Below are 121896 nucleotides of genomic sequence, written 5' to 3'. Positions count from 1 at the left end.
AGTCCTTCATAATGAACCATAATTCTATCAGTCTCTTATTTAAGTGTACCCCAACATTGTTGGTACAAACAATGTCAGACAGTCCAGCATCCCATTGTCTACACATGTCCCAGTAGTTTCATTGGGAATCCATCTTTTGTCTGAATGCAGGACTCTGGGATGGAGTGGAGCCTGGAGACTTGAAGCCAGGGACTCATTGTAGAATGCCTTGTTCCAAGCACCACTTGCCTGCAGCTCCAAATGTCTGCTTCTGTGTTTTTTTTTTTTTTTAAGTATGATTTTGTTGAAGTACAGCTGATTTATGAAGCTATTCATATTTAATGTATAATTTTATGCATTTTGAGAGAAGTGTATGCCCATTAAACTACACCCATATGCCATAAATATATCCATTAGCTTTGAAAGTTTCTTTTAAAAAAAAAAATTGAAAGAATGATGGAGATATTTTACTTGCTGATTCACTCCCTAAATGGCCACAATAGACAGGACCAGGCCACGCACAAGCCAGGAGTCAGAATTCCATCTGGGACTCCCATTTGGGTGGCAGGAACTTGAGTATTTGAGCCATCAGTCACTGCTCCCAAGGCACATTAGTAGGGAAGCAACTGGATCAGAAGTGAAGAAGCTGGGACTCACACCGCACTCCAACATGGGCTGTAGGCATCCCAAGTGGTGGCTTCACTTGCTGAACCACACTAGCTACCCTCTTAGCGTCCCTTCCTTCAACAACACTTAACATTAAGACCCTTAAAAAAAAAAGGAAAAAAAGCTCTGTACTCTTAGAATTTTAAGTATGCAGTATGTGATTATGAATGAAAGGCACTGTGATGAACTATAGATGTCTAGGGCTTATTCATTTTGCATAACTGAAGCTTTTACTACTTTCACTAATACTTCCCCATATCAGAATTGTTTTACTTTTAAATTTTTATTTATTTGAAAGGCAGCAAGATAGAGGGAGAGATCTTCTATCTGCGGTTTCATTCCCCCAAGTGGCTATAACAACTGAATATTGGCCAGGCTGAAAACAGGAGCCCAGAACTCAGGGTCTCCCATGTGGGTGGCAAGGACCTCAAGTCCTTGAACTAGTACAGCTGGCACCACATAGAGGTACTGGATAATCGATGGACACAGGCATAGTAACTGCTAGGCTAAATACCTGTTCGCAAAAGTGAACATTCACTTATTCAGTCATTCATTATTTGAAAAGCAGAACTGCAGAGAGAGAAGGAGAAGCAGAGAGAAAATCAGAGATCAAATCAAAGGGTTACTCCCTAAATGGCTACACCTGCTAGGGCTGAGCTGGGATGCAGCCAGGAGCTTCTTCCAGGTCTCTCACACAGGTGCAGGAGCCTAAGGATTTTAGACATCTTCTGTTGTTTTCCTAGGCACATTAGCAGAAAGCCAGACTGGAAGCAAAGCAGCAAGCAATTGAAACAGTGTTTATATTGGGTGCTGACTTTGCAGGCCACAGTTTAACCCAATCAGCCTCAATACCAGCTCCAAAAGTTGATATTTTAAAACATCTGCTGATTTTACAGAGGCTGAGGGGAAAAAAAGTGATAGAAACTCAGACACTAGTTTTTATTAACAGTGTAGATAGGAGTGTTCACAGCAAAGGGGGCTGATTAATAAGTTTCCTGGAACAGTACAGGACAGGTATTCAATCTCAAACGCTTTGGGGGACAGTCCCCAATCATCGAGCACACAGTACAAAGTGATGGAAGAATTAGAATTCAACCAGAAATAGCAGTATGGGGTTGGTGCTGTGGCATATCCAGTAAAGCTGCTACCTGTATCAATGGCATCGCATATGGGCAGCAATTCATATCCTGGCTACTCCACTTCTGATCCAGCTCCCTGCTAATATGCCTTGGAAAGCGGCAGAGTATTTTTCAAGTCATTGGGCCCCTGCACCCACTTGGGAGACCCAGATGAAGCTCCTTGCTTTGGAGTAGCTCAGCTCTAGCTGTTGCAGCCATTTGGGGTGTGAACCAGCAGATGGAAGATGAGTCTCTCCCTGTCTCTCTGCAACTCTGTTTTCAAACAAATCTTGAAAAAAAAATAGCACTTTGAAGATCATAATCCTGCACTGGATTGTTGATGTTTCAGATGACTTATTGGTAATTAGTCTCACTTTCGGATGAGTAATTCCTATCTGCATTTGTCTGGAACCCTAGCGAGGACTGAGCACAGCCTGGGCAGACTACTGGAAGCAGGGGTGAGGTGAGAGACTCCAGGGCCCTCCGTACTGAGTTCCTCACCCTCCACTCATCACCTCACTGAATCCTCACATCACTCCCTGGAGGTGGGCATTTTTAACTTACCCTGGGAGTCACAAAACTGAGGCTCAAAGTGGTTAAGGAATTCGCTCTAACTCACTTAGCTTACTTACAGAATAAAAATAGCCAATTTGGACTTCTGGTAGCATTTATACGGGGTTTACAGAGGTAGAAAGAGACTGGAGCATAGAAAAATGGTTTAGAAGGTTGTGTCAGCAATCTAGACACTGGAGAGAGAGAGCAAACAGAGCTTGCAATTAGCAAGCCTTGCTCCAGGGCAGGCCTAGTGGTTAACACACTGGATGGGCTGCTTATATTTCCACAGTGGAATGCCTGGATTCAAATCCAGGCCCAGCTTCAGAATCTAGCTTCCTGCTACTGTGTATCCTCAGAGCTGTCTCATGGCTCAAGCAGTTAAGGTCCTGCTACTCACAAGGAACACCTGCGTGGGGTTCCTGGGTCATCACTGGTTATCACTGGCATTTAGGGAATTGAATTAGTAGATAGGAGCATGCTCTGTCAGTCTCTCTCTCTCTCCTTCTCAAAGAAAATAAATAAATAAATAAACAGAACGAAACCAAAGAACAAACCCAAATCTCCGATCCCACACACCTTGCTCTAGCCTTGTCCCTGCGAAGCTGCTGCTACCACTGGGTAACCCTGCACAAGTGACTGTTGTTCCTGGGGCCCTTTTACCCTGCCCTAAGATGTCAACAAATTAATAGAAACGCTGAAAGTCTGCCTGAGGCCTATACATTTCAATGCATTCTAAAGACTTACAAATGAAGACCCTGAATACCATCAGGAACCCGGTAGGCAATATGTTATAATGATTCTCAACCTAATTTTCAAAGTACAAAGGAACAGGCTTGCTCTAAGAAGGCTTTTTAGGCCAGATGATATTGAGAGGAGCCGATCATTTCTGCACATTTCTGTTTCCCTGATTTAGGTATACACAGCTACATTAAAGTCAAATCCGCACGTGACTCTTGAAACAGATAAAACAACTTAAACCTACCTTTTTGAGAAATTTGAGGGAGGCAGAACTTACACTGTCATTAATTTGTCTTCTAAGCGCAAATCTAATTAAAATGAGACATTTCTCCAACCGGTTCAATCAACAGATCGTAAAGAGATTTTGGATAGAGAATACAGGAAATATTGCAATGCTCAAATAACCAACACAATAGTTATTCTATCTTCTGATGCCCAGGATGCTTCTCAAAAATCTTTTTAACAACTTGTGGATGAATCCGTTTCTGCAGGTGTGAAGCAGGCACAGGTCATACCTGCTCACACCTGCAAACTTCTCTCCACCCTCTCGCCTTATTACAGGTCCGTCTTCAAGGTCTGCTCAATGCATGGCGCCAGCATTTTTTAAAAGAGTCCCTCTCTCCCCTTCCTAGACTCCAGGGTTGCTAAAGTGGCCTTCCCCCATCTTGCTATTTCTGTTATCAGAGCCCTCAGGGATCCCACGGCTTGCAGCTGAGACTGCCACTGTTTCAGCTGGGCCAAGGCAGACTTTAATCCTGCACAGCTGAGATTCTGCATCTTGGAATTCTTTGCTCTTTCTCTGCCCTTTGCCTTCTTCCACTCACTTCCTTTAGGATGTTCTCCCTTGCTTAGGAGCGACCTAGCAAATAAACAACTTTTTTTTGAGCTCTTAATCGCTTTAAGTGCTTTTCAGATAAACTGTCCAGGTCTAGGAATAAACAACGCACAGAAAACTTTATTCTCTAGAAACTACCCAGGGCGATTCCACTCTGTGAGTGCAGGCACTTGCAATTTTTAGGTGCCTGCCTTTTCTCTCTAAGCCAGAACCGGAGCAAAATCTCTCTTTATGGTGACCTCTAGCGGGCACGGGGCGGTTCTACAACATTCATGAGACGCGGAGGGCAAACTAAAAGCCAGGCTTCCTGGCGGGTCAAGCATCGCATCCCGTCTCATCCCGACACACTCCTTAATTTTTTCTTCCAGTATTTGTTTTGCACCTAACATCCTTTGCTCTAGGACTCACCTGTTTAGCCTCTGGGGGATGTCGTGTTACTTGCTGGCGAGACTTTAGTCCCTGCCCAGGGGAACCCACTCTCCCGGACGTCGACGCGGGCGCGGTGCGGCTCGCTCTAAGCTCTCCGTGCCCCGACAGCTCGTGCCGCAGCCGCATGGGGTTTGCACGGGGAGGGGGCAATCAAGCCATGATGGGAAACAGCACGCAGACCAAGGCAATCACAAATGCTGATTTTGCTTGTGAAAAGGCGGTGCTCCCCAGACTTTCAGCCCACTCTACGGGAAGCGTCATAGGAGGGTCCGGGCGCTTAACTCGTGGGCGCTTTCTTAGGACTGACGCCCAAGGGAACCGGGGCCGGGGCGTCCGACCTCGAGGCCAGGAGCTGGGGAGTGTGGCAGCCTTCGGAACACGCGGTACGTGGGGTCCCCCCAGAGCCAAGTGGGCAAGGGAAGGCAGTGGCTCGAGCCTTCTCTCGAGGAAACGCTTTGGGCGGTCTCGGACACCGAACTGGGCTGCGGACAAAAACAAAAAGCTCTTCAGACGCCCCCAAAGCCGGCACCCCAGTGCTCTCCTCTGCAGCACCCCCCCTTTCCTTCCCTCTGGGTCAGCGCCCCCCTCGTCTTCCCCTCGGCTGACCGTAGGGCGGGACGTGGCAGCAGGCGCCTGGAGTCGCGGGGCTCCCCACGCACCCCGCGCCCCGCGGGCAGCACCCCCCGGGCCCAGGTCCCTGCGGGCGGCAACGCAATGTGGAGGACGGGCGTGGCGAGGCGGGGAGCCCGAGCTGGTCCAGGGCGGAGCGCCGGGGAATCCCAGCCCGAGCGAGCCCGGGAGGTGCGGGTGCGGGCGCGGGCGGGAAGAGGAGGGCGGCGCGCGGAGGGAGGTGAGCCGAACCGAGCCGGCAGGGAGGAGGAGGAGGAGGAGGAGGAGAGGGAGGCCGGCGACGGAGGCCCCGCCCCCGCCTCCCCGAGCCGGCTCCTCGCCGCCGCCTCCTCCGAACCCCCCGGCTCACTTTGCCTCTCGCCTCTGGACGGCGGCGGCGGGGCGGCTGCCGGAGCGGCGGGCCTGAGGGAGGGAGCGCGGCAGCCACCTGGCACGGGCGCCTCCGTTCGCCCCTCAGGGAGGTCGGCGCCGCCGCCGCCTGGGAGAGGGTCTCCTCCCTCTCCCCTCCACCCCTCAGCCCGGGCGCGAGGGGCGGCGGCGCTGACACAGCCTCGCTCGCTCGCGGAGGGTCGGGGGGCGCAGACGCTGGAGAAGGTGGGGGGACTTGTGCGGGTCCAGCCGCGCGCGGAGGGCGCGTCGCCAAGCCCGCGACACCGGGCTGCTGAGGAGGCTGGAACTGAGGCCGGCACCCCGCGGGCAGCGAAGGGCAGGAGCGGAGCCCCCCGAAGAGACGGAGAGCGAGCGGGCCCCGACGGCGCGCTCCCCACCCTTGACTGTCAAGGCCAGGCGGGGGTCCCGGGAGGGAGCGGCGGCGGCGGCGGCGGCGGCTACGGCCGGGGAGCCCTCGGACCGGCGCCCCGGCTCCTAGCCATGACCTTCGGGCGCAGCGGGGCGGCCTCGGTGGTGCTGAACGTGGGCGGTGCCCGGTACTCGCTGTCCCGGGAGCTGCTGAAGGACTTCCCGCTACGCCGCGTGAGCCGGCTGCACGGCTGCCGCTCGGAGCGCGACGTGCTCGAGGTGTGCGACGACTACGACCGCGAGCGCAACGAGTACTTCTTCGACCGGCACTCGGAGGCCTTCGGCTTCATCCTGCTCTACGTGCGCGGCCACGGCAAGCTGCGCTTCGCGCCGCGGATGTGCGAGCTCTCCTTCTACAACGAGATGATCTACTGGGGCCTGGAGGGCACGCACCTCGAGTACTGCTGCCAGCGCCGTCTGGACGACCGCATGTCCGACACCTACACCTTCTACTCGGCCGACGAGCCCGGCGGCGTCCTGGGTCGCGACGAGGGGCGACCCGGCACGGCGGCCGACGCCACCCCCTCGCGGCGCTGGCTGGAGCGCATGAGGCGCACCTTCGAGGAGCCCACGTCGTCGCTGGCCGCGCAGATCCTGGCCAGCGTGTCTGTGGTGTTCGTCATCGTGTCCATGGTGGTGCTGTGCGCCAGCACGCTGCCCGACTGGCGCCACGCTGTCGCCCAGAACCGCAGCCTGGATGACCGGAGCAGGTACTCCGCCGACCCTGGGAGGGAGCCCTCCGGGTAGGACGCACTGCTTCTCTGCCCGTCCCGTCCGTCCTGTGGCGTCTGTCGGTTCCGTCCGTGCGTGCGTTGCGTCCCGTCTCCATCCCGTCTACCCCCCGGGCGGCCGACGAGGGGTCGGCTGGTTCCCTTACTGTCCATCCCCGCTTCCCCAGCCCGACCAGGCGGGGCTGGCTATCAGAGCTCGGCACACTGCCAGCCAGATGCCCCCCACCCCGGGGAAGGGGCAGGGGAAACCTTCGGTCTTGGTGGTTTATTTGCGGTCGCAAAGCAACTTGCTAATTAGCTTTCGCTCAACTTTTGGTTGCAAGTTTCCGACAGTTTAACTGGAGCTAAGAGCGGTGGGAGTGATTTGCCAGTTCTGGGTGGTGGTGGAAAAGGCGAATGAAGGCTTGTTAGGGAGAAAAGTGGCCGTCAGCACACAGCCCACCGCCCCGTGCGCCTCGCCCCCGGCCCGGCCGTGCTGTGATGGAGTCACTTTATCCTCAGAGAACTCCCCCGAACGAACGGAAGATCCTAAAACAAGGCCTCTCTCGGCCCTTGTTTGCTCTTCCTGCGGAGGATAACCGCTCTGTGACGTGCAGAGGGTCTTACGTGTGGGCAGGGGGAGAAGGATTTCTTGGGAGAGGAGAAAATCTACAACTGCCCCAAATCCACAGCGTTGGGCTGCTTGGTGTTTTCTTTTTTTTCTTGTAAAATGAGAGGAAGATTTTTAAAATCTTTCCTAAGATCATGGTTATCTTTCTGTGAAGACAATACTTTTTTTTTTTTAATTTTAGGAGAAGGGAGTTTATTTTGCATATTTGGTGGGAGGAATAAGCAGAGGAAAGTTGGACTTCCAAAGGAGAAGCCATTTTGGGCACAGAAACCAAATTGTGTGTTGTGTTTTACATTTGTTCCGTACTGTTTTGAGACTCTCCCTCTGTTCACTTTCCGTTGTTTTTCCTGCTCTTTAAATTCAAGTTGTGCCTTGAAATCTTTAACTGATAAAGTGTGTGTGTGTGTGTGTGTGTGTGTGTTAGCAGTGGTGCTGTGTGTCTCGATGTTGCAGTGGATTAGTCCAACATAATACTCTTCCTGTGGGGAGGGAAGACTTTTCTACCATAGACATAAATAAAATTGTCTGGAGTCCATTACTGATGTACCATCTTCGTATGAAATCTGAGACAGGTGTTTTGAAAGGAAATTCATTTTGTTCAGTATATTAGGTTCTGTTTTCCATTTCTAGATAAGAACTGTTTATTTGATATTCCAACAGTGCAGTGGAATTACTTTACATGTCTCAATGCAGAAGAGTGCTTGACTTTTTTTTTTTTTCTTAAGGGGGGCGGGTGGAAAGAGCTGTAAATATGGGCCTTGACAGGGTTTACTAGTAACTGTAGACATCTAAGGTTTGTGGAGATTTGAGCTGCATTAGCCAGAGACACGGGAGAATTGAGTTATTTGTACAGATACTGAGCGAGTTGGCCAAACCAATGCATAAGCAGAAACAGTGAAACACCTGAGTAATACTTTTTTGCAGAGGAAAGGAGAGAGGTTTGGGAGAAGGGGAGTATAGCGTGAAGATCAATAATGCAAAGTGTTTGAAAGAAATGAGATGAATAGTGATGTGGGGGAAAGAATAAAATATGAGAAATCAGAAAAGGAAGAGACAGTCATAGAAGGAAGAAATGAAGAAAGAAGGTTTCCTTTGTGTGTTTGTATCTTAAGTGTGTATGTGTATATGTGTATGTATATATGTATATAAAATTATTCTAGTCAGAACTGTTTCCTAGATACTTAGATATTTCGGGCAAGTGCATGTTTTTCTTGGCTTAATGGCCCAGTTTTTAGGATTTCTTTTTGCAAAATGATTTATGTATTTGAAAGGCAGAAAGTTTCAGAATGAAGGAGACAGAGTGCCCATCAGCTGGCTAGTCCCTCGTGGCCAGGGTTGGCCAGGAGCCTGGAACTCCATCCAGGTCTCCCTCACTGCTTTCCCTGACGTATGAGGAGGGAGCTGGATTGGAAGTGGAGCAGCGGGAATTGAATTGCCGTTCACATGAGATGTCTGCATTGCAGGCGGCAGCTTAACCTGCGGAAGGATGGTGGAATGGCTGAGGATGCTGCGCATCACAAAGGAACACCTTCCCTGGCCTCCTTTAACAGCGAGGGCTCCGAAGCTGGCACTCTTAAGTATGTGAGGGGTCTTCAAAAAGTTCATGGAAAAGGTGTTGTGAAAATGCTGCATGGATTTCAACATTAGCACCAAAGGAAACTTAAAAAAAAAAAAAAGGAGCTTGAGCTCTCTTCCACTAGTTCACTTCCCAAATGCCCCCAACAGCCCGGCCCACGACCCGGGTCTCCAATGAGGCTGGTGGGAACCCAGTCATTTACTGTTGCTTTTTTAGGTCTGAGCTGGAGCCAGGTGTGGGATCTGGGGACTCCAATATGAGCTATAGGTGTCTTAACCGGAATATTAATTCTTAGGTAAAATGTTGACCCCTTAAACTTGTAATTCTATTTTCCATGAACTTTTTGAAGTCCTCTGGTCTTCAATGCCTGCCTGCTTGTGGTTGCTAAAATTAGTCTTTCTAAAGCCTCATTTTGGTCATTTAACCACATTTGATGTAGTATGTCAAATACAGCTAAGACTTCTTTCTTGGCCTTCAAGGATCCTTATGATGTAACCATAACCTGTCATTCTTATTATATCATAGGTTGCAAGCATATTTTAAAAATTGAAATGCAGAAATACAGGGACAGAGAAACACACAGAAATCTCTTACCTGCTAGTTCACTCTTTAAGTGCTCACAGTAGCCAAAGCTGTGTCACAATGAAGCTAGGGACCAGAAACTCAGCTCAGGTCACCCACTTGGATGGCAGGGACCCAGCCACCTGAACTATCACCTGCTGCCTCCCAGAATGTGCAGTGGGAGGAACTGGAATCAACCCAAGCACTCCAGTGTAGGATGCATGCATCTCTAGCAGCATCATAGCTACTGGGCTTGGCAAGCATCTTTTGAGTTATCTGTTTAAGGCACTGTTGATGTTACAGATATTGTAAGTATCATGCAAAGGAAAGTTGGGGTCTACTGTGGTTAATGTGGGAATCCAAGGCACCATCGTTCTGAGAGTTGAGCTGTTCTAACAGGAACCCCAAGGTAGGGGAAGACCAGGAGGTTGTACACTGCCTAGTACTTGTAGGAGATGTCATTTATGTAAATTGTAGATTATGCAACCTACACATGCATTTGTGTCTCACTTAGGAACAAAAGTAGGGAGACTTTTTAATTAAAAGCAACAGCATGGGCATAGGCATGAAACTTGTATGTTATGTTTAGGGAGTAACGTCAATGATAGTAAGAAGTGGATGAAGAGTAGATGACTCTAGAAGGCCTTCTGCTTGAGGGAGAGTAATTTTATTTTGCAGGCAATGGCTAGCCATTGGCTAGTTTGTAGACTTTGGGGTGAGTGGGTTGTGTGTACAGAATAATGGTGTGGTGTGTACCATGAAACAGGGGAGGTTGGAGATCCTTGGGGATTAGAGCTTGGATTGCCATGTGGTGGTGAGAATGGAGAAGAAACGATAGCTCTGGGAAATACTGGGGAACCCAGGCCTTAGGACTGATTGAGTGGACTTCCAGGAGCTAGTAGTATTCCTTGGCAACTGCAGGCTCTATTGGTAGGTCTGTTCCCTTGTTTTTTTTTTTTTTTTAAGATTTATTCGTTTTTATTACAAAGTCAGATATACAGAGAGGAGGAGAGACAGAGAGGAAGATCTTCCATCCCATGATTCATTCCCCAAGTGACCGCAACGGCCGATCCAGAGCCGATCCGGAACCTGGAGCCAGGAACTTCTTCCGGGTCTCCCACACGGGTGCAGGATCCCAAAGTATTGGGCCATCCTCAACTGCCTTCCCAGGCCACAAGCAGGGACCTGGATGGGAAGTGGAGATGCCGGGATTAGAACCAGCATCCATATGGGATCTTGGAGCGTTTAAGGTGAGGACCTTAGCCAGTAGACCACAACGCCGGGCCCTGTTTCCTTGTTCTTGAACCATTCAAGTGTCACTTGCTATACAGTCTTTGGACCGTTGAAATTGGACCGTTCATTAAGCCCAACTCCCAATTCTGTTTCTCTTTGCATGCTGTTACTGATGACCCTTGTAGATGTGATAGCTGTGGTTGAACTTCTCAAGGATTGCCAATTTGTATTATTTATTTGGCATCTATAATATCCTTCCAAGCCTGCTAGTTTTTTATTCATATAAACATGTCCAGACTCCTAAGTTAGATTAGATAAAAAAAAAACCCTGGAAGACAGGTAAATTCTAATACTATTTATACCTCCAGCATCTTTTAGGATGAGAATTATTATTCAGGCATAGTAGGTATCAATGGTTTACATCATATTTCAAAATATACCTTCCAGAAATATGTCTTCATTTGCATAGTTTCAAGAGCTGCTTAAATTGAGGCGGGGGGGCTGTCAGGTAGCAGTATTTTTAGGAGAAGCTAAAGAAATCCTATGCTAGAGTAAGATAAAGGTTATTAAATCAAGAAACAGTAATTCATTAGGTTCTTACTGTATGAAGGGAATAGATAATATTGTTCTTTTTAATAACCTTAGATGTTTTGGAATAGCATACAACCTAAAGTTGGAAATTCTGAGAGGTCTTCCAAAGCAATGATTTTAGAATTTTTTTCTAAAGAACATTTTGTGTATGAGGAAAATTCTTTTATTTTTTTCTTTATTTTTGATAATTTTTATATGGCTAATTAGGGCACAAAGGTTCAAGGGCTACAGGAAAGTGGGTAAGAGTATTATTTCCACATTCTCTTCTTTTTCTGTATCTGGGGTAAGAGGAGATAAAAGGAGAAGCCCCACCTAGCCTCCCACCCATTCCGGATCCCTGATGTGGGGCATGCTCCAAGGGTTTTGCTCAAGTGATTTTGATAGTTCAACAGTTATGAATTGCTGCCAGTCTCGCCATTCCAAGCACGATGAAGTTGCTGCAGAATCCACTGATTGACATAGTCCATCTTAGAGGCTCTGTTTGCCCAGTTTTTCACTGATTGTGCCATCCACTGCTCCGTCTGAGGAAAACTCTTTTAAATTAGTTTGTTTCACAAGGTGAATCATTTAGATCAATAATGATTCAAAATCCCCCAAACTGTAGAACTTTCTCTATTTTTCAGCCCTTTAGCCCTTATCCTAGATGTAACCAACATTAGTAGTCTTTGTGTGTGTGTCCTTTCAGAGGCATTGATGTGTTTGCTAGTTTATCATATGCTTGCTTTTATAAAAGCCACAAGACTGTGCCATTCACTGTCCTGCAGCTGCTCTTCAGCTAATCCACCTGTCATGGAGCTTGCTCCACATGAGTCTGAGATGCCTGATTGTCTTGTGTAGATGTGAGCTATCCTGTTTTGTGGATGCCCCATCATTGCTAGGCATGTTTCTTGTCTGTAGGAAATGCTGCAGGGATCTCCTTGCACGGATGTGTTATTTGGCTTTTATACACATAGATCCGTAGAATAAGTCCCTGAAAATGAAATCCTTGGGTCAGAAGCATCTAAACTTATAATTTTCATAGATCATTCTGAACTGCTGTCACAAAAAGAAAGCAGCTGTTTTTACTGCCACCAGCAGTGTGGGAGGACGCATGCCTTCATACTCGGTGGTGGTTAAGGTTGCCGTGCTAAAAGGTGAAAGATGGTATCTGGGAGTTTAAATTTGCTTTATTTTGCATAAGATTGTCCTTGTTCATGTATCACGACAAGTCATTGACTCTACTCTTGTGTGCTGTTTGTCTTTTCTTCATTTTGTCAATGGCTGTCTTAGATTGAAGATTTAAAAAAATGTGTTAAGAAATTAGCGCTTTGTTTATGACTTGCAAATATGTTTTCCCCTAACTTGGACCCTAGTAAAAGAAAACCACAATTGCCTACCACACAATAACTCTTCTTTTAATATGTTTATTGAGATTAAAAAAAAAAACCATATAATAATAGAAAAGAGAATTGTGAATTCTAACCTTTCATCAACTGCTGAGCTCTTGAGCTGGGTCCCTGGGATGACAGTGGCCTGGGCTGGTCGGCAGGGCAGCAGGAAGGCCCTCGTGGACTGGAAGTTATTCTAGAAGCAGGAGTGTGGTGGGTGAGGTTGCAGGGGGGAGCTCAGGGACTAGGAACCACGGAAGGAGTTGGAATTTCTTCAAGTGTGACAGGGAAGCCTTTGGAATATTTTAAGCAGAGCAAAGATATGCTCTGATGTGTTTAAGTAAAATGAAAGAAATGTAAGATAAGGCTAATGTTCCCTGCCTTTAAGTGGAAGGATAGACTTGTTTGGGAGATGAGACATCACGTTTTTGGAGACATTTAAAAGTGTAGTTTGCCAGTGTGAAAATTGTTTTTTATGGAGATTGATTCATTATTGAAAGAAAGCAGCGCCTTAAGCTTTTATTTAAATAAAACAGGCACTCCCGGGGGCCTGTGTTGTGGTGCAGCAAGTGAAGCCGCCTTCTGGGATTCTGGCGTTCTTTACCGGGGATCTGGCTGGAATTCTGCATGCTCTGCTTCTGATCTAGCTTCCCATTAAAGCATCTGGAAGGCAGCAGATCCTGGCCCCAGTACTTGGTTCCCTGCCTCCCACTTGGCAGAGCTAGAGGGAGCTCCCAGCTTCCGGCTTTGGCCTGCCCCAGATCTGACTCCCGTTCTGGCCATTTGGGGAATGAACCAGCAGATGGAAGATCGATCTTTCTCTTACTCTGTCTCGCAGATAAATAAATAGGTCTTTAAAAAGGCACCGCTGACTGCTGCTTGGAGAATAGACAGGCAGGCAACAGTAGCAGAAGTAAGGAGACCTGGCAGGTGAGGCTAATGTAGGAGATGGTCGGATGTGATTGGATTCAGGACTGTGATGTGGATTTGTCAGATGTTAATAGCCATCCATCCCACAGCGCTGGGAAGGTGTGAGCTCCTACTCAGCAGTGAAACCGCTCAGGAGTCCACCGGCAGCAGGTCCTGCTGGCCTGCCCGCTTTTGTCCATGTGGAATGAGCTGTGAATCTGGTCCCTCAGCTGTGCTTCCTGTTTTGGGGTATTGTGAGGAGGAGGCTCTGGAAGCAGGGTCTCCAGGAGGTTGATAGGAAAGGGGTTAAAGGCCATTGCCCTTGTTGTACATCTGCAGCCACCTCAGGATTGTGTCCTGTGTCTGAGATGGGTGGTGAGCATGGGCACAGCCTCCCTAGATAAATAGCACTGGTAGCTAATTAAGTCTTAGAACGGTGATGTTTGGATAAGTTTGTCAGCCAGGCCAGTAGCATCTGAGTATTATGTTGACATTTACAAGGGGATTAATTAATGTTCTTTGGCCTTTTAACATGTAGACAAAGCACCCTTTTTTTTTTTCAGATTTATTTTATTATTTTTATTTTATTGGAAAGGTGGATGTACACAGAGAAGGAGAAACAGAGAGGTCTTTTGTCTGCTGGTTCACTGCCTAAGTGGCCACAGTGGCCAGAGCTGAGCCAGTCTGAAAGCCAGGAGATTCTTCCAGGTCTCTCACGCGAGTGTAGGGTCCCAAGGCTTTGGGCTTTCTTTCCCAGGCCTCAAGCAGGGAGCTGGATGGGAAGTGGAGCAGTCGGGACTTGAACTGGTGTCCATGTGGGATCTCAGATGTAAGGTGAGGATTTAGCCACTAGGTTATCGTGCCAGGCCCAACAGGTCATCTTTTAATTCTAAGCATTGCTGCCCATTTTCATAAAAAGGTGCTCTTTGTTCATTATCTTTGAGAAGTTTGACTTCTGGAGATAGGTCAGATGCAAGACGATTGTCTCTTCCTTTTTTTTTTTTAGGCCTCTTTGCCTCTGTCTCTCCAGTTCTGCTCACTTCCATTCTCTCTTTGAGTTGGAGATCTCTTTAGCAGGCAGTCTTGGGACCATTTTGATATTCTCCCTAGAAATTCTTTCTTGAAAAATGCTTCACTTTGACATTTGGTCTTTACTTTGTATTGGTTTTGTGGTGTTGAGAGTTTGAGGAGATTTAAAAATGTTTAATTTCTTATACTGTCACTTTAAGCCCAAGTTTCAAAAACCTAATGAAACACCGGGTGATGGAAAATTTTAAAATCAATTGTATTGTACTATTTCTATTGCCTTTTAGTGCAACATTATATAAAATCTAGTGGGTTTTTAAGTACTTTCAAAATAAAACCCAGTATTTGAAACTGAAGATGAAAGTCTCCATGCTTTTACTCTGCTGATAAGCTGGTTATTTTCAGATGTCAGTAATTAATAGATCTCTGATAGGATTGAACAGAACCCAGAACCTCCGTTAAATTCCGTTCTTTCACAGTGGACTGTTTCTTTTAATATGTGTACAGACTTTTTCTCAACTGCTGCCAATTTTAGAATTGAGTGGAAATTTCTTATGTCAATGCCTTTTCTCTAACAAGAGTAATTTTTTCTCCCTTTTGGTAAGCAAGTCATTTTCAAATTCTTTTTTTAAAATTAAAACTTTGCTCATTGGGGGGAAAAAAAAAGTGTTGTAATTTCAAAAGTTAAAATTTCTCTCCTCAGTCACACTACCCAGTTTTTGTTTTCCAGAACTTTTCTGTGCAAATACACAAATGTACTCATGTTCACGTATGTGTGTATATATGTAGATATAATCTTTTACACATATGTTTTATTTTTCATTTTATTTGAAAGGCAGAGAGATCTTCATCTGCTGGTTCATTTCCCCAAAGCCTCATAATAGCCAGGACTGGACCAGGCCAAAGCCAAGAGCAGAATCTCCATCCTGGTCTCGCGTATGGGGGTGGCAGCGACATGGCTACTTGGGCCGTAGCCTGCCGCCTCCCAGGGTGTGTACCAGCAGGAACTGGGGCAGAAGGGAGATAGGACACAAATCAGGTACTTAGCTGTGGGATGTGGGCATTTGAAGTGGCAACCAAACCATTTGACCAAGCACCCACTCTTATATGTATATTTTAAATATGTAACTAGGACCATTCTATCATCTTGTTTAGCAATTTGTATTTCTTTTGAGATTTATTTATTTTCTATTGGAAAGGCTGATATACAGAGAGAAGATGGAAAGAGAAATATCTTCTGTCCACTGGTTCATTCCCCAAGTGCCTGCAATGGCCGAGCTGAGCCAATCTGAAGAAAGGAGCTAGGAGCTTCCAGGTCTTCCACATGGGTGCAGGATTCCAAAGCTTTGGGCTGTCTTTGACTGCTTTCCTAGGCTACAAGCAGGGAGCTGGAGAGCAAGTGGAGCAGTTGGGACACAAAGCAACGCCCATAAAGGATCCTGGCGCATGCCAGGTGAGGACTTCAGCTACTGGGCTACCTTCTGGGACCAGCATTTTGCATTTTTTAAAAAACATCTTATTCAAAAGAAAGAGGGAGATAGAGTTCTTCCATTTGCTGGTTCACTTTCCAAATGGCTGCAGCAGCTGAGCCTGGCCCAGGTCCAAACCAGGAGTTTCATCTTGGTCTCCCATATGGGAGCAGAAGACCAAGTACTTGTGCAGTCTTCCACTGCTTTCTTACACATTTTAGCAGGAGGCTGAATTGGGATAGCTGGGACTCAAGCCAACACGCATATAGGAACCAGCATTGCAGACAGCAGCTTAACCTCAGCCACAACACCCACCCAGCAACTTACCTTTTCTTAATAATATGAAGCTCTTTCCATATTGATTCATATAAATATTACTTTTTAAATTATATATTTTAGTTTTCATAATGATTACATGGTGGATTAGGGTGGGAAGGATTGAGCTTTAGAGAAAATTGGGTATACTCATTGCTTCCAAACTTGCTATTTCTTCTTGCTGTTTCTGAGGGAAGGGGAGAGACCAAGGGGGAACCACTCATGACTTTCCACACATCCCAGTGCCCAGAGATGAGGAACCACCACCTCCTATCAACCCAGAGTGTCCATGTGAACAGATTCCGAGGGTTCTGTCCAAGTGGTTTGAGTAGTTCTGAAATCCTGCCGACTTCACCGATCTGAGGATGACGTCACCCTCCCAATGTCATTGGCTTCATTCACTGAGATAGTTTTGCCATCACTGTTTGTTTGGGGTAGTTGTCCAGTTAAGTCTGTTCTTCTACTACAGCACCAAATGAGCTGCTGTATTCTTCTTCTATAACTGGGCCTGTGTCCACTGCTCCACCTTTTTCATTAAGTAGGACATGTTCTTGCAGGTGAGTCCAAGGACCCAGGCCAGGTGTCCCAAGTCCCGCCAGATCACCCACCCCTGGGGCTCACGAACCCAGCACCCACCTACTTAGGCAGGCCCCGGGACCCAGGCGAGACAACCCAAATGCTGCCAGATCCCTCACCCCTGGGGCTCACCATCCCCACACCCACCTAGTAGGGGGGCCCCAGGACTCAGGACATGGGTGATCCGGTGGGACTTGGGTCTCATCCATGGGGCTCAGGAACCCAATACCCACCTAGTAGACAGGCCCCAGGACCTAGGATTATTTTTTGTAATTACTGATGTAATTTATTGTGTGACTGGGGCATAATTCAGTTAATAAGGACTGTCCTGAATAGTATGGGCTATAACAGTCAATATTTATTTAATACTGCATATATGCTAATCACTTATTAAGAAATTTTATTGTACTTTTTAAAAGACTTACTTATCTTTTTATTAGAAAGTCAGATTTCACAGAAAAAAGGACAGACAGAGAGGAAGATGAAGATCTTCCATCTGTTGATTCACTCCTCAAGTAGCCGCAGTGGTCGGAGCTGAGACAATCTGAAGCCAAGAGCCCAGAGCTTCTTCTGGGTCTCCCATGGCTTTGGGCCAGGTGCAGGGTCCCAAGGCTTTGGGCCGTCCTTGACTGCTCTCCCAGACTACAAGCAGGGAGCTGGATGGGAAGTGGAGCAGCTGTGATACGAACCGGCACCCATAAGGGATCCTGGGGTGAGACTGCTAGGCTACCATGTCAGGACCTACTTTTGGACCTTTTAAAAATACTCTAAAAATTGTTTTCTGATTTTTGGAAAAGCAGAGAGATGGAGGTGAGCAGGGATCCTCTTTGTGTTGGTTCACTCTTCAAATAGTCCAAATGTATCTAATTGCAGCAGAGCCTGGATTTCGGACTCTGGGTCTCCCATGCAGGTACAGGGTCCCAAGGCTTCGGGCCATCCTTGACTGCTTCTCCAGGCTACAAGCAGGGAGCTGGATGGGAAGCAGGGCTGCTGGGATTAGAACTGGTGCCCATATGGGATCCTAGTGCGTGCAAGTTGAGGGCTTTAGCCACTAGGCTACTGCGCTGGTCCCACATGTTTCAGCTTTTTGTTTCTTTGGTTTTGTTTCTCCTGTGTCCACAGGGGAGGAGGGAAAGGTGGCTGCGCCTTGCTGTTAAAGCACATCAGCACACATGACTTGTTTTTAGACGTGTTTTTGTCATCCAAGTCTCACCGCAGTCCTGTGGATTAGTAGTACCATTATTTCTCCATTTGATGATTGGTGTTCAGATAGGTAACTGGCAGTCTAGGTGCAGATAGTTATAAGTAGTTTCTTTCTGAGTCCTTTCTTAACTCTTATTTTCTGAGAAGTGGTTAACTCTAGGGAGTTGCATTGCAAGTGGGTTGTACAGCCAGTGCTCTGAAATGTCATGTTCTCATCTCGCACAGCAGTTTAGCCTGCCATGCCATAATGCTGCTCCCCTCTTCCAACTCCCCATTTTCAAGTTTGGGTTTAGTGTCCATGACTGTCCACAGTGATCCGAAAAGGTTTTTAAAATACCTCTCTCTCTCTCTCTTTTTTTCCTAAGTACCTACTTAGCTGAAGGCTCTCCATATTCTTCAGAACCATGCGGCACATCATCCTGAATGCAGAAGCAGGCCTGAGAATTCACTTGTCCCATAATGGAATTTACAGAAGGGGGAAGCATTATCATCCCGCACTCTGGTTTTAGAGAGTGTGTGTTTCGGGAACATATGCTTTCTTCTTAAATTACTATAATTTCTTTTTAAAAAAGCTTTATTTATTGGAAAGTCAGATATACAGAGAGGAGAGTCAGAGAGGAAGATGTTGCATCCAATGATTCACTCCCCAAGTGGCTCAATGGCCAGAGCTGAGCCGATCCAGAGCCACAAGCCTCTTCCAGGTCTCTCAACATGGGTGCAGGGTCCCAAGGCTTTGGGCCATCCTGAACTGCTTTCCCAGGCCACAAACGGGGAGCTAAATGGGTAGCAGAGCTGCCAGGATTAGAACCGGTAGCCATATGGGATCCCGGCATGTTTAAGACAGGAATTTAGCTGCTAGTCTACTGCACTGGGCCCAGCATGGGTATTTAATTTCTTTGAGAGGCAGAGAGACAGGGGCATGTCCCATAAGCTGGTGCCTCCCTTGCTGCCTGCCTCAGCTGGGTCAGGCTGAAGGCAGCAACCTGGAGAACAGCCCAGGTCTCTCATGTGGGTGGCAGAGCTCCGAGCACTGGAACTCACCTGCTGCACCGCATCATCAGGAGGCTGCATTTGGAAGTGGAGCCGGGCAACCTGATGGAGGATGTGAGGGGCCCAAGTGGCATCTTAGTCACATGGCAAGCATCTGTCGCCATGAACATGCTGATTCTCAGCTTGGTTATTATTCTCAATGAATTAATAATACTCTAAAATTTCTAGTTTTGATGTCTATTATGGCAGCTGTTATGAATGTAATCTATATAAAAAGCTCACTATTTTTAATACAGTGTTGTTTATTTTTCTGTAAAGTCTTTTTTTTTTCCCCGATTGGAAAGTCAGATTTACAGAGAAGGAGAGACAAAGAGGAAGATCTATCATCTGTTGGTTTACTCCCCAAGTGGGCCACAGTAGCCAGAGCTGAGCCAATCAGAAACCAGGAGCCTCTTGCAGGCTTCCCACGTGTGTACAGGGTCCCAAGGCTTTGGGTTATCCTCTGCTGCTTTCACAGACCACAAACAGGGAGCTGGATGGGAAGTTAAGCAACTGGGATTCCAGCATGTCCAAGTCGACCCTTTAGCCACTAGGCTACTCTGCTGGGCCCTGTAAGTCATATTTTTAATATGTATTTTTAATTGACATATAGTAACTATATTTACGGGTTCAGTGTGGTGTTTCAAGATGTGGATAAAATTTGTAATAATTGCATTGGGGTACTTGGGCCTAGCCCAGACGCATCACATTTTTCTGAGTTAAGAATATTAAAGTGCTCTGACCACTGTTTACTGCATTTGCTGAGTGAACCAGTGGGTGGGATGTTCTCTTTCTTCTCTCTTATCCTCTTTAAGTATATAAAAGTTCAAAAGTCCTCTGTACCTACTACTTTGAAATATTTAGCTAATTGTTGTCAGTTGAGTGGCTCGTGGGGGTACAGGGATCAGAATGTCTGGTGCTGGAGGCACCTGAGTGAGTCATGGCAGCTGAGTGTGGAAAGGCTCCGTGCTCTGTCTGCACAGCTCCGTCCTGGCTGACGGATGGACAAGCACCCCCTCATCCGTTTCCACCTGCTCTGCATCTCACTGTGTAAAAACCCACGAGAGGCCAGAGTAAGAGATGGCTTGAAATATTTTTCTCGTAATGATTTTGCCTTGGCCATTCCCTGAGGGAGAGTCACGTGACAGTAAAGAGGAAATTGGTAGGAAATGTTGGCGACAATAAGTCAGACCCATGAGAAACTGCCGAGAGACACCTCATTTTGTCTGGGCTGCAGACCCTGTGGTAACACTCTGTCCCTTGTGTTGTGTTGTTCTTTTTTCCCAGTTCTCTCTGCATTCTCTTTCTCTTCCTCTTTGCCTCCATCCTTCCTTACCTCTCTCCCTATCTTCTCCAGAATTAAAAAGATAAGGTAATCATAGAATTATGTGCATTTTACTACATCAAATGCATCAGTCTAGTTCTTAAAGCAGATGTGTGTGAATGGGCTTTTAGCATAGGGCTTAAGATGTTCACATCTCCTGGCTGCTGCTTTTTTTTTACTTTCCTTAAATATTCAACTATTTGAAAGGCATAAAGACAGAATGAAGGAGAGAGAGAAAGAGATTTTCCATTCACTGATTCACTCCCCAGATTGCCCTAACAGCCAGGCCGAGCTGGGCTGAAGCCAGAAACTGGGAACTTAATCCTGTCCTCTCCAGTAGGGGGCAGGGTTCCTAGCATGGGAACTTTCTGCTGCTGTCTTCGCAGGCACGTTAGCAAAGAGCTGGATCAAAAGCAGAGCAACCTAGACTTGAACTGGGGTTCGATCTGGGACCCTGCGCTGGCAGGCAGCCAGCTTACTGCTGTGCCATGATGCTAGTCCCTGCGCTGTCTCCTGGTCCTGCTTCCTGCTGACGCAGCCCCTCAGCAGCAGTGTGGACAGCCTGACCAATTGGATTCCTGCCATTCACATGGAGGCTGAACTGAGTGCTGGCCTCCTGGTGTTAGCTCTCCAGTGTTAGCAGCATTAGGCGGTGGAGCCGTGGGTGGGGGCTCTTTCTCTATGTCTCTTTCCTTGTCTGCCTTTTAAATAGTATTTTTAGTAAAAAAAAAAAAAATTTAATATACTTGTGTTTAGAATGAATGATTTGACATGGAGGATCGACTTTACAAATTCAGTGAGCCTTTCCCATAAACTGAATTAACTAGAATCGCAGTTCCTAGTTTTGATGGGAATATACTTAAAGCATATGGTAGGACACACTCTTGAAATAATTATTTTAATTTTTATAAAATATTTAGTTATTTTTATTTGAAAAGCAAATTTACAGAGAGAGGGGAGAGAGAGAAAGAGAGATGTTCCATGTGCTGGTACCATCACTTCCTAATGGCTACCACAATTGCAGTTGGCTGATCCAAAACCAGGAGCTAGGTGCCTTTTCTGGGAGGGAAATAGGGCTACCAGAATTAGAACTGGCATCCATATGGGATCCCGGTGCATGCAAGGTGAAATGTTCTATAATCACAAGAGATTTTTTTTCCCCTGTGAATATTAAATATCCATGTTTTCAATATAGAGAACTTTAAGTAGTTACGGTATAATAAGCCTGTTTTTATAACAGAACAGTCTCATGGGATATTTGCAAAATTTCAAAGGTAAAATTGCATCAAACTGTGTTACGTAGGTCCTCTGAAACCTTGGTTATAGAAGTTTATTCGGTGCTAGACGTGGTGGCCCAGTGGCTAAATCCTCACCTTGAACAGGCTAGGGTCCCATATGGGTGCTGATTTGTGCCCCAGCTGCTCCATTTCCCTACAAGGGTCCTGCTTGTGGCTGGGAAAGCAGTCCAGGATGGGCCAAGGCCTTGGGACCCTCCACCTGCAGGGGAGAACTGAAAGTCCCTGGCTTTGGATCAGATCAGCTCCAGCTTTTATAGAACTGGAGGGGAAATGGAGCAGCTGGGACATGAACCAGCACCTATATGGAATCCTGGCATGTGCAAGGTGAGGATTTAGCCACTGAGCCATCCACTAGGCCTGTCTTGGCCTTTTTGTTGCTTCACACAATTCTGAGGCACTTTGGAGAAACTGCATACCATGTCTAACAGAGCATGCACCAGAATGATGTTCTCTTTCTTTTTAAAGATTTACTTTATTTTTATTTGAAAGTCAGACATACAAAGAGGAGGAGAGACGGGAAGATTTTCCGTACAATGATTCACTCCCCAAGCAACTGCAATGTCTGGGGCTGGAGCCTCTTCCAGATCTTCCTCACAGGTGCAGGGTCCCAAGGTTTTGGGCTGACCTCAACTGCTTTCCCAAGCCACAAGCAGGGAGCTGGATGGGAAGCAGGGCCACCGAGATTAGAACTGGTGCCCATATGGGATCCTATCATGTGCAAGGCGAGGACTTTAGCCACTAGGCTACTGCGCTGAGCCCCTGAAGAAGTTCTCTTTCCTAGTCCTCCCTACCTAATTGATCCATACTTAGTTCTTTTCCGTTGTCTTCCAAGTTGTTTCTTTCTTTTTAATGTTATAAGATTTATTTTACCTGACAGGTTTAAAGAGAGAGAGAGAGAGCTTTCCATGCACATCTTAATTTCCAAATTGCTGGAATGATTAGGACTTGAGCAGGCTGAAGCCAGGAGCCTGAAGCTCCATCTGGGTTTCACATGTGAGTCATCGTGGTCCCAGTACTTCTGCCAGCTTCCCCTTTCTCGTGTGCGTTAACTGGAGCTAGATGAGCTGGGGACGGGGAAGTGGAGCAGCCAGGACACAAACAAGCACTAGTATAGGATGCATTTGCAGGCAGCCTAACATGCTATGCATTAACACAGGCCTCTATTTTTATACATGAAAAATATAATGTAATACATAAATTTTAAGCACAAAATTTGAGAGATTTTGACAAATGGATAAATTAACCTTAGGGCAAAATGATGTGAAGGAAGCTATGATGGAAAAATTTTAATACGGATATTTTTAAAATATTCATTTTATTTTTATGATGTTTACATGTCTTTTAAAGGTATATTTATATTTTTATTGGAAAGTCAGATTACAGAGAGAAGGAGGGACAGAGAAAAAGATGTTCCATCTACTGGTTCACTCCCCAAGTAGCTGGAACTGAACCAATCCGAAGTCAGGAGCCTGGAGCCTTCTCTGGGTCTCCCACATGGGTGCAGGTCCCAAGGCTTTGGACAATCCTCTACTACTTTCCCAGGCCGCAAGTTGGCAGCTAGGAGGGAAGTGGACCAACCGGGACATGAACCGGCACTTATATGGGATCCCGGCACATGCAAAGCGAGGACTTTAGCATACTGTGCTAGGCCCTGATATGGAGTTTTTAAAGATTTATTTATTGACTTCATTTGAAAGGCAGATTTATAGACAGAGAGAAATCGAGATCAAACTTCCATCGCTGGCTTATTCCTCAAATGGCTGCAACACTGGTGCTGAGCTGATCTGAAGCCAGAAGCCAGGAGCTCTCTCCAGGCCTCTTACATGGGTACAGAGTCCAAAAGACATGTGCCTTCCTCCACTGCTTTCGCAAGCCACTAACAGGCAGTTGGATGGGAAGTGGAGCAGTTGGGACAGTAACTGGTACCCATATGGGATCCTGGTGCTTGCAAGGAGAGGATCAGGCAATTGAGCCATTGCACTGAGCCTCATTGGGATTTGGATTTTTTTTTTTTTTTTATGATTTCTTTCCTTGAATGTCAGAATCAGAGGAAGAGAGAGAGCTGGATCTTACATTCCTGAGTCACTGCCCGAATGGGAGAGCTGGATCTGTTGGGGCATCCTCTAGTGCTTTACCAGGATATTATCAGGGAGCTAGGTCAGCAGTGGAGTGGTTGGGACAGGAACCAGTGCCCTATGGGATGCTAGTGCCACAGATGGCCAGAGGATTAGTGTGATATGTTACCTGCAGGCCCATTGGATACTTTTTACTACACTTGATCTTAGCCAAAAGGCCGAGAATCGATGATTGGATACTTTCTATAAAGAGTGATGTAACTTTAAAATTTTAAGATTTATTTATTTTTGTTAGAAAGTCATATATACAGAGAAGAGGAGAGACACAGAGGAAAATCTTGTATCCACTGATTCACTCCCTAAGTGGCTGCAATAGCCAGAGCTGAGTTGATGCAAAACCAGGAGCCAGGAAGTTCTTCCAGGTCTCCCACGTGCGTGCAGGGTCCCAAGGCTTTGGGCTATCCTCAACTGCTTTCCCAGACCACAAGCAGGGAGCTGGATGGGAAATGGAGCAGCTGGGGCACAAACCACTGCTTATATGGGATCCTGGTACATGCAAGTCAAGGACTTTAGCCACTAGGCTACTGTGCCAGGCCCTGTAACTTTAATTTTTTCATATATAAACTTTTTAATTATCATTTTATGATATAGGTCCATAGGCCCCCTTCCCCAAGTTTCCTCCCCCTTCTCTACTGAGTTCCCCTCTAAGATTACTTTAGTATAGTTTTTCACAAACAGTCATATGTCATGGACAATGGCAGAGAGTCCAGCATCCTATTGTCAAGATATAGTAAGCAGTTTCATTTGGAGTCCATTTTTGATCTGGAAGTAGAGATACATACTGCATTGTATTCTCACAGCCTGGATATGACAGTCTCCATTACACAGTTACTGTACATCCCCTTAAATGAAAAGACACAATACAAAATCAACAACAGGACGAAAAATAGAAATTTACAATGCCATGAAGTTAGATAGCATGCTATTGGATACGATATTCTCCATTACAATTATTGTACATCCCATAAAATAAAAAGCCATAAAACAAAATTAACAGGGAGAAAAGAAGAAATTAAAAATGCCATTGAGTTAAATAACATGCTACTGAGTGGCTAATGTGTCACTAAAAAACTGAAAAAGAAAATCAAGAATCCTCTTGAAGAAAATGATGCTACTGTATGTTCTGTAAGTCAGTGAAAATTTTAATAAGGAAGAAAGTGTTTTGAAGAAATGAAACTAAAATTAAAATCCATGAATTATAGTTTCTGCTTAACTTTGTTGGTGAGATATGTCTTCTGTAGGCAATAAATAGATACATTTTGTTTTTTAATCCAGTCTACTAATCTATGATGTTTGATGAGTTTAATCTGTTTACATTCAGGGTTAATATAAATGGGTGGTAATTTGGTCCTGTCATTTTTGCAATGGTTTGTTCATTGATTTTGTCTTTTGTTGATATTTCACTGGGATGTTCTTCACATTTGCCTTTGTTTTTGGTGGGTGTTATTCCTCTTCTCTGTCAAGAGAACATCTTTGGGCCCAGCATGATAGCCTAGCAGCTAAATTCCTTGCCTAGCTTGCATTGGGCTCCTATATAGCACTGGTTCTAATCCCAGCAGCCCCACTTCCCATCCAGCTCCTTGTTTGTGGCCTGGAAATGCAGTCTAAGATGGTCCAAAGCCTTGGGACCCTGCACCCATGTAGGAGACCTGAAAGAAGCTCCTGGCTCCTGGCTTCGGATTGGCTCAGCTCCAGCTGTTGCAGCTGCTTGGGGAATAACTCAATGGATGGAAGATATTTCTCTCCTCATTGTATATCTGACTTTGCAGTAAAAATAAATACGTAAGAAAAATCTAAGAAAAAAAAGAACATCTTTAAGTATTATTTGTAGGGCAGGTTTGGAAGAGGCAAATTCTTTTAACTTTTCTTTACTGTGGAAGAATTTTATTTCATTTTCAAAGACAAAGGAAAACTTTGCTGTGTATGTTAATCATGGGCTGGCAATTTTTTGCTTTTAGAATCTGGAATATGTCACTCCATTCTCTTCTGACCTGTAGAGTTTCCTGTCAGAGGTCTCCTGTGAGTTTAATTGGCATTCCTTTATATGTCAGTTGATTTTTTTCACGTGCACATTTCATGATCTTTTCCTTATGTTTGGTGAAGAGAGCTTGATGATCACGTGTCGTGGTGAAGATTGCTTTTGATCAAGCCTGTTGGGGGTTCTGTGTCCCTCCTGGATGTTGTTTCCCAATTCTTTCTCTAGATTAGGGAAATTTTATTATTTCAATGAGTGCGTCTTTAATCCAGCTTCTCGTCCAGCACCTTCTGGGACTCCAGTAACTCTTATATTTGGCCTTTTAATAGTGTCTTTCAGTTCTTGAATATTTTTTTTAGCTTGACCCATCTCTGCTTCCAGCTTTTTGTTTGTTTCTTCCTGGTGACAGGAAATATCTTCCTATTCTGAGAGTTTTTCTTCTGCTTCATTCATTCATTCTTTTTTGGAGACTCTCCACCGTACTTTTAATTTGCTTCACTGTATTTTTAAATTTATGATATATCAGCTTTCATTTGATCATTTCCTGTGTGACATATTCCTTAAATTTCTTTTTTTTTTTTTTATTAATAAATTCTATTTTGACATTCTTTACATAGTTAATTAGGGTAAGAAGGTTCAAGGGCTACAGGAAAGTGGATAATACTAATATGTTTTCCATATTGTTACCTTCATGTTTAAAAGGGGGGTATTAAGGGAGAAGGCCCACCCAATTTCCCACCCTCCCCAAGTCCCGGGTGTAGGGCATGCTCTGAGGTTCTTGCTCAAGTGGTTTTGATATTGCAACAGTTATGAATCGCTGTCAATCTTGCCGCTCCAAGCACTATGAGGTCTTTGAAAAATCCACTGATTGACATAGTCCATCATAGCTTAGATGGTTGGTTGACCTGTTCTGTCTTCTCTCTTTTCTTTGTTATGGTTCTGAGTCCAGCATTTAGATTAGGAAGATCTCCAAAGAAACTTCTTGTATGTGCTAACAAGTACAGGGCCTGGCACCGTCCATCGCTCCAATCAGCTGGTGGTTGCAATTCCTGGGTTGGTTCTGTTTTCACTCCCGACTTCCACCGGAACCAATGGGTGTTGCAGTCCAGTCTGGTTCTGCCCAGCACATACTTGGCCCTCACATAAACCAGCGGGAGCTGTAGCCTATGTTGGAGCGACCCACAATAACCCCAACCAGGCCCACCCCCTACCCTGGTTTGCCAGTAAGTGTAGCAGTAATCCAGTCTGTCCCACATCCCATTCCACCCCAGCCGCTGTCTTAGTTTTATGTCCTCCCGTGGAAGTGGTAACCCAAGAGGGATGAGCCCACTATTTCCCTCCCAGGCCTCTCCCACTCCCAGATTCCAGTTGATGCTGCCCAAACAAACCTCGCCCACTTTAATTTTGTTTGCACCAGTAGGAATAATCCGCCCAGCCTGGCTTTTCCCTGATCTAGTCCACATGAGGCGCACAGGTGTGGTAGCTCTGCCTAGTCTGGTCTGCCCCCATCCCAGCCCATGCTCTCCTGCGGAAGTAGCTGTCCAGCAAAGGAACCCTCCCTTATTCCCCTGCCAGCTCTGCCCACTTCCTTTCTTGTTCTCAGGCTGGTTGGGCGCTGCGGTCCCTTCTGGTACAGGCAACCTCACCTCGGCATTCCATAATGTGCACTAGTCTTTGTTGCGACCGAACCTGGGTCGACCCACACTGGTGCCTGGATTTGCCAGTGGATGATGTGGACAGATTCAGTCTGGTCTTGCCCCACGTCTGCCAACTGTATGCCAGTGGGTAGGTTTCCATGGCCTTTTCTGGGCTGTTTCCTATCATGTTTCTCGCGTTTACCTGCTGGGTCTGTGTCCTGCCAGAGGAGTTGCCCAGGCTCCTCCATCAGAACCTCTCCCAATGCCAGGTTTCACGCTTACCAGTGGATCCATGAGCCAACCCTACTCAGTCCACCTAGTGTCATAGCAGGAACTGTGGCTTTTCCTGACTGGCCTTCAACCCAATCTGGTTCTTGCTGTTGGATGTTCCAGCCCAGCCATGGTTTGTCCATACCCACGTATGGCTCACACATGGCTCAGTAGGGGTTTGAGACCCTGCCTAGTCCATCCCACATCTGCCCTGGTCCTCCAGAACACCAGGGGGAGTCGGGGTCCGGCCCAGTTCGGTGCATCCAATCCCAGTCCACACTTGTGCCAAGGGAGACTACAACTGTTTCCAGATCAGAACGCAGCCCCCTTCCAGGCCACGCGCCTCTTGGTGGGAACCTCAGCCCAGCTAGGGTTGTCCCCTTTGCTCCCCAACCGGGTCCGTTCCCAGGCATAGATCACATGCCTGCCAATGGATGCTCTGACTCAGCTTGGCACAGCCCCTCCCCTGTCCCGAACTCTGCCTTAGACACTGTGGCTTAGCGTCCCAGGCTCCCACAGACCAGCAGGTACAAGAGCCTAGCTCGGCATGACCTCTGCTCCCTCCTGGTTTCTAGTTTTACTTGTGGGCTAAGGTTTGCTCAGTCGTGCCTAATCTACTCTGTTCCATTACCAGTTGACACATTGGCCAACTGTTGGAGCTACTTGTGCAGGGCAAGCCCCAAGCCATAGCTTCTGCATGTCTGGTATTTGGTGCTCAGCATTATTAGTTATTACAAGTTTTGCTAAGGAAGAGTTACTGCCTGTTTCAGGTCCAAGAAGCACAATGGGTTCAACCTGGAGCTAATTAAGCAGCAACTCAAAGAACCAAATCCCCAGAGCTCCCCAGCCGGGCGGCCAGCAGGCGGAGCCTGGCACCAATGGCGCACTGGCCGCCCGGGGAGGACGGCTCACCATGTGCCCATGGCGGCCGTCCGGGATCCAGGCATGAGACGCCCCGTCCTGAGACCCACCAGCTGCCAGGAGGCTGCTGGAGGTTTAAATAACCCAGGCCCAAGGTCGCGCCCCTCCCAAATCCCATTCACCGCCCCATGAAGGCGGCGGGTGGGCCCCGGACCTGCCCAGTCCCGGAGGCCTCCCCCCCTCGGTCTACTCACCCCGAAGGAAGCGGCCCCCGAAACCCAGCAGGCCCGGGGAGGACGGCTCACCATGTGCCCATGGCGGCCGTCCGGGATCCAGGCATGAGACGCCCCGTCCTGAGACCCACCAGCTGCCAGGAGGCTGCTGGAGGTTTAAATAACCCAGGCCCAAGGTCGCGCCCCTCCCAAATCCCATTCACCGCCCCATGAAGGCGGCGGGTGGGCCCCGGACCTGCCCAGTCCCGGAGGCCTCCCCCCTCGGTCTACTCACCCCGAAGGAAGCGGCCCCCGAAACCCAGCAGGCCCGGGGAGGACGGCTCACCATGTGCCCATGGCGGCCGTCCGGGATCCAGGCATGAGACGCCCCGTCCTGAGACCCACCAGCTGCCAGGAGGCTGCTGGAGGTTTAAATAACCCAGGCCCAAGGTCGCGCCCCTCCCAAATCCCATTCACCGCCCCATGAAGGCGGCGGGTGGGCCCCGGACCTGCCCAGTCCCGGAGGCCTCCCCCCCTCGGTCTACTCACCCCGAAGGAAGCGGCCCCCGAAACCCAGCAGGCCCGGGGAGGACGGCTCACCATGTGCCCATGGCGGCCGTCCGGGATCCAGGCATGAGACGCCCCGTCCTGAGACCCACCAGCTGCCAGGAGGCTGCTGGAGGTTTAAATAACCCAGGCCCAAGGTCGCGCCCCTCCCAAATCCCATTCACCGCCCCATGAAGGCGGCGGGTGGGCCCCGGACCTGCCCAGTCCCGGAGGCCTCCCCCCCTCGGTCTACTCACCCCGAAGGAAGCGGCCCCCGAAACCCAGCAGGCCCGGGGAGGACGGCTCACCATGTGCCCATGGCGGCCGTCCGGGATCCAGGCATGAGACGCCCCGTCCTGAGACCCACCAGCTGCCAGGAGGCTGCTGGAGGTTTAAATAACCCAGGCCCAAGGTCGCGCCCCTCCCAAATCCCATTCACCGCCCCATGAAGGCGGCGGGTGGGCCCCGGACCTGCCCAGTCCCGGAGGCCTCCCCCCCTCGGTCTACTCACCCCGAAGGAAGCGGCCCCCGAAACCCAGCAGGCCCGAGGAGGACGGCTCACCATGTGCCCATGGCGGCCGTCCGGGATCCAGGCATGAGACGCCCCGTCCTGAGACCCACCAGCTGCCAGGAGGCTGCTGGAGGTTTAAATAACCCAGGCCCAAGGTCGCGCCCCTCCCAAATCCCATTCACCGCCCCATGAAGGCGGCGGGTGGGCCCCGGACCTGCCCAGTCCCGGAGGCCTCCCCCCCTCGGTCTACTCACCCCGAAGGAAGCGGCCCCCGAAACCCAGCAGGCCCGGGGAGGACGGCTCACCATGTGCCCATGGCGGCCGTCCGGGATCCAGGCATGAGACGCCCCGTCCTGAGACCCACCAGCTGCCAGGAGGCTGCTGGAGGTTTAAATAACCCAGGCCCAAGGTCGCGCCCCTCCCAAATCCCATTCACCGCCCCATGAAGGCGGCGGGTGGGCCCCGGACCTGCCCAGTCCCGGAGGCCTCCCCCCTCGGTCTACTCACCCCGAAGGAAGCGGCCCCCGAAACCCAGCAGGCCCGGGGAGGACGGCTCACCATGTGCCCATGGCGGCCGTCCGGGATCCAGGCATGAGACGCCCCGTCCTGAGACCCACCAGCTGCCAGGAGGCTGCTGGAGGTTTAAATAACCCAGGCCCAAGGTCGCGCCCCTCCCAAATCCCATTCACCGCCCCATGAAGGCGGCGGGTGGGCCCCGGACCTGCCCAGTCCCGGAGGCCTCCCCCCCTCGGTCTACTCACCCCGAAGGAAGCGGCCCCCGAAACCCAGCAGGCCCGGGGAGGACGGCTCACCATGTGCCCATGGCGGCCGTCCGGGATCCAGGCATGAGACGCCCCGTCCTGAGACCCACCAGCTGCCAGGAGGCTGCTGGAGGTTTAAATAACCCAGGCCCAAGGTCGCGCCCCTCCCAAATCCCATTCACCGCCCCATGAAGGCGGCGGGTGGGCCCCGGACCTGCCCAGTCCCGGAGGCCTCCCCCCCTCGGTCTACTCACCCCGAAGGAAGCGGCCCCCGAAACCCAGCAGGCCCGGGGAGGACGGCTCACCATGTGCCCATGGCGGCCGTCCGGGATCCAGGCATGAGACGCCCCGTCCTGAGACCCACCAGCTGCCAGGAGGCTGCTGGAGGTTTAAATAACCCAGGCCCAAGGTCGCGCCCCTCCCAAATCCCATTCACCGCCCCATGAAGGCGGCGGGTGGGCCCCGGACCTGCCCAGTCCCGGAGGCCTCCCCCCCTCGGTCTACTCACCCCGAAGGAAGCGGCCCCCGAAACCCAGCAGGCCCGAGGAGGACGGCTCACCATGTGCCCATGGCGGCCGTCCGGGATCCAGGCATGAGACGCCCCGTCCTGAGACCCACCAGCTGCCAGGAGGCTGCTGGAGGTTTAAATAACCCAGGCTCAAGGTCGCGCCCCTCCCAAATCCCATTCACCGCCCCATGAAGGCGGCGGGTGGGCCCCGGACCTGCCCAGTCCCGGAGGCCTCCCCCCCTCGGTCTACTCACCCCGAAGGAAGCGGCCCCCGAAACCCAGCAGGCCCGGGGAGGACGGCTCACCATGTGCCCATGGCGGCCGTCCGGGATCCAGGCATGAGACGCCCCGTCCTGAGACCCACCAGCTGCCAGGAGGCTGCTGGAGGTTTAAATAACCCAGGCCCAAGGTCGCGCCCCTCCCAAATCCCATTCACCGCCCCATGAAGGCGGCGGGTGGGCCCCGGACCTGCCCAGTCCCGGAGGCCTCCCCCCCTCGGTCTACTCACCCCGAAGGAAGCGGCCCCCGAAACCCAGCAGGCCCGAGGAGGACGGCTCACCATGTGCCCATGGCGGCCGTCCGGGATCCAGGCATGAGACGCCCCGTCCTGAGACCCACCAGCTGCCAGGAGGCTGCTGGAGGTTTAAATAACCCAGGCCCAAGGTCGCGCCCCTCCCAAATCCCATTCACCGCCCCATGAAGGCGGCGGGTGGGCCCCGGACCTGCCCAGTCCCGGAGGCCTCCCCCCCTCGGTCTACTCACCCCGAAGGAAGCGGCCCCCGAAACCCAGCAGGCCCGGGGAGGACGGCTCACCATGTGCCCATGGCGGCCGTCCGGGATCCAGGCATGAGACGCCCCGTCCTGAGACCCACCAGCTGCCAGGAGGCTGCTGGAGGTTTAAATAACCCAGGCCCAAGGTCGCGCCCCTCCCAAATCCCATTCACCGCCCCATGAAGGCGGCGGGTGGGCCCCGGACCTGCCCAGTCCCGGAGGCCTCCCCCCCTCGGTCTACTCACCCCGAAGGAAGCGGCCCCCGAAACCCAGCAGGCCCGAGGAGGACGGCTCACCATGTGCCCATGGCGGCCGTCCGGGATCCAGGCATGAGACGCCCCGTCCTGAGACCCACCAGCTGCCAGGAGGCTGCTGGAGGTTTAAATAACCCAGGCCCAAGGTCGCGCCCCTCCCAAATCCCATTCACCGCCCCATGAAGGCGGCGGGTGGGCCCCGGACCTGCCCAGTCCCGGAGGCCTCCCCCCCTCGGTCTACTCACCCCGAAGGAAGCGGCCCCCGAAACCCAGCAGGCCCGGGGAGGACGGCTCACCATGTGCCCATGGCGGCCGTCCGGGATCCAGGCATGAGACGCCCCGTCCTGAGACCCACCAGCTGCCAGGAGGCTGCTGGAGGTTTAAATAACCCAGGCCCAAGGTCGCGCCCCTCCCAAATCCCATTCACCGCCCCATGAAGGCGGCGGGTGGGCCCCGGACCTGCCCAGTCCCGGAGGCCTCCCCCCCTCGGTCTACTCACCCCGAAGGAAGCGGCCCCCGAAACCCAGCAGGCCCGAGGAGGACGGCTCACCATGTGCCCATGGCGGCCGTCCGGGATCCAGGCATGAGACGCCCCGTCCTGAGACCCACCAGCTGCCAGGAGGCTGCTGGAGGTTTAAATAACCCAGGCCCAAGGTCGCGCCCCTCCCAAATCCCATTCACCGCCCCATGAAGGCGGCGGGTGGGCCCCGGACCTGCCCAGTCCCGGAGGCCTCCCCCCCTCGGTCTACTCACCCCGAAGGAAGCGGCCCCCGAAACCCAGCAGGCCCGAGGAGGACGGCTCACCATGTGCCCATGGCGGCCGTCCGGGATCCAGGCATGAGACGCCCCGTCCTGAGACCCACCAGCTGCCAGGAGGCTGCTGGAGGTTTAAATAACCCAGGCCCAAGGTCGCGCCCCTCCCAAATCCCATTCACCGCCCCATGAAGGCGGCGGGTGGGCCCCGGACCTGCCCAGTCCCGGAGGCCTCCCCCCCTCGGTCTACTCACCCCGAAGGAAGCGGCCCCCGAAACCCAGCAGGCCCGGGGAGGACGGCTCACCATGTGCCCATGGCGGCCGTCCGGGATCCAGGCATGAGACGCCCCGTCCTGAGACCCACCAGCTGCCAGGAGGCTGCTGGAGGTTTAAATAACCCAGGCCCAAGGTCGCGCCCCTCCCAAATCCCATTCACCGCCCCATGAAGGCGGCGGGTGGGCCCCGGACCTGCCCAGTCCCGGAGGCCTCCCCCCCTCGGTCTACTCACCCCGAAGGAAGCGGCCCCCGAAACCCAGCAGGCCCGGGGAGGACGGCTCACCATGTGCCCATGGCGGCCGTCCGGGATCCAGGCATGAGACGCCCCGTCCTGAGACCCACCAGCTGCCAGGAGGCTGCTGGAGGTTTAAATAACCCAGGCCCAAGGTCGCGCCCCTCCCAAATCCCATTCACCGCCCCATGAAGGCGGCGGGTGGGCCCCGGACCTGCCCAGTCCCGGAGGCCTCCCCCCCTCGGTCTACTCACCCCGAAGGAAGCGGCCCCCGAAACCCAGCAGGCCCGAGGAGGACGGCTCACCATGTGCCCATGGCGGCCGTCCGGGATCCAGGCATGAGACGCCCCGTCCTGAGACCCACCAGCTGCCAGGAGGCTGCTGGAGGTTTAAATAACCCAGGCCCAAGGTCGCGCCCCTCCCAAATCCCATTCACCGCCCCATGAAGGCGGCGGGTGGGCCCCGGACCTGCCCAGTCCCGGAGGCCTCCCCCCCTCGGTCTACTCACCCCGAAGGAAGCGGCCCCCGAAACCCAGCAGGCCCGGGGAGGACGGCTCACCATGTGCCCATGGCGGCCGTCCGGGATCCAGGCATGAGACGCCCCGTCCTGAGACCCACCCCTTAAATTTCTTGAACTCTTCTATTATGTCCTTTTCATTGTTGATAAGAAGTTTTATAGCAAGTGTTTTGAATTCTGTATCCCCTATTTTCTCAACGGATGTATCTCTCAGTGAACTCTGAGGTTGACAAAGGCTTTTGCTCCTTTGCAGGAGAGTCTTCAATAATATTCATTATGCTTTTGTCTCTTCTTTTGCTCTTGGTCATTGTACTTCTAATTATCAGATTCTTGTCCTTGGGGCAGTTTTCTAAGTTGTGTCACAGGTCTATAATTCAATTTTACTTATTGCAGTTGGTACACGGCTCTTTGTGGTCACTTGTGCCATTCCGTCTGGCGAGTTCCAGGTCTGGGTTCTTATGTTAGACTTCTGCCATGGTCTCCATAGCCCTAGCTCCTGGCTCACCACTCTCCACCTCCTGTGATACTGTGCTGAGGCTGCACAGTTCTCTATACAACCTTTCTTCCACTTCCTGTTAGAGCAGTTTCCAGGATTAGGGAGACACCAGGTGTCCTATGTAGTTAGGTTGTTGGTGGTGCTGATCTTGCCTGATGCTGTTGGCTGTTAGGTCTGATGGCCACATGGACCTATTTTGACCAATTCTATGCCAAAGATGGTGTTATTTTCCTTGTGGGACCAGTGCAATTCCCTGAAATCAGTGAGTTCTCGTGAGCTCAGCACATGCACAGCTCACTGTTGTCCCTGCAGTCTTTAAGTTTTTCTGTACTGTACAAAATGGCACCTGACATGCGCCACTACTAGAGTTCTTGATCTGCTGGCTGTCAGGTCTGAGGGCTGTCTGGACTTATATTGAGTGGACTTTGTAGGATACCATGTTATTACAGTTCACTGAGCCAGAAACGAGTTTTCTCCCAGCTCAGTGCATGTGCACTCCTGTCCCATAGCCTTTGCCTCCCTATACAAAATGGTGTCCAATTTGGCTCTTGAGAGTGGAGTGGGCTATGAAATTCACCTTGTTCCTGCACTGCCTGTCTGGGACCTGCTGCTCTGTCTCTGCCTCTGGTCAAATCAAGCAGACCAGCAGGACAGGACAAGCAGTTCTTTGTCGGGTTCACCTCCTGAGCTCCCGGTGAACACCTTTTCCCACCTTGTTGCTGGTGGAGTTCTGGCTTCCAGTGGAGTTCAGAGAGCTGCTCGCTGAATGCCACTGGGGTACGGGTCACACAACACCATATCATTGTTTTTGCTGCTTTCCTGTGTCAGAGGTGCTCCTCTGCTGTCATTCTGTCCTCTCCTATTTCCTGGAATGTGCCCTCTCTTCTTCACACTGGGTAATATTTCTCTGACTGTTTAAATGTACCCTTACCTTATTCTACCATCTTGATTCTTTGTAACTTTAATTTAAAAAATATTAATGCTTATAAGGAATTTTCATTCTTTGCAGCTACTTTAGTTTACTTACTAGATGTGAAAATGAAAACACTAGTTAAGTTTAAATAACTTTTCTAGATTCAGGCTCAGTAGAAAGATTGAGGACCCATGTGCTGTTGCTACAGCACCAGGCAAGAGCTGGGGTGTGGTTTGGGGTCTGTTGCTGTAGGTCAGTAAGTAAAGAAAATATCACTATGTGTCAGGAGATGAGGGTGGTTCATGAGTGGGCTGAGGGTGGCAGCAGCTCTCCGAGTGACGTGTTCGGTAATTTGGCCCAGGAAACATCAAACCCTGCATTCAAATACTGAAAAACCTAGGAGGCTGCATCAAGTTTTTGATTTATAAAATTTTCTTTCATAAGAGATCATGATGGGATTTTATTCATATCTTTTTAAACTGATTTTTTAAAAGATTTAAAAATTTTTATTGGAAAGGCAGATTTACAGAGTGGAGAGACAAAGATCCCTCATCTGCCTGGTTCACTCTCCAGTTGACTGCAATGGCTGGAGCTGAGCTGATCTGAAGCCAAGAGCCAGAAGCTTCTTCCGGGTCTCCCATGTGCAGGATCCCAAGGCTTTGGGCTGTCCTTCACTGCATTCCCAGGCCACAACAGGAAGCTGAAAGGGAAGTGGAGCAGTCAGGATATGAACTGGTGCCCATATTGGATCCTGGCACTTGCAAGGCGAGGATTAGACAGTTGAACCATTTCTTTATCCCGTTTATCAATATCTTTATTCATTTACTTGTGGTGATTCTTCATTGATGATAGTCAAGGATATAAGTTATATATCGGGACTTTAAAAAAAAGATTGTAAAAAAAATGAAATTATAAGTTCCAGCATTGTTGTATTGTGAGCTAATCTGCTAGCTGTGTTCCCAGCATCCCACATGGGCACCAATTCTTGTCCTGGCTGTTCCACTTCTGGTCTAATTCCCTGTTAATGCATCTGGAAAGCAATGATGGATGCCCCACTGCTTGGGACCCTGAACTATGTGGGAGACCATGTCTGGGAAACTCCATAAAGTAATATTTTAAAAATTTCATTCCCTAAGAAGGTAAACTTTTTTAGCTAATAGTACAATATGCAGTAGACTTCTGGAACAGATTGCTCTTATTTTTCAATTAACTCGAGTACGTTATTTAAATGTTGCTGCTAAGCCATTCTAGCAAGTGCTCTGAGTAATGCTCTGACTGTGTGTGTATGTTTAACTTAAAAGCAGCCATCAAGTATAAGGCAAACTTTGAACATTAAAAAAAAGGCTTATGGGCTGGTGGGCGTATGGGCTATCTGTAATGTCAACATCCCCTTTGGGTTACTCTACTTTTGAATCTGGCTTCCTACTCATGCTTCTAGGAAAGCAGCAGATAATGACCCAGATGCTGTGGTCTGTACTACCCATGTGGAGTTCCAGGCTCCCAGCCTCAGCTGTTTGTAGCCATTAGGGGAGTGATCCAATGGGTAGAAGAAGGTGGTTCTCTCTCTGTGCCTCTCTGTCTTGCCTTTTTTAAAAAACCATTTTAAAGATTTATTATTTTACCTGAAAGAATTATGGGGTGGTAGGGAAAGGATTGATAGAAGTCTTGCATCTGCTGGTTCACTCCCCATATGACTGCTGCAGCCAGAGTTGGTCTGATCTAGAGCCAGGAGCCAGGAGCTTCTTCTGGGTCACCCATGTTGATTTAGGGGCCCAATGCCTTGGGCCATCTTTTACTTTCCTAGGTTGTTAGCAGGGAACTGGATTAGAAGTGGAGTAGCCAGCACAAAAACTGGTGCCCACATGGGATGCTGGTACCACAAGCAGAGTATTAGTCTGTATTGCTGCCAGGTTGGCCCCACTGCTTCTCTGTCTTTTTAACAGTGCCTTTTGAATCAATGTGTAAATCTTTAGAAAAAAAAATTTCATATGGCAGTCAATGTGTATTCCTGGAATACACCTGCTAACAATGTAAGAAGCAGAATAAATCAATCTGAAATTTAAAAAAAAATGCTAGGTTGCTGTTGTGGTGTAGTGGGTTAACTTGCCACTTGCATCTCCAGTCAGTGCACCCTTTAGGCTCCCGCTGCTGTGCTTCCAATCCAGCTCCCTGCTAATGCACCAGGGAAGACACCAAGAGGTGGCCTAAGTACGTGGGTCCTTGCCATCAGTTGAGAAACCTGGATGAGTTTCAGGCTCCTGGCTTCTGCCTGGCCCAGCCCTGATGGGAGTGAACCAGCAGATAAGAGATTGGGAGACATCTCTCCCACTTTCAAATAAATAAATTTTAAAAAGAAAGCACATGCTTTGCAAGGTAGAGAAGAAATGATGCATATATTCCATTACAAAATCTTTCAGTCATGTTAAAAGTGTAGATTACAGTATGATGAACTGTACCTCACACCCAAAATAAGGAATAAAACAGTTGAAGTTCTGAATGCCTCTTTTTCATTGAAATCCTTTCATTTTCTATGTTTCCATATATTTAAAAATATATTTGGTGTCTGCATGTACTCCTATACACATAAAAGATGGTATTGTTTTGCATAATTTAAACCATTGCCGTGAATGCTCTCTTGAATGGAATCTGCAGCTGGCCCTTTCAGCTCACCTTTATGTTCTGATGTTGATTGCTTAAGTGTAGCCTTTCATTTTAGCTGCAATATAGAGTAAGCGCTGATTTATTTGTCTTTCAGTTCATAAGAATCTTGCTATTATGGTTGTGCCATAGTGCAGTTTGTTCGTGTCTCAGTGCACATAGAGGAGAATTTCTTTAATGCATCTACCTTGATTGTAGTTGCTGTATTGAAAGGTATGCACATTTTTCTGAGATGCTCTTCTCTCTGTCTAATAGTTGTGGTGATATATACACTCACTGGTAGTGAATGAAGATTTTATTTCTCCATCTCCTTGCCATTTCCCCTGGTTGTCAGACTTTAAAACTTTGCAAATCTAATGGAAATGAGTAATGCCTCATATCCATATTTTAAAAATATTTATTTATTTATTTATTTATTGGAAAGTCAGATACACAGAGAGGAGGAGAGACAGAGAGGCAGATCTTCTGTCTGCTGATTCACTTCCCAAGTGACTGCAGTGGCCAGAGCTGAGCCAATCCAAAGCCAGGAATAAGGAACTTCTTCTGGATCTCCCATGCAGGTGCAGGGTCCCAAGGCTTTGGGCCATCCTCAACTGCTTTCCCAGACCACAAGCAGGGAGCTGCATGGGAAGCGGGGCCGCCGGGACATGAACTGGCACCTGTATGGGATCCCAGTGTGTGCAAGGCGAGGACTTTTAGCTGCTAGACCACTGCGCCTGGCCCAACTCATATGCATATTTTTAACTTTTTATTAACAAGGTTTATTTAAAATATGAGGAAATCACAAGTAGAGTTGGGTCATGTTCAAGAATAGAGTGGCCTAGGAGGGGAAAGATGGGAGAGAAAGATATTTCCATCCTCCATCCTGTGTCCACAGGAAGAGAGCACCCTTCCTGTTGTCAGGCTTCTTAAGAAAGGGGAGTGGTTACTTGATACCATCCCCAGTTCCGGGATAAGAGAAGTGCATCCTGGGTGAGGAGATCATGTGATTGGCAGGTAGGCAGATAGGATTATATAGGTTGGGGAGGTGGGATTTCAGACCATAAACTTGCTACCTAACTGGCTCATTTCATTCCCCAGTCAGAGATTTTTGACCCTTCATCTTAAGGATTGCTGCAGGATGCAGATTCATCACATCTCCTGTTGCTGCCTCATGGGACTTGCCTGTCCTGGGTTTGGAAATCTCTCTGTCTCACCTAATGGGTGCATCTCACAAACCAGAGAACTTCCAGTCAGTGCAGTAGCTGTGTCCCCTGCCTAATCATTGTCATTCAGAGAAGTTGTTGCTTTCTGAAACAGACAAGTTTATCAGTTAGCATGAGCAAAATTGGAAAGAAATTGCATATGCGATGCTATTTAAGAAGGGAAGATTGCATTTTGTTAGTTCCCAAATGCTGGGTGGTGATAGATTGCCCCATGCAGATTATAAGATCATCTAGCTTGAGTGTAAAGATGTTTAATACCCCCTTTCTTTGAACACGTTACAAGAGAGTAGAGATGAGAGATTCCACTAACCATTGCATAGGCTGCTCCTTGTTCTACAAATATATATTCTATTTTCTTAAATTAGTTCACTTTATCTAAAATTTCTGTTTTGCTTACATTTCTGTCTTTTAAAAATATTTAATTACAGGCCCCGGCGCGGTGGCGCAAGTGGTTAAAGGTCCTCGCCTTGCACCCCCCGGGATCCCATATGGGCACCGGTTCTAATCCCGGCAGCCCCGCTTCCCTTCCACCTCCCTGCTTGTGGCCTGGGAAAGCAGTCGAGGACGGCCCAAGGCTTTGGGAACCTGCACCCGCGTGGGAGACCCGGAGGAGGCTCCTGGCTTCGGACCGGCATAGTATCGGCCCGTTGCGCTCACTTGGGGAGTGAATCATCGGACGGAAGATCTTCCTCTCTGTCTCTCCTCTCTGTATATCCGCCTTTCCAATGAAAAAATAATAAAAATAAATCTTTAAAAAAAAAATATTTAATTACCTTTTTGGACCTACTACATGGGATGGAAGAAGCCTGAATCCTTCCTCAGAGGATCCAAGGTCATTGGAACAACAGCCAGGAACCCTAGGCAGTCCTCAGAATCAGAAAAACAGTAAACTTCCTTCGGGACAAGGGAGAGGAGCTTTCTCTGGTCCTTACATAGTTCCAACTCTGGTCCCCACCCTCTGCAATGACCAGGGTGGCTCCAGAGGCCCCCCCCCCCCAACACACACACATACACACACACACACACACACACACACACACACACACACACACACACACACATTGGAATAGATAAGCAGAGAACAACAAGGAAAGATTGGTCAGCATGGACTCACACATACCTTACTATGTAGAACACAAAGAACAAGTACGCCTCACCAAGGTATGAAAGATTTCTCTGCACACCCCTCCTAAAACTGTTTTGCACCTCAATTGTGAAAATGTCATTGAAATAGTCACAGGATGTTGTTAAGAACTTACATGTAATTTTAACGTATTGTTTACTCAACACTATGTCAATTAATTCCATAACGTTATATATTGTTGCTGATGAAGCTTTTAATTGATCGAGATTTTACTCTTTTGGCCCTACCTTCAGACCAGAGAAGGTCTCCCCAAGAAGCCGTTGAACTTATCTGGACAATAAGATGCTGGACTCTATGCTTGGTATATGCTTACAGTGAAAGAATCTCAGCTGAACTTGAACTGTGATTACACAACAAGGTGGAGGAATCCACCATAGGGGGAGGGTTAGGAGAGGGGTGGGGGAAATCCCAGTACCTATAGAACTAAGTCTCATGATACAATGTAATCAATAAAGAGAGAAATTTTAATTATTTTGGTGCTCACAGCATGGTTCAACAGACTAATCCTCCACCTTCAAGAACCAGCATCCTGTATGGGTGCCAGTTCATGTTCTGGCTGTTCCACTTCACATTCAGCTCCCTGCTTGTGACCTGGGAGAGCAGTAGATGATGATCCACAGCCCTAGGACCCTATACCCACTTGAGAGACCTGAAAGAAGCTCATGGCTCCTGGCGTCAGATTGGCTCAACTCCAGCCATTGCAGCCAGCTGGAGACTGAACCAGTGGATGGAAGATCTTTCCCTCTCTGTTTCTCCTTCTTCCTGTAAATCTTTCAAATAAAAACAAATACTTTTTTTTTTTTTTTTTTTTTTTTACAGATTTGTTTATTTTTTGGAAAGTCAGATATACAGAGAGGAGGAGAGACAGAGAGGAAGATCTTTCGGCCCATGATTCACTCCCCAAGCGGCTGCAATGGCCGATGCTGTGCTGATCCGAAGCCAGGAGCCAGGAACTTCTCCCGGGTCTCCCACACGGGTGCAGGGTCCCAAAGCTTTGGGCCATCCTCAACTGCTTTCCCAGGCCACAAGCAGGGAGTTGGATGGGAAGCGGGGCCGCCGGGAGTAGAACCAGAGCCCATATGGGTTCAAGGAGAGGACTTTAGTTGCTAGGCCATGCCAGGCCCGAAAACAAATACTTTTTTAAAAGGAAAAAAAAAATGTATTTGAAAGACAGAGGAAGAAGGAAAGACAAAACTCTATCTGCTAGTTCACTCCCCAGATGGCTGCAGTGACCAGAAATGGGCTGTTCCTGAGCTAGGAACTTCATCTGGGTCTCCCATGTGGATACAGAGGCCATCTTCCACTTCTTTTCCAGACTCATTAGCAGGAAGCTGGATTGAAATAGAGCAGACTGAACTCAAACCAGTGCGCATATGGGATTTTGGTGTTACAGGCAGAGGCTTAACCTGGTAAGCCACGGCACCAGGCCTCTGTAAGTATATATTCTAAGGCCTGTTGGTAGTCCATGACTGCTTAAGACTGAGTGTCCACAGAGTTGGGTATTTGCTGTAGAAGTTAGCCTGAAGAGTAGTCCAAATTACCTAAAGCATAATTGGGTTTTAAAAATTAGCTTCTTATGACATATTGATATCTTCTTTTTTGTTCTTTAAAGATTTATTTTTTTTAAGATTTTAAAAAGAGCTTTATTTAGATAAATTCACAAATTATAAAATTCTATTTAAGCCATAAGTCTAATAGTTTTTAGTATGCTCACAAAATCATGTCATCAATTTTAGAGATTTATTTATTTTTATTGGAAAGGCAGATCTGTAGAGAGGAGGAGAGACAGAGAAAGATCTCCCATCCTCTGGTTCATTCCCCAGATGGCTGCAATCTGAAGCCAGGAGCCAGGAGCTTCTTCCAGGTCTCTCATGTGGGTGCAGGGTCCCAAGGCTTTGGGCTATCCTCCACTGCTTTCCCAGGCCACAGGCAAGGAGCTGGAAGGGAGGTGGAGCAGCTAGCATTAGAACCGGCACCCATATGGGATCTTGGTGCGTGCAAGGCGAGAACTTTAGCCACCAGACTACATGCTGGGCCCTAATCTCTTATAATATTGTATTAGAAGAACTCACTATGGAGGTCTACCATTAACAGCTTTCAGAGAGGGTCAAGAGAGGAGCTGGGGGCAGGACAGGGGGCAGGGGACACATCTGTCTGAAAATATAGCAGCCTTGATATGGCAAGAGCAAAGCCTTTACTTTTCTTTCTGCTCTATGAAGAGGTTATTTGAGGTCTTTGGTTCACAGGAGTAGGCAGACGTACCTCTCATGCGCAACCAGGAGACAGCAGCAGAGTTGTCTTAACATGCATTGTGTTCGCTGAGGCCAGGCCACACAACCACAGGCTCTGGTCCCTGAGGTCAGAGATGCAGATGTGTCTGAGACCAACAGCACATGAAAGGACAACCCCCAAAGCCATCAGTGGGGTCCCCACCTGCAGCTCTAGGCCCCCGCTCATTCCCCTGATTTCTTTTAAAATTGAGATAATTGACATAATGTACATAAAATGCTTTCAACCATGTTTAAATAGAGTTGGATAAGGTTTGACAGATGTGTGTATCTGTGTGATGACCCTTCAATTCAGGATGGAGAACATTTCCTTCTGCCTTACTGCCTTAAGTAACCACTAATTACTGTCAGTTTGTGTTGCCTGTTCCAAAAACTAATGTGACAGGAGTTGTACATACCTTTTCATGCCTGTCTTGTTTTTTTATCATGAATTTTTTAGAAAAATTTATCTGATTGTTGTTTGTATTATTAGTTTATTTCTTTTTCTTCTACTATTGAGATAGGCAAGTGTTTGGCACAGCTGTTAAGGCACTATGAGGGACTGGTGCAGTGGATTAAGCTGCTAGTTGTAATGTTGGCATCCTGTCTATCAAAGTGCCTGTTCAAATCCTGGCTGTTCTGCTTTTGGTCCAGCTTCCTTCTGATGTGCTTGGGAAGGCAGCAAACGATAGCCTGAGCACTTGGGCCCTGCCACCAGTGTGGGAGATTGGAATGGCATTCCTGGCTGTTGGCTTTGGCCTGCCAAAGCTCTGCCTATTGTAGCCATGTGGGGGAATGTATCAGCAGATAGAAGACCACATTGAATTTTGGATGCCTGGCTTTAGCTCCAGCCTGCATATTTAGGGAGTAAACCAGTGACAGAGCGACTCCCTTCTTTCTGTCACTCTACCTTTCAAATGGTCTTTAAATTGATCTCATTTATGTAATATTTACTGTTTTAAAGTATGCCATTTGGGGGTCAGTATTTTTTTTTAATTTTTTTTTAAGATTTATTTTTATTATTTTTTATTGGAAAGGCAGATATACAGAGAGGAGAGACAGAGAGGAAGATCTTCCGTCCGATGATTCACTCCCCAAGTGAGCGCAACGGCCAATGCTATGCCGATCCGAAGCCAGGAGCCTCTTCTGGATCTCCCACGCGGGTGCAGGGTCCCAAAGCTTTGGGCTGTCCTCGACTGCTTTCCCGGGCCACAGGCAGGGAGCTGGAAGGGAAGTGGGGCTGCCGGGATTAGAACCGGTGCCCATATGGGATCCCGGGGGTGCAAGGCGAGGACCTTAACCACTTGCGCCACCGTGCCGGGCCCGGGGGTCAGTATTTTTGCAAGCACTGTCACCATCACAGAGCATTCCCATCATCCTTGTAAGACATCTGCCTGTTAATCGGCACACCAGTTTTCCTCTTCTGCTCCCCTAACAATTACTAGGATATTTTCTTTATGAATTTGCTTATTCTGAATCTTTTGTATGAATGCAGTTACAAAATAGGGAGCCTTTTTCTATCTGTCTTCTTTCATCTGGCACGGTGTTTCAAGATTCATCCGTATTGTATTTCTCTCCTTTTATGGTTGTATGGTTAATGCCACATTTTGTTAAATTTTTTGAAAAAGATTTGCTTGAAAGTCAGAGTTATAGATGGAGAGAGAGAGAGAGATCTATTTACTGATTCACTCCCATTGACTGCAATAGTCAGGGCTGTGGTGGCCCTGGGTATCCCACCTGAATGGAAGGGGCTCTGACAGTTGGTCTATCTCTCACTGCTTTTCCCAGGATTGGGCAGGGAACTAGATCAGATGTGGAGCAGCCAGGACTTGGACTGGTGCCTGTATCAGATGCTGGTGCTGCAGTTGGTGCTTTTCCTACTCTGCCACAGTGCCAATCCCTCCTTATTTTTATGTTTAGAGCCAACCAAAGCCTCTTCCGGTTCTCCACGCAGTTCATAGCACACTATTATAATCTACACTTATTCTACTGTGTTGTAGATTCTAAAGCCACTATTTCTTTTAAAAAAAACTTTTAAATGTATTTGTATTTGAAAAAGAGATCTTTCATCCATGCCCACAGTGTCCAGGGCTGTGCAGGTTCAAAGCTAGAAGCTAGAACCCAATCTGGGTCTCCCATGTGAGTCACAGGGACCCAAGTGCTTGAGCCATCACTTGCTGCCTCCTGGCTTGTGGATTTGCAGGAAACTGGAATCAGAAACAGAGCCAGAACTAGAACCCAGGCCACTGCAGTATGAGATGTAGCCACTTGACACCTTTACGAGCACCCACTTCATGCCTGTCCCTTTGTGTGGACTTTTCATGCATTTGTCAGTAAAATTGGCTCACGGTTTTCCTTTTTTGTATTGGCACTGACTGGGTTTCAGATGATTTCATCAACTTTTAAAAATGAGTTGATGTGGAACTAATGTTGCAGCGCAGTGGATTAAGCTAGTGCTTATCAGAGAAAGAAAATGAGAATCTTATTTTTCAAAAATTTATTTTACTTGAAAGCCATATTTACAAGGGGAGAGACAGGTGCGTGTGCGCGCAAGTGCGCGCACACACACACACACACACACACACACACACACACAGATTGATCTTCTATCTACTGGTTCACTTCCTGAATGGCTGCAGCACCCAGAGCTGGACAGGTGGAAGTTGGAAGCCAGGGGCTTCTTCCAGACCTCTCCACGTGAGTATAGGGGTTTAGGCACTTGGGCCATCCTCCTCTGCTTTTCCAGTCTCATCAGCAGGGAGCTGGATGGGAAATGGAGCAGCCAGGACTCTAACTGGCATCCATAGGGGATGCTGGCACTGCAGGTGGAGAATTAGCTTGATATGCCACTGTGCTGATCCCAGAATGAGAATCTTCTATCTCTTGCTTCACTTCCCAAATGGTCACAACAGCTGGTCAGGGGTAGGCTTAAGTCAGGAGCCAGGAACTCCATCCTGGTCTCACTCATAAATAGTAGGAGCTTAGGCTCTTTATAGCTGCCTTCCCAGGTGTGTTTACAAGGAGTTGGATTGAATGCAGAACAGCTGGGAGTTAGACTGGCACTCTGATGGCGGGGGGCATACCAAACCACAGCCTCTCCACCACAACACCTGCCCTTCTCTTTGCCTTTTAGCTGCAGTGCGCACACCCAGCCCTGATTCCCATGATTGTCGTTCCTGGGCACCTCCCTTTGCACCCTGGTGGGATTCTACCCGGATCACCAAAGCACCTTTCAGCACCGCATGCGGACCCTCCTCTCAGTTTCCACTCTCAACCTGTTGGCTCTCTGGCCTTTATTTTGGTTTTGAATATTTTAGTAGTCCTCCTTATCTAGGTCTTGTGCTTTTTGTCTCTTCCCCACCAGTTGTGCCAATAACAGCTTGGAACCTGTTTACAGATGTATAAAATAAATAAATATGATAAGGATGGCCAATATGTGGACCCTGAAGAATAACAATATATCCCTAAAAATTATTTTTAAAATCTTGTCAATAGTATTTGAATGCATTCCAGTTTTGAAAAATTGAGCCATTCATAGTTACAGTAAAAAATGGGTTTCTGTGATAGGCATTTGTCTCCCAGTTGAGGTGTCTGGGTCCCATATCAAAGTATCTGGATTTGGGGCTTTGGCTCTGTTGCCAATTCCAGCTTCCTGCTAGTGCTTTTCTTGGGAGGTGACAGTGATGGTTCAGGTGGTTAAGTGTCTGCCCCCAAGTAGGAGACCTGGAGTAAGCTATAGGTATTTGCAGAATGAATGAGGAAACAGAATCTCTCCACTCCCACACTTTCTCAAATTAAGAATTTTAAAAGGCAGTCTGGCGTGATGGCTCAATGGCTAAATCCTCATCTTGTAAGTGCGGGGATCTCATATGAACGTTGGTTCGTGTTCTGGTTGCCCCACTTCATATCCTGCTCCCTGCTCGTGGCTTGGGAAAGCCTTGGGACCCTGTTTCCATGTGGGAGACCTGGAAAAGGTTCCTCTCCATAAATCTGATCTGCCTTCCAAATACAAAGAAATTAAAAATCTTCAAAAAAAAAAAAAAAAACCTTAAAAAGTGGCTAGCTTGGTGGCATATCAGTCTTCTGCCTGTGGTGCTGGCATCCCATATGGGTGCTATTTCATGTCCTGCCTGTGGTGCTGGCATCCCATATGGGTGCTATTTCATGTCCCACTTGCTGCACTTCTGATCCCGATCCCTAATAATAGCTTGGGAATACAGTGGAGGATAGCATAAGCCCTTTGGCCTCTGCAACCCAACAGGAGACCTGAAAGAACACCCTTGCTTCCAATGGACCTACCTCTGGCTGTGGTGACCATCTGGGGAGTAAACTAGCAGATGGAAGGTCTCTCCCTCTTTGTAATTCTTTTTTTAAATTTTTTTAAAAAATTTATTTTTATTATTTTTTTTTTATTGGAAAGGCGGATATACAGAGAGGAGAGACAGAGGAAGATCTTCCGTCCGATGATTCACTCCTCAAGTGAGCGCAATGCCGGTCTGAAGCCAGGAGCCTCTTCCAGGTCTCCCACGCGGGTGCAGGATCCCAAAGCTTTGGGCTGTCCTCGACTGCTTTTTCGGGCCACAGGCAGGGAGCTGGAAGGGAAGTGGGGCCGCCAGGAATAGAACTGGCACCCATATGGGATCCCGGGCGAGCAAGGTGAGGACCTTAACCACTGCGCCACTGCGCCGGGCCCCCTCTTTCTAATTCTTACTTTCAAGTAAAATAAATAAAACTTTTCGATCCGGGTGAATGATCTGTCTGATGATTGTTTGAATTCTATTGGCTAGGATTTTGTTGAGAATTTTAGCATCAATGTTCATCAGAGAAATAGGTCTGTAGTTTTCCTTCTCTGACGGTTCTCTGTCCGGTTTTGGGATTAAGGTGATGTTGGCTTCATAGAATGAGTTTGGAAGGGTTGCTTCCTTCTCTATTGTTTTGAAGAGCTTGTAGAGGATTGGGGTTAGTTCTGTTCGGAATGTTTTGTAGAATTCTGTGGTGAAGCCGTCTGGGCCTGGGCTTTTTTTCGTTGGGAGATCCTTGATGACTGTTTCAATCTCTGCCTCGGTTATGGGTTTATTTAATTCTTCAGTTGCCTCCGGACTGAGTTTTGGTAAGTGGTGAGAGTCCAAGAACTTTTCTATTTCTTGGTGATCCTCAAATTTGTGGGAGTACAGTTCTTCGTAGTAATTTCTAATTATTTTCTTAATGATTGCAGTGTCTGTTGTTATGTTGCCTCTGTCATCTTTAATGCTATTGATTCTCACTTTCTCTTGTTTTTTTTTTTTTTTGGTCAATCGGGCCAATGGAGTGTCTATTTTGTTTATTTTCTCAAAAAACCAACTTTTTGATTTGTTGATTTTATGTATAGTTTTTTTTTATTTCTATTTGGTTTATCTCCTCCCTTGTTTTGATGATTTCTTGTTTCCTATTGTGCGTGGGACTCTTCTGCTGCTGTTTTTCCAGATCCTGGAGGTGTGTGGTTAGTTCCTGTATTTGGCGTCTTTCTTGGGCCTTGACATGGGCTCCGATTGCGATGAATCTACCTCGTAGCACTGCTTTGGCGGTGTCCCACAAGTTTTGGAATGTTGTATCAGAGTTTTCATTGGTTTCCATAAATTTTTTGATCTCATCTTTAATTTCTTCTCTGACCCATTGTTCGTTTAATAGCATATTGTTCAATTTCCAAGAGTGCCTATATTTCCTGGGGGGTTTTGAGTTGTTGATTTCCAGTTTCATCCCATGGTGGTCTGAAAGGGTACATGGTATGATACTAATGTTTTGGAAGTTGTTTAGATTCGCTTTATGTCCTATCATGTGGTCGATTCTGGAGAAGGTGCCATGCACCGCTGAGAAGAATGTATTAATATTCAGAATAATAGTCCCTTTGGCCTCTGCAACCCCACAGGAGACCTGAAAGAACACCCAAATAAATAAAACTTAGGAAAGAAAAAAAAATTAAAAAGATTCCTGCTCTTATAACTCTTTACTCATCAACATTCTTGTTTTTCCTGGGGGTAACCACTGTTGACAGGTTGATAGCCTGGTCCTTTTCTGGAGTGCCAAGAAGACCAAATGCCGAGAGACAAACACGTTCCTGCCTGATGTGAGAAGAGTAAAATCAGTCAGGGAGCTCTGTGGTGGTGGGAGAGAGAACGAGACCCAGGAGGGTAATAGCAGCTCCTGAAAACTCCAAGCCTCCTCCTGCACAGCCATTTCTCTGACTTTTCCATTCATCATCACCTTCCCACACTGCCTGAAGAAGTGCCCTTCCACAGCAGGCAAGAGTAAACACCGTTTAGAATGTTTGTGAAGAACATGGAATGACACGTGTACATTGATTATAGCTATAAGGAAATACATGAATCCTAGCCTGGAGTCAACATATGGCATAATCAATAAGCACATTTCATTAATGTCATTTATTGACTGTCTGGCATGAGCAGCTTCAATCTGCCTCAGCTCTCTCATTTATAGACAGAGAGGGTGGTAACTAAACCTGATGTAAATAGTCATGAGAATTAAATAAATTGATAGGTAAAAATTTACAAAACAATACTTACTTGGTATTTGAGTAAGTATTTAATATGTGCTTTTTTGGTTCTCATTTGGGTTAGGAGATAAATCTATTTCATTAGTATAGATTCTTTTTTCTGTAATGTGCTTGAACTGGATAGAGAAAAAATAATCAAGTGTTTTTTTTTTTTTGAACCCAGTATTTCCTTCATTGAACCAATTGTAGAGAAAGCTCTTGTATGATCATGAAAGATCCTAGGCCCTGGGGTGGATGTTAGTGCAGTTGACTAGGGATTTATGATGCCGTGTATTATTATACTGTGAGTGCTTATTCGAAATTATGATTGGAAGTACGTCCTACATTTAGGTCTGAAAGCTTGGGGTAGGAGAGGTGTAGCTTTCCCTTTTGTGGCACCCTGTGATTGTACAGGTTGATTCAATCTGCTGACAGCTCCATCGTAGTGATTTGCTTTTGTAGATGGGCATGCTTTTTACTCTGTCTTGAAAGGTATTTTTTAAGTTGGAAAAATAATATGTAGACATGGTATAGCTTTTAGAAGTACAGAAGCACATAAACCAAAAAGTGAGTTTGCATCCTGCGGTGGTTTGAGGATTCTTTTCTAGAGGCAACTGGTGTTAAAAGTGTTTTTTGTTTTGTTTTATTTTAGTTTATTTATTGGGGTCAGGGTTGTGGCATAATGGATTAAGCTGCTGCCTGCAGTGCTAGCATCTCATATGGCCACCAGTTCAAGTCCCAGCTGCTCCACTTCCCATCCAGCTCCTTGCTAATGCACAGAAGCAGCATCAGAAGAGGACCGAAGTGCTTGGGCCCCTGCACCCATGTGGGAGACCAGAAGAAGCTCCTGGCTTTAGTTTGACGCTGCCCCAGCTGTTATAGCCTTCTGAGGTGTGAACCAGCAGGTGAAATTCTTCTCTATCTCTCCCTCTTTCTTTGTAACTCTTTCAAATAAATAGGTATTTTATTTATTTGAAAAGCAGAATTACAAAGAGAAAGGGAAACATAAAGAGCTTCCATCTACTTGTTCAATTTCCAAGTATCCAAGATAACTCAGGCTGGGCCAGGTCAATGCCAGGACCTTCATCTTGGTATGTCACCTGAGTGGCAGAGGCCCAGGAACATGGACCACCCTCCACTGTTTTCCCGGGTGCACTAACAGAAAACTGGGTAGGAAGTAGAGCATCTGGGACTTGAACAGGTACCACATGGGATGCCAGTGCTGCAGGCAGGGGATTTAGCAGCTATGCCATAGCACCATCCCCTTAACAGTTTTGTACCTTTTTTTTTTTTCCAATGTACACATGTACACAGTTGTATTGTAACATATATACTGCTTTGCTTTTTGCTTCAGCATTTTTTTTTTTTTGAGGTTTGTGTATTTGAAAGGCAGAGAGCAACAAAGAGATCCTCCATTTACTGATTAATTCCCTAAATGTTACCATTAACTGGGCCTGGACCAGGCTGAAGCTGTGAGCCTGGAACTCTGTAGAGATCTCCCACACAGTTGGCAGGGGCCTCAACACTTGGGCCAGCTTCTGTTGCCTTCCCAAGCATACTAACAATGAGTTTCTGGGAGTTAAAGTGGTGGTGCTAGCATCCCGTATCAGATGGGTGGCTTAATTTGTGCCACAAAGCTGGCTCCTAGCGTTTGTCTTGAAGAAAGCTCCACTTCAAAGTACAATGTTGTGCCCCTTCTCTTTTCATGGTCACCTTGGATAAGATTGAATCATAAAATTGCTGATGTTATTCAAATATTAGTTATTTGAAAGGCAAAGTTACAAAGATAGAGAAGCAGATATTTCTGCTGATTCACTTCCCAAAAGGTAGTAACAGCCAGGACTTGGACAGGTGGAAGCCAGGAGCAAAAACTTCATCTGGATCTCTCACGTGAGTGGCAGGGGCCCAAGCACTTGGGCCATCCTCCACTGATTTCTCAGGCACATTAGCATGGAGCTGGGTCAGAAATTAAAGCAGACAGAACTTAAACTCGCATTGCTATGGGATTCCAGCATCACAGGCAGTGGCTTAAGTCCCTGCACCAAAAGTAAATAGTAAATTTACTTAATAGTAAATTCCCTTAATAGTAAATTCTGGAAATACATTTATGTTATCCATCTCACAGATAGGCGTTTATCTGCTTTTTAATCCTTGGGTCTTGACATGTTGTTGTTAATATGAGAGTGTATGTAGGGTAAGTTCCTGGAGTGAATGACTGGGGCTCCTACAAAGTCTGAAGCTCGGTAGGTCCTGCTAGTTGCTTATATGAGTGGTTTTAATAATCTGTACAATGAACATAAGCATGACTCCTGAGAGAAGACATAATGAAAGGGTGGAGCATCCAATCTTATGCCTCAGTCCATTTTGCGCTGCTGTAGCAATACCATGAACTGGGTGGTTTATAATGTGTTGGTTCACAGTACAGCAAGCTGGAAAGTTCGAGATCAAGTGGCTGGAATCTGGCAAGGACCTTCTTTCTGTATCATCTAATGGGGAAGATATCACATGTGGAAGGGAGAGTGGGAGAAAGAGTAAGTGGGAACTCACGGGTGTAAGCCTACTTCTGTACCAAGGACCTACTCCTGTGCTAGCTGAGCCCACTGGCCTCAGAGGGATTCACCCTGTCTGCAGTCCCCCTCCCAAGGCCATTATGGTGGCAAGTAAATTTTAACAAGAGTTTGAAGTTGGTGCAAACACGTTTTGAAATCCAGGCCCAGGTTTTTCATAGTATACACTTTTCCGTGAACTTTTTGAAGACCTCTCACATGCATGGATTTCAAATTATTTTAAATTAGTTTTGCTCTCAAATAAGTTTATCTTTTAATTCTGTTTTCAAAGCACTCATGTGTGTGGAAGTATAAGACATTTACTTATTTGTGAATAAATAAGTGCTTACTTGATTTTGTGTTAAAAAAGAAAAGAGTTTTGAAGGCTGCAGACCTTCAAGCCATAGCACCTCTCTTTGCAGTTGATAAGACATTGACTGGATCTGTGTGGGAAGAAATTTTGAGCTCAGGAGTGGTTTATAGTGATAATAATCACAATTTATTGAGCACATACTAATTGTCAGCCTGTATTCTCAGCTCCTTACATATGTTTCATTTAATCCTAACAGGTTCTATTATTATTATTATTTTCAAAGATTATTTTACTTGAAAGGCAGAATTACACAGGCAAGGAGAGTTAGTTTCTATCTCTCTCTCACACACACACACGGTTCTGCTCATGTGGTGTCGATAGTTCTGAAATGCTGCTGATAGCACTGCTCCAAGGGTGAGGAAATCCTTCCAAGGTTGAGTTGATTGGCTGTCATTGTCCACCTCTGAGTCTCCATCAGCCCAGAAATTTGTCAAGTTTCGCTGGGGTAGCTGATCAGTTTGTTCTGCCCTCCATTCTCAGCAAACCAGTGAGTACTGGGGCCCAGCTCTGACTTGCTCAACATATGCTTGACCCTCACGTACCACACGGGGAGCTGCAGCCTAGTCAGAGCAACCCCAGTAACCCCCACTGAACTGGACCCCCAACTCTGGTTCCTGTGCCTGTCAGCATGTGCAGTGAACTGCTCCAGTCTGCCGCATATTCCATTGAGATCTTGTATACATCATTGGGCATTGAAACCTAAGAGCTCAACTGACTCAGCCTCCAGCACACACGCCTGCCAGTGGGTGCCAATTTCTGTAAGCCACCCCCCAGTCCTGGTTCTCCTGTTCACCAGTGGGAGTTGCAGCCCATTAGAGAAAAGCCCACAACCTTCCCATGGACCAACTCTCTGCCCCGGGTCTCACACTCTCCAGGTGGTTCTGTGATCTAGCTTGGCAGGACTTGCCTTCAGTCCCAGCACTTGCCAGCTGATGTTGTGGCCAAGCTAAACCCACCTGCCTTTATTCTGGCTCATGCACGTACCTGTGAATACAATTGACTACACCAGCCTTGCTCTCCCCCAACCCAGTTCACATGTAGGCCAACAGGTGTGGTATCCATGCCGAGCCTTGTCTGCCCTTAGTTCCAACTTTCATGCTCACCAGCATGAGTGATGGCCTAGCAGTAGAGTCCCCACTACTTCCCTACCAGGCTCAACCCCCATCCTGGTCTCGCATGTGCTGGTGGGGGCTGTGGCCCATTTCACCTTGGCATTTGCCAGGTGCTGTAGTCTGGCCTGGTCTGGTCTGCCCCCATTTCTAGCTCGTGTTGGTTAGAGCTGCCACACAACCTGGTGTAGTTGGTCCCCAGTCCTGGCACTAATATGAATTGGCTGGTGATGCAACCAGACCCAGCCTATCCTGCACTCTGTCGTGGTTCTCAGATCTGCTAATGGGTGTTATGAACTGGTCCAGCCTGACCTACCCCCATACCTGAGCCACATGTATACCGGCAGATACTATAACCTGGTCTGCTCTGAGCTGTTCCTTGCTTTGGTTCTTGCGCTCACCTGCAGGGACTACACCCTGACAAAGGAGTTCCTCAGATTCCTTTAATTGGATATCTCAGTGGCAGATATCATGCACCCTGGTGGGTCCTTGGTCTGGGCTGACTTAGTCCACCATCCACCTCCTGTCCTGGCAGGAACAGTAGCTTTGCCCAACTGGTCTATACCCAACCCAGTTCTTACTGTTGGGTGTTACAGACCAGCCACATAGTCTGGATGGACTGTTTCCACTCTCACTGGGCCACATGAGAGCTGCATCAGGGCATGGACTGTGTGGCTCAACAGGCTAATCCTCCACTTTCAAGCACTTGCATCCCATGTGGCACCAGTTCTAGTCCAAGCTGCTCCACTTCTCACCTAGCTCCCTGCTTGTGGCCTGGGAAAACAGCAGAGGATAACCCAAGTTCTTGGGTCTGTGCACCCACATGGGAGACCTGGAAGAAGCTCCTGGCTTCAGCTCAGCTCAGCTCTGTGCATTGTAGCCATTTAGGGAGTGAACCATTAGATGGACAATTTCCCTGTCTCTTTTTCTCTAATGTTCTTTTACAATAAAAGTAAATAATTCTCTTTAAAAAAAAAAAAAAAACCTATGGATTTGAGTGCCCCAGCTTGTGCACTGCAGTTTCTGACATGTATGACCTTGACAAAGATGCTTCACCTTTAGACTCATTTTTATCACTTGGAAAGTAGAGCTGTTAGGGGAACTACACTGCACAGATTTGTTGAAGCATTGAATGTGCTGACAGCTGTGAAGTCAGTAGGATAATCCCAACTGAAGGGTCCCAATGATCACAAAAATACTTTTAATTTTTACATATTTTCTTTTATTTGAGAGACACATAGATGAGGCTCTCCCGTCTTTTAGTTAATTCCTGAAATTCCCACAAAGGCCAGGGTTGGGTCAATCCAAATACAGGTGCCCAGAGCTCAATGTAGATCTCCCACAGGCAGCAGGGATTCCCCTATTAAACCATCTCCTGCTGCCTCCCAGGATGTACATCAGGGGGAAGTAGGATCAGAAATGGAACTGGGACTGGATATTGGATGTGTCTCAAGTAGCATCTTGATTGCTGTGCCAATACCCACTTCAAAGTGATAAACATCATTAGTTAGCCGCACAGTTACAGCTTCCTCAAAAAAAGAAATAGAAGCATGGCGTCCTCCAGTATTCTTTCTGTCTCTTTTTTTTTCTGTTTATGTTTTATAGGAGCCCGTGGGAGTACCTCGTTGTGTGCGGTATTGCTAGGTAAACAGTATCAGTTTCCCAGCAGTTGGTGGTGGTGGTGGCTTTGGCGAGGATGCCATTTGGAGACGTGGGGGATCTTGGCAGGCCTGGTGGTGTTTGTGGTTGGAAACTGCCTTGGTGTAATCCTGGGTGAAAGTGATGCCTGGGGTTTTGGCTGATTTCTGACTTCAAGGAGGAGTGCTGGGGAAACCGCCGCTGTCTTGGGGCTGAGTGGGAAGAACCCAAAGGATCTCATTATGGATGGAGGAGTTTGCCTCTTGGAACTTCCCTCCGCAAGAGATTATTCCACACCATTTGAATTCCCTCTTTTCTAATCGGAATGATTTTGGCTGCTGGTGGAAATAATTAGAACATGCTGTGATATTTTTGGGCACGGTTACAGTTTTTTCTCCTCTTCTGAAATTAATAGAATGAGGATGTTAGAGCTGAGAGGGCCCTTGATGGGGGGGGAGGAGAATTGTCCCCCAGAGAGGAACAAGCATTGGGCTCTCGGGGAGTGGCCTGGTACTCTTATAGCAGCTAGGAATCAATGTGTTCAACCTTCAGGTCAACACAAGTAAACTGTTGTTATTCCCGGCTGTCTCCTCTCTGAAAAGCTTGAGATCAGGATTGTGTCAGATTTCTGGGTTTGATCGGATTTTTGGAACATGTGCATATACCCAATGAAATGTCATGATTTATTTTTGAAAGGTTTACATATTTATTTGAAAGGCAGAGTAACAAAGAGAGATGGTGTCAAAAGACAGATATTCCACTTGCTGCTTCACTCCCCATATGGCTGTAATAGTTAAGAGTGGACCAGGCCAAAGTCAGGAGTCAGAACTCTGTCCTGGTCTCCCATGAAAGTGGCAGGACCCCAAGAACCTGGGTGGTCATTCGATGCTGTCCCAGGTGCATTTGCATGGTGCTGGATTGGAACTAGAGCAGCTAGGAATCAAAATAACACTTTGATGCCAGTATCATAAGTGGTGTTTTAACTTGTGCCACAATGCTAGCCCCAAGATAGCTTTTAAGACATTTTTTTTTTCCATTTATGTTTCATTTGATGTGTCATTCCATAAATGGCTGCAACAAGTAGAGCTGGACTGGTCTGAAGCCAGGAACATGGAGTTTCTTCTGGATCTCCCACATGGGTATAGGGGCCCAAGGCCTTGGGCCATCTTCCACTGTTCTCTCAGACCAAAGGCAAGGAGCTGGATGGGAAATGGGGCAGTCAGGACATGAACTGGCACCCACATGGGATGCCAATGCCAGAGGCAGGCAGCACTTAGGATCCTAAGAAGTCACTAAGAGATGCATGACGGGGAGGGAGGGTTGTAGAAACCAGGGAAGATAAGCATTATTATTCCAAAGAGTGCTTATTCAGGTTCACTGCCGTCCCAGTTACCAGTGTCTTAGTAATAAGGCCATTTTCTTACCTTGATGTGTGAGAGGTGTTCCTCTCGAAAGAATCTTTTTGGCTTCCTATGTGCAGGAAAAATGGCAAGTATCCTTTCCTGCAGTTAAGATATCTTCAAGTGATTTCAGCTTGAAATAGTCAATATGGCAGTTTTGCATGTTTTCCCTTAACTGCTTCAGCAGCAATCAACTTGGAATTCTCATTGGCTTATCACAACAAGATTTATTTCTTGTTCATGAATCGTACGTATTCCGTCTGGGTCAAGATAGACAAGGCTTCTGCTTGTTGTCCTCGGAACAGCCACTCGGGGTACTGGGATGATGGAAACCTTACCATTTTGCAGCAAGCCCTTCAGGGTTCATGCTGTCCAGATTTTTATGGCAGGAAAAGTAATTCACACCCACTCCTTGCTTTCATCCTGAAAGGTTACAGGTTATTGGTCAGAATTGGCCACATGATCCTGTGTTACTACAAGATTGGAAACAAGGGGCAATACGTACCATATTCAATGAAAATTACCAGGAGGATACAGAAAAAGAAAAGACTAACCCATATCATGGCTGTCCGTGCACATGAAGGTCTGTAGTAGTTCACATGGAAAAAGCTGGTGAGAACTGAGGTCATGCAAGGCAGTCGGTGGTACTGGGTGCCACACTCTGCCAAGTATGTGGTGCCGCTTGCCACGATTGATACAGCCTCTGTCTACTGTCTTTGGATCTTGTCAGTCAGACTTACAGATTTCCCTCCCCCCCCCCCCCCGCAAAATCTCACATCTACATTTTTCTTTAGCCACTACATTTTTCTTTAACCATTCTTAGTTTACGTGCCATAATAAACTTAGGCAGCAGGCAGGGTGTAACCCATAGGCTTCTGTTTGTTGATTCCTACCACAAGCACATTTACAAAGACTCTGGAAGCATTTTCCAAAACTGCTGTATGAAGGAACAGTCCTTGCAGGAAAACAAAAGACCCTGTCTGACACTGCACACGCTGCAGGATACTCACATTGTATCTGAGCAAATGGCAGGTCCACCCGGCAAAGGACATGGGCCACAGAGCAGGTCTGTAAACATGGGAGAAAGCATTCATCGTCCTTCACGACAAAGTGGGGCTTTTGTAAATGTGGCAAAGGTCTATCTACAACCTCAATAAAACTGTCAGTGAAACTTTGGGAAAATAGACAGTGCTCTGTGCTGCTTGGGGAGGGATATCATTAGTGTCCCTGCTGATAAGAGTAGCTTGGCAAAATCTCCTTTGATTTGGTGTATAATTCCAAGTCTGGATATAGTTGCACATGTGTGAAACGATGCAGAAAGAATAATATTCACTGCATCATTGTCTTTGGTAGCCAGGAATTGAAAACTACATAAACATGTATCAACTGGAATGGTTAAATGAATTACAGGATAATTGATGTAATACTGTATCATCATTTAAGAAAAAATCTGTAGGATTTTTTTTTTGTGTGTGTTTGTTTTTTGAAAGGGGGAGAGAAAGAAAGGAGAGGGGTTTCTATTTGCTGCTTCACTCTCCAAGTGGACACAGCAGCTGGGTCCAGGCCGGGCCAAAGCCAGGAGCCTGGAACTCCAACCAAGTCTCCTTCATTGGGGGGGGGGGGGGCAGGAAAGCCTTCCCAGGTGCATTTGCAGGACACTGGGTTGGAAATGGAGCATCTGGAACTTGAGTTGGTGCTGTGATATCCATACTCTTTTTAAAATCTTTGTGAATCAGAATCACAGGCGTATGAATGCCTATTCTAAGAATAAATAAAAAGAAAATAAATACAGTGAATCTTAATGGCACTAGAAAGCCCTGCAGTATGGCATCATGGTTAATTGTATCTGATGATTTTTAGAGCAGTTTGTATTCTGTGAAATGCACTTTGAGTAATTCTTTTAGAAAATGTGGTCTCCTGATTGCCATTCTGCCCTCTTTGCTTTCTTCTATCAGTTACAGGTTTGGGTCTGGGTCTGTGAGAAGAAAGAACTGTGTGGGGCAGAATGAGTGATGGTATCACAATGACTTTTAATTGAAACGTACAGTTGTCCCCAGGTCACTTGGCACTCTACCTTGCTGAGGTTTGATTTATCCAGCCTCGGAGTGTGGGACAAGGGCCAGGATGGTCTGGGCCCCGAGGTGGCGGCTTTTGCTTCGACAATTCTACTTTTTAGCTGTAGGAGACTGTGTAAATATTGTCAGTTTCAATGTGTGCAGTGATGTGGATGGGTTGGTAAATACTGCTCTGGGCAAAATGTAGTCTTACGTTTAAAAACTGCGGTGTGCAAAAATAATTTCAAAAAAATAAGCAGTAAAGCTGACTTCACTAGGAAAAAAGTGTCTTTTGTGGAAAATCATCAGTTTATTTTTCACTAGGAACCTCATAATGAGAATGGTAGTGTCAGGGCACTTGTCTGGGCTGTGGGTTTGTGCAATGCCCCCAGAAGTTCCTCTATCAGCCTACTGGAAAAGCAGGGGGATATCACATTTTAGGAAATAATATTGGGTTCCCTCTAATTTATCAAGAAATAAGTCATCGAAAAAATCAGAGGGTGTGTGTCCTCTGTGGGTAAGGAAAGAAATCTTTCTGACCTGGCTGGGACTGTTGAGCCCCGAGGTCCTCAGAGAGCAATTGCAACTGCATACTGTGGTCGGCTGAGTGCAAGTGTGCTTCAGGCTGCCCTGTAAGAGAGGGTTTTGTTTGTTTGTTTAAGCATTAGTGACAAAATCAGCAATTTTAATGGCATTGCATATTGTATAATGTAAACGAGGACTCCGTCAAGTTCAGTTTTCATCTGAATTGTCACATCTTGTTCTGTTGCTTCCTGGTGGGTCTAATGACATTGATAAATGCTGTCCTCGATGTTTTCTGGAAAAGTAATTGAATTGGTGTGTGTGTGTGTAGTACTATCTGAAGAAATCTTAACACTGTTAAAATGCTTAAAAATAAAATGATCAATCCTCCCTTTGTTCCCTTGACAGGGTAATTGAAGCTATCTGCATAGGCTGGTTCACGGCGGAGTGCATCGTGAGGTTCCTCGTCTCCAAAAACAAGTGTGAGTTTGTCAAGAGACCCCTGAACATCATTGATTTGCTGGCAATCACGCCGTATTACATCTCCGTACTGATGACAGTGTTTACAGGCGAGAACTCTCAACTCCAGAGGGCTGGAGTCACCTTGAGGGTGCTTAGGATGATGCGGATTTTTTGGGTGATTAAGCTTGCCCGTCACTTCATTGGTCTTCAGACACTTGGTTTGACTCTCAAACGATGTTACCGGGAGATGGTTATGTTACTTGTCTTCATTTGCGTTGCCATGGCAATCTTTAGTGCACTTTCTCAGCTTCTCGAACATGGGTTGGACCTGGAAGCATCCAACAAGGACTTCGCCAGCATCCCTGCTGCCTGCTGGTGGGTGATTATCTCTATGACTACAGTTGGCTATGGAGATATGTATCCTATCACAATGCCTGGAAGAATTCTTGGAGGAGTTTGTGTTGTCAGTGGAATTGTCCTATTGGCATTACCTATCACTTTTATCTACCACAGCTTTGTGCAGTGTTACCATGAGCTCAAGTTTAGATCAGCTAGATATAGCAGGAGCCTCTCTGCTGAGTTCCTGAATTAATGCATCGCAAATCAGTCCTTGCATACCCGTGGTTTGATGGGAAAGAGTTGATGCTGCTTCATATTCATGTGTTTCTTGCTGGTTGAGCACTGCAGTGGCATTGTCACCATCTTGGTAGGGCAGAAACAGTCCTTCCTAGCTGAAGAGATAAAACTGTTTACATCTTGCGGACTAAATGGCATTGAGACCGCAAAGGAAGGATAGTGACCCCTCGAGTAACCTTGAAGATTTCATTTGTGTAGACCTGATTTGTCTCTTCCTTGCCTTGAACAGTTACCTTTGTTTTTTGAAAGCACATTCTTTAAACATTTTTGAGAAGGCAGGTACTCTATTGCAAACGCTTTTCCATCTTCTGAATTCAGAAGAAGCTTGGAACTTACAGTGTTATATTTTTTTGAGAGTAACATTTTCATTTCTAAATGTTTTATAATTTCTCATATCAATGTCAGAAGTATTCTGGAAACATATGTCACATGCAGGAACTGTTGAGCAAATACTTAAAAATTTTTGGCTAAAATTGAAACTGTATAATGGAGCTAGACACAAGCGACAGTGCTATTTGAGAAACTTTTCCAGTGTACTTCTTTACCCCACTCTGTCTTCATGTTCACCTCTGCGCAGCTTCATGGAAGCTTGGCTGTGTCCTCTCTGTTGTACTTTGAATTTCTTTTATTGCTTTACTGAAATGATTCAAAGAATGTATGTAATAAGAATCAAGAGGATTTTGTGTTATTTAACATTTCACTGAATAATTTTCACCTTCATAGCTGTTATTTGCTGTTAATTGTCCTGACATTTAGATGTCCAAACAAAAATATTTCTACCGTAAACATGAAAATAGAAAAAGTTTGATGTTGCTCAAGATTATATGCCATATTTATCCTCCTCTGCTCTTAACTTTTGCCCCAAACACCATGAATTTAAAAAGACATCTAAGATGAAAGCATATTCATGTAGCCTTTTTGATACCAAAGTCATACTTATGTGTTATCACTGGAGTATCTTTAAAAAAGGAAGTAGATATTATTGTACTCTTAGTTCCTGTGTAGTTCAGTCAATTTTAAGTCAGCTAAAAGCAGCAAAGACATAGTTATTTGATCTTCACCATTATGAATCACTTCTACAACAAAAGCCTTCTTGAAACAATATTGGGTAATATGCCATTTTAATCTAGTGATGTTATTGGGACCGGAGAGTATAAAACCAATGGTTGTTTCATGCTAATTTAGTCAGAATGAATTTACAATTTTTGCTTTTCAACCAATTGATATCAAACAGTCATGTATAAGCACAAAAAATTAAAGCTATAGATTCATGAATCATTTAGGGTATAACCTGTAATTTATCAAGGGTATAAGAAAGAAGCTGGGCAGGGGTGGGTAGAACAAGGGGAACCCAGATCTGTTTATTAAAGAGAAGCTTACCCTTAGAGTATTAGCCAGCCTTTAGTTCAGACCTGGGGCAAAGAAGGATGCAGTTACGAAGGAGCTGGGGCTCAAACCTGGACCTCCAGAAAACATAGCCCAGCATCTAATCCTTCATATGCCTCTGGGATCTGAGAAAGCCTGGGGAAGCTGCACTTCTTTGCCATTATCATTGCTGAGATAATAACAACAAAACCATTTCCTTTCGCCTAATTTCCTTTCCAGCAATTATGTGATATTTTGGCCATTAAAGATCTCACTCCATTTTCCCTACTCCTTTCCACTGTTAATGATACTTTTTATATAGTCAGAATAAATTGTTATTTATTGTATATTTATTGTATTTTACTATAATTGAATTAAATGGCATGGATTTATTTTTTTCTTTCTTATTTGGATTAAGGCTTTGTGATTCATGCAAATAATATGCAGATGGTAATATCGCTATGATGTTAATAATAAAAATGTAACCATCAATTTTACCAGGACTGGGACCTCTTGATGTGAATGTGTTTTTATCTTCCAAGGTAAATCCTAACTATTTTGAAGCTGGAGTTCTTTCTCATGTACCATGCCTTCACATCCCCACAGAGTGTGCTACACACAAAGTTTTAATTAATTTAGGGGAAGAAACTTCCATGAGAAGAGCCCAGGAGAAGCACATATCTAGACATATCCATGCATAGCCACACATATGTGAATGTGCCTGTGGACTTTGAGCTGTCTTTAGGTAATGTGAGAAACTTCTTGTTTTTTGTCAGACTAACTACAGGGCCACAATAAGCATGTTGGAGAGATGCTGATGACAGCTTAGTGGACTGTGTCTCAAGGAGGAGGCTGGGAATTTGCTCAGAAAGTCCGTTTTGTCTTTCTGAATGTTGTAGCTGCTTGGGATGAGAAGCATTTTCTTGTAACTGTCCCTGAAGGTTTCCACTTTCAAAAAAATCGCTTAGTAACATTTCTTTTTATTTCTCTAAAAGTTATTTACTTTTTTTATTTAGGAAATATGGTTATTTTTTTCAAGGTTGATTTATTTATTTGAAAGGTAATGCTGCAGAGACAGAGAGAAAGAGAGGGACTCCATTTGACAGTTGTTCCCCAAATGATCACAACAACCAGAGGTAGCATAGTCAGGTTCCGGGATCCAGGAGCTCCTTGTGAGCGGGTGGCACAGGCACAAACACTGCGACCATCCTTTACTGCTTTCACAGGCACATTAGCAAGGAGCTGGTTTGGAATTAGAGCACCCGGAAATAAAATTGGTTGCCCCTATGAGATGCGTCACAGACTGTGGCTTAATCCACTGTGCCACAACACTGGTGCCTAAAGCGGTATTTGTCCCCAGACAACTTCAATAGCTAGAGCTGAGCCAATTCAAAGCTAGGAGCCTGGGCTTTCTTCTAGGTCTCCCCTTTGGGTGCAGGGGCCCAAGAACTTGGAGCCATCTTTGTGCAGCTCTCTTAGCAGAGAGGTGGATGGAAAGTGGAACAGCTCAGATTCCAACCAGCACCATTTGGGATGCTGGTGCCACTGACTGAAGTTCAGCCTGCATTGCCACAGCACTGGCTCCACAATACTTGATATGGGATGAAAGCGTCTTAAGTGCTAGGCCAAATACCTGCCCCATTAGTTGTGCTTTTACACCATTTCTCGTAATTTCATTCTTTGTGCTAGAAATGCTTCCATTGGGATCTGTGTCAACACCAGTGAGATTTTATCTGAAATTAGAATACCCAAAGTAGAAAGAGGAAGCTGAATTTTTGCTGTTTTTACCACATGTGGGCTTACATGACGTGACTTTATATGTAACTTGCTTTGTCTCTCTAAAATGGGATTTGTGGTTATGACTTATTTTAAAGGACATATTATAAAAAAAAACACGTTTTTCTCATGCTTTGTTTTTATTGTAGATTGCTGATTTAAGTAATTGCATTTACTTTGAGGGTTAGAGGTTACTAGTAGGACCTGGCGTGGTAGCATAGCAGCTTAAGTCCTTGCCCTGCACATGCCAGGATCCCATATAAGTGCCAGTTCTAATCCCAGCAGCCCTGCTTCCCATCCAGCTCCTTGTTTGTAGCTTGGGAAAGCAATAGAAGATGGCCCAAATCCTTGGGACCCTTGCACCCACATGGGAAACCCGGAAGAGGTTCCAGGTTCCTGGCTTCATATTGGCGCAGCTCCAGCTGTTGCAGCCATTTGGGGAGTGAATCAACAAATGGAAGATCTTCTCAAGCTCTCCTTTTCTCTGTATATCTGACTTTCCAATTAAAGAAAAATCTTTAAAAAAAATAGTTACTAGTAGTCACACATTTGTAGGTTCCGTTTTTGTGTGTGGTTTATTCATTTTATTTGAGTTAGAAAAATGGAGAGAGCAAGATAGCAAGCTTCTATTTGCTGGTATGCTCCTCAGACAGCTTCAAAGGCCAGGGCTGTGCCAGGCTCAAGCCAAAAGCCGGGAACTCTGTCCAGTCACCTTCACGAAGTGCACAGGCCATCTTCTGCTGCTTTCCTTGGTGTATTAGCAGGGAGCCAGATGCAAAGTGGAACAGCTGAGACTCAGATTTGCATCCCTGTGGGATGGCCGTGTTTGTTACTTGGCAAAGCTCAATTCACCGTGCCACAACACTGCCCTCTGTAGGTTCTTAACAAGTAGTAAAATGCATTCTCTCACAGTGTCTGTCATCAATATAACATTTCTTCTCCTAAACTCCTGCCCATGTGTCTTACCTAGATTTTCTGTGATCTTGGAGAGGCAGCAATGAGATTGAATTTTGGTGTTGGAAGAATTTTCTTTCTTGGTTTAATGCTATCTAGAAGCAGCTTATTTTATCTTCTTTTCTATAGAGAAATGACAAAAAAAAAAAAGAAAGAAAGAAAAACCTGAAAACCAGCTGTGCACTGTTGAACTCTGCCAAGGCACACCCAAGGCCTGACCTCAGCTGGGTGTTGTCAGGGTCCTCTGGCTTTATCGGTGTATATTCATTTATGATATGGATACATTATCCTACTAGGTGTGGTCCCATATCTTACAGTATCCTCACAACTGTGGAACTAATGTAGTCCTGGAAGCCTTTTGGTAGACTCTACCCTTTGTGTACACCCTTTGTCCCCTACAGTTGCTAGCGCCAGGGGACTCTGCTCCTATCTGGTTCTGATGTAGCCATGGTCACTCTAAATGTTCAGTTCTGGCCTTCAGGAACCCAATTTCCAGACTTTTGGTTCAGTACTTTTAGATATACTTTTTTTTTCTTTTTTTACATCAAATGGCTTGAAAGATTTCTAAAAATATTCCCTTTGGTGCTTTGGTCCTCCCCTCCCCCTTGCAAAGTCTGATTAAAAAGCAAATGTTGCTTTTAGAAGTCTTACAAGTCAGAAAGGAGGACATTAGATCAGTGCATAGAAAAATCAGCTGTCTATTGATTTTTTTTAAAGATTTATTTATTTTTATTGGAAAGGCAGATATACAGAAAGGAGAAGAGACAGAGAGGAAGATCTTCTGTCTGATGATTCACTCCCCAAGTGACTGCAATGGCCGGTGCTGCATCCATCTGAAGCCGGGAGCCAGGAGAATCTTCTGGGTCTCCCATGTGGGTGCAGGGTGCTAAGGCTTTGGACCATCCTCGAGTGCTTTCCCAGGCCACAAGCAGGGAGCTGGATGGGAAGCAGGGCTGCTGGGATTAGAACTGGTGCCCACATGGGATCCTGGCGCATTCAAGGAGAGGACTTTAGCTCCTAGGCCATCACGCCAGGCCTTGTCCATTGATTTTTTTAGAGAACTGTTGTCAAGCATCCATTCACATATGTACAACAAGCACAGGCATTTCACAGTTAACCTTTGCATTATTTAGAAGAGTCAGGCTTGGCAATTTTCAGAGCTGAGCAGGAAGTCACATGGGTTGGAGCTCTAATGGAATGTTCTAGCAGAGTTCCATTTTGGTCAGGAAGGTTGCATGCTCCTGTCTGTTCAGCAGGCTTTCATCTGGTGTTTTGCTTCTTGCTTTCCCAAGCCCATCTGCACTTAGAGGAAGGCCATAGATCAGTAATAATTTACTGGGGAGCCTTCCATGACTTGTCGTCAGAAAGCTTGATTCTATTGTCTCATTTTGTAATTGACCTTATCCTGGTCTTTCACTGTTTCCCAGGTCTCCCAGACATGCCCAATAAACACTTAAACTTGGTAGTCTACTGTTATTTGGTTTGGGAATTGAGCTTAGTGATCTGCTTTTCTTTTACACAGTTAATTTTTAGTAGCTTTTAGTGGGCATCCTGTGATTTGTGTCTAAAAATATCAGCACCATACCAAGTACAGTCAAAGCGTAGATGACATTTAGTGAGTGAAAACCAGAGGGAATCCTAGGTGACTTGTACCTGCCAGTGGTAGCTCATCTGTGTCTGAAGCTGTGCCCTGGTGTGCTTACCTGTGCAGCAGTGTGTTCAAACTAAAACGAAAATGTCTTGTAATTTTGTGTTAGGTAGTTCCCCTCCGTTCGACTTTGGTTGTGTCTATTATTTTGAAACAACTTTGCAATTCTGCCCACAATGGAGCTGAAACCATGTGTAGTACGTATTGTCACAAGCAATTTTTTTATTCATCTGTTTTATCTTTTTTTATATAAGAAAAAACATAGAGGTAATGACAGGATTGTTTTTTCTGTGTGAATATAAAGTGATTTGTCAAGTTTGCACTCTGCTCTTTCACTGTCAGCTCAGTCTGGTACCTGAAGAGCCTCCATGCTCCCTCTCAGCACTAGGAACAGGAGAATCTCGCTTTTTAAATGGGGAATAGTATTTGGTACAGTTCTTGAGCTCTGAGATAAGTGTGAAGTTTGTTTTGTAGTCATAGTGATATATGTTTCTTTTATTTTTAAATTTAAAAATCAGAGGGAGGGAAGGGCAGAGAAGAGACGAAGTAAGGACTGTTCTATTCATGGACTGTAACTTAAGTGCTCATTATCCAAGACTTAGGCCAGGCCAAAGCCAGGAGTCCACAGGTAGTAGAGACCCTAGTACTTCAGCTGTCATAGTTGCCTCCCATGGTATGTGCTAGTGCGAAGCTGGACCTGAAGCAGAGCTGACACTTGAGCCCAAACACTCCTGTAAGGATGCAGGAGTCCATCTTAACTACTGTGCTGAGCGTCCACCTTGTGCTGTACATGCTGAATTTTTTTGAGCCATAACCTCTTTCAAGTGAGATACTGGGAAGCAAAATACAAAATCTTAGCATTGATATAAAACAAATCCTTTGGCCCATGTGAGTCATTTAATTTTGTTCCAAGGACAGAAGTATAAAGTTTAAATTTGCTTTGATGTAAGATACATTTGCTCCTATCCATGATTGTTGGTTTGTCATTTAATTGTGCTGTTTTACAAGGTGAGAAAATGAACACGTGTGTGTGTGTATGAGAGAGAGAGATTCCATCTACTCATTTAAATAGCCACAACTGCTGGGACTTTGCCAGGCCAAATCCAGGAGCCAGGAGATTCTTCCAGGTTTCGCACGAAGAGCAGGACCCTAGCACTTTGGGCATTCTCTGCTGCTTTCCCAGGCTGTTAGAAGGGAATTGATTGGAAGTGGAGCTGGGTCTCCAACTGGCACTCATATGGGATGCTGGTGTTGTGGGCTGCAGCTTAACCCACTTCACCATAATGCCAGCCCTGTTATCTTTTTCTTAGTAATTCTTATCACTTGGAAGACTCTTTAAATAAAAAAAAAATTATGCAAATCATATAAATATTCTAGCTCTGAAATTTAGAATGGTAAGTCAAGGTCCTTTTCTGGTTAAGATTTACTTTATGCTATTTTAGGAAAACCACTTTATATAAGATTTCCGAAGGACTCAGTGTTTAAAAAGATCTGATAGAGAGTGAGAATAAGTAGGATTGTGCATCTTTCTTGAATCTATTCTTTATTTGTATATCTTCTGTGTGCAGGACAAGGCCGTGAAAGAAGCACGGTGGCTTGCACAGGCATAGGTGCATCCCCTTTAAGTGATAAACTGGCTTCCAGTCAGCTGTACGGGGAAAGTTTGAAAATGCCTTTTCGACCCAACGTGGTAGCGTAGTGGTTGGGGTCCTCGCCTTGAGCACACCGGGATCCTATATGGGTGACAGTTCTAATCTCGGCAGCTCCACTTCCCATTCAGCTCCCTGCTTGTGGCCTGGGAAAGCAGTCGAGGACGGCCCTGCACCCACATGGGAGACCCGGAAAGAAGTTCTGGCTCCCGCTTCGGATGGGTGCAGCACTGGCCGTTGCAGTCACTTGGGGAGTGAAGCATCGGATGGAGGATCTTCCTCTCTGTCTCTCCTCCTCTCTGTACATCTGCCTTTCCAATAAAAATAAACAAATCTTTTTAAAAATGCCTTTTCATATCCTATGTACAGTGATGGATGTGTGCAGGGAGTCTCTTAACCTGTGAGTTATCCTTTTGTTATATAACATCCTCTCAGGTGCTTTTTAGATTTTTATTTTTCATATATCAGGATGAGGTATCTTGAGAAGGGCACATTTATTTGGTTTTCATTCACCAAATCAAATCACTTCAAATAGGGATTGTGGTGTACTTGGTTAATCCTCTGCCTGTGGTACTGACATCCCATATGAGTGGCGGCTGCACTTCACATTAAACTCCCTGCTAATGCTCCTGGGAAAGCAGCTAAAGATGGCCCAAGTCCTCGGGCTGCTGCACCCATGTGGGAAACCAGGAAGAAGCTCTGAGCTCTTGGTTATGAATTGGTTCACTTCTTGTTCTTGCAGCCATTTAGGAAGTGAAGCAATAAGTGGAAGATCAATCTCTCTCTCTCTCTCTTCCTATAAATCTGCCTTTCAAATATAAATAAATAAATACATCCTTAAAAATTATTTAAAACCAGTGCACGTATGTATGAAGTCAAAATTAGGAATTATGATAACATTTGGCTTGGTAAGAATTTTGTCAACTAAAAAGGCGTGATTTTCTGGTCCTCCTAAACAGTTTTTAGTATTTTTTTTCATCTACTTGAAAGGCAAGAGACGGGTAGAGCTAAAGATGGAGAGAGAGCTTCACCCATTAGTTGACTCCCAAAATGTTTACAGCAGCCAGAACTGAGCAAAGCCAGGAACCTGGGACTCTATGCAGGTCTCCCCCATGGCTGGTTAAGACCCAACTCGTTGAGCCATCATTGCTGCCTTCCAGAGTGCGTAGTAGTAGGAATCTGAATCAGAAGCTGAGAAGTTGGATTGGACCCACACTCTGCTATGGGATGTGAGTGTCCCAAGCAACAACTTAATCACTGCGCCGAACATCTGCTCCCTTCCCCCCCAACCCCCCACCGCTGCTTTTTATTTCCTGTTCTAGATTTTTCTTCCTGGCCCTGTCTCAGCAACCTGTGTGCTAGTCTGTTGAATCCCATACAAGAAAGACATAACCATGCTGAGGGCAATTGAGTGGCTAGGGAAGGGATATTTTACTGGAGATGACAACTGCTCCCGGGTCCCCGTCCCCCCGCCAATTTTAAAAAATGTTTAAATTTAAATATTCAACCAATTTTAACAAATTCACTGTGGTTTGTAGGAACAATTCTTTTTAAAAATTTGTTTACCAAGAGAAAGAGATACAGAAAGATCTTCCGTGCACTGGTTCACTTCCTAAGTGGCCAACGATGGCTGGAGCTGAGCTGATCCGAATCCAGGAGCCAGGAGTTTCATCTGGGTCTCCCATGTGGGCACAGAATCTCAAGGCTTTGAGCCGTCCTCGACTACTTTCCCAGGCCACAAGCAGGAAGTTGGCAGGGAAGTGGATCAGCTGGGACACTAACCGGTGTCCATACAAGATCCTGGTGCATGAAAGGTGAGGTGTTCCACTGAGCCATTGCACCAGGCCCTGAAAGGACAATTCTAAGAGCATAATAGTATTCCCTCCCTGCCTCCTTTCTTCTACCTTTCTTTTTGTAGTTTTTGAGATAATATTTTAAATCAACCACTAATCTGCTGCTTCCTGTCATAGGGGATTTTCCTATTCTGGACATTTCACAGATGAAACCACATGGAATGCAGCCTTTTGTGTCTGGCTTCTTTCACTTAGCATGTTTCAGCGTTGTAGCATCATTCCTTTTCATGGCTCAGTAATAATTGATCCTTTGGATGCAGTACATTTTGTTTATCCATTTGTCAGTTCACGGACATTTGAGTTCTTTCCATTTAGAGTGGTTGCAAGTGATACAACCTTGAAAACATATGCAATTTATTGTGTGAACACAGGGATGGGTTTGGTTTTGTTTTCTTCTTGAATGTATACCCAAGTGTGGATTTGTCAGGTCTTGTGGTAGCATTAAGTTTGATTTTTTGAGGAACCTCCACGCTGGATCAGTTAACATTCCCACCAGCAATGTATGGGGTTCTTTTCCCACATCTTCCCAATAGCATGTTTTGTGTGTGTGTGTGTGTGTGTGTTAATTATTGTCCTAGTGGTAGGAAGTTATATCTCCCTGTAGTTTTGAGATACATTACCATAATAATTAATAATAACCAGCATACTTTCATGTATTTCTCGGTCGTTTGTGTATTTTCTTTGGAAGAAATATCTTCTTAGATCCTCTTTCCATTTTTTAAAAAGTGGGACTTTCTTTTCATCATTACATAGTCAGTTCCTTATTCGATACTAGACTCCTACCAGGTGTAGGATTATTATGTATGAGATTCTGAGTTTCCTCATCGACTCAGCTAGTAGTTACTGTTCCTGGAGCCCAGACAGAGGCCCACACAGTAAGACATCAACAAGGATGAGACTACACAGATCAGTGGCACTGCCCTAGAGAGCAAGTATAGGAGGCTTTTGTTTATGTTTGTTTTCTGCTTGAAGACACTGAGGGCTGCACTCTTGAAGGGCACACTTGGAGGTCAGAGCCTGCAAGCAGAGTGGGATAGGACTTGGGGTCCAAAGCTTTCGTTGGATCCAGGGCAGTATTCAGCTCGTTTCCTTGAGGGGTTCATTAACTAGTGCGTTAAAAGCCAGCGGGCTTGGACCACTGCAGTGGTGTTGCAAGCTAATCTTTTACATGCAGCTCTAGCATCCCATATGGGTACTGGTTCTAGTCCCATTTTCTCCACTTCTGATTTAGCTCCCTACTTATGGTCTGGGAAACCAGTAGAGGATGGCCCTGGCATTGGGTCGTTATACCCACTTGAGAAACTCAGACCAGCTCACCTTCTGGCTGTTGTGGCCATTTGGGGAGTGAACCAGTGGATGCAAGATTTTACTCTTTGTCTCCCTCTCTGTAACTTTCACGTAAGTATATATGTGTGTGTGTGTATATATATATATATATATGAGAAGTGAGTAGGGTTTAAGTTAGAGGAGACTTCTCTGTAGCTGGGAAGTACTTACTTTACATTAGTGGGCGAATGTCTGATCAGTCCCTTTAAGGAAGTGTGAAGTGGGATGTCCAGGCTGCTAAGCAGGAAAACTGCCTCCTAAGTCTTTATGTCTAGGCAGCAGCTGGAGTAGTACTGGAAACTGCTAGAGCTGGCTGAGCCTTACTTCTGGTATGAAAAAGCTAAACTTTACATTTTAAAATGGATGTAAAGTATCATACAATTGTAGGAACTCATGCCAATGATTTAATATGTTCTCTGATTCTGGGGGTTGTCTTTTCCCCATTAGTGCTATTTGCACCACACAATTTTGAGTTTTGATGTAATCTGATTTTTTTGTTGTTCTCATCTCTTGTGTTCTTGGTGTAATAACTTTTTTTAAGTAGTCATTTATTTGAAAGAGAGGAAAAGAGAGAATGTGTCCATCCTCTGGTATAGTCTCCAGATCTCCATAACAGCTGAGTCTGGAACTCTGTCTTGGCCTCCCACATTAGTGCAGGGGCCCAGCTAGGCCTTCCATTACTGCTTTACCAGGTGCATTAGCAGGAAATGGTACTGGAAGTGGAGCATTCAGTCGAGACTCAGTCTAGCACTGTGACATGGGCTGCTGGTGTCACAAGTAGCAGCTTACTCCACTCTGTTGGTTCCTGTGCTTTTCTAGTATAAATAAGCATTTCTATTATCTTCTTGTGCTATAACCAAACAGAAGAGTGTAGCTTTGTCTCAGGTTTGGAAATCAGGAAGTATGAGCTGTTCCCCCCACTTTTTTTTTTTTTTTAACATTTTGGATGTTCTGAATCCCTTGCTTTTTTAATTTTAGTGTATCCATTTTCTGCCAAAAAGCAAACGAACCAAAAAGGCAGATGGAATTTTGTTAGGGCTTGGCCTGAATCTGTATATTGGACAGGATCTTAGCAACACTAAGCCTTCTAGTCCATGAGCATGGACTATCTTTCCATTTTCTTTGGTCTAATTTAATTTCTTTCAACAATATTTTAGAGTTTTCAGCATATACAATTTAGGTTAATTTGACTTAATTTGTTTCTAAGTGTTTTACTCATTTTGATATTGATGTAAATGGAATTATTCCCTTAATTTTATTTTGTGATTGTTCCCAGTGAATAAAGCAAGATCTGATATTGTATTCTGATCACCCATCCTGCAACCTTGCTGAGCTTGTTTGTTAACTTCAACAGTCTTTATTAAAGCATTCTCTATTTCATAATAAAGCCATGTCACCTTCGAATAGAGATGTTTTACTTCTTCCTTTCCAATCTGAATATCATTTATTTCTTTTTCTGGTTGAATTATATCAGTTAGAATATCTAGTACAATGTCAATAGAAGGAATGAGAGTGAACATGAGACCTTGTTCTTGATCTTAGGGGGCAGCTTCCAGTTTTTTATTATTAAATACAATGTTAGCTGCAGATTTTTTTCATGGATGCCTTTGATCAGAGTGAGAGTTCCCTTCTATTTCACATTTGTTAAATGTTTTATCATGAAAGGCTGTTGGATTCTAACAATATGTTTTCATGAGTAGAAACCCTGATTTGTTGTAAGTTAAATTATACTGTGCTGGGAAATACATCATGTTGAAGTGAATGTTTGAATATCTGCAAGACATTAATAAGTCAAAGTCATAGAAGTGAATGTTGACGGCTTTTAATTTTTTAAATGTTATTGATTGATTTGAAAGGCAGACAGATAGAGGGGATAGAGTTCTTCGTCTGCTAATCTACTCCTCCATATGGTCACAATGACTGGGACTGGTATTGGGCAAAGCCAGGAGCCAGGGGTTCCATCTGAGTCTTCTGTATGAAGAGCAGGGGCCCAAGGACTTGGCCCATCTTCTTTACCAGGTGCAGTAGTAGGGAGCAGGATCAGAAGTGGAGCTGTAGGGACTTGAACTAGCACTCATATGATATGCTAACATAGCAGGCAGTGACTTAATGTGCTGTGCCACTATGCAGGCCCTTATTGGTGATTGTAAACAGTTTAAACAGTTCTCTGACTGATATACATTTGATGATTACTAAGGCTATTAAACTGATTATTTTCATTAACTGAAGTTAATTGGAGTTTGTGTTCACTTCCCTAGAGATACAGAGATACAAGATGATTTGTTTCTTTTTTTTTTTAAACTATATTTTCTTTCAAGAGTTACACAGAGTTGGTGGGGGTTGGGGGGAAGGAAGGATGGAGAGATCGATCAGTCTTCTATCTGCTAATTCACTCCCCAAACAGCCATAACGACCAGGACTAGGCCAGGCCAAAATCAGTGGAGCTTCTTCCCTTCTCCCATGTGGGTGCAGGAACGTGGGTGCACTTGGGCTGTCTTCCACTGCTTTCCCGGGTACATTAGAGAGCTGGATCTTAAAACGTGCCCATGTGGGGTGCCAGGGATGAGGTCAGCATCTTTACTGCTTCCTTATTATTTGACCCAGATGTCTTCCCAGACAGTCCACATTAGAGCTGTTCAATTCTCTTCCACACCCCTGTTGAAGATACCTCGGTAGAGGGCTTGAGAAAAAGGAGCCTCTGGGCTTCCTTGAATTGGGTTTCCTAGTGGTTATGGTTCCGTAACACATAGAGGAAATACAAACGCCACTGAATTCCTTTGCTGGGGCAGCAGTTATCTCAAACACAAGACTGATTCATGACTGGGTTGTTTCTCGTAGCCCTGCCCTGGAAAATGTTTGAATGTTTTATGTGCTGATAGTGTGAACATTTGGTTGACAAGTAATGCTGTTGTTCTGGGTCCTGTGGTATATACAGAGATGACCATCAGCTGGCCTCACCCTGGGAAATAACCCAGATGAGATCCTTGGACCTGGAAAAGCCTGTCTGTCCTTCTCGAAAAACCCTTTCTTTGGTTGAGCCAGAAGGTCTTTTTAAAGCCCAACTCATTTCCTGCGATGCATCATCATGAATATAATCATTCTGAAATTCCTTTAGGAAAACCATGTCAGTGAAATAAATGAAAAGAAATAAGAGAAAGCCTAGTATTAACTAGAACTAATACTTTTCCAGACGGTTGGAAGAACACTTTCAAGTTTTCTTGTTTGACTAAATTCTAATGGATGGATTCCCACTGGCATTTCATGAGTTATATTGCTAATACAGCACATGAGTGAACTCTTAGAGTTCTCTAATTACATACATTTGCCTCTGAGGACTTTGGTTTATGGCTACATTTTGAATAAATCTTGTGAATGTGCTAGGCTAGGCTGATGTTAATAATATTCAATACAAATATAGATATCAAACTCAATGCAGTTATAAGGCAAAATTTGGGACATACTGCATTTTTAATGTTGCATATTTATTAAAATGTTTAGGACAAAAAGCTTCCAAAGAGAGGTGTGCTTTTCTATCACTGTAAAATAAGTGTATTCAGTACCATTGTGGGAATTGGTCCCAGAACTAGCAGGACCCCCAATTACTAATCATCAAATGCTTGAATAAGCTACATTTCCTAAAATTTATAGTATAATGAAAATTATTGCAACTTTTTCCATAATAAAAGTCATGAACCAATATTTTATAATTCTTTTATTTTTGCTCAGTGCTTAAATATATTTTGAAATATTTTGATCCTGTTTGGTTATTCTAATAAAATTTGCCTACAGAGGAAAAAAGTACAGCCAGCAGCTCTTCAGAAATACATCTTCCTCCTGGATCAATAGGCTCCTTTGTTACAGGGAAATACAGAGGTTGCTGGAGGTCATGCGGTATGAGTTCCAAGGGCACAACAGGTGCTCCTGGGCTCTTCTGCTCCTGCCTCTCCTGGTCTAGCATCTGGATGAACATCACTCTCACCCACACAACATCTCTTCTCTCTTGCAGTGGCTTCTCCATGTGGCTTCCTCTGGTTGATTCCCCTGCTTTCTCTGTTCAGATTCTAGAATGGCATTAGTGTAGCCTGACCATCACCTGGGTTGGGGTGAAGTTTTCTGGATGAGGGCCCTTGCTTGCAAAGAAGTAGTCGTTTTGGGGCTAGGAGAAATTGTTATAGACAGGGAAGTTTCTGTTTGAAGGAGACGTTGGAGGTGCCATCGTTGGTCACAAAGACTTTGCACAGAACCTCAGCTGGGCCAGCGTGTTAATGGCACTTATGGATTGGACATAAGAAATGGGCAGTCCCGATTGCTTAGGTGTCACAGTAATAAGTTAGTTGTCTGCTTAATTCAAGAGTAGAAGATGGGTTTTGCTCACAACTCCAGTTGCTGTTATAACAAAAATGAATCCTACAGTGGGCAAAAACTGGCTGATGAGTGGCTATATCTCCAAGTTCAAGTGCTTGAAGTCCGAGGCCTGTTTGGCTAGAAACAAGCAGATTTCTAAATCTCTTCAGCTGAAATCCTACTGAGTCTTTGCCCTTGGCATAGCTCTCCCCTCACACTGAGTGTTAGAATGTTTTTACAAAAGGGCGGCTCTGTAGCGATAGGTACCAGGGCATATCTGAGGGTCCTTCATGCCTGTTCCTGCCAGGTGACACTTGATATCACTATAGAAGCAGGATTGGAGTTGTAGATCTTTCTGGTTACTCAGTGTGTTATTTTAAGGTTTATGGCTATTATTTATTCAGCTAGGTAGTTTTAATTTTTTGAATCCTATTTTGCTTCTCTTATTTTGATCTGATTTGTAAATTTAATAAGCAATTCCTGCCAAACTTCCCCTTAGAACAGCATTTTTCTGGAGCACTTGATTACATTATTCAGTGAAAATAATTAGGATTTTTATTGTTGTTGTTCTCTAAATGCCACTGAGAGTTTGGGGGAGGAAATGAGTGCAGTGATTGTAAAAAAAAAAAAAAAATCTACCTTGTCATTAGCTTACCTGAGTGTTTAGGCATGATGGATATCGTATCTTTTCATTTTAAGGAAAACATTTTGGATGTGAGGGATGTGAGTACAGTTGGTAATTAGGTTTTTCACTGGAAGACAGTGACTCACACTACTCAGTCATTCAGAATACTCAGACACTGCAAATCCGTGGTCCATAACAGAAATCTGACATGTATTTGTTCTACCTTATAGCCTATCCATCGTTTTTCAATTTCAGGGCCCAAAATGGAAGACTTGCACTTAGGTACACCAAATAGCCTATAACCTGGATTTGTGTCCTTCATTTTAGAAAGCCATTGACTGCAAATCTCCAAAGAAACTCTTAGGTCACTTCTGACTTGAAAGTAAATAGAAGATCTACTTTTGTAAAGGTCACACAGTGTAGCTTTTCTCCATATACTATGAATACCAAATTGTGGATTATATTCTATTTAGGGTATTTATATAAAGGCAAATATATGTCTGTTTTGCACCGGAAGATACCTTTATGCATTCAACCAGGAAAAAAATATGTATATGGTAGCTCAGTTTTATTTTGAAAAAGTGATAAAAAAAAGTTTTTATTGGATGTACTTTGAATTTGTTTTGTTTCAAGTTTAATTTTTTTTAAAGATTTATTTACTTTTCTTTGAAAGGCAGAGAGAAAGAGGAGAGAGAACTTCTATCTCTGGCTTTCTCTCTAAAGGGCCACAAAAGTCAGGGCTGGGTCAGGCAGAAGACAGGAGTCTAGAATGCCATCTTGGTCTCCCATTTTGGTTGGCTGCTTTCCCAGGTGTATCTGCAGGGAGCTGGATTGGAAGCCCAGCAGCTGGGACTCAAATCAGCATGCTAATAGGGAGTACTGCCATTGCAAGTAGGAGATTAACTGCCTGCAGCACAGCTCTGCCCCTCAAGTTTAACTTCGAACAATAAATGAATTACACCATTGTTCCTCATAAGACCCAGGCTTCTATCTTTAGTTCATAATAGCTTGAATTTTGGTGCACATTTTTTGCTGCTTTTCTAGAAATTCAGACAAAGTAGCCTTTAATTAAAGATAGCCTTATGTAGAGAGCCTTATTGCAAAGATATTAAAACATTTAATATCGAACACTTTTTCCTAAAATTTAGAGTCTTGGGAGGTGTCTGGGTATATCAGAACTTTGAGAGGAGTTCTCTATGTAGTTATGGTAAAACATGTTAAGTGTGTTGAGAGTATCTTTATCCTCCATGACATTTATGTTTATATGGAATGAAGTTATACCTCAGTTGCTTGTTTGGTATTGTCATCCTACAAAGTTCATCAGTGGATGAATTGCTATGTATGCATGTGATAAGCTGTTTGCCTTAAAGTAGAACCCTTCTGTCTTGCCATCAACCTGTGGTCCAATGATCTTTCCAGTTCCTTTTCTTTCTTTCTGTGCACTTGGTGAAGTCTGTGGTTGTGAAAAAAGAAGATTAAATGTCTCTTTCATAGTCTGAACCTGAATTAAAATGTATTTCAACTTGTAAAGGTGTTACAGAAAAAAAATGTGTTGTTCAGCTTTACTGCTAAAGAGAGCAAGTGATGGAACAGATAAAATATGTCTTGGCTGAAATCGTTGTCTTAGTGACTCACATGTGCAAGGTCCTTTCCCCTGTCTTCTCTGTGTGTACATAATTACTGCTGATCGTCATTAGTGGCCACAGCGTGTACCATGGAGGGACCAGATGGACTGTATCAACCCATAGGGAAAGATGCTTGGACAACAGCTTGGAATTTAAAGGTCATAAATTGGGAGTTCTTCTAAGAATGATGATTTAAGTGGACACAACTTTTATCTTCTAATAAAAAGATTCTTCAAGTCAACTTAATTGATGTGATATAATTCTCTTTGCTGCTCTAATATGAAATTGGTAACATAGTAAGATATGCAGTCATTTGGTTCATAGCTTTTCTTACTGAATCATGTTACTTATGTATTTATGTCCAGTCTTTAATGGTACCTGCAAATGTGCATCAAACATTCCATTAATTTGTGGCTAAAGCTTTTTAGCATATTCATTCCTTAAGGAAATAGTATTTTATAAAAAGTTAACCTTGTTATGATATAACTATGTTGTATGCACATCAAAAATACTGTACAGCCTGAATATTTGGTTAGCTAATAAATTTTGACTTTGGGTCACACATAGTCGATATGTTTCTATCTGTTGAGTGACTTCATTAATTAGTAAGTTCTTGGTGAACTTATTTCCCTCTTGTTTTGAGACGAAATTTTACTTTGCACTAAACTCCAGTGGATGAAGCACACGGGTGTCTCCTGGCTTTGATTGTCCTTCTGTCAAGCTCTGTGGCCAGGATTGATCATGTGATCCTCCTCTGATCTGCTTTCATTTTTTCCCCCTCCCTTTAATGAGTCTGTGTAAGGACGTGCAAAATTCACATGCAATCAACGTGCAGACAAGGGTCACCTGTCCCAAGAACATTCAGCCTCGTGGGACAGGCAGACTTGGGACAGCCCCTTCTGAGTGCTGTCACTTGCTCACATCTATGTTATCGGCGACAGACATTTCTGTCAGACTCTTTCAGTTCTAGCACAAAGGTCACATGACTCTCCCCACTGTTCCCTTCATCTTGGTCTTTCTCATGCCATCCATCCCTATCTCTCCTACACACCTGCATCCCAACTTCCCAGAGAGAGTGATTTCAAATTTGACCTTTGAGCATTATAGGGGCCCTTGGCACTGAGCCACTGGCTCCTGGGATCCTTGCTGGGGATGGTGGTTTCCCCCCTCCACGACCCAGAGACACTGCCAGTGGTTCAGTGGACACATCCCAAGAAGCAGGCCAGCAGGGTCAGGCAGGGCTCTCCTGCAGGCAGAGGCCCTGGCCATGGTCTTGAGCTGAAAACCAGCCCTTTGGGAGTGGATGCCAGGACTGGAGAGGGCGGCGAGCCAGGTCCTGACACTCCCCTCCCCAGGATCTCCCTAACTGGTTGCCTTTGGTGAACTGCTATTGAAGCTGCTGCTTCAGAACCTGGGCACAAATTGGAAAACCAGTGGGGGAAAATCACAGGAAATGCAGGAGAATTGCATGTAAGGCACAAGAGTGTTGGCCAGGTAGCAATTGTGTGTTATTAATTAGAGTGATGATTTCTAAGCCTCAGGATTTGCTTCTCATCTGAGTTTTTCTTTTTGGAACTAATCATGTTTGTTTTCTTTTAAGGGCAAATCATGGCAGATGTCAAGCTTATATATTACTGGACTGCTCTTCACAGATTTAAGAGATGTACAAGCCCATGTGAGTGAGTGAAAAATGCGGATATCTGAGAAGATAATTAATGTTTTATTTTTTTAAAAAACTGAGAGGGGAGAAGGATTTGAGTCCTGCTCCCCCATCTTTCATTGTTGTATCAAGGCGACAGATGACAGCATCCTCTCTGTCTCTTCGGCTGTTAAAGTCCCTCTTCCTTTGTGATCAGGCACTCATGAATGTTTGGCAAGATTGGGTTTTGGCACTCAGCTCCAAGAAAAATGTAACCTTCCCAAGGCCAAGGAATTCATGTGTGTCTGTATGTGTGGGTGGTCCTTCTGTGTGCTAAAATGTCCCAGACTTTTTTTTTCTTTGCAAAGCTCTAAAACTGTGTGGAGCTTGAAGTGGGGGTCTCAAGAGGAGCCAGAGGGGTGGTCTCGGGAGAGAGAAGCTCGAGGGTGATTTTAACTTCAGGCAGCAGTTTTTCTTGTAGGAGCTAACTAGGAGGGATTGGCCACATGTTAAAAATGAATTCTTCTTTGAAATGTATACACACCACAGAATCCACCTACTACTAGACAATACAGAAAACAGGAAGGAGTCCTGGTAGTCCTAAGATGTAATCACTTCGTTTCCTTCTTCAGTCCTCCTTTCCTTTCTGTGCTAGGATCTCGCCATGCACGTGGAAAACACACTCCCCATCCACAAGACACTCTTGGGAGCAAAGAGACAGTAATGAAACATGCATGAGTCTTAGGCAGAGGATAAATGCTGTGGAAGCCACTGGCGAAAGCCCAGAGGTCCTCCATCTCATCCCACCCAGGAGGCCAGGGAGACACACAACACTTAGAGGGTTCCCCAAAGCGCAAGTTCCGGGGGCGGTTTATTGGGGGAAGTCACAGCTGATTAGGTACACGACAGAGGTGGGAGGGGTAATTTGGGGTAGGCAGGATCCAGACTAGAAAACATTTCGTGTGCTGCCCTCTCATCCCCCAAGGAGGTGGGCAATAGTTTGCAATTCAGAGCAGGGGAATGCCATGGCAGCATTTGCAGTTAAGGAGGAAATAGTGAGGACACAGGATAAGTGTCAGGTAGCTCCTGTGATCATCAAACAGGAGGTGGTGATGAGAGTGGATTCAGGAGCAGTAACAAGGAGACAGAGTTGGCAGCCTTTGTCGAGGAGAGAGTTCTGATGTAGATACATTTGAAGATCCTGAGCAATATCCAAATGAAAGCAAAGTGCAAGCTGGAGGCTCTGTGCCAGTTGCCCTGGAAGAGGTCTCATTTAGAATCATCCAGTGTCCAGGACTGGGGAGCCATTGGCTTGTAGGTAGAAGTAAGCTAGTTTGAACAGGAGGTGAGCAATCCCCAAGAGGGAGTAATAGAGTACAGGAAGTGACCTAGGTTGGCCCCAGGAGACAGCACATGGAACCAGAGGTGGAAAGGGTCTCAGCATGAAGCTGAGGACCAAGGACTAAGAACTATTCATCAGATTCAGCAACCAAGAGCCTCAGGGACTTTATGAAGCTAAGGTGACTTCTTGGTGGATGTGGCTGGGAACATGGTGTATAGCATCAGCACTGAACTCCTAGTCTTTCCTGCTTTTTCCTTTTTCTTTCTGAAGATGTATGTATTTGAAAGAGCATCAGTGAGAGCTAGGAAAAGACACATCTTCCAGGTACTGATTTACTCCCCAAAGGGCTACAGCAGCCAGGGCTGGGCCAAGCCAAAGTCAGGATGCTGGAACTAAATCAGCATCTCCTCTGTGGGTGGATGCACTCCCCAGGGGTTGCATTAGCAGGAAGATGGAATTAGGAGTGGAACTGGAACTCAAACCCTGGTACTCTGGTATGGGATATGGGCATCCCACATGCTAAACACTTGCTTTTTGACTAAACACCTATTTTGACTAAGAGGATTTGTTGGAGTTTTCTAAATTTATACTTCTAGGATTTGGGGCTGCTTAACTCTGTTCTCCATTTTCATCTTCCAGGCCACAGCTGGCTCTGGGTAAACATTGGGAAATTGACTGTAATTTTTAGTATGATTAGAAAACATTTTCTGCCCTGGATTAGGAAGATACTACTAGAGAGTGGACATTGTGACACAGTGACTTAAACTGCCACTTTGAGACACCTGTATTCTGTGGGGTGGGATCATGTCTTGCCCCAGCTTCTGATTCCGCCTCCTGCTGTTGTGCCTGAAGGCAATAGATGGCTCAAGTTGGAGACCTTAATTGAGTAGTTCTGGGTCCTGGCTTCCTCTGGCTGAGCTTCAACTGTTCCAGCTTCAAATGTTCCAGGCATTTGGGGAATAAACTCTCAGCAGATAGAAAGCCTCTCTCAAATGTATTAAAAACAAGTGAACACTTTAAAAAAAAACAAAGACTTTATTTGAAGAGTAGATCTTGTGGAGAGGGAGAGAGAGAGAAGGTCTTCCATCCATTAGTTCACTCCCCAAATGGCCACAAGAGTTAGTGTTGAGCCGATCCAAAGCCAGAAGCTTTGTCTGGGTCTCCCATGTGGGTGCACAGGCCCAAGGCTTTGGGCCATCCTTCGCTACTTTCTCAGGCTTCAAGCAGCGAGCTGGATAGAAGTGGCCAGCCAGGGCACAAGCTGACACCCATATGGGATGCTGGCACTATACATGGATGATTAGCCACTACACCAACCCCCAAAACATGTCTGCATGTTTCTTATTACTTAAATTTAAATCTGGAATATAAGATATTGAAAGAATTGGCCAGTTCCATTTTTTTTCCCCCAAATTGCCAAATGTTGTAAACTGATCTGTTGTTAGAGAAAGGTCAGGATGGCTTTCAGATAAAGTAACTGTCTGAGTGCAGGTGAATGATGTCTGTGAGAAAAGCCAGTTCCTTGTGACTCAGCTGGGATTCAAGCCCAGGTCTTGTTTTATGTAGAGAACCCCCCGGTAGTGCAGAAGTTGTGGTTAGTTAGCCAGTACCTACAGCTCTCCTGCAACAGTGCTGCCCTTGAAATCAGTTCAAGACTTAGCCTTGTTGCATGTGAACTCTAGTCTCCTCGCCGCTGCCTTTGGTCCCCAGTGGGTACTTACTGTACTCTGCAGAACCTACATCCAGCAGGCCCAGGACATAAAATAAATAGGTGATCTTAACTTTAATCTGATGGCTGGAGCATTCAAGTTATATTGAGTAGTTGATTGTCAAAGGCCAGGCTTTCCTGCTCTGATTTACCAAGCCTTTGATTCAAAGTTTCCGTTTCTGGAAATGTAGCCTTTTGCAAGGACATTAAGTGCCATTTGAACTGAGTTCCAAACACCTGGGAAATAGCAGCATGTGAGACCTCCTAGCGGGCCTGGAAGGATAGTTACACAGTTTGTACAGCTGAAAATTCATAGGAGCAGTTTTAGTTAAAAACAAGAGCAGTTCCAGGTGGTTAGCAAATTGTAGCTTGAATTGAGTATACCCTTAATCACATTTAAGCTCAGAATGGGATCTCATGATAACTTCAGCTTATTCAAACAGAACTGTTACTACTAGAAATTATTAGTCTGCATGAGCTATGGAATTTTATATTAAAGGCTAAGAGAATTGAAGGAGGAAAAAATATTATGTATGAAAGTCCCATTTAGTCATACATAGCTTCCCATGGTGGGATTTGATTTTTACTTACTATTCTTCATTTATGGAAATTCTGTGACTTGTTGACTACTAGTGGAGCCACCCCTAAGCTGCCCCCACTAATTAAAAAGAACATTAATGTGTTTAATTAAAATGGTTACAATAAGATATATTATATATTTAATCATAATTTTTTAAAAAGACACTGTTAATTCCTTATCTGTCTTGTGTATCCTACTTCTGATCAGAAGAAAGTATTTTTACTTGTTTATTTAAGAGACAGACACACACAAGACAGAGGCAGGTGGAAAGGGAGTTCCCATCTGCTCTATGACTCCCCAAATACCCACAATGGTTGAGGCGGGACCAGAGCCAGAATTCAATCTAGGACTCCCATGTGAATAGCAGGAAGCCAGTTACTTGAGCCTCACCTTTTCAGGGTCTGCGTAGATAGGCAAGAAGCTGGAGTCAGGTGCCAGAGCCAAGAACCAACCCAGGTACTCTGATACGGAGTTGCAGGTGTCTTAACCACTGGGCTAAAAGCCTGAGCCCAGGACGTGTTTCTCTTTTCCTCCATCTTTTTATGAAGAGAGAGGCATGGTTTCCCATCTGCTGGTTCACTCTGCAGATGTCTGCAATGGCTGAGCTGGGAACTTAGTCCAGGGCTCCCATGGTGGTGGCAGGGACACAGCCATTTGAATTGTCACTGTTGCCTCCAGGATGTGCACTAGCAGGAAGCTGGAGTCAGGAGCTGGGGCCGGGTCTTCATCCAGGTCACTCAAATAATGGGATATCAGAGTACCAAGTGACAGCTTAGCTTCTCTACCAAATGCTTGCCCCAAGTTGAAAAAAATTGCCTCAATTTGAAAATACTTCATCAGTTCTTCACATTGCATGAAGTCAGTGTAGCAAATTTAAATACCATAATAACATAATGAAGAATAAAATTTCCCATAATTTCCAATTGAACCCAACACACAGTTTGTTGTAACATTTTTTAAAGATTTTTTTTTTTTTTGGACAGTCAGATATACAGAGAAGAGGAGAGACAGAGATGAAGATCTTCCATCTGCTGGTTCACTCCCCAAGCGGCCTCAATTGCTGGAGCTGAGCCAATCTGAAGTCAGGAGTCCGGAGTCTCTTCTGGGTCTCCCACACAGGTGCAGAGTCCCAAAGCGTTGGGACATCTTCGACAGCTTTCCCAGGCCACAAGCAGGAAGCTGGTTGGGAAGTGGGGCTGCCAGGACACAAACCAGTGCTCATATGGGATCCCAGTGCTTGCGAGGAAAGGACTTTAGCCGCCAGGCTACCACGCCAGGCACTCTTGTAAATTTCAGACCTTTTCCAAGCACTTACAGATTGAAAAAAGTACAAATAATAATAGCAAAAATCTGGAAACAGCCTTAATGTCCATGAACAGGTAAATGGATGAACAAAATGTGGTTCACACATTTGATGGAACATTATTTAACTTTTAAAGGAAGTAGAATGCTGATACTTGCTGCAATGTGGATAAACCTTAAAAACACAATCCTAAGCGAGATGTAAATTTTGTTATACTTAAGCATGATTTTTAGGGGGAGGGCGGAGGAGGAACTTCTACCTGCCACTTCTCTCCTCAGATCCCTTTAATGACTTGGTCGGACCTCACATCATGTCTCGCAGGTGGTTGGCAGGAAGCAATTGCTTGAGCTCTCAGCACTGCCCCTCAAGAGTCTGCATTAACAAGAAGCTGGAGGCGGGATCCAGAGCCAGGTCATAAGTAGAGGTATTTCCACATAGGACACAGGGTTGTTTTTTTATTAATCTTATTTTTAAAGATTTCTTTATAGTCATCGGTAAGTCAGATATACATAGAGGAGGAGAGACAGAGAGGAAGATCCTCCCTCAGATAGCTACTCCCCAGGCAACCGCAACGGCCGGCGCTGTGCTGATCAAAAGCCAGGAGCCAGGAACTTCCTCCAGGTCTCCCATGCAGGTGCAGGCTACCAAGGCTTTGGGCCTTATTTGACTGCTTTCCCAGGTCACAAGCAGGGAAGTGGAGCTGCCAGGACCAGAACTGATGCCCATATGGGATCCTGGCATGTCCAGGTTGAGGACCCCAACCACTGGACCACACCGCCAGGCCCAGGACACAGGGTTTTAACCAGAATCTTAACCTCTGGGGGAGAAATTGTGGTCCCTGAAAATATTTTTCCAAAAACAAAATGTTTATTTGAAGCATAGAAAGAGATAGAGGCAAAGATTTCTCATCCTCTGATTTACTCTGCAAATGGCCACAAAAGCCAGGAGCCAGGAATTCCATCCTGGTCTCCCACATGGGTGGCAGGAGCACAAGTACTTGGAACATCTTCTCGTGCCTTCCCAGGTGTATTTGCAAGAAACAATATCAGAAGCAGAGAAGCCAAGACAAACCAGCGCCGCAATATGGGATGTGAGCATCGCAAGGAGTGGATTAATTTAATACAACACAGCACTGGCCCACAAAAGGATACTCTAGTTTCAAAGGTAAATATTATATGATTTCACTTATGTTAAGGGTGATGGGAAGTTATTATTTAATGGACACAGTTTCTATTTGGAATATTGGGGAAGTTCTAGACACATATGATGGTCACAGTTATATAATGTAGTGAGTATATATAATACCGTTCATTTTTTATATAAAATATTTTAAATGGTAAATTTTTTCAAATATGTATTTTTACAAGAATGATAAAATCACAGTACATAGTTTTCTATTACACAGCAGCACCTAAAATGATACAATATGATAAAAATGTCTTTTGTATGTAGTTCCATTTAAAGCTGGAAGTCTGTATATCATTTTGGATTAAGCTATGCAGCAATAACTAAATCCAAATCTTTGAATTTTTTAAAGATTTTTTAATTTATTGTTATTGGAAAGTCAGATATACAGAGAGGAGGAGAGACAGAGAGCAAGATCTTCTGTCCGATGATTCACTCCCCAGGTGGCTGCAATGGCTAGAGCTGTACTGATCCAAAGCCAGAGACCTGGAGCCACTTCCAAGTCTCCCACTTGGGTGTAGGATCCCAAGGCTTTGGGCCATCCTCGACTGCTTTCCCAGGCCACAACCAGGGAGCTGGATGGGATGTGGGGCTGCTGAATTTAGAGCTGGCGCCCATATGGGATCCTGGCACATTCGCGGCAAGGACTTCAGGTGCTAGGCCACCACACCGGGCCCTACTATGTTCTTAATTTCTGATATATCAGCTTTCCTTTGATTCATTCCTACTATTTCCTGTGTAACGTATTCCTTAACTTCTTTGAACTCTTGTATGTGCTTTTCATTTTTGATCAGAAGCTTTATAATGAGTTTTCTGAATTCTGTGTCCCCCATTTTCTTGATGTTTTCCTCAGTTCACTCAGGGTGGTCAAGGCCTTGGCTCCTTTGCTGGAGAGTCTTCAGTAACATTCATAGTGCCTCTGTCTTTTCTTTTACCTTTCGTCATTGCCGTTCTGGTTGGCAGATTCTTCTCCTTAGTGCAGATTTCTAAGATGTATTACCTGCAGGTCCATGTGGATTTATATGTTCAGTTCCTGGATTAGGAAAACACTAGTTGTCCTGAATAATTGATTTTTCAGCAGCACTGGTCTTGCTTGTCGACACCTGCTGGCCGATATGTCTGCGTGCCTCCTGGATTTATTTTGGGTAGAGCTGGTAGCGTGCCTTGATGGGGGTGATTTTCTGCATAGCTGGTGCAGTGTTCTAAGATGGAGGTGACTGTGTTCAGCTTAGCGCTTTGGCAGCTCAGCTGTCCTCCCTTCAGTCTGTCAGTGCCTGGTTCCATGACACTGACTTCTGAGTGCTACTGATTTAGCAAATGCGCAGTTTACCACTGCTCCTTCTGCAGTTTATCAATGCTCTGAGCCCTTGCCCGTCTGTGCAGGATGGTACCTGTAGGGGCACCAACAGAGATCTGGGGCTGTCGGCCATCAGCTCCAGGGGCCACACAGATCCGACACGATGCAAGGTTGGTGCTGCTTTTTCTGTGGGCTCAACTCAGTGCAATCAGCTAGAAACAAGCCCACTCTGGGCCTTCACTTGAAACTCACACTCGCTACCTCCACTGTACAAGATGGTGCCTGGCAGGGCACTGCTGGAGAATTGGGGCTGCTGGCTTTCAGCTCTAGGGACCACACAGACCCTGCAGGGTGCTACCCTCCCTGCTGGATCAGTTCTGTGTGATCAGCCCGAAACGACCCCCCTCTGGGCTGTTGCATCAACTATGTACTCTGCTTCTCCACACAGGTGGCGCCCAGAGTCCCCTGCTGTTTCTCCACTTATGGCTGGCCCAAGCCATTCAGTGAGATTGGCAGATCTCAGGCTGCATTTGCCTCCCGAGCTCCCCGTGCGAGCCCAGGCTCCCTCCTGGCTGCCACAGAAGCCAAGCGGAGGCCACTACTGGATGTCTGGCTGGTGCTGGAGCCTGGATCGCTGGAGTGTGGATTGCCACTCGCTGATCACTGGTGGGTTTTTCTGTCCACAGCAACACTGCTCTGCCACCGCCTCCACTTCGCTGTGTCCGGGGAGTCTCCAGGTACCCCCTGACTACTTCCTGACACCTATTTTTTTTCCTGTAATCTACTTCTTGTGCTTCACCCTACCTAAAGATTCATCACACCAAATGTGACTCTACCCTAAGCCGCCATCTTACCTCCTTTTAAAAAAATAGTATATTTAACATTTTTCATGATAATGAGGAAGCTTCAAAAACAGTTGTGAGAAAAAAAATTAGAAAATGAAAGATAAGAAAAGATAACCATTATCTCTCAACACAAGCACCTGCAAATTTAAGACTTTGAATTCTATTGCTTCTCAACCTTTTGGCTCAGATCAAGTGAAGACTCTGAATTTTGGCCATTTAACCTGTCACTGAGGAATTGAAGGGCTTGGGATTGTGTCTTTTCTACTTCGTTAACTGAAGAAGAATGGGCACCCTTTGAAGATTGCTATAGTGTTAGGAAACAGGGTCCGATGCAGTAACTTAGTGGCTCAAGTCCTCGCTTTGCATGCACTGGAATCCTATAGGGACACTGGTTTGTATCGTGGCTGCTTCACTTCCCAATCAGCTCCATGTGTGTGGCCTGGGAAGGCAGTCAAGGATGGCCCTTGGGGCCCTCATGGGAGGGCACCCACATGGGAGACTCGGAAGAAGCTCCTGGCTCCTGGCTTTGGATTGGCTCAGCTCCAGTGGTTGCAGCCACTTGGGGAATGAATCATCGGATGGAAGATCTTCCCCTCTGTCTCTGCTTCTCTCTGTAAATCTGACTTTCCAGTAAAATAAATATATCTAAAAAAAAAAATATCGGGAAACAAGTGAAGTAAGAGCTAAATCAGGACCATAAGGTGGATGCCTAATGATTTCCCCTGAGACCCTCATTGGAACTGCCATGTTGAGAGGAATGAGCAGGAGCAAGTGGAAGAGGACTCCGTTGAAGCTTTTCTCGTTGGTTTTCCATCGACGCTTTGATCCACTTCTTCAAATAACTGCTCAAAGAAGCAGATGTCATTTTCTTTGGCTTTCCAGAAAATCAACAAGCCAAATGCAGAAATGCTTGAGTGTCTTGGTCCCACTTTTTTCAAATTTTTGTTGAAATTGCTGCTCTTGTTTGCAGCTGATCTGAGGACACCCACTGAGCAGAGTTAGCTGATATAGTTGCTATGTCTGTGGTATTTACTGTGGCTTCTCCTGCTTTTAATCCTCTTCTGTTAAAGAACAAACTAGACTGATGTTTCCCCCACAGATCGGGGTAGATGCCTTGCCACTGTGGGCATTATAGTTACCATCCTCTAGTTCCTCCTGTACCAGATTGTCCATTTTTGAACTGCTAATGTCTTTGATGCTTTACCTCTGGTGACCCATTTGTGATCTCTCCATTCTTCCATCCAGTCTTCATCATCAATTCAATGTTTGTTCTCATTTTCGTTTAAGCAGAATTCATATTTCCTTGATGGGGGCTCTTTTCAAACTGATATCTTTTAAGCTATTTATTTTAAAAGATTTATTTCTTTTTATTGAAAAGTCAGGTGTACATAGAGGAGGAGAGACAGAGAAAAAGATCTTCCATCTGATGATTCGATCCCCAAATGGCCACAACAGCCAGAGGGTAGCCAATCTGAAGCCAGGAGTCCAGAGCTTCTTCTGGGTCTCCTGTAGGTACAGGATCCCAAGGCTTTGGGCCATCCTTGACTGCTTTCCCAGGCCAGAAGCAGGGAGCTGGATGGGAAGTGGGGCTACCAGGAATAGAACTGGTGCCCATATGGATTCCAGGGCATGAAAGGTGAGGACTTTAGCTTTCTCTCTCTCTGTAAACTCTTCCTCTCAAATAAATAAATAAATCTTAAAAAAAAAAAAAATAGCTGGGCCCAGTAATGTAGCCTAGCAGCTAAAGTGAGTGAGTACAATAGTGAGTGGGTGAGAGAGCAGGAGAAATTTCGATAAGCCGAATCAATCCTCAAATGGCCAAAATGACTGGAGCTGACCAGACTGGAACTAGTATCGTCATGCAGGTTTCCTGTATCAGTGGCAGTGGCTCGAGGACTTGGGCCATCTTCCACTGCTTTGCTAGGTGCGTGGTTAGAGAGGTGGATTGGAAGTGAACAAATGGGACTCAAACCCACTATGGCATAACACCAGCTCCTCAAACTGATTGATTTATAGATTCTGTTTCTTTGTAAATTCTGTTCAGGCATAACAAAGTAGAACAAATTTATTTGAATGCACCAGAATTTTGAAATTTCTGCTTTTTTTTTTAGTAGTACACTCTTGGGCCTGGCGCAATGGCCTAGCAGCTAAAGTCCTCGCCTTGGATGCACGGGGGTCCCATATGGGCGCCAGTTCTAATCCTGGCAGCCCTGCTTCCCATCCAGCTCCCTGCTTGTGGCCTGGGAAGGCAGTTGAGGATGGCCCAAGGCTTTGGGACCCTGCACCCATGTGGGAGACCCGGAGAAGTTCCTGGATCCCAGCTTCAGATCGGCATAGCACCGGCCGTTGCGCTCACTTGAGGAGTGAATCATCAGATGGAAGATCTTCCTCTCTGTCTCTCCTCTCTGTATATCTGACTTTCCAATAAAATAAATCTTAACAAAAAAAAAAAATAGTACACTCTCACCATGAACTTTTTGAAGACTCCTCCTATAACAGAGGAGTTAAAATAAAATAGGAACAGATAGATGTGCAAAAACCATCAAAGAAGATAAAAACTGCTAGGCTGGCCCAGAGTTAAAGAGAGAAAATGTAGATTGAACATGGAACTGAGGAAAACTTTAGGAGTTCAAAGATCAGTCAGATGAGAATATGGAGGATCACTTCAGAAGCTTTAGTATATGAGCTAGCATTATCAGAGGGAAAAATAGAAGAAGGTGGAATTAGAAGACAAAACAGCTTAGAATTTTCAAAGGAAGGGGAAGGGTAGAAATTATCCTGTTGAAAATACTGAATGTTGGGCCCAGCATGATAATCTAGTGGCTAAATCTTTGGCCTGCATGCCCAGGGTTCCCACATGGTGCCAGTTTGTATCCTGGCTGCTCCACTTCCCATCCAGCTCCCTGCCTGTGGCCTGGGAAAGCAGTCGAGGACAGCCCCCAAAGGCTTGGGACTCTACATCCACGTGGAAGACCTGGAAGAAGGTCCTAGCTCCTGGCTTTGGATCGGCTCAGTTCCAGCCATTGTGGCTACTTGTGGAATTGAACCAGCGGATGGAAGATTTTTGTCTCTCTTCCTCTCTGTAAATCTACCGTTTTAAGAAAAATAAATAAAATTGAAAACAAAAAGAAAATGCTGACTTTTTTTTTTAAGAAACAGAAACTGCATTTATAACATTACAACAAAACAATGAAACCTTAAGAATGAAGGAAATCATCTTAAAAGCTACTAAGGAAGAAGATATTATCTACAGAGGAATGACAATCAGAATAATAGTAGGTTTTTTGTTAGTAGAAATAAAATGTGATATAGGAGCAAGAAAATGCTCTTAAAAATGTGTTAATTATTTTTATTGAATACAATTAGAGACAGAAAGAGAGAGAGTGTGTGCGCATCCATCCACAGGTTCACTCCCTAAATGACCACAATGGCCAGAGCTGCCCCAACTCGAAGCCAGGAGCCAGGAGCTTCATCTTGATCTCCCACAGGATTGCAAGGTCTCAAAGATTTTGGCCAGCCTCTGATAGTTTCCTAACAATAAGCAGAGAGCTAGATGGGAAGTAGAACAGCTGGGATTAGAATTGGTACCCACATGGGATGCTGATATTGCAGGCTGAGGCTTAGCCTTGCTCCTTCACCACGACACCAGCCCTCAAAATGCTGCCGCTTATTTAGAACTATCCATACTAGTTACTTCTACTCTTCATAAGGAAAAATAGACAGAAACAACAAGGAAAACTGAAAAAGTAGAACAATGAAGAAGATTTAGCCCTACAGGATCTTAGAACACAAACCCCTCAAAATGAAAACAACGGAATACTGATGATTAAGGAGATCATAAGACAGAATAGAAAATTTGAAACAGTGTATGTATGTAAGCTGTCTATTACAAGGGCTATGAAGTTAGTGGGAACAATAGACCATTCAGTAAGGTGTACTGAGGCAGTCAGGCAACCATCTGGGGGAGAAAGTGTCTTTTTTTTTTTTTTTGCCACAAAACATTGACCACAGAAATTCAGAATCATTGAAGGTTACAGATAAAAGTACAATATAAACCCACAAAGGTTATAGAAGGACACAGAATTCCTTCATAACTGTGGCATAAAGGGCCTGTTGCAGCTTTGACTAGAAAGTTCTGCATAGCAAAGGAAAAGAAGAAGCCATCATAAATAAAGCAAGTCAAAAGAAGAGAGAAAAGCTAAAATACCCAAACACTTGCACCCTAACATCCTGAGACAAGTCCCTCAGTGTATGTAAGACTGTATAATAATTAATAAAGGAGTCAACCACCAAATAGAAAAATGAGCAAAAGATATGAAAAGACAATTCACATAGAAAATAGTAATTGCCTTAAATACATGAAAGTATGCCAAAAATTCAGAATAAATGAAATGGAAATTGCATGTAGACTGAGATGCCATTTTTCACCTATCAAATTGTCAAAAATTCAGGAGTTTAATAATACATTTTGTATGTGAAGCTTTGGGAGAAACACAGTGGGAGTACAGATGGGTTCAACCTCGCTTCAGTTTTTCTCAACATTAAAAATGCATATGTCCTTTGACCAAGGAATATCATTTCTGAGAATTTCCCTAACATGTATATTGTGCATGTAAATGTGCATTGACGTATGTATATGGTTAACTGTTGTGTGTTGCTTTATAACAGAGGTGATTAAATTACATATGCATCCAACAGTATATCTAGGTGTCCATAGCTCTAGTCCTAGTAGGGTCAGCTTTCCAAGAAATACTATTGAATGGAGAAAGCTAGATGCATGTTAGTATATATAGCATGCCACACTTTGCTGGCAAAGGAGTGAGAACAAATATAGATTCTGTTTGACTAAGTAGAAAAGTCCACCTAGAGATACAAGCGGACTGTAAATATTTAATAGAATTAGTTATAGCACCACATTTTTGCAAGCTTAATGTAATGATAGTAGTGAGTATATGTACCACCTAGAAGTAATATACCACCTCGAGGACTTATAAGTACAGAAGCCAAGTGCCAAACATGCCATAGTCAAATAAATATTGCACATCATCGATGGATTTTATTGTACATGCATGCAGCGGACTGACAAATAGAACTGTTATGAGCTGAGTATAATTTGTCTCTCCAAAACCCAGGCAAATATTTAAGCTCTGATGTCTTCATGATTAAAGGTGAAGATCTGGCTTCATTGCTGCAGCCAAGATGTAGGTCTGGTGGGTGGTGGTTAGATCATTAAGAGTTTACCCTCAGAAAGTGTTTCTCCTGAAATATTTTTTAAAAGATTTATTTATTTTATTTGAAAGTCAGAATTTTAAAGAGAGAGAGAGAGAAGTTGCTTCTACCGGTATACTCCCCAGGTGTTTGCAACAACTGGAGCTGTTCCACTCCAAAACCCAGACCCAGGGGCTCTGTCTGGGTCTCTCACGTGGGCACAGGGGCCAAAGGACTTGAACCATCCTCTTCGGACCATAAAACGGGAGTTGGATCAAAAATCAAGCAACTGGCACATGAAGCAGCACCCATAAGGAATGCTGGCACTGCAGGGGAAGGATTAGTGTGATAGACCACCACGCCAGTCCCTAAAATAACTCTTTGAGTTCAAGTTCTGCCTAGGTCTTCTCTTTCCTGACTCCGTGGATTATTCGTCTGTGGTTCCTACCATGACCAGTCTCCACGGATCCCAGACTATCAGTTGTGATCTCCAAACTATGAGGTGAAATAACCCTTCTTTCCTGGAGAAGTGCTTGGGCATTTTAGTTAGGGTAATGAAGAGCAGACTAAATGCAAGCGATTTCCTGGGTGTCAGCTGCTCTGAGTAAGGGGGTATAGGGAGAGTATTCTCATTGTGTAATTCCTAAAAAAAAAAAAAATGAACAATGCATATTTTATTGTTTTTAATTTTTGAAAGATGGAAACAGAATTTGTTCCCCAAGTGCTTCCAATTACTAGGGTGAACCATGCTGGAGCAAAGAACTCCACCTGGGTGTCTTGTTTGGATGGCAGGAACCAAGTTCTTGAGCCATTATCTGCTGCCTCTGGGTATGCACTGCCAGGAAGCTGGAATTGGAAGTGGAATGGGGACTTGAATCCAGTTGATAGAAGTAGCCGGAATCCTAAGCAGCATCTTAGTATCTGAGCTAAATACCCGCACCTCCCTTCTGCCCCAAATGGGAACTACATGAATGCCTTAACTATTCACAATCTTCAAAAAGCATTTTAAAATCAAAAAAGATCAAACAGATAAAATAATATCAATAATTTGAACAAGAGAACTGATAAATTTGGTTGAATAAATTTGTGAGTATGCACTCAAGAAATAGGGAATGTGAATTTTTGTGAAGCATACAGAGATGGTTTTAAAAGTTGCTCACAAATAGTAAAGAAGTGGCATTACAAAGCATTTATCTCAGTGCCGTAAAATTAGGAAGACACAATACAATGAAAGACCAGAAATCACCCTATGTCTAGAATCCATAGATTCATTTCTAAATTAGGAGTATTCAGAAGTGAAACTGATAGAAATCACCAAATATTTGGAGCTGAATGGCAACTCCACCTTATAAAAATAACCAGTATCATATATGAAATTCTGATAGAGAAGTGCATATATTAGGAAACAAGAAAAGTCAAAAACTGTTTACTGTTCAACTGAAGGCCAAGATGGAGCAAAAAACTGAACCCAGTGAATGTAGAGGGATGGAAAAAAGATGAAACAGAAGGGCAAAGGAAATGAACAGACACTTTTTTCAAAATAACAGATTCAAATGGCTAACAGACATATGAAAAGATGCTCAGGCTCCCTAGTTGTCAGGGAAATACAAGTGAAAACCACTTTGAGGTACCACCTAACTCCAGTGATGTTGGCCTACATTCAGAACTCTATTAACAACACCTGCTGGCGAGGATGTGGGGAGAAAGACACCTCCTTCACTGCTGGTGCGAGTGTATGCTAGTACAACCACTGTGTAAATCATAATGGAGAGTGCTTAGAGAATTGCAAATAAACCTGCCATATGACCCAGCTATCCTGCTCCAAGGAATATATCCAAAGGAAATGAAAACTGCATTTGAGAAGGGGATCTGTAATCCTGTATTTATAGCAGCACAATCCACAACAGCAAAGACATGGAAACAACCCAGCTGCCCATCCAAAAGGAGTGGTTAAAGAAACTGTGTTACATAGACTCCATGGAGTACTACTCAGCCATTAAAAAGAATGAAATTATACCATTTGAAATGAGATGGTCCCAGCTAGAGACCATTATGCTCAGTGAAATGAGTCAATCCCAAAAAGACCAATACCTTATGTTCTCTCTGATACAAGCCAACCTTCATGCAAATTGTAAGATCAATAACCCTTTTCATACTGTTTCTCCTGCATCCCGTGTGTTTTGGTGTTTTTGTTTTCATTTTCCTTTCCTTTTTTTTTTTTAAGATTTTATTTTTATTACAAAGTCAGATATACAGAGAGGAGGAGAGATGGAGAAGATCTTCTGTCCAATAATTCACTCCCCACAAGACCGCAACGGCCAGTGCTGCACTGATCTGAAGCCAGGAGCCAAGAACCTCCTCCAGGTCTCCCATGCGGGTGCAGGTTCCCAAGGCTTTGGACTGTCCTTGACTGCTTTCCCAGGCCACAAGCAGGAAGCTGGGTGGGAAGTGGGGTTGCCAGGATTAGAACTGGTACCCACATGGGATGCCAGTGCGTTCAAGGGAGGACTTTAGCTGCTAGGCCATTGATCCAGGCCCATGTTTTCATTTCCATTTCTTCCAAATAGTTTTTTTTCTCTTGTCGAATATATTGCTGGCTCATGAATTACGTGGTGGTATCATTTTACCCAAGAGGCTTTTTTTTTCCTTCACCCATGTGTTTGTTACTCAGTGGTGTGTTTTTTGACTCCATGGTGCTGTAAATTTTTTTGTTTTTACTTCATACTTGTTGTTGTCTTTGCTTTGTGGCTTCTCATTTAAGGGAATGTGTAGTGATGGCATTACAGAGGCTACCATATCCAGATGTGAAGATACAATGCAATATGCATCCTTACTTCCAGATCAAACATGGACTGCCGATGAAACCTTTGGACATATCTAGACAATGGGATGCTGGACTGTCTGAGTTTGTACCAGCGATGTCAGGGCTTAAATAATAGACTAATGGACTTAAGACTGCTTATGAAGCACTACACTATTGTAATAATATGAGGAAAATCAGTCAGGAGGTGGGAATTGGGGGGAGGGAAATCCCAGACCCTATGGAATTGTACCATAAAATTCAAAATTAAAAAATTAAAACAGAAGACAAATGAATTTCAATAAAAAAGCAAAATTTTTGGAATACCTGTTTTATGTATTTGAAAAGCACAGTTAAAGAGGGAGAGACAGAGTGAGATGTTCTGCGCATTGATTTACTCCCCAAATGGCTATACCTGTTGGTGCTGTTCCAGGTCGAAGCCAGGAGCCAGGAGCTTCTTCCCAGTCAACCATGTGGGTGCAGAGACCTATGCTCTTGAGTCATCGTCTGCTGCTATCCCAGGCACAATACCAGGAAGCTGGATCTGAAACGGAGCAGCCAGGACTCCAACTGGTATCCATATGGGATGCCATCACTGCAAGTGGTGGCCCCTCAAATAAGATCTTAAAAGAAAAAGAGCAAAAATGCAAAATTTCTAATTAAATCATTAGCCCGTTAAATTCAGTGATGTATTAAAGAAATCATGACTACCCAGGGTTTATCCCAGAATAACATTAGAAAGTATATTAATCTAATTAAGTGACTGCATTAACAGATTGAAGGAAAACACCATATGATTTCAATAGATGCAGAAAAGGCATTCAACAAGACTCAGAACTAATCCATGACCAGATTTCTTGGCAAACTTGGAATCAGACTCTTCTTAACTTGATAAATGACATCTCCCAGGAGCACACAGCAGACATTCTCAATGGTGAAACCCTGGAAATCTCCATGCTTTTGGGATGATTACTAACATGTGGCCAATGTGTTAGTGGTCCCAGTCATATACACAATAGCAGACAGAACTCAGGAGCTGGAGAGATTAGTTGAACAGGTAAGGATGTTTACAAGGCAGCTGGATGCAAGCTCAGCATGATGAAGCCAAAAACATTTCTTTATATGAGAAATAGCCAATTAGGGCATACACAATAACAGGGAAATTGGTAAGAAATAAAGAGAACATTCACATTAACAAAGACAAATAAGTATTTAGAAATAAAATGCAAACTACTATCTAAAAACTATAAAAATACACTTACAGCCATGTAAAAACTGAATAAACCATCTTTATGGGAGCCAGGACTCAGTAATTTCATCAGTTCTGCCCAGATTTAATGAGACCCTAGCAAAAATTCCCAGGAGACTCTGTTACAGGCTTTTGACTTCTTAGCTTCCTGTGGGAAACAGTGACTGTGGCACTCGCAGTCCAGTTCTGAAGCAAGAAGAATAAATCAAGGTATTAGAAGTCTGGAGTAATTAAACTGGTGGATATCAGCACAGAATAAAGAAACATCAGTGGAATAAAATGAAGAGTCTGTAAAATGATAAGATCTTGCAGCACAATAGCTGCAGGACAAGGAGATGTTCCATAAATGGTAGTTAAGAAATTTTTTTTTTTTTAGAAAAAGATACAAGCAAATTCTTAGACCACACACAGAAAGAAAATTCTAGATAAAGATATGAACATGAAGGACAAAACAATAATTATTAAAAGTAAACTATTTGTACAAGGATATATCGAAAGTCTGTGGTAAAATGGAATTACAGGATTAGTTAGGCTGAGCATTTGACAGAGGTTGATGTGGCTTGGGGCGCTCCCATTCCTGCAGGGCCTGGCTTTCAGGCCTGGTCAGCTCATGAGTTCAGCTTCTTGCTGTGGCATACTCTGGCAGGCAGAAGGTGATGACTCAGGGACTTGGGTCACTGACACCCACATGGAAGATCTGTGTGGACTTCCTGGCTCCTCCTGGCTATGGCCTCTTCCAGCCCATGTCATTGCCACTGCAGGCATTCGGAGGAGTCAACCAGCAGATGGGAAATCTTTATCTCTGCTCTCTCTCATTCATTCATTCATTCTCTCTCTCTCTCCGTTACAAATAAATAAAGGAAAAGTAAGTTTACTTTGGCAAAAAATTTTGGATAATATTCTTGACCTTTCCTTTGCCATGGATTTTAGTGGTTGCTTTCGTTCCATACTGCAATATCTGCATTTGAATCCAAAAATCCAGGTTCTGGCTGCAGCTCCATTGATGATAGCTCAAGGAATTGGTTTCCTGCCAATCATATGAGAGACCTGACTTGAATACCTGGCTTCCAGCTTCAGCCTTAGCCCAGCCCTGGCTATTGGGCACATTTGGGGAGTGAACCAATACATAAGAATTCTCTGTCTCTTTCTCCTACTCTTTGTTGATCTCTGTGTCTGTCAAACAATTAAAAAAATTTTACACTAAAGTAACCTTATATTTTCATTCCATTTTCTTCTCCCATGCACTTTGTGAAGAGCCTTCCTACTGGTTGAGATTTTCCAGAGAAGCACAGCCAAAAGAAGATGAAAATACATAGAAGTTGACTTAAGTGATTATGGAAGTCAAGAAGGCTCATGACCTGCTGTCTGCAAGCAAGAGACCAAGGAAAGTCAGTGGTGTAAGTCACACCGAGTCTGAAGGCCTGCATACCTATGGGTGGAAGAAAGCCACATCCCAGCTGTTAGAGCACACGCACCCTTCTTCTGAGTCTGTCTTCTAGTTGGATCTCCAACAGATTGTAGGATGCCCATTTGCCTTGGTAAGGATAATCTTCTTTATTCAGGATACTGATTGAGATGCTGTTCTCTTTTATAAGCACTCTGAGAAACAGTGTTTACCAACTCCCTGATCATCCCTTAGCCCAGTCAAGTTGATACACAAAATTAACTAATACAGTGATTTTTTTTTTTTTTTTTTAAGATTTATTGGGCTTGGCACAAGTGGCCTAGCGGCTAAAGTCCTTGCCTTAAACACGCCAGTATCCCTTGTGGGCACCAGTTCTAATCCTGGTGGCTCCACTTCCTATCCACTTCCCTGCTTGTGGCCTGGGAAAGCAGTTGAAGATGGCCCAATGCCTTGGGATCCTGCACCCGCATGGGAGACCTGGAGGAGGTTCCTGGCTCCTGGCTTCAGATCAGTGCAGCACTGGCCGTTGTGGTCACGTGGGAAGTGAATTATTGGACAGAAGATCTTCCTCTCTGTCTCTCCTCCTCTCTGTATATCTGACTTTGTAATAAAAATAAATAATTTTTTTTAAAAAAAGATTTATCTATTCTAGATCCGTGCCCATATGGGATGCTGGCATTGCATGTGGAGGATTAGATTGCTATATCACTCAGAACACCAGTGTCTTCACTGCTAGGCCAATGCCTGCCCCGTTTTTGGAGTTCAAGTCCTGGCTCTGGCTCCTGTCTCCAGCTTCCTACAATGCAGACTATGGAAGGCCGCAGTGACAGCTCAAGTAATTGGGTTCTTGCACCCATTTTAAAATTTAATTTTATTTTTGATATTGTTTACATAGTTGACAATAATTCAGGTCCATTAGGACCACTGAATAGGGTAGGGAAGGTCAAAGTATAGTGAAGGTGGGTGGGCTTCCAAATTTTATTTTCTTCCTTTTTCTCCTGTATGGGGACAGGGCGGGGAAGAGAGGGCTTCTCCCAGCTGCCAAATTACATCATACTCGGGGATGGGAGATATCCACTTGATTTAATCATAGAACTCCTAATGTGGACAAGAATGTCCCAAGGGTATTGCCTGAGTGGTTTTGATGGTTCCAAGTCACTGTTCATTTTCACTGCTCCAAGGTTGAGAAAATTGTTCCAAGGTCCATTGGTTGACAGAGTCCACCCGGTGCATCCATTCACTCAGACACTTGTTGCCAAAGCTTGGCCAGGAGTGTTGTCCAACCCGTTTTAATATGGTACTTGCCATCCTCTACAGTTCTCTAATGAGCTGTCATGCCCTCCTTGTGCACCTGGGCATGCCATCCACTGCATAGGCATCAGCAATCAAGGAGGCCCAGTCCCAATACACACATTCCAATGTTGGACAACAAATTCTATGATTTTTTCCTGTGGCTGAAGTTTTGAGTCCAGTGGTCCAGTTGGGGAGTCACCCAAGAAACGTCACCTGGGGTAACCCCCAGACCTGACTCTTAACATGTACCAGCTAGTACAGGGTCCAGTTCAGTCCATGACCTGTATCATCCTACACACACACTGGTGATTATAATTGCCTGGTCACTTCCATCTCTAGCCCCACATCCATCCAAACCAACAGGTATTGCAGTCAAACCCAGCCCAACATGCCACATCCTGCACCCATTGGTAAAATCTGAATTGAATTCCCACTTCCTTTGGTTTGGCCCCAACTGGCGGCTATTGTAGCAATTTGGGGAATGAATACATGGATGGTATCTCTCTCTGTTAAATAGAATACAAATTTTTAAAAATAACCTCTTCATTAGAAAACACACACACATACAAACATACATATAACAAAATAGTAGAAAACAATGTGGCATCAAAATGTAAAACTTAGTGACCAGCATTGTGGCATAGCAAGGTTAAGCCATGACTTAGGACATCCACATTCCATATCAAAGTGTCAGTTTGAGTTTCATCTGTTCTATTTCTAATCCAGGTTCCTACTGTTGTGCCTGGGAAGGCAGTAAAGGATGACTTAATTACTTGGATCCCTGCCACCCATGTGGGAGACCCACGTGGAGTTCCAGGTTCCTGACTTTGACTTGGCCCAGTCCCCAGGCTATTGTGTCTCACCCTCTCTGTCACACTTTCAAACAAATACCTATAAAGAGGATGTATTCATTTATTTATTTGAAATACAGAGTTATAGAATTGAAAAACATAGATCTTCGATCTACTGGTTCACTCCTCAAATGACCACAACAGCTAAGACTTGGCCTGGCCAAAGCTAGGAACTTGGAACTCTATTTGAATCTCCCATGTGCATGGCAAGAGCCCAAGCACTTAAGCCGTTTTCTCTTCTTTTCCCAGATGCATTAGCAGGGATTCAATCAGAAGTAGAATAATCAGGATTCAGGTTAGTGCCTATATGGAATTTTGGCATTACAGGTGATGACTTAACCTGCTGTACTATGGTGTTGGCCTCAAATAAATAAATCTGTTTTAAAAATATTTTGTTTATTTTATAGGAGTTACAGATAGCAAAGGAGAGAGATTTTCCATCTGATGGTTCATTCCCCAAATAGTTGCAGTGGCCAGCCAGGAGCCTTGCATTCCACCCAGCTCTCCTGTTTGGGTGACAGGTACCCAAGCTATCCTCTGCTTCTTTCCTAAGTAAATTAAAAGGGAGCTGGATCAGAATTAGCGAACAGGGAACCCAAATTATGCCACCATGCTGGCTCCAATAAATCTGTTCAGAAATGTAAAATGTACAGCAAAACTTATCCTTAAGTAAAAAAAGTGAAATATTTATAATAGGTGTATTTTAGTATATCGGATAAGCATTACTAGTAAAACACAACCTTTTTTTTTTCTTTTCTTTTCCTATTCCCAGCTTCCTTTAAACATTTCAGTTTGGGAGGTAGGCAATTCGCATAGTAGTTGCGTGCCAGTCAAGGTACCCACATCCCATGTGAGAGAAGCTGGGTTCAACCCTTGGTTCTGCCTGGCTCCTGATTTGACCTCCCTGTCAATGAGGAGCCTGGGAGGCAGCAAGCAATGGCTCAAGTAATTGACTCTGCCAAGAGTGAATTACCAGATGAGAGCTCTGCTTATCTTTATATTTGTGTTTTAAATTAAAAAAAAAAATGTTACAATGTGGTAGTGTTTCCCTGCTTCTAGATAAAAACTGTGACATGTTTAAGACTTTTCCCTGTGTTATATAAAGTCCTAGAGTTGCTTTAAGGCATGTGCTCAGTCTCAGTCAATTGCATTATCCACTGAAGATCCTGATACAGTCTTCAAGCTTGATTGATTGTCTAAATTTCTTCCCTCCTCTGACTTAAATCTGCTCTAGGGGAGTTGTCTACAAGGAGAAAGGAGGGGTGGTTGGCGGTTCTGTTTCCTTTACTTGAGTTTCAGTAACTCTTCTAGACTTGAGTGGCTGGCCAGTTTCTCATGTTAATACCTACACAGGAAAGGAGATATAATAAGTAGATAGGAAGGATCCATCATAACCTTGAATTCGTGTATGGCAGAGTTTAAAGGGTGTTTTTGCTTGTCGGCACTTTGTTGGTCTCTTTGGAGGGTCTCCTAGTCGGGACCAGTTTCCTACATGTCCTTTGGCCTGGCACATGTCTTCTGAGGGTGGCTGCTTGTGTAATCCTGCCAGCCCTGAGGAGGTGGGCTTCCTCTGTAGCTCCATGCTACCGGGTTCCCTTTCCTCCTTCAGTTACTCTGTTAGACAGGACGATGGCCATGCTGGCCAACCAACATCACCACCCTTGTCCACAGGAACCCTGGTGTGTCCTTTGTGCTGATGGATGCAGATAGCCAGCTGTCTTCTAGCTGTGCCTCTAAGCCTGCCCTCTCTGGGTTTCCAGAGAGGGGTTGGAGCACAGTCCCTGGTGCCTACCACTTGGAGGGACACGAATCCCAGGCTCCCTGCACCGTGCCAGAGCAGCTCCTCTAGCATTGAGGAGAGGGGAAAGCAACCCCTTCCCCACAGGCTGTGAGCAGACAGAGATTACTCAGAGCACAGCAACAAGTCGGTCTCCAGCAAAATCTCCACCAGTCTCTCTTGCGCCTGATCCTTTAATTATCCTTTACCTGGCAGAGGACTCCAGGAAATATTGAACTAATTCTGTGAAATTTCCTTGGGGAATTTTGCCAATGGAAAGCCAGCTTCACCCTGACTTTAGTATTTGGTCTATAACACATTGGTCCTTTGACTGGTGGATTAGCACTGAAGCAGAAGGAGCCCCATTTAAGAAAAAAAAAATTTAACATTGATTTATTTGAAAGACAGAGTTGGAGAGAAAGAGGTTGAGATGTAGAGTGATTATATTCCATCAGCTGGTTCACTGCCCGAATTGCTCTGATTATCAGGGTGGGGTCTGGAACTGCAGCCTGTCTCCCATCCAGGGCATAGGTGTCCATGTACTTGGGCCATCTTCTCTTACTTTCCCAGCTTTATTAGCAGGGAGCTGAGTCAGAAGTCAAGCAGGGTTGGTGCTGCTATGATTCATCAGATTAAGCCACAGCCTGTAGAACTAGCATCCCATATCGATGCTGGTTTGAATCCTAGCTGCTCCACTTCTTATCCAACCCCCTGCTAAAGTGCCTAGGAAAGCAACAGAGGATGGCACAAGTGGAGCCGTGTAAGAGTCATAGAAGAGCAATATAAGAGTCCAGAAGAAGCTTGTGGTACTTACTGAAGTTGTTGCAGTCATTTTAGGTAGTGAGACAGCAGGTGGAAGATTGCACTGTGTTTTCTTTCAATATAGCTCAGCCTTTCAAATAAATATATACGTTTTCTAAAATTCAGAGTAGTGGGAACTTGAACTGGTACTGTTATGGAATATGCACATTGTAGGCAGTGGCTTAACTGAGCCACAGTACCAGCTCCCGGGATGCACCATTTTTAGTATCCTGTTACACAGAGGGAGTATGCTGCCACAAATAAAAAGAGCAAAGCTTATTAACAAGTAATTCACACACGATAAACCTCATAAACCAATAGACTTGCAAAGAAAGCTGGACCCAGACAGGGCTCACGGAGGTCAATTGGATCACCCTCTGTGTCTCCCCTTTGAGTAGCATTGTTTACAGTGCTGGCACATCAAAACATCCTTTTCTGGTTCTCTGGGAGCTCCAGGAGTCTAGTGTAAGCAGAATTCTAGTGGTGCTCCTGAGTCCCCAGAATACATGTACAGAGTGAGCCTCTGGCTAACTTCCACTGCTGCAAATTGCATTTGCTCCAAGTCCATTTCAGAATTAATAACCAAATTTGTGTGTCCAAAATACTCAGTGCTTCAAATTGAAATGGATTTTCCTTTGGAAGCAGCTGCTACATTTCTTAGACTCTGTGCTTTCTGTCTCTCAAGGATTGGCTCTTCTTGGAAGGTGGCTTGTTTAGTTTGGAAGCTTGTAATAAGCCTGAAAGCCATTCTGAACATCCTGTAATGTGTGTCTGAAAATCTCTTAGTAGAGCTTAGATCTGTCCTGAGACTCCCAGGGCTTTTCCAGAGGCACTGTCTCTCTTACATCAGGTTAGGGGAGAAAGTCAGGTGCTCCCAAGCTGAGAAAAGGCAGGCCACCAAAATGCTGGAAGTACTCACAGAGGAAGGAATTTATATCAGAGTCTGACTGCCAAATGTACCTGAAAGCAGTGCCTGCCTGGTGATGCTGTTGAGTGAGTGAGCAGTAGACTCTCAAAGGGCTGTACAGTGCAAGGTTTCCTAATACAGAGCACAGTTGGCCAGATACTCTTAAAAAAAACAAGTTGTTGGGGCCCGGCGCGGTGGCACAAGTAGTTAAGGTCCTCACCTTGCACGCCCAGGATCCCATATGGGCGCCGGTTTTATCCCGGCAGCCCTGCTTCCCTTCCAGCTCCCTGCCTGTAGCCCAGGAAAGCAGCAGAGGACTGCCCAAAGCCTTGGGATCCTGCACCTGTGTGGGAGACCCGGAAGAGGCTCCTGGCTTCAGATTGGCATAGCATCCATCGGCTGTTGCGCTCACTTGGGGAGTGAATCATCGGACGGAAGATCTTCCTCTCTGTCTCTCCTCTCTGTATATCTGCCTTTCCAATAAAAAAATAATAAAAATAAATCTTAAAAAAGTAAATAAAAATAAAAACAAGTTGTTGGGCCCGGTGCAAGTGGCCCAGCAGCTAAGGTCCTCACCTTGAACGTGCCGGGATCCCATATGGGCGCCGGTTCTAATCCCGGCAGCTCCACTTCCCATCCAGCTCCCTGCTTGTGGTCTGGGAAAGCAGTCGAGGATGGCCCAAGGCTTTAGGACCCTGCACCTGTGTGGGATACCCAGAAGAAGTTCCTGGATCCTGCCTTCAGATCAGCATAGCATCAGCCATTGCGCTCACTTGGGGAGTGAATCATCGGACGGATGATCTTTCTCTCTGTCTCTCCTTCTCTCTGTATATCTGACTTTCCAATAAAATAAATAAATCTTAAAAAAAAAAAAAAAAAAACAAGTTGTCCCAGCCCAGAGAGAGAGCCTAGAGCCTAGTGGCTAAATCCTCACCTTGCATGTTCCAGGATCCCAATTAGGCATCAGTTTATGTCCTGGTGATCCCATTTACCATCCTGCTCCCTGCTTGTGGCCTGGGGAAGTAGTTGAGGACAGCCCAAAGCCTTGGGGCCCTGTACCCACGCAGGAAACCCAGAAGAAGCTCCTGGCTCCCTGGCTTCAGATCAGCTCAGCTCCAGCTGTTACAGCCACTTGGGGAGTGAATCAGTGGATAAAATATCTTCCTTTCTGTCTCCCTTCCTCTATAAACTGACTTACCAATAAATAAAATAAAATAAATCTTAAAAAACATTTCCTGGGGCTGGCACTGGATCACAGTAAATGAAGCTCCTGCCTGTGACACCAGCATCCCACAAGGACACTAGTTTGAGTGCTGGCTGCTCCACTTCTAATCTGACTCCCTGGTAATGGCCTGGGAGAAGCAGGAAGGATGTCCCAAGCACTTGGGTTTCCTGTACTTATAGAAGACCTGGAAGAAGGGCTTGGTTCCTGACTTTAGATTGGCCCAGCCCCAGACATTGTAGCCATTTAGGGAATCAACCAGCCAATGAGAGACCTGTTTTTCCTCTCACTCTCTGTAACTGTGACTTTAAAATGAATATGACAAATCTTAAAAAAGAAAGCCAGATTTCCCTCCATGATCAAAGGAATGCAGAGAGAGAGGGGTGTTGACTCTCCAATGATCCCAGGAATGATGACCATGGTGACATTCATCCAAGGTTGATCAGGCAGTTGCTGAATTAAGGAACCACAACTTAACTAAACCCAGGTACTCTGATATAGGATGTACTGAGGTGGAATCTGAGTGTCCTAACCAATGGCTTGACCACTGAAGTCCACCGTAATTTTTAATTTAAGTTTTAGTTATGTATTTGAAAGGCAGAGAGAGAAAATCTTCCACCTGCTGGTTCACTCTCCAAATGCTTACCACAGCCAGGGCTGGATCAGTCCAAAGCCAGGAGCCTGGAACTCCATCCAGGTCTCCCATGTGAGTGTCAGTTTCACTTGAGCCATCATTTGCGGCCTCCCAATGGAAATATCAACAGGAAGCTGGATGGAAAGTGGAGGACCAGGGACCCTATCCAGGCCCTTCAGTGGGAGATTCCATGTGGGATAAGCATGGCCCAGGCAGTGACTTCACTGCTGCTGAACGCCCCTCTGACCCCGTGTTGATCCTGACAGCTGCCACTTTCCTTTCAGAAACCTCTAGCCTTCTGCTAAGATAGAACAGATGGACCTTGGGAGAAGGGGTCTGGCAGCTGAACCTGCCCTCCTGCTCCTGGCTGCATCTTCATCTCCATCATCCGGGCACATATTGCAGGTAATTCCTGGGCGGGGTGGGGGGTGTGCTGTTACATGAAGTGCTGTTTGTTTTTCCTACCTGCTGGCTTACCATTTGGCTTTCTTGGAACTGCCTAATCACTTAGCACTTCTCCATCTGCTTGGCAGTCTCTGAACATTGTTTTGATGGTCACTGTTGCTTTGCCAGAGCGTGCACAGGCAGGGAGCGGGTGGAGGAGGGCAATCCTAGTGTTTAATCCTTTCACTTTCCCCGTTCTTTGATGCTTTCTGTAGGCTGATAAGCATTTTGGCTGAGAAAGAGGAGCCCCAGCCCCAAGCAGGACCTCAAGGCATCTGCATGCCACTGAGGGCAGTGCCCGAGCAAGAGGCGGCCGACTTGGGTCACTCTACAGTGAAGTCTGCCTTTCTGGAGAGAAGTGAGTGAGCTGAGAGAGGGTAGAGAGGGGAAGATGGGAGGAAGGCTCAGGCAGGGGTGGTAAGGGAGGGTCTAGGGAAACCTGGAGCGGAAGTGAGGACACAGAACACCAGGAGGGACAAGGCCGTTTCACTGTGAGTCGCTTGGGGAGAGAGGCCTAAAGTCTCCGGGGTCAGCTTGTTCCTCTGTCTTCAGCAGTTTTGAGTAGGACATTGTCACTTTTTGCATGGACATGAGCACTTTTGCAGGAATAGTGATCACACGATGGAGGTGCCGCTGCTGACACTTGCACCCCATATTGGGGTTCGCAGGATCAAACCCCAGCTCTGTTCCTGATTCCAGCTTCTTAATCAAAAGTGCACCTGGCAGGCTGCCCATGATGGCTCAACTATTTGGGTCCCTCCCGTGTGGGAGACCTGGATGGTAGTCAGGTTCTTTGTTTCATCTTGGGTCAGCCCCTCTAGTTGCCAGCATTTGGGGAGTAAATCTGTGGATAGAAATCTCTCTCAAATTGACTAAATAAATACATGAATTTTTTAAGTAGTGATTTTTTAAATTTGAAAGGTAGGTTTTACAGAGAGAGGAGAAATAGGGAGGGATTCCATCTGCTTGTTCGCTCCCCCGGTGGCCACAATGGCCAGAGCTGAACTGATCCAAAGCAGGGATTCAAGAGCTTCTTCCTGGTCTCGCACATAGGCTCAGGAGCCCAAAGGCCTGTCCATTTTCCACTGCATTCCCAGACAGTAAGCAGAGAGCTGGATCAGAGGTGGAGCAGCCAGGACATGAACTAGTGTCCATATAGTATGCTGGCACTAGCAGGTGAAGGATTACCCTGATATGCCCATGCCAGCCCCTTAAGTAATAGTTTCTTTCTTTCTTTTAAAATTTATTTATTTTTATTGGAAAGGCAGATTCACAGACAGAAAAAGGGACAAAGATTTTCCATCTGCCTGGTTCACTCTCCAAGTGGCTGCAATGGCCGGAGCTGAGCTGATCCAAAACCAGGAGCCAGAAGTTTTTTCTGGGTCTCCCTTCTGGGTGCAGAGTCCCAAGGCTTTGGGCTGTCCTTTACTGCTTTCCCAGGCCACAACAGGGAGCTGAAAGGGAAGTGGAGCAGTCAGCTGGGATACACACCCTTTTGGGATCCTGGCACATGCCAGGCACAGACCTTAACCCCTAGATCATCGTGCCAGACCCATAATTTCTTTTAAAAAGCACATATATTTCCTAGCTTCCCATTTAGCAAGTCTAGCAAGTGTAGTCAATGAGATGTAAGCAGAAGGGTTACTTCAGAATCCCAGGAAGGCTAGTTAAAGGGAATCAGTTGAGATCCAACCCTTTTTTCTTCCTGCCTTTCCTCCATCTTTCAGACTGCAATGTGGATGCAATGACTGGAGCTCTGACAGCTGTCTTGTCTTAAGAAGTAAGGAGGAACCAGGAAACTGGTCTGTGAAGCTGACCGCCAGTCCTGGAATGCTTACCTCTTGACTCTTTTAAATAAAAGGAACTTCAAGTACTGTTTTCCATGTTGGGTTTATCCTCATACTAGAATCTATTTGAGGTAAGTACTGTTATTTTGTTTGTTTGTTTTTTACAGATAAGAAATGAGACGCAAATAGATGAGCCACCTGGCTTAAGGTTAACTAGCCCGGACTTGATCAGAACAGGCAAACCCAACCCTAACCCATGTTGACAGTCAGCTGCTGTCATCATTAGCAATAGAGGGATCCCCACCGATTCTGCTGTGACTGTAAGATACAAACATTGAGTGCTGGGCCTCATAAAGCCATCTTGTTCTGTTGCATGGAAGGCAAGAGATACCCGGTGTTTACCAGAGAGCCCAGGGTGTGCTGGGCATCCTGTCTCTTATTTAATGAAGAAGCTGTGAAGAATAGCTTTCTAGGGAAGCTACAAAGAGAAATGTGGGCTGTTCCTCTGCCTACCTTATGAGTTTCAACCCTGAGTCCCCAAGCAGATTGTAAATAAGCCAATTCCAAGATGCTGCTGTAAGCTAGAAGGTGCTGGAAGCAGAGTTTGATTTCACGGTAATTAGCTGTGAGTTATGGGGGCTTTTCCAGGTGATTCAGTTTGCCTTGCCTCCTTAGGCACTTGGTCCTGTTCCGGAAGTGAGAAGAGTGGAGGGGCTGAATGACTTTCCTGGGGATTTTTGGTAGCTCCGTCTTGGAGATGCTCTTGGCTCAGGTTTTCTCCCCATTTTCTCCTCCCACACCCTACATCAATTAATCAGTCTATCCATCTGGAAGGTAAAATGGAGTCGGAGAGTAGGCAAGACAGAGAGAACACTTCCCCTCTCTGATTCACTCTCCCACCTGGCCGCCATAGCCAGGGCTGAACCACGGTGAAGCCAGCAGGAGCCTGAAACTCCTGCTGGGTCTCCCACTCTAGTGACAGGGGCCCCAAGCACCTAGGCCCATCACCCACTCCTCCCCAGGCACATGACCAGGGAGCTGGACCTGAAGCAGTGATGGGACAAGACCCATGTGGGCCACAACCTGTGTGGAGGCTGATGGGCCCTGCAGATCCGCAGTGTAGAGCCACATCCTGACAGGGCAGCCTGGAACAGGTACAGCATCTCTTACCAGAAGGGAGCATCACAGAAGAGGTACCCCAGGAGGGCGGGTGACAGCCTGTGTAGATTCTTAGTTGAAGCTGGACTGCCCCAAGAAACCAGCAGGCCTCCCCTAGGAGCCTAACTGCAGAGTTTAGGGCATTCTGGTGGAGAAATTGGAGTGAGTCAGTGGTGTTTTCCCATAGGGGAGGAGTTCTGCCCATGCCCGTGGGGCTGAGAGTTGTCACCGCTACTCGGCACATGTTCGTGGCGTTTGAATCACCCGAAAGACCCGGGCATTCCTGTGAATAAGAACCAAGGCTTCCGGTCTGACAGTGCTGAACAGGGCAAGGAGCTTCCCGCACTGTTGGCTTTCATGTCCTATTGACCACTCCTGTCCTATGACATCCCCACTCCTTCCTTGCTTTTGGCCACTGGGCATCAGCTTGTGGCACATTTGGGGAAGCACCTGGGCACAGAATAGTCAAGGTGCCTTGCTTGCTCCATACTAACAAGAACACTCTAGAGACATTCCCCACACCCCACCCCACACCCTGGGAAAATGAAGCAACTCGTTCACTCGAGACGACTCAGACCTGATCATTCCTGAATGGACCCAGAGCTTTTCTCAAGGAGCTGAAAAGCTATTATTCCTTGTCCATTTTCTCCCCCTGGAGCTTTGGAAATATGGCTCTGTAATTTAATGACTACAGGAGATGAGCAAAAGAATGAACCAAATAAGACAGCGTCAGCTGCTTTGTAATGAAGGGTCAAATTTTCCAAATATAGAGCAAAATCCAATTGAGACACTGTTGTTTATAAATGTTTCCTGCATGACACTCGCATGGGAGACCCAGCTGAATACACATGTGTCTTGACCCACATAAGGAGCCTCCTCCTTGGCTCCTTTCAAAACTTGGTAAGGGGAAAGCACATTGACTAGTTTCTCAAAGTCGCCTTCCCTGCCCCAAAAACAGTAGTGGACATTGCTAGGGGAGTTAGCATACACTGGAATAAATCGCACACAGAGCCCAACAGTGAGCAACAACCACTATTTATGATCAGAAATGGTAATCTCTCAATCAGCATCAACGATTTAAAAAGTGTTGCCATGAAGTCTGTGATTATAAAGCAAATTTAAAGGAAGGAAGGAGGGAAGAGGGGTAAAGAGGGAAGTATCGTTATATTCCTAGAATTGAATCTATGGGAGTTGGCATTGTGGTATGGACAGTAAAGCCAACCTCTCATATGAGCACCAATTTGAGCGCTGGCTGTTCCCCTTCTGATCCAGCTCCCTACTAATGCACCTGGGAAAGCAGCAAAAGATGGCCAACTCTCTGGGCTTCTGCACCTACATGGGAGACCTGGAGGAAGCTCCTAGCTTGGGCTGGTCCAGCTCTGACTGTTGTAGCCATCTGGGGAATAAACCAATTGATGAAAGATCTCTCTTTTTCAAATAAATAAATCATTTTTAAAAAATGTACCCATGAACTACATGAAATCTGGTCTCAAGATATTTAAAAAAAAAATTCCACACAACATATGCCATGTCCTTGATGGGATCTTGAAATGGAAAAAGACCAAAGAACTAAAGGTGTCCCTCTCTCCTTCCCAGAGGCACGCCACCTCCCCACTCTCTCCTGGAGGTGCTTTTTCCTTCATTCTTCTTTCCACATTCACCTGGTCACTTTGCATATAAAACTTCTCAGTATGCAAAAATAACCAACCGACCAAACAAACAAACGAACAAAAACCTCAATAGGAAGAGGTGATGGAATGCGAATTAAAATTGCAGTTTAAAGCTTACACAATGGCTCTATTGGCTAATTCTATCCCTGAAAGTGCCAGCATCCCATATGAATGCCAGTTCATGTCCTGGCTGCTCTACTTCCCATCCAGCTCCCTGCTTGTGGCCTATGAGGGCACTGGAGGATGGTCCAAAGCTTTGGGATCCTGTACCCTCATGGGAGATCCAGAAAAAGCTCTTGGCTCCTGGCTTCAGATTGGAGCTCAGCTCTGGCCATTGTGGCCTTTTAGGGAATGAACCAGCAAGTAGAGGAGCTTTCTGTCTCTACTTCTCTCTATAATCTGCCTTTCAAATAAAAATAAATAAATCTTGAAAAAAAAAAAGACTGCTGCATTTTAGCTTATCATAATGGCCTAATTTAATTAATTTTTATTTGTGTTTTATTTATTTTTTTATTTGAATGGCAGAGTGAGAAAGAATGGTCTCTCACCAGCTGATTCATGCCCTAAAGTTCTGTAACAGTCAGAGCTAGACCAGGCTGTAGCCAGGAGCCCAGAACTTCCATCTGCATCTCCCATGGCGATGCTAGGGACTAGAGTATTTGGACCATCAGCTGCTACTTCCTAGGGTACACATTAGCAGGAAGTGAGGTTGGAAGTGAAGTGGCAGCTTAGATGCTGTGCCATAACCACTGCCCCAGTTTTTCTGTTGAGACCATTATACTAGGACCAGTGTTGTGTCCCAGAGGGTTAAGAGATACAATAGCCCAAGTGCATGAGTTTATTTATTTGTTGAAAGGCAGAGTTACACACACACATAAGGAGAGACTAAGAGATCTTTCACCCACTAGCAACCAGGGCTGGGCTGGTTTGAAGCCAGGTGCTGGAATTACAACCAGGTATCCAACTTCACCTTTCTAACATCAGTTTTAATAACTGTACATTTCTGGCATATTGTAGCCTTTGTCCTTAATTTTAGCTTTGGAATTTGTTACCAATTTTCCTGTTAAAGCGCTGAGGTACACACCCTTGACTGTTATCTTAAGACAAATCCCTGGGGATGACGGTGGGGATTAGTACACAAAGGGTTACAGGAATAGGGTAAGATGTTTACATCCACTTGGGGTACTTCAGGTGATAAGCAGAAAGGGGAGGCGTCTCATCTTTTTAAAAAACAATTTTTTTGTAGGATTGGCACTATGGTATAATAGGTTAAGCCTCTGCCAGTGGTGCCAGCATCGCATATGTGTGCCAGGTTGAGTTCCAACTGTTAAACTTTTCCTTTTTAAGGTTTATTTTCTTTCTATTTGAAAGAAAGAGTTTTTTAGAGAGATTAGGAGAGACACACAGAGAGATCTTTCATCCACTGGTTAACTTCCCAAATGGCTGCAATGGCTGGAGTAGAACTGATCCAAAGCCAGGAGCCAGGAGCTTTCTCCAGATTGCCCATGTGGGTATAGGGGCCCAAGGATTTGAGTCATCCACCTGGGAACTGGATTAGAAGTGGAGCAGTCAGGACATGAAGTGGCTCCAATATAGGATGCTAGCTCTTATAGATGGAGGATTAGCCTGGTATACCATTGCTCCAGCCCCAGCTGCTCTACTTCTGATCGAGCTCTCTGCTAATGTTCCTGGGAAAGCAATGGAAGATGGCCCAAGTCTTTTATCTCCTGCACCCATGTGGGAGCCTTGGAAGAAGCTCCAGATCCTGGCTTCAGGTAGGTTCAGCTTCAGCCATTGTGGCCATTTGGGGAGTGAACCAGTGAATGGAAGAGCTCGCTGTCTCTTCTCTTTTGGAAACCTGCCTTTCTAATTAAAGTAAAGAAATCTTAAAAAAAAAAAAAAACCTTTTATTTTGGATGAATTTATATCTATAGAAGTGTTCCAATGATAATATAAGCATCTAAACAGCCATCACTCAATTTGTCTTAATGTCGACATAACTGACCACGGAATTTTTGTATACAATGTTTTGTGTTATGTGTTTTTTGTGTGCTTTATTTTCAAATTTATTCTTTTTATTTGGTGGGCAGAATGCAACAGAGGGAAAGACAGAAGAGATCTTCCATTTTCTGGTCTTTTGGTCTCTCCAAATGGCCACCGCTGCTGAGGCATGTCCAGGCCAAAGCTGGGAGTCTGGAACAACACCCAGGTCTCCCACACAGTATTTGTGCCATTTTTTGCTGCATTCCCGGATACATTGATAGGGAGCTGGTTTGGAAGTAGAGCAGCCAGGAGTTGAACTGGAACTCACATGGAGTATGCTTACATCACAGGTGACAGCTTAACTTGCCCACCCCAACACTGTCACTGTATACTTTTGAAAAAAAAAAAAGGCTTAAAAATGCGTAGTGTTATCTCATAAAAAAAAAAAAGAGTAGGAGAAGACATATGGAGGTACACATTGGTGGGTGAGAGTGTCATGTACTGGGGACTGAATCCTGCTCCCCTCCTGTTCATGTGTTGAAGCCCTAACGCCCAATACAAGTGTATTTGGAGATAGGGCTCTTGGAGGCAAAGAAGGGTAAATGAGATCACAGTACCCCAAATTCAAAAGGACTGGAGGTTTTACCAGGAAAAGAGGGTATCCCTCTTTCTCATGTTCTGGCCTCCACTTCTTCCCACAATGTGAGGGCACCAAACAGAGCCACGTGAGCACCCTGGTGAGAAGGCCACTGTAAGCTGCAAGCGGAGCCCTCCCCTGGAGCCAGCCCTGCTGCTGCCTTGATCTCAGGCTCACGGCCTCCACAGCCACCGGGAGGTAAGCCTCTGTTGTGTGAGCCCTGTCTGTGGGGTTGTGTTTAGGTAGACTAGGCTATAAACAATGGGTACTCTGAATTTCTTTTCATTTTGCTCTTTCTGTAGTAAATATGAATTAATTCATTATTTAAAGAGCAATGCATGTGAAACTTTCATTCTTAGGGCTTGACTTTGCTATCAAGGGAAACACAACTCTCTGGGTCTCCTTGGGGAATAGTTTTAGAGAGATAGTGGCAACACCACCCAAAGATAATTTCCACCTTGACCTACTGTCAGCTCTTTATGTCCCAAGAGCTTGGGAGGGGAATAGTTCGGACCCTTTATCCCTAGCATCACTGTAACTGACAGTTCGGTTTGTACTGAGATTTGCAATTTGAAATGCATACCTTTGTATTTAATTTACTTGACTGTTGTAAGCTGTAAGCGAGGCAGATGAAAGCACCCGTCACATACAAAGCTGCTGGAGGTTGAGGGATTTGACCAGTGTCACCTGCCTACTGGTGGTGGAGCCAGGATCTGGAACCCTGTATTCGACTTGGGTAGCACTTCCTGCCTGCCTGGCTCTTTTTGCCTCTTGTTTTCAGCCATCTCAGCCAGGAGATTCCAAGGGCTGACTCAGACTTTGAAGTCCCATCCCAGACAATTTCCTGTCCTCATATATTTCATATTGGAAATGGAAAGATGTTACCTTCTCCCACCTTGTGCCAATGAAGAGGTTTTTTGGGCAATTCTCCAAGGCTGTGCCAACTTTTGCCTCACACAGGCAGCCTTGACTTGGTCTTGCTCATCCTCCCAGTTGCAAAATAAACCAGGTGGTTCACCTTTGGCTCCCAGAAAAAATGTGATGCTTTTGAGAGCGGATCTGCTGGAGCCAGCCACAAAACGCAGGCTCTCTCAGTGTCTGCTTCAAACCTCCTGTTCCCATGTTTGTTCTGCCCTGACAGGTCTGAGCTTGGATAAACATCTCCAAATCCTCCTAGGGATTTTGCAGTTTTGGCCTTAGTGAGTGAGAGCAGTTGCAAGCATCAGCACTATTTGCTAGAGTTCTTAATGTTTGTGGAGTTAAGGTTACTAAACGGGAATCAGGAAGCATTCGTGTAGGCCTGGGGATTGCTACTGCTCTTTGACTACGGAAGTTGAAAAATAATCAGTTTATTTATAAAGCAGGAAAGTAACAAGAGAATTGTGCTCCGCGCACATGTATATCAGGGCTTGGGATGTGCAAAGCATCGTGCTAACATTAAGGAGATACAAGGCTGAATACAAAGATAGCACCTGCCGTTATCACCACTGGGAGATACTGCTCCAGTTATCTTTTCAGGGCATTGGTTAGAGGGGTATTTGAATTATCAGGATCACTGGGGGTCCTCTATGACATTTGTTCAGAGAGGGACTAACGTGGTGGCACACAGCTGGGCAGTGTGACCAGAATCTGGATGGACTCAGAGATGCCAACCCTCGGCCCTGCTTTCCGGAATTCTCCCTCAAGAGAGGAAACAGCCAAAGGCTGAGCTTGCTCCACCTCCTCCCTATATCACCTCTCAAGCCTGGAAGACGAGGGGAGCCTCAGCAGGAAGGAAACTGAAGCCTCAGGCACAAGAGACTAGAACAGTGCGTGACAGAGGCCCTTCCCTTCTGTCCAGTGTGGCAGAGGCAGCCTCAGACTCTTTGGGGTCTCCAAGACCCTACACTGAGGCCCATCTTTCTTCAGTCCTCTCTCCGTTTCCTGCTGGTCATGCTTTATGGAAGACCAGGATCACCTCTGGTTTCCTAAAAGCAGGGCATCAATTTGCAAAGCAAGCTCTACTAACTAGCCTTTCTTTATCACTTGCTTGCTTTCTCCCAGGCTGCCTGGGATTGCCTTCATGGCCTTTTGCTTGTTCTCATCACTTCTTTTGCATCTTTCTTTATTGAAGATGTATATAAGCTGGAATTTGAAGTCTGCTCTTTGAGAACCACTCATTCCCTGTGTGGCTCCTGTGAAATACACCTGTTGATAAAATGCTGTTGTTTTTTCCTTGTTAGTCTACCTTTTGTGACCAGGGTCCATTCTAGCCAAGAATCATGGAGTCATCCTTCCCTGACTCTCCCAAACCTTCTTGCTTGGGGCTGCCACTGTGGCTTTTGGGATCAGGTTCCCACATCGCTCTGTCCCCTGTCCAATTCCGAGGCACTGCTCTTAGTCCTGCTCAGACTCTCAGCTTCACCTCCATTGCCTCTCTATGGGCTCTCTCCGCTGCTTCTTGCTGCTGGACTTGGCCATGCTGCTGGACCTGACCATGGCCTCTTCCTGTCAGTCTCTGGAACTGGTCTTCCATCATCATCTCAAAGATAGCATCCTCAGGGCCAACCTCACCTCGCACATGCTCAGTGCTGATTAATACTACTTCACTGGGATGACGATTTTTTTTCCTCTCTGGCACTATTGGATGCTTAGTAACTTGCCAATGAATCTTTGTTGAATTGATTTAAGGAAGGTGGTAAGACCAGCATTAGAGAGGCGTTAGTTCCCCAATTATTTACAAGAAATAACGGAGGCCTGAAGTTATAAATGACAACTGGCATCCCAGCTGATGGCCCATGTGTCCCGACTTCCCAAGAGCAGCAACAGTGGCCTTGCCAACGATCACACTCCAGAAACAGGCAAGGCTGGCACCCTGCAGGGCTAGGGAGAGGCAGGTGGGCAGGAGAGAGAAAAGAAAGACTTGGAGAGGCCCTGGCTGCTGCTGTATTTTTGGAAAAGAAGCAGGCATTTCAGGCTGAGTATTGCCAGCATTTCCTCTCCTAAAACTGGCAATCTTCTGAATGATGTTTTGAGATGTAGACAACACCTTTCACCAGAACAATTAATGAGGTTAAATGACTGCCGAGCTGGTGCCTGGGGAGGCTACTTTAATAACTGAACTTTTGCAAATGGAAGAAAACTGCCCCCAAAGAAAGTGGCATGATTTTAGTAACTGCTCATGCAGTAGGTTCCGAGTCAAATCAGGATTGGAAATCCAACCCTGACTGCCAACACCAACGCAGCTGCTCTAGGCTGGAGGGATAAAGGCACAGGGGCTGGTGCTGTGATGTAGCAGGTAAAGTTCCCTTCTGCAATGCAAGCAGCCCCTATAGGCACCAGTTCAAATCCTGGCTGCTCCACTAATGACCCAGCTCCCTGCCGATCTGCATAGGAAAGCCATGGGATAGTCCAGCTTGGACCCCTGCACCCATGTGGGAGACCTGGAAGAAGGTCCTGCCTCTTGTCTTCAGATAGACCTAACTCTGTTGTCATTCGGGGAGTAAACCAGCAGATGGAAGATTGCTCTCTCTTACTCTGTAACTCTATTTTAAATAAATAAACCTTTTTAAAAAGTAAAGAAAGAAAGTCCTGTGCCTGCACTGTGCCAGTCCTCAGGCTCTTTGCCTTGGCCAAGGCTGTCATAGTGGAGCTCCTGTGTGGTCCTTCCATCCAGAGTTCAGGCCTGCAGACCCTTTGGGGAGCTTTATGTGTGGAACCCTTGGCCCATCCCCAGCCCTTTACTGGTCTCTCCCTTAAACCACCAGCATGACCAGCCAGGATTCTGAGTTTACAAAACTGTGGAAAGCTAACCACGGCTTAGTGGCTGCTGGCTCTGTTTTTCTGGCCAGTTGGCTCAGCCCTGGTGGCAGAGAAAGTTTTGGTCAACAAGAGCTAATAAGACAAAGTGCTTGAGGCTTTGGAGGGGACTTGGAATCACTTCTGATCTTCCATTTCTGAGGACAGAATATAGTAATGGGATTCCTGAACTTGTCTTTCAGACAGCATCATTGATTTCCAGGCCAAACTGGGGTTTTCTCCATAGTGAAGCATGCTATGCACTACAAACTGTCATGTGTCTCGATACCATTGGAAAAGGAACCTCTTGAAAATCATATCACTCTTTTTAAAGATTGCAGTGTATTCCCTGGCCTAGTGTGTGGACTGTGGCACAGACATGGCTCTGACATTCTCTAGGTCCTGAGCTAGGCAATTAACTTAGTGGCTTTTGGAAGCTTAGCTAAAGACAAGATTTACCCCACTACACAGTCATGCGCTACTTCCTTTTTAACTTATTTTTAAGATTTATTTTACTTGAAATGCAGGTTTACAAGGAGAGAACGCACACACAGACACAAGAGCACTTCCATCTAATGTTTTACTCCCACAATGACTGGAGCCATGCTGATCCAAAGGCAGGAGCCAGGAGTTTCTTTAGGGTCTCCCATGTGGCTGCAGGGGTCCAAGGACTTAGGCCATCTTCCACTGCTTTGCTAGGCCATAAGAAGGGGAATGGATCAGAAGTAAAGTAGCTGGGATTCGAATTGGTACCCATAAGGGCTGCTGTCACCACAGGCCTAGGCTAGCCTGTTATGCCACAGCACTAGCTCCTGTTACTGACTTCTGAATAATGGCCAATTATGTGAATGTGTGCGTGTGTTTCCGCACCCCTTCTGGTTGTTGTTTTATTTAGGCATTTTGGGTAAAAATGGTAACAGCCATGAAGAATCTCAAGGAGCTGTAGGATTTCCTTCCTCCCAGTCAGATTGAGTCTTATAACCTTACCTTGCCCAAGTTGGAGACTGGGGCCAGGCTGTCACTGCTGAGAAGGTAGTTAGGAGATAATGTCAGTGGTAGAGACAGCTGCCAGAGCAGTGTGATTTACCATAGCGTCCTCAGAGCGCGGCTGCAGAGAGGGCAGGCAAGAGCGAGATCATGGGTGGAGACTGTGAAGAAGAGCCGACCAACTCTGTGTGCTAGGGAGAGGAGGAGCTTGCTGTATTCTGCCATGTGCATCCCATCACAGTCCCATCTAGCTCTTCCTCACCTGGAGAGCAGCTGTAAAGACAAGGAGGCAGCACCTTAAACGTAGTCCACTGAGGTGCCAGGCAGCTCTATACCAAAGCTTAACTTCCGGTTGATAAATATTTCGCATTTGGTGCATGTCCTTCCCCTGAAAACAATGTAGGTCACCTCTGGGAGGCAGGTGGTGCAGCCAAAGCACTCAGGATGGGGGACAACTGCCAAGGAGGCCCCGGGCCCCAGCTCTGGCTCTGTCCTTGTGGGTCTACCTGCCACCTGGCTGCCAGGGCATGTGGCATAATGGCCCCAGCACCAGCGAAGCAGGCCTTGTGGTAACATTCTGGATTTACACTGAGCAAAGCAGACAGTGATACAAGCCTCCACCCCCAGGGTAGCATTCTGGAGTGTGTATGGGGGGAATGGATCTGTCTTGAAATGCTGTGTTCCTGCAGGCTTTGGACCGAACGGGTACCTGTGTTTTCTGAGCTGAGTTCCACTGCTGGTCAGCCAGTCAGGATTGTGCCGGGGTCCCGAGGTGTCTGTCTTGTTTCCTTTTCCTTCTCTCCCTTTAGCTGACCCATCTCAAAGCTGGCCCAACAGGATCCCAGGCATCCCACATCATATCCCTCCTGCAAAAAGTAACTGACATTTACTCTCTCATGGGGCGCTTAGCACTGTGCCTGCCCTCCAATAGACTCACAAAATTTGTGGGATAATCAAGCCAACAAAAACCCCATATTCTTTCCCCTTCTCTTTATGAAACTGTGCAGGGGCTGGCTTTGAGGTGTAGCAGTTTCAGCCACCACCTGTGAAGCCAACATCCCATATAGTTACTGGTTCAAATCCAGGCTGCTCCACTACCTATCCTGCTCCCTGCTAATGACTTAGGAAAGCAGCCAAAGATGGCTCAAGTGCTTGGGCCCCTGCCATCCACAAGGGCAACCTGGATGAAGCCGATAGCCACAGATTCCAGCCTGTTCCAATCCCAACTGTCAGCAATTTGAGGGGGTGAACCAGTGTATTGAAGATATCTAACGATTCTGGCTTTCAAATAAATAAATTTTAAAAAGATTTTAAAAGGAAGAAAGAAATTATAGGAGGTCTGGTGCTGTGGATAAACAGGCTAATCCTCTGCCTTCAGGCACTAGCATGCCATATGGATGCCAGTTTGAATCCTGGCTGTTCTTCTTCCCATCCAGCTCCCTGCTCATGGCCTGGGAAAGCAATAGAGGACGGCCCAAGTCATTGGACCATGTACAAATGTAGGAGACCTAGAAGAAGTTCTTGGCTCCTGGCTTTGTATCGGCTCAGCTCGAGCCATTGCAGCCATTTGGGAAGTGAACCAGCAGATGGGAGATCTCTGTCTCTGACTTTCTTTCTCCTTGTAAATCTGCCTTTCCAATAGAACTAAGTAAATAAATAAATAAATATTAAGAAAAAGGAGGCAAAGAAGAAGAAATTGTACAGGAATAGTGATTCCAGAGCCTTTGGGTGGGAATCTTGGTGGTGCTGACTACCCAAACTGTGGTGGATGTGGAGGGTGTGGGGTCCATCTCAGCCGTCAGGGACCAACGTTCAGCTGCTGGATCCCCCAACTGTCCACTTGAATGCTTCTACCTCAGCAAGGCCTGTCAGTCAGCATAGCCAGTTTGAGGGCTTCTCTCTTCCAGCCCCAATGCAAACACCAAGACATGAATGCAGATGCTCACGTGGGCATGTCCTGGCATGGGAGCCACACTGTCTACAAACAGCGACAGCAAAATTAATCAGAACCAGGAGAAGACAAAGTGAAAAAAAGGGAGCTTCTGCTAACAGAATGAACTTGATGCATTTATAATGATTAAGATTTGTTTTCTATTACAGCGAGACCTTTAATGATCACTGATGAGCTGTGACTGGGAACAGAGACCATGCCAAGCCAGGGAGAGAGCTGCAATGAACCCATGCAGAGTTGCTGTGCTTTCTCTATAACTCCTTGACTAGGAGAATCATGGTGGTTTGGCAGGCTGAACTTCAAGTTTAATATATGTCTTATATTATCATTTTCCAAGAGAGGCAGCTCTTCCAGTAGCTGAGTTGGGCAGTGGCTCTATTGAGGGTGGCCTGCCAAGACTGTCCCTCAGAGTCTCAACTTGGTTAATCCTCTGCGGCAAGCTCCAGTGTCCCGGCCCCTGAATCCCAGAGAGGCTCTGGGGAGTATGGGGCCATGGAAGATGGTCCACAGAGGAACAGGGTCCTCTGGCCAGCATAGGAACACGTGCAGGCTCTTTCCCTGGCCAGCCTGGAGCACAGGTCGGCCTGAGGAGGCTCTTCAGAGCACTGGGTGAGATTGGTTTCTTGACCCAAAGAACAGGATGTCGTAGAGAAACCAGCAGTAGACTTGAGAGAAGTTGCCAGCAGCATCTTAACAACTGAAGAAATGCAAGCAACAATGGCAATGGAATCAGAGTTTTTTTGCTTACTGTATCAGCTAAAATTTAATAGCTGATAATGACAGTTGCCTTTGTGGAGTGCTAACTTTGTCCCAGGTGCCCTGGTCCTGACTTGAGATGGAAAGTAATCTTGAGGCTAGGTCCTGTCATCCTCACTGCTGAGCAGGAACTGAGGCTTAGTGAGACAATGCAGGGGACACAGTGACAGGCAGCCTGTACTCCTTTCCACACGGCTGGGGCTGGGGCTGTGGGACAACTGGTGCCTGGCTGGAGCATGACTTGACAGAGCCCAAGGATTGTAATTGCATATCCTCATCAAGCCAGCCATCTCAGTTCTAGCATGAGTGTAAAGACATGCAAAAACATTTTAAACTCATTTCATTTTCCTGTAATGAGTTTTTTAAATGATTGTTTATGTGAAAGGCAGAGTTAGGAGGAGAGAGAGATCTCCATCTGTTGGTTCACTTCCCAAATAACTATAGTGGCCATTCCGAAGCCAGGATCTAGGATCTTCTTCAGGGTTTCTCACATGAGTGCAGGGGCACAACCATTTGAGCCACCTTCTACTGTTTTGCATGATCGTTACTAGGGAGCTGAATCAGAAGTGCCCAGGAAGTGGATCAGGTGAGTCTGGAACAGGTGCCCATAGGAGATACAGGAATTGCAGACAGAGGCTTAATGTGCTATATACCACAATACCATCCTCTTTGCGAAAGTAATTTTGGTAGAATTATTTATGAGGATAAGTGGAAAATATTTGTTCCTTTGTAAGGGCTCAGTTTAAATAAATGAGGTTCAATACAAATGGAAGAAAATGGTGTGTGTGCACATGTCAGTGAGAATGTGTGTGTGTGAAGAGAGCCTGAGAAAACAGAAAGTTGAGGAACAGTGTGTTATGACATCACCTTCCTTGGTGACAAGTATTTCTATAGATGCTGTTTGTGCCAAGTGCTTAATTCATCAGCTGTTGCTGTGGGAAAGTAGGCTGATCTTTCCCATTCTTTTTAAATCTCTATGTTTCATGAAAAGGGAGAGTGGGGTTGGAGATGCAGGTGTTTTTAGTTTTGTGGGATTTTTGCTATTTAAAGCAATTTTTTAGATTTATTTATTTATTTTGATGATTTTTTACGTAGTTAATTAGGGTGATAAGGATCAAAGGCTATAGGAAAGTGGATGAGAGCACCATTTCCACATTTTTTTTCCTTTCTGTGTCTGGGAGAAGAAGAGAGATAAGGGCAGAAGCCACACCCAGCCTCCCAAATGCCTCTGTACCCTGGGATAGAGGGAGGACAGTCTCCTGATATTCCCACAGTGTCCCTGATGTGGGGCATGCTACAAGGGTCCTGCTCAAGCAGTTTTGATAGTTCAACAGTATTAGATTACAGCTGACCTTGCCATTTAAATCAGGATAAAATCTCTCCAGAATCCACTGGCTGACATAGTCCAGTTTAGAGTCTCTTTTTGTCCAGATATTCACTGTCAACACTTGGCTGCGGTAGTTGATCCATTTGTTCTGTCTTCCTTTCTCTGTTATGGTACCAGGTGTCCTCTACAGGTTCCAGTGTGCTGCCATATCTTTCATGTGCACCTGGATATGCTGTCCTCTGTTCCATCTGAGACACTGAGGAGGCCCAGCTCTGACACATGCACTCCACGGTCAGACCATGGAACCTGCAATTCTCTACATGGTTGGATTCTGAGTTCAGTGGTTCAGTTGGAGGAATTCATAAAGAAACCTCATCTGAGGTGATCCCAGACCTGATTCTTGTGTGTGTATGCAATATAAGGTCTGCAACATCTGTTCCCCCAATCATCTTAGGCACATGCTGGTCGATG

General features: G+C 45.5%; 1 protein-coding gene across 2 annotated transcripts; it reads left to right on the top strand.

Moving 5' to 3' along the window:
* Positions 1–5820: 5820 nt before the first annotated feature.
* Positions 5821–59693, top strand: KCNG3 (potassium voltage-gated channel modifier subfamily G member 3). 2 transcript variants are annotated; one of them, XM_040993993.1, is made up of 2 exons: positions 5821–6458; positions 59048–59693. In XM_040993993.1, exons 1-2 carry the CDS (start codon positions 5821–5823, stop codon positions 59691–59693), a joined length of 1284 nt encoding a protein of 427 aa, XP_040849927.1. The 2 variants fall into 2 exon arrangements, with proteins under 2 accessions (XP_040849927.1, XP_040849926.1); XM_040993992.1 differs by having other exon boundaries at positions 5821–6491.
* Positions 59694–121896: the final 62203 nt, after the last annotated feature.

This window comes from Ochotona curzoniae, unplaced genomic scaffold (genome assembly GCF_017591425.1).
Source record: "Ochotona curzoniae isolate NIBS_2020 unplaced genomic scaffold, NIBS_Ocur_1.0 contig_883, whole genome shotgun sequence".
Lineage (NCBI taxonomy): Eukaryota > Metazoa > Chordata > Mammalia > Lagomorpha > Ochotonidae > Ochotona > Ochotona curzoniae.
The sequence above is the reverse complement of the archived record's forward strand: the minus strand, read 5'-3'. Positions and strand labels throughout refer to the sequence as shown.

Excerpts from the sequence above, each read along its gene's own strand:
- KCNG3 (XM_040993992.1), top strand. The coding sequence starts at position 5,821 with ATGACCTTCGGGCGCAGCGGGGCGGCCTCGGTGGTGCTGAACGTGGGC. Across the intron at positions 6,492-59,047 it reads CCTGGGAGGGAGCCCTCCGG|GGTAATTGAAGCTATCTGCA; the intron begins GTAGGACGCACT and ends TTCCCTTGACAG.